General features: G+C 47.7%; 1 protein-coding gene across 1 annotated transcript; it reads right to left on the bottom strand.

The window, feature by feature from the left end:
- Positions 1-19,482: 19,482 nt before the first annotated feature.
- On the bottom strand, positions 19,483-108,701 carry EI24 (EI24 autophagy associated transmembrane protein). The gene is made up of 11 exons (XM_075909260.2): positions 108,553-108,701; positions 96,893-97,038; positions 93,544-93,689; positions 67,367-67,427; positions 64,111-64,177; positions 48,181-48,305; positions 47,241-47,360; positions 45,824-45,935; positions 26,381-26,492; positions 25,055-25,129; positions 19,483-24,111 (listed from the first exon to the last, which is right to left on the bottom strand). Exons 2-11 carry the CDS (start codon positions 96,932-96,934, stop codon positions 23,949-23,951), a joined length of 1,023 nt encoding a protein of 340 aa, XP_075765375.1. The 5' UTR covers positions 96,935-97,038; positions 108,553-108,701; the 3' UTR covers positions 19,483-23,948.
- Positions 108,702-125,285: the final 16,584 nt, after the last annotated feature.

The following is a 125,285-nucleotide window of genomic DNA, read 5'->3' as shown; positions in this document are numbered from 1 at the left end:
ACCAGCAGCGTCTGTGGGCATGTGCCGGACCCCCACTGGGAAACGTACTGAAAGGGACTCCTGGACGGCCGTTTCCCTGTGGCTGCATGCTCACGCACCCTTTTGAGGGAGTGAAAGCCACAACAGCACCTGTCACCTCTGTTCCTGGCAAGTGCCCCGGGCACCCTTGCTGCCACCGTCACAGCCATGGAGCCGGAGGAGGACCCCAGTCAGCAACATCTGCTACTCAGGGCCATTATAGAGGCTGTGAAGCTCCTCCACTAGGGAGCCACATTGCTCCAGCAGGAGCTGGAGACTGGGCAGCAGGTGCAGGACCTCACCACGGCTGCAGCTGGGCTTGGGCACCTGCACCCCACCACTGACAGGTGCCTCTGGAGCTACGACACCAGTGAGGACTGGTGGGAGTGCCTGGAGCTGGGACAATGGGGCGACCAGCAATGGGTGCAGAACTTCTGGATGTGCAGGACGACATTCCATGAGCTCTGCACCTGGCTCACCCCTGCGCTCCGGAAGCAGGACGCCCGCCTGCACCCCACCATCCCCGTGGAGAAGAGGGTTGCGACTGCCCTCTGGAAACTGGCCACCCTGGACAGCTATCGCTCCATGGCGAACCAGTTTGGGGTGGGCAGGTCCACCGTCAGTGCGGTTGTCCAGCAGGTAAGGCCCTCCGTGGACCACAGGCTCATCCTGGGGGAGAGAAGGGCCCAGACAGGGCGGGGGGAGGCTGTAGGGGCAGGGGGAAGCCCAACACCCAAGGGGTCATGCTGTCCCTCCTGCACACAGCCCTGCTGGGTGGGGGGGGGGGGAATCCTGGGGGGCAGAGGGCCCTGGCCTGCGTGGGGGGAGGGGCCATCAAAGGGAGTGTGAGCACACCCTAGGGGCCCATGTACGCACTGTCTCTCATTCCATGCATCTTCTGTGCTTCCATGTGCCCCTCTGCAGGTCGTCAATGCCATCAATGATGTGCTGCTCCAGAGAGTGATCCGCCCCCATGACATGGACACCGCCATTGCTGGCTTCGCCAGCCTCGGGTTCCCGAACTGTGGGGGAGCCATAGACGGGACCCACATCCCCATCCGGGCGCCAGAGCACCAAGCGGCCCAGTTCATAAACCAGAAGGGCTACTGCTCAGTGGTGTTCCAGGCGCTCGTGGACCCCCAGGGCCGGTTCCAGGACATTTATGTGGGGTGGTCCAGCTGGGCCCACGATGCTCGCATCTTCAGGCACTCAGGCCTGTGCCACAGGCTGGAGGTGGGCACCTACGTCCCCCAGCGGGAATTCACCATTAGGGTCTGCATCTTGGGGGATGCGGCCTACCCCCTGATGGCCTGGCTGATGTGGCCATACACCGGCCACCTGGACCACAGCCAGGCCACCTTCAACAGCCACCTGCACCAGGCCCGCAATCCCGTCGAGTGCGTCTTTGGCCATCTGAATGCACGGTTTAGGTGCCTCCTGACTCACCTGGACCTCCCCTGATGCAGCACATCCCGGAGGTCATCTTGGCATGTTGTGTGCTCCATAATATTATTGAGGGGAGTGGGGAGGCCTTCCTCCCGGCGTAGATGGCAGGTGAGGGCCAGGCCTACCAGCAGCCCCAAATGGCCACCACCCGGCAGACCAACCGCCATGGGGTTCGGGTCCGGGAAGCCCTCCCGGTGATGCTGGACCAAGCCCCACAATAGGATGCTGTGACGGCGCGTTGGGGGTCCCCCGTCTCCTGCACCCCGAAATGGCACAAACAGACTGCACCAGCCGGTGGAATAGAGGAAGTTTATTGCCTCTCCAGGATACAGTACAGCACAGATGTAATCTGGTCACAGAGCTGGGCTAGGATGCCTCAGGCCCCCTTGAGATGGGGGAGACTGGGCCCCTAAACTCCAGCCCCTTGCCCTAGGCTGTCTCCTCCATGCTCCCAGACAGCAACTAACTAACTCCCTTCCAGCCCTGCCCCCCAGCCAGGGCAGCATTCCACCTTCCTTTGTTCCTCTCCATGGGGGGTGTCTGGCCATACTGGTTTGCATAGTGACTCATCCTGTTTTGCTGGGTCGTGGTACCCATGGCAGCCACTGGGGGTTACCCCAGAGCCAGCAGCATAGAAACCAGCCAGGTACCGCCACTATGTCAAAGTTCTCCCCCCTCCGAGAGCGAACTGAGCAGGATCACTCCGCTCGTGACCTAGGGAAGTTCGAGTCCTCTGCGTGGGAACCCGCCCTGGGGACATGGGTGCTCCCCTTGACTCGGGCCGGCCATGGCGAGGCCCCACATGAGCTGGCTTCCCTCTGTCCACTCACCGCCCCGCTCCAGGGCGACTGGCACAGGCCTGTCCTCGGGGGTCACACCCACCCTTCCGCTGGCCTTGATCTCTGGCCAGGGTCTCTCGGGCCGGGGCCATGAGCCCAGCGAGCCTTCTCTGGACAGCCAGGGCGGCTCCCACACCCGACGCTCCATCCAGGGAGGCCTTCCCCTCCCATAACTCTCTCAGCAAGCCCAGAGGGTCCTCTATCTGGGGTAGAGACCCCCAAGCCGCTTTCCTACTGTCTTGGGCCTGCCCGCCCCTCTGGCAGGAGTCACAGGACCGGCAGTACCGCTGCACGGCTGTAAAGATTCCTGGCCAATAGAAGTGCTGGAGCAGCCTCAGCCGGGTGCTCCGGATCCGCCGGTGGCCCCCAACGGGGATGTCGTGGGCCAAATACAGCAGCTTGAGGCGATACTTTCGGGGGACGACCAGCTGCCGCTGGACCCCCCATGCCCTCACCTTCCTGGGGGGAATCCATTCCCGGAACAGGAGTCCATGCTCCCGCAGGAATCTCTCCTGGCCACCTCTCCCCCGGGGCTGAGCTGCACGAAGGCCAGCCTGGTCCCTCAGCCTCTGCAAGGAGGGGTCTGCCTGCACCTCAGCCTGGAATTCAGCTGCTGAGGCAGGGATCAGGACCTGTTCCCCACCTTTACCTAGGTCCGGAGTCCCAGCCTGGCTGGACCCCGTGTCCACTGGGATGGGACCCTGAGGACGCTGCCGGGAGTCCTTCCCTGGACCCACGTTGTCAGCCCCCCCGCTGGCTCTGGCTCCGGGTAGTGACTAGAGCCCGCTGGGATTCATGGGGCCACTCCTCTAGGTCATTCCCCATCAGCACCTCGGTGGGCAAGTGCGGGTGCACCCCCACTTCCTTGAGGCCTTCCTTCTCCCCCCATTTCAGATGCACCCGGGCTACAGGCACCTTAAACGGGGACCCATCTATGCCCTTCAGGGTCAGCTGCGTGTGGGGTAATATCCGGTCTGGGGCCACTATATCGGATCGGGCCAGAGTCACCTCCGCCCCCGTGTCCCAGAAGCCCGTCACCTTCCTACCATCCACCTCCAGGGGTATGAGGCACTCGCTCTGCAGGGGCCGTCCTGCCCCCACATGGTAGACAGAGAAATCCGCCTCCTGAGAATCAGACCTCCCAGGGGAGGTGCACTGAGCATCCTTCCCCTCTCTGAGCTGAGGTTTGCCTGCCAGCCCCTGCCTCTGGGGCAGCCTGCCCTTCCTCCCGCCCCAGCCAGTTAACCCTGGAAAGTCCCCGGTCCTGGGACCTGGTGCACTGAGCCCTCTTGTGGCCTTTTTGCCCACAGCGATGGCAAGTTAGGCTTTGGGCTGTCTCTGTCCAGGCCCTGGCTGGTTCTCTGGGGCACAGACGACCTGTTCCTTGGTCTCGCCCCGTAGCTGACTCCCTCCGTTGCTCAGCCGAGATCCGGTCTCTGCACGGTTCCCTTTCTCTCCGGGACTCCCGTTCACACCCGGACCGGCTCTCCGTGAACTCATCCGCCAGCCTCCCGGCCTCCTGGGGGTTCTCTGGTCTCCGGTCCTTGAGCCACAGCCTCAGTTTGGGTGGGCACGCTTCATAGAACTGCTCCATCAGGACCAGCTTGAGCAGCTCCTCTGCGGTCTGGGCTCCGACTCCAGACACCTACTTGCGGCCGTATTGCGACAGGCGGGAGGCCAGATCCACATAGGTCTCCCGTGGCCCTTTCTGTACCCCCCGGAGCTTCTTCCTGTACATCTCGGGGGTCAGCCCGAACTTGTGCAGCAGGGCCTCCTTGACTCGGTTGTAATCCCCTGGCTGTAGGTCCTCCAGCTGACTGAGCACTCCGGCCGCCTCCTGGCTCAGTGCGGGGATGAGCTCCTGCAGCCAGTCAGCTGGGGGGACCTGTTGCAGTCCACAGGCCCTCTCAAAGGCACTGAGGAACCCGTCTATGTCGCCCACATCCTTCAATTGGGCCACCACGAGCCTCTCCAAGCGTCTGGCAGTCCTGGGACCCTGGGGCCCATCCGCACTTGGCGCAGCTGGTGCCAGGCTGTGCCATGTGCCGCTACCTCTCCCCCCCCCATGACCCTCCCCCCCCACCTTCTCCAGCACACTTGCAAATGGTAGCCACTGCACTCACCAGACAATCCCTCACCAGCTTCTGAGGATGCCCGGGACACATCCTGAGTGGTGCTGAGCCGGGATGGTGAGGTCTGGCTGCTGTCCTCTGCCACTTCCTCCTCCTCCTTGTCCGAGGACCGGTTTCCCTCCTCCTCCTCCAGTGGCCTGGGTCAGACCACTGGGGTGGCCACTGCCGGGTCCACCTGGGCCAGCAGGGGACTGGCCCCTTTGTCCCCCAAGATCTGGTGCAGGCAGTGATACTGGGGACAGGCAGTGGCTCTGCTGCCCCCATGCTCGCTGGCCCGCACGTAGGTGAGGCGCAGGTCCTTCACCTTGGCCCGGACCTGTTCCAGGGTCCGGGCCAGGTGTCCCTGTGCGGCCAGCACCTGGGCCATCTAGGCGAAGATGTGCACATTCCTCCTCCGGGACTTGGGGTCCCGGAGGGCCTCCTCCTTTCCCCAGAGGTCCAGGAGGGCAATCACCTCAGCGATGCTCCAGCTTGGTGCCCCTTCAGTCCTGCTGGGTGCTCTGGGGTGACTCCTCTAGAATTGGCCTCTAGTTTTTTCCGGCTTGGGCATAAGCCGGAGAAAAGCACCAGTCTAGACGTGATTCTCCGGAAAATAAGCCCTTTTCCGGAGGATTTCTTATTCCTACTTTCAAGTAGGAATAAGAAATCCTCCGGAAAAGGGCTTATTTTCCGGAGAATCACGTCTAGATTAGCGCTTTTCTCCGGCTTATCCCCAAGCCGGAAAAAAGCGGCAGCCATGTAAATGCAAATTCCGAAGTCTACATTAGCATCCCTTTTCCGGAAAGGGGTGCCAATGTAGAGACAGCCTTCCAGTTTTGAGGGATTTGTTCTGCTTTTGGGCTGCATGTTGCTTTGACCTGAATGAAGTTAGCTGGGACAATGCATTTCTGAGTTATTCTGACAAAGTGAAACCTGTGCTGAAGATCCCACATTAAGGGAAAGAAAGCGCTGCTCTCAGAAGAAGTAAATTCAAAGTCTCTCCAGTTTTCTTCAAAGATTGCCTCTAACAGACAGATTATTGGGCCCTTATCTGTTTGACTAAGTGTTATGTCAATCTTTTTGGGTAATAACAACAGATTGCTTTGGGCTCAATCCTAGCTTAAAATTTAAATTAGATCAGGCCCTTTGTAAGCAGGTTGGGAAGTGGTCTCATTTGGCAATTATTATTTGGTATTATTTACATAATATAGACATTGCCATCATGGTATTGACATACATTTCTCAGTAGCTTTACATTTCAAACAGCCCAACCCCATTGACCTTCATGGGCAATATACCTTGCGAGCAATAATGGGGAGGTTTAATGACATGATCTTCTCCACTCTGAAGTTGTCATGGTTAGTTCAGTATTGTCATTCTGGTTTGTGGAAATGGAGGACACTTGATAATTTTGCAGTAACTTAAAAAAATGCAGTTGCAGTCCATCTTCTTAGGGATGTAAATTCCCATTCATCAGTTAACCAGTTAATGTTAGGTGATACTGGGGCTGCCTCCGGCTCCCAGCCTCCTCTGGACCAGCCCCTGTCTACAGCAAGCTGGACTCCCCATGGAGAGAGGCTGCTGTGGACACTGGTGCCAGCTGGGACCCCAGGTTCCCCACAGACAGGGGCTGCAGCAGGCCCTCTGTGGGGGTGGAGTAGCTCCCTGCCCACAGCAGCTGGGAAGCTGTTCCAGCCCCTCTGATTACCTGTTAATTGGAACTGGTAAGCATCATCCATTAAGAGGACATTGAAAGTTGTCCCATGAAGTTGTGGGATAGTTCTGGATGACTCCCAGGCCCTGAGTCAAATGGGGCTGCATCTACATTACAAAGTAATAGGTCTCGGAGCCTGGATCTCAACTTGAATTGAGATTGGACCCCTAGTGCTGCAATGTCCTGAGACCCTAGGTCTGGGGTCAGGGTTAATGCGATTGCAATATAATTGCATGGGGGGCGGGGCTCATATAGTTCCAAAACCCATCCCTATTGATAGAGGACAGTGGGAAGAGTTTTTAGAGGGGTCATGACACCATTTACTTCTAGTCATGTGTACCTCTTGACCCCGGAAGTATTACCCCAAGGGAGGGACTTCCTATGGGTGGGGCTTAAGGGGCATGGCTAGTCGTGTTAGGAGGCATGGCTAAGGTGTCCCTATTTTTGGTTCAGAAAATATGGTCACCATAGGTATACATTTATTATGGTATCTTTGAAAAATTTCCATGCAGCTTGCAGAAATTTTACTTTTGTCACTGTACCTTTTAATTTCTGTTTAACTTCCTCATGTTTGTGCAGTTCCCCTTTCTGAAATTAAATGCCACAGTGCTGGGCTGCTGAGGTGTTTTTCCCACCACAGGATGTTAAATTTTATTATATTATGGTCACTATTTCCAAGTGGTCCAGTTATATTTACCTCTTGAACCAGACCCTGTGTTCCAATTAGGACTAAATCAAGAATTGCCTCTCCCCTTGTGGGTTCCAGAACCAGCTACCCCAAGAAGCAGTCATTGAAGTATAACTCTGTAAATACCCTGTTGTTAGAGTGATTTTATTAGCATAAAACTACTCAGCAGCAGCTAATCCAATTTAACTAGAGCTTTAACCCTCTTGCCTAGGTTGGCCGAAAGTCAGGTGAGAGGAAAGGCCCAGACTGTATTTACATGAAAACATCTGTTTTGCCTAGGTATACAAGTGATCAACTTTGGCTGTTAGGTTACTGTGATGGATAGGAAGAGTACTGGCCAGCACTCAGTGACTAAAGGGTTAAACTCAGGTAGCTAAGGTTGTTGGCAGGGAGCCAGAAGAACCAATAGGACACAGTGCTAAAATTTAAATTGTAAACACCTGCTACTGTTCCTCAGTGAGTTGTTAGTAGCTGGAGCAAGCAAGATGAAGTAATCAAACAGAATTATCATGCCTACAAGGAATATTGGACATGGGAATGGATGGGGCCTTGAAGTACAGATAGTGAGTAGATAGAGAAAGGTATGTTTAGTCACAATCAGGGTATTTTCTTTGTTTTGTTGTTTGGTTAAACGTCTCTGTATGAAATCCATGTTCCTCCCCCCCCCCCCCCCCCCGCCATTCACTATCCCTAAGCTGTGCCAGAGACACCATTTTTTCTCTGTTTTAAACTGCTCTTCTCTTAGTTCCTCTGTAACATCTAGCAACCAAATATACTTTATCAAGTATCTCTTTTTGGTTTGTTAAATCACCTTTAAGGCAATGATTTAATTCTTGTGTTCTGGAAAGTAACCAGTCTGTGTGTTTGCCTAGGCTGAGAGGTAAGCGAATAGAGATTGCAGTTTGTTTTCTATGGGGGGTTTTCAAGCTCACTTGTGAAAAAAGAGCTTCTGGTACTCCTCTGGGAGAAGTTCAAGTGATTCTTCCTGGGTTTTAAAAGAAGGAGTTAGGCTGCCACCATCAAGTGTCCATCTCCCAAGGGAAGAAACTCTGTAATCTTGAGTTTTTGTAAGCAGAACCTATAGAGGCAAGGCATTTAAAATCTGGTGCGGGCCCCACTTTCTGCACTCAGAGGACCAGAATGGGGAACAGCCTTGACAGTTACAAATCATGTTAGCATTGAATGGGGGGGGGGGGGTGTAATTACTCCTTATTTTATGAGTAAAGGTTAGCAGAACCTTTATTGCCCTTCTGAGTAAAGGGCAGCAGAACTGTATTTAGAGTGTCCTGATTAAGGAAGTCAACTTCAGTGCTTAATTTGTGTCAGGGCTAAGTCCTGGCATATCTAGGCTTGATAGTTCATAGCCCTGGGATCTCTGGGCTTACCACATCAGTTATGAAAGTAAAAACCTGCTTGAGGCCCTGCACTTCGTTCATTACAAATAAAGCACCGATAACGCTCAACTTAACCTTATATGCAGGAGATCCCAGTGAAAGGAGAGAGAGAGAGTCTGGTTTTTTGCTTGGTGGTATGGGCTTTGCCTAAGAGTTACAGGCACTATCTGAACTGCCTATTTAAAGACAGAAGTGATTAGACTCCATGGAGAGCCTTTTGTTTTATTAAGTGATTACTACAGCTGAAATCACTGATAATCAGATCTAAGTGCTTAGACTTACTTCAGGACAGAATTTCTGTGGAAGACACTGCCCAACCTACCATGAACAGTGAGGGTCCCCCACTTAGAGCTGGGTGGAACCTCAAGAGACCCAACTCACATAGGTCACAGTGGGAGGTGGTAGCAGGTGATGGCACAGGGCCATTGGCAAGAAAGCGGTGGAATGAACAGTGGCCAGAGTGAGTGACAAATGGCTTGAGGAACAAGCAAGATGCCTTCCTACCGCAGGACAGGAAGGTAAACTCACATCGAACCACTTCTGAACTCTCGTTCTCACTAACCAAGTAAAATGAATGTATGGGGTGCAGTGGTAGGAGATGGGAGAAACATGTTAAAGGAATATTTGTTGGACTAAGTTTAGTGACTTTGTTCCAGAATGCTAGATTTGTGACTGAGACTTTTATAAATATACTGGCATTATTTGCCAAGGTCACGTCATTACTATCTAAAGAGGCTCTCTCTTGGGGAGTTTCTATACTAAATATATTATAATGAATTTTTACGTAAGAACAGCCTTATTGGAACAGACCAAAGGTCCATCTAGCCAGTATCCTGTCTTCTGATGGTGGCTAATGCAAAATGTTAATTTACAAGGAATTACCAAAACGGTGTTAAGACTGTGTTCCCCACTCTGACCCGTCAAGTACAGAAGGCACAAGAGGCTTTAAAATACTCTGCCATTAAAGGCTGCTGCTTAAAAACTCCCCAAGATTACAAAATGCCTGATGCTGCCTCCAACCAAATGCAAAAAGCCCTCTGAGAACCCAGGAAGATGCACTTAGGAATTTCTTCTTGTGGGGTACCCTCAAAGCTCTTTAATTCTCCCTCTGCAGAGGGCATGAAAACAAATAAATTCCTAATAGCTGACCTTGAAATTTAGGTATGTGCACAAACACGTCAGACCCTGCCCTCCCTCCTTCAGGGGAAGATGGAGAACCCCTGCAGAGACCAATGCAGTCCTGGCCAGAAGAACTGCAGCATCAGCTGCGGGATCTGATCCAGGAAACCCAGGGTTGGGAACAGGGTGCTGAAACGGTGCCAGAGCATGGATGGGACTAGTTGGTTAAGCACCAGTGCCCTCCCATGCAAGGAGAGGCATCGGAGAAGTCCCATCCATCTCCACAACTGCTCAGCCACCCTGGACTCTAAACCTTCCCAGTTCTCTGGCTGAGAGGGATGCATGCCAGAGAGAAAAATGCTGAGATACAGCAGTGGACCCGCGCTCCACCTGATTGCCTGAAGCGCGGGTGGGAGGGAGCTTGCCTGCCACCTGGCTCCTACCACCAGGCCAGAGCTGTTGACCCAGGTGGAGGAGGCTGCCAAGTAGATGGCTTGGCAGGCCTCCACCCACACTAGGTCTCCCAGATCCTGGACCACGAGGAGCACGTCGTTGGCATATGCCGATAAGACCAGCCACATCTCCGGCTCACAGAGCACCAATCCCATCAACCTCTTGCGAAGGAGACGGAAGAAGAGCTCAACGGCCAGAGTATACAGCTGGCCTGACAGCAGGCAGCCTTGATGTACTCCCCGCCCAAAACTGACCGGTGTGGTCAGGGTCCAGTTGAGCTTTACCAAACGCTCTGTGGAAGCGTACAGCACCTGAAGAAACCCCACAAAGTGGGGTCCAAAGCTGAAGGCCCGCAGAGTGCCCAGGAAGTACCCAGGGTCCATCCGGTCCAACGCCTTCTCCTGATCCAAGGACAGGAGGGTGAACGACAGCCCATCCCTACACCCTAGCTCTAGGAGATCCTGGACCAAATAAAGGTTGTCAAAGATGGTAAGGCCCGGGACAGTGTAGTTCTGGTCGGACCATGACCACCAGCACGAACTTGAGTCTCAGGGAGATAGCTTTGGCGATGATTTTATAGTCCATGCTGAGGAGCAACATGAGATGCCAGTTCCTCAGATCACGGAGGTCCCCCTTCTTGGGCAGCAAGTTGAGCAGTGCTCGCCTGCACGATAAAGGGAGGACGCCGCTCTCCAAGGACTAGGCCCACACATTGGCAAGATCCGGGACGAGGACGTTCCAGAACACATGGTAGAACTCCACCGTTAGCCTGTCCATGCCCGGGGATTTATTGGTGAGCATGAGACGGTGGGCTTCCAAGAACTCTGCCAGAGAGAGAGGCATCTCTAGCCAGTCCCGGTCGCCCACGCTGACTGTGGGGAGTTCGTTCCAGAGTACTCTGTGGGCGTCAGTGTTGGTCAGATCCAGCGAGAAAAGGGAGCGGTAGAAGGTACAAGTCTTCTCGCACATCTCCACCGGATCCATGAGGGGGGTGCCATCCTCTGCCAAAAGGCAGACAATGCATCAGGGCGTAGAAGCGGGAGCCATGATCCATCTCCCTGAGGATATGGATGTGAGAACAAACAAAGGCACCCCTGGCCTGAAGTTCATCCCGCTTCTCCCAGTATGTTCCGCAGAGGGGTGGATCTCTGGGGCCAGTGGCCAGCCGCCTCTCTAGCTCTAAACCTCGCATTCCAGGTGCTCTGTTGCTGCATCCCTCCTCTGGCTGGCCTCCTGGGTGTAGTTGTAGCTGAAGAACCGTGTGCACACCTTCCCCGCATCCCACCGTCGCACCAAGGGAAAGGGATACCGCGACCCACGCCAGGCCAGCCAGAACTCCTGGAAGGACGCTACAAAGCCCACATCCTCCAGCAGGCTGTTGAAATGCCAGTAGGCTGGCCCCGGCCCCTCTGAGGAGAGAGAGGCCATCACAGCCACCAAGTGGTGGTCTGAGAATGGGGCCGGCCGAATGCTAGAGGAGTGGGCTCAAAAGAGATGATGACGTGAGAGATAAACGTGGTCCAACCGGGAGTGAAACTCTATTGACCCTCCACGCGGACGAAGGTAAACACTGCATCCTCGCTCGGGTGGCAGTCACGCCAGACATCCACTAGGGAGTGTTGGTCTATTATCTCCCTAAGGACGTCCCCATGTGGTCCCATTCCTCGAGGGTGCAGTTGAAATCCCCACCCAGGACCAAGCACTCATGAGGATCCAAAGAGCTGAGGAAGGCGGATGCCTGCTGGTAAAAGCGAAACCTCTCTAGGCCGGATGTCGGGGCATAGATGTTAATGAGATTTAATGTCAGCCCTTCCATCCGAACCCGGAGGTGCAGCAAGTGGCCCTGCAGAACCTCGGCAGTCCCCAACACCTTGGGCTGCAGGTTCAGGGAGAACAGAATCACCACCCCGGCTTGATTGGCCGACAGGTGGCTGAAGTACATCCTGTCCCCCCACTTCCGCCACCAGCTAGCTTCAGTGGCCGGAGCAGTGTGGGTCTCCTGCAGGAAGATGACAGAGTACCTCCCCTCCCAAAGGAAGAAGAGTACCCAACACTGCGGAGACCCAGCCTGCAGCCCCGGGTGTTTAGTGGCAACAATTAACAGCGGCATCGAGAGGGCTGGGGAAGATCCTCGCTGGCTGGAGTGCTGGCAGTCCCATTGGGCCCCACAGCAAACTGTGACCATTTCGAAATGTAAACAGGGCATCACAGAAGCCATGGGCCCACTGGTAGGCCACAGCCTCCCACTGCCCAGTCTCTTTACCCTCCCCCAAAATGGCCCTTACAGTCTGGAGGGTGAGATGTAAATCCCGGCTAGAGCCATTTTTATCTCCCCTTCAGTGGGTGGGGTGGAACGCCAGGCTTGCTTGTGGCGCCTCCCCATGGCAACCTCCCAGCCCGTGGAGCAGGAGGGCTGAGCCCGAATGGGGGAAGAGCCAGGGGACAAGGGCAGTGGTGGGAAGGCGAGGGAAGACAGGGGCTGAGTAGCTGGGGAAGGGGAAGCCTGCCCCTGAGGCAGGCCCTGTCCAAGTCCTGTTGCCAGCCTCGCCGCCCTCTCCTCCTCAGGCCTGGTCTTGCTGCTTTTGGCGGTGGAAACAGCCCGACAGAAAACACCAGGCCTCCCTCCCCCACGGTGTAATATACCAGATACTGGGCCCCTTGATAGGGCACCAGAAATGACCCTTCTAGGGCTTCTCCACTACACCCTGCCAGCAGTAGTTGGATTTGCACCTGCTGGCAGAAGGAGAGAATGTGGCAGAGGGTAGAGTCCTTGCAGCCCAAAGGGAGGGGACTTAGGAATGACAAAGGCCTCCCCAGGGTGGAGAGGAAAGGCAATAGGGCAGCATTGGGGAAGAAGCGAGGTAAATACCACCCGTATGACCAGGTCCTCCAAAGACTCAAGTGGGACATGGACTCCCCCCCGCACTGCCAAACCCTTCTCCACTGCCTCCTGGGCAGCAGCTTCAGATGCCAGGAAGAAAACTACCTTCCCGAACATCTTGGAGGCTGCCACCATGGCTGCGGGCCCTACTACGCATGCTGACGCCCGCACGTAGGTCTCCACGTGGGGCAAGGCTGGCATCAGGAGGCAATGGACCCTGTGCCTCCTGGTCAGGATGGGGAAGGGGCCGTGGCTGCTGGGGATGGAATTCCGGGAGGCAGCAGGCGGGGGGAGGGGACGGGATGGAGGTGGCGGCTACCTGGGCATACACCCTGGGGGCTGGGACACTGTTGCCCCCAGAGCTGGTAGAAGGAACGGGGACAGGAGAGGGGAACCCGAGGCTGTGGCAGGGGGGTGAGCCTTCGCCACAGGTGGTTTTGCCTTCTGGGAAGGGCTCTTGCCCTTCTTGGGCCCCTGACCCTTCAGGGAGGCTTTCCTGATGGTGACACTGGTGGCAGAAGGAGCCACAGCAGGAACGGTCGGGGTCCCGGAATCCCCATCCATCACCTCTGCTGCATGAGTGGGTGGCCCGGCGGCCTCAGAGGGTTCAGCGTTCATAGAGGCAGTGAGGGGAAGGGGAGGGGGAAAGGGGTGGCAGGAGCATCATATGACTGCCCCGCCATTATGTTCACGGATGAGGGAGGTGGGGGGGGGGGACAGGAATAGACAATTAGGAGAGACCAGTAGTGCCGGGGGAGGAAGAGGAAGGCTCACACCTCCCCCCACTAGGCTGGAAGCGGGGTGGGAGGGCAGCAACACACATAGAGGAAAGGGATAGAGGAGCAAGGTGTACAGTTCCCAGCATAGGATGGTAAGAGCAGCTCCTCCAGCTGCACTGGGAAGGTGGGGGGGGGGGGGGTAAATGATTTGAAAGACATGGAGGAAGTGAAATGGTGCGTGGGGGGAGGGTAACTAAAGAAGAAACGGAGGCTCCGGTGCCAAACAAGATGACCGAGGGGGGCATGGGCACACGGAAGGGGGGAGGGGAATGCAGGCTGTGATAAGGAGCCTCCTCAAGAAAGCAGGGAGGCATCAAGATACTGCTTGGGGGGAAAACTAGTGTGCCCATGGGTGCCTGAGAGGCAGGCCCACAGCACCTGCTGCAGGACCCAGCGGAGTAAAGGAGGGGTGGGAAGGTAAGCAGTTGGGCCAAGAATGGAAATGGCCCCTGTAGCACCTAGGGCTGGGGAGGGAGCAGCAGCAGTGGCAGCAGCAGAGATACACGGGAGCCAGTGGGGGGCAGAGGGAGCCATCCCCAGCTCCCTACAAAAGCTGTACCAACTGCCACCTAGGGACCCAGATGGCAGGAGGGTCCCTTTCAAACACTCCCCCCTGCCACAAACTTGTGGAGGGGAAGGAAGAACCCCAGGAACTACTCTAAAGCAGCCCCCTTACCCTCTCTACTCCAGAGGGTGTAGCAGCCGCAGGAATGGTGAAGTCCAGGCCTGCAGCAGTGAAAAAAGGGGCCAGGCAATTCCCAAAAAGATGGAAAATGGGGGTCCTCCCCCCCCCCCCCCACTCACCACCACACACTCAGCAGCTCCTGCCAGCCAACTGGGGAGAGGGGGAGGAAGCTGCCTGCAAACAGAGTAGGCCTCTTCTCTCTAGAAGAGGGGGACCTGGTCCACAATGCAGCCAGGACCTGCCTGCCACAACCCCAGTAGCCCCCCCCCATTCCCCTTCCAAAAAAGAGGAGGGGTGTGTGTGGGGGTGGAAGCACAAGTCCAGACCAGCAGCCTGCTGTGCTCAGTGGAAGAGCGGTTCCCCTCACCACGTCAAGATCACATGACAGGCAGGTTAGAGGGCTTGATAGAAGGGGAGAGAGGCAGCTCTTGAAAAAGGAACAGCAACTGCCCTGACTAATCAGGGGCAACTGAGACAGGGCTGCTCTAAAGCAATTAAGGGCCAGGTGAGCTGATTCAGGCTGCCACAGGACCTCTTTAAAAATTTTCCGGGGGGCCATGGGGAGAGCGGAGGTGGAAAAGAACAAACAACTGATAAGGAGACTCAGAGGAGCTGAGCAGACCAACACCAGCACTGCTAAAGGCTGCAGGGAGAGGCGAAAGGCTTGGGTAGGGAGTGTTTGGAGTCTCCCTTTCTCCAAGTAGCCAGTGGAGGACTGTTTACTCAGCCCCCACGGGACCCAGCACTCTGTTGTTTTGCCAAGGGACAGAAGGCCAAACGCTGAAACAAGGTGAGTGAGACTTGTACGGTGGCCCCAAAACTGTGGGATAGTGGGCAGAATGGGGGTCTGGGACCCAGGAGTGGGTCTGACTCTGCCACATAAGTTTCTTAGTGAATTAGAACTAGGTATGTGTTTTCTATTCATTTTAATTTAGTAACTTACTTTGATCTGTCTGTTTTCACTTGCAACCACTTATATCCTACTATTTGTACTTAGTAAACAAAAGTATATTTATCAGGCCCAGTGTAAATAATTGTTACCTGGGGTGAGAAACCATTGTACATATCTCTTTCATTGATAAAGGGGGCTTACTTGATGAACTTCACGGTGTAAAATTTTGCACAGAGAAAAATGTGGTGTGTGTGTGTGTGTGTGTGTGTGTGTGTGTGATATTTGGGGGTTGGTTTCCTGAGTGTCATGGCTTAGAACTATATCATCCCAGAGCCGAAGTGGTTTAGTTGTCTGCATTGCTCTGCAAGGGAGGGATGACCCTCCTAACTCTGGACATTGCCTGGGAGAGACTAGAAGATCTGGCCCAGCAGGACAGGGTGGTACAGATCCCCCAGAGAGCAAGAAGGTGGGTGTCAGTGGCATGATCAGCACAGTGGGGGGAACAATCCCAAGGGACTACTGTGACTGCACCCCGTCACAGTGAAGCAAGCAGGGTGATGTGCACAGCTGGTTGCTGTGGATGCTCAGAGGTAAGGCCTTGTTCTAAAGGCCTTGTCTACACTACATATGGTTAAATTTATTAAGGTTGATTTTTAGCACCTGATTTTGTAATGTCAAAGATGCCTGTCCCCACTGTGCACAAGAATTCAACATAATCTGAAGTAGTGCATCCTCAGAGTGGCTACAGTCAACTTTGAGAGCAATGTACTGTGGGTACCTATCCCACAGTTCCTGCCACCCCTTTGCATTCTAGGTTATGTTCTCAGTGCATGCTGGGACCAAAACTGTGCAGTCCTGGGTACATGTCATCATTGTCTCCTCCTTACCACCCCTCACTTGAAAGCAACAGAAAACAGTCCCTTTTCCCCTCTGGTTATCCAGGCATATGCCAATCACAGGGTAAGCATGGAACCCATCATAGAACCTGTTCAGCAGCAAAGTATTATGACAATCATATTAATCATGGTGCATCTTATGCTGAAGTATATTCAGAGCATATCTGGGGCTTGTTGGAACAAAGAAGAATCCTGGGAGGCCATGAACATACTCTTCTGCAACGCACTTAATTGGAGCAACTAGCAAATGCTGCTGGCATTCAGTTCTCTTGACACAGTGGAACATTGGTTCTGTAAGAGAAGCACATACTGGTGGGTCTGCATTGTGATGCAGCTATGGGACAATCAGCAGTGGCTGCAAGACTTTTGCATGTTTAAGGCCACTTCCATGGAAGTTTGCAAATAGCTTTCCCTCTCCATGAAGTGCTTTGACAGTTGAGAAGTGAGTGGCAATAATCCTGTGGAAGCTTGTGATGCCAGACAGCTACTGGTCAGTTGAGAATCATTTCAGAGTAGGGAAATGTACAATGGGCTCTATTGTGATCCAAGTAGCCAAAGCAATCAATAACCTCCTGAAAAGAAGCCTTATGTTATCACTACAGAAATTTCTGCCCCAGTAGCCCTCCAAGTAGGGATGTCCTGGTTGTTCAACCTGACAAGACTTCATGTGTTTGCAGCCTGGCTTTGAATTAGACAGGTTTATAAACCCTGTGTACAAAGTAGCCAGTGTCTGGGAAATATCACTTTCAATTAGGTACTTGCTGCTTGGTTTCCCCCAGCAATGGGCATTTGTTCCTTTAGTTGCCCTTTTCTATATCTTTTCCAACTCCGATATCTTTTTTGAGATGGGACAACCACAACTGGACACAGTATTCAAGATGTGGGCGTACCATGGATTTTACAGTAAAAGTAGAGAAGTTTGGTTTGCCAGAGTGATCAGTAAAGTCAATGCAGACCAACGACATGAAAAGGCCACAAAACATCGAGCCTCAAGATTGCATCAACATAAAGAAAGCCTTATGAGCCATTGTCAAAGCCAATTTCAGAGGTACTAAATGAGGCTGTTGATGCTGGAGACATAAGTTTACATGAACCATCATGGCGGTCACATTATACTTTCTATTTAAACAAGAGATATTAAATGCTCCAAACTAGAAGCCAAAACTAAGTGCATTACCACTTGTTAATCCTGAAGTTAGATACTGGCTCTGACCAATCTTTCTGCCCCAAACCCACCTACCTAGTGAGAAGTCTGTGGTGCAACAGTAAAAAGCAGCTGAAAAAGTTAAGTACACTCTCACCATATTCAGAACATGAGCATAACAGGGCTGATATCTGACACCTATTTTCATCTGTACATTTAAGTCATTGCATATGTTAACTTGATGTCAGTGCTAGGCCATTACATACATTTCTAGATCTTCAGATTAGAGATATCAGCTGTGTCTGTGGCAACCCACATCTTAGAGTTAAATGCTCGTAAATTGAACTCCAAAGAGATGGCTTCATGTGCTTTTGATGGATCTACAAATGTCCCTGAAAGACAGTCATGTACAATCTTTGCTCAGAGAAAAGTGTAACCCTAATATCTGCTATACAGCAGCCATCTATTTCCAATTGCATAGTCTTCAATACATTGAAGTCAAATATGTTGTGTGGTTGTGTTTTTTTTTTTTTTTTTTTTTTTCTTCCAACAAGAGGACTGAATATATTGTGGAGGGGAGAGGGGAGAAGGAGATATCCTGGACCTTAAGTTCACATTAGTTCAACTTAGAACTGGCTTTCTCATCAGCAGTCATAGGCTACTGTCTTAAAATTACAGGAACTATTATTATTATTATTAGCTTTGGGAAGCATCTACTGAGAGGACAGATTTAAGTAGTGAGGCTCAGACTACTTTTGCTACTGCATTCAGAGAAGACTATTGCCATTCTCTGACTCGTAAGTATAATGTTGAAATCACTTGGGTCATCAAACAATGTCATTCATGCATCTGCTACAACAGTTGTAAATCTTTGATCCAAATGCAGCTTGTATTGATCGACAGAGATCCATGGAAAACATACTGGAAGAAGCAAAGACTTCAGAAGATGACTAAAGGCATTTTATATTTAATCCTTACATGAAAAGGACAAGAAGTGTGCATTAAGCCAGGCTTGATTCTTATAATGCTACAACTAAAAATTTTTATTCTTCTCAACCTTTACTTTTACAGATGCCTGGCTTATAAAACACCCATGGTTGAATGAAGTGAGGCACTGCCAGCAATGGGGCTGCTATTGGACCAAGACAGAACAAAGAATTTGAACACAGAATATAATGCTGAACAAATGAATAATTGACTTAAAGGTCTTAATCTTCACTAGTTTGACACTGTAATGAAAGAAGGAATTCATCTCTTCTTACTCCTAGTCACAACAGCTACAGTTGAGTGTTCTTTTCCATCATTGAATATTATTTTGTTTTCTGAAAGTCACTGAGACAGACCTCTCTTCCTCCCCCCATGCTTTATGAAATGGACATGAATATACATAACTCAAGGGTGCTTTGAGCAAATTATTATACACAAGCTATCAATCTTCATGTCATGATCTGCTGGTTCTGTTTATCTTTCTTTGATGTATGTATCATTTTTGTGTGTAAAATTAGACCTATGGAGCGGGGAATATTTTGTGGGTTTTAAATGCATGAATGAGAAGCATCCAGAGTGTTAACATCGATGTCTTGATGAACAAGTGTTAATCTCTTTTTGTCCTTAAATCTCAGCAGTGGTTGGTAGGAAATGGCTTCAATTCTCTAAAAAAGAATAGGAAAGCACAGGCCTGGGTCTTTTGGCTGGGGCTGCACCTGAAGGAAGGACTCAAAGACCCCAGGGCGGGGAGACAACCCTCGTTTGGAGGGGCAGCTGAAAAAGAGGTTTTAGGGTGAGTCTGAAAAGTTTGTACTGAAGCTTAAGAATTAGTTAAGTGGTTTTGTTTCTTTTCATTTGTAACCTACTTTGCTCTGCCTGTTCTCACTTATTACCACTTAAATCCTACTGCCTGTACTTAATAAAATCACTTATTTCTATTAAACCAGTGTAAATTATTGTTAGCTAGAGGGGCAACTACTGTGTACATTCTCCCTTTCATTGCTAAAAGGAGCTTTCCCAAGTAATTCACTGGGGAGTTGATCCTATTTGGCAAGTGGTATCCAAGGAAGCTGGCCCCAAAACTGCACTCTCCTTGGACTTGAAGAGGTCCAGTGCCTGTACTGCTTCTCCGTGGGGCAAGGATCTCAGCTTGAGGTCTTGGCTGGGGGAAACCAGCAAAGTTGGCCCTGCAGGACCAGGAGGTGAGAAGCCCCAGAGAGCAGGAAGGCCATTGGCTGTGTTGGCACACTGGGAAGCACTCCTAAGAGGAAGACCTCATCCCATCAGTCACCTTGTGCCTGACCACAAACTAATAATGAAGGATTGAGATTACCGGATACTTATTTAGCCACCTCTTGGCCACCAAAAATGAACCAATTGCATTCCAGAAGTTCATTAACAGTGTTGTACAAAACCAAGAAAGAATGTAGATGTAGTTCTTTATAAGAGGCTTGAGTAGCCAACTTTAATTTCTCTGGTGATTTTAAAACATGAGTTAAATCTAAAAATGGTTGTGAAGCATTTTTCAGTTTTTATTGTGGTGCCGTACAGCCCATTTTCAACCTTATGTATACTTGACCTGCCTCCCAGTTTCAATTCCTCAGGAAAACACTGCAAAGTAGAGAAGTTTCTACTCCCTTTTTCTAGACAGGCAAAAACTGGCAATCAACAAGGTCACACAGAGGCAGAAGAATCCTACCCACTGTACTGGGTTTGTAGCCTTTTGTACGTAGGTAGGGAGAGGAAGCCTGGTAATGAGCTTGTCTGCTGAGCTCCACTGCATTACTACTGCCTGCCTCTTGTGTGCGCTATAGCATGTGGCTTCCTTAGCTAATCAGCAGACCAGAGCTGAGAGCAGTTAAAGAACCACTGGTCATTTGCTGGTGCATACCTGACTAGGAAACAGCAGACCCCCCTCTGGAACAGAGGTCTTTGTCCAGAAAACAGAAAGTGCTTGCTATTACAGGTAGAGGAAGGGAGCTGGCTAGCACAATTGCAAATAAAGCAGCAATACCTCCTTTCTTTAACTCTTGGAAACCCAGTACTTACAAAACCAAGACGACAATGAGTATATTAGAACATGGAGTTTCCCTCAAATGGCTATCACTTTCATAACTTTCAAATCACTATTGAGCTAATGGTGAACATACTTCTAGCATGAAGTGTTAGATAAACTAGAAAAGATACTAGGTTATATGCCAAGTGTCACTCTTCTTTAGGCTATTTATTTCAGTTAAGGTCACATTAATTTATCAAGTTGGCCTAAAAAAGGAGCTCCTTATAGCCATGTTAATCTATGTATGTATGATCAAACAATAACAGATAGCATACTGGAGAAAGGCAGTTACTCCATTACAGTTAAATATTGAACTAGCTTCCATTCTATTGCTCATATTTAGCCTCAAAATTTTGAATTAGAAAAGCAGTTCGGTCTGAAAATTGCCACATTTACTCAGGCCAGATCCACAGTGGCAGACAAAATCAATGCAAGATACGCAACTGCAGCTATGTGAATTGTGTAACTGAAATTGATGTACCTTGCATTGGTTTTTTTCCTAGGGCAACTCCACAGTGGGAGGTCAGACAGGAGAAACTCTCCCATAGATTTCCCTTAGTCCTTGCGACAGTGTATCAGTGCCAATGAGGGTGTTCTCAGCATTCTATTTAGTAAGTCTTTACTAGACCCGCTAAGTCGACTGCTGGAAGATCTACTGCCACAGCATCCATCTTCCCACAAGTGGGGAGACGGCCTCAGAAAGCAAAAAAAAGTTTTTGAAAGTTTGTCAAAACTTTTTAATTACAGGCCATTAAAGCTATCCTGAACTGAATGTTGAATAGTCTATCATTTGTCTCTCTCCTTTCTGACTTAAAAATTAGCTCATTACCATCCCTTACAACTTTCCAAGGGTTAAATCTCCCTGAAACTCAAGCTCTTGTTAAAGATGTACAGATCTTTGAATTCCTGATAAGATCAATATGATTGCTTATCAAGTGGGCAGCGTCAGGTATACAGTCCTAAACTATTTACTTGCTTTGAAATAACTGGTGTGTTAATAAAGTAATAGATTAATATATTGTCATTTAGTAACTTTAACTTGCTGTTAAACAAAGTTTGTTTTTACTGTAAAATACGATTGTATATAATAGCTTTCATATATGTCAATTTTCAAAATACTCTAATCTGCCCCTTCTCTTTCCTGTAGCTTGCTAGAAGAGAGTACGTAACATCCATAAGTGCCTAAGGTGCTTTGTAGCAAGCCAAGAATTATTTACATTATTTAGAGAAGCTTAAGGGAAGTTCAGATTCTTTCATTTGCCTCCAGGATCAAGTTGTATTGACCTATTTCTCAAATCTTCCCCCTCCCCTTCCCTGAGTTGCAATTTAGACTTTAAGAATAACCCAGCCACCGTAAAATGACATTTTTCTTTTTAACATTAACTTCAGTGTTCAGACAGAACCCAATGCAATTTTTGATTTTTTTCTCATTTTCATTTAATATTTCAGTGTGAAAATATCAGAGAAAAGTTTCTGTAGACCAACCTCACGTCTGAAAAACCAAGCGCTTCTTGAATTTCACAGATTTTTTTTTCTGCCAAACAGAAATTTTACATGCAAGAACAACATTGTGTAGAAGCAGGATTGCTCACCCTACCTTTGTGTATACAGAATACACACACACATTCACATTTCCTGAGCTGACAAAGCAGTTTCACTGCAGCAACAACCAAATAGATGTACTTAGGCCAACACCATTTCACCTAGGCTGGGACAACAATTGCAGTAGAGATAGTGTGCCTTGGTAACAGACTTGGAGCCTTTCATGTTAAATTTTCTCTTCTCTAATACAGGAAGCCCCCAACTTGCGACTGCCCGAGTTCGGCTCCCCACACTTACAACCATTGTTGTAAGTGCAGAAGGGGCCAGAAACCCCTGACTTACGTCCTTGGCCCGCATTTACAATGGTGCACAGCGCCTATCATAAATGAGGGTTTGAGTTATGATGCTCCCGACTTGCGATGCTTCTCACAGAAGTGGTTCCCAACATTTTTTTTTTATACCACGGACCAGCAAACCTATTCACAAACTTTTGGCAGACTGGTAACATTTTATTTACATATTTGCATATTCATTATGCAAATAAAATGTTACTGGTCCGCCAAAAGCCCCAGCCCCCAAAGCCACTGTAAACAGCTAGCTTCAGCAGTTGCCACGTGGCAGGCACCTGCTGCAGCTGAAGCCAGCTGTTCATGGTGGCTCTGGGAGCCAGGACTGGAGTACACCCCAAACCCAGAGCTCCCCAGTGCCAGCCATAAACCCTAGAGCCCCCCCCCACTACGCCCAAGTGCCAGCCACTGACCCAAGTCCCCTGAACCCATCCCCCCATGCCAGCTTCCTGCCCTCAGACCCCTCCACAGTGCCAGCCCCCTTTAGAGCCACACTGCACCCAACCCCCCATAAAGTCTACCCCAGTGCCAGCCCCCAACAATAGCCCCATCCCCAGAGCTCCCCAGCACTAGCCCAGCCCCTGGAGCTCCCCAGTGCCTGCCCTGCCCCGCCCCCTCAACTAGCCCTGCACTGCTTCCCAGCCACCAGCTGAGTGCTGTTCCCCAGGTTGCAGCTGCTCTAAGGCTGCCATGCCAATCTCCGCTGCCATGCAGCGAACCACTTTTCTACATCCAGGAGCAAATCCCCACAGCTGCCTGGCACTGGCTGACAGAGGCAGGGCATGACACGCCTCTCCCAACAGCTGCGGCGGGAGGGGAGGCACTAAGAAGTGTACCCCATGCCCGAGAGCTGCTGCAGCCCAGTAGCCAGCAGTTCATGGATTGGCACGAGGCCGTGGAACAGTGGTGGGGAACTGCTGCTCTAAGACACATGCCCTACTTTAAGTAGGGCAATGGTGCAGTCCAGGTCTGTGTGTTCTCCCATGAGTTCAGCAGAAACTGACTGTTCTCCCTTGTGTTGCTAGATACAATTTGGAACCTTCATAATTTTGATTTTGTTTTTAAATACCATCAATACACATGGTGTCTCCATGGAAAACTGGCAGGCAATTTTCAAAAGCATCTGATTGCTGAGACAAAAAGATACATTAAAAAAAATCTTACAACCCAACTACACAGTTAAAAGGTGTTTCAATAAGTTTCCATTGCAGTTCCTGACCTTGTTTATACAATTTCCCTTTGAAATTTCAGGAGCCTTCACTAGCTCCACACAGGATTTTAAAAAAAAAGTCTGCTGTTTAAGTTAGAATTTGCTTCATGCTGATGAAAGCGGATGCACTCCAATATAAGGTGGCACTTGTACTGACAAACCCAAAGTTTGCCAGTTGACAAAATGAGCTTGACTAAATCTCACTGAATATTGGGCTGGGAGAGTCCCCTCTCTATATAAATTGATCTTGCCCCTAGATCCGCATGATCCAGTTTATCTTCCAATTCTGCTTTTCAGCACAGCAGGAATTACAAAACCCTGACCTGAGATACAATATACAAAAAACTATGATCATAGTTGTGATGCAATCTACTGAAAAGACTCCCAGCAGCTTCACAAAGCTACAACAAAATGTGGATTACAAAACCATTTTTCTTGGGAAATGGAGGGAAATGGCACAGGAAAAGAGAGTATACAAAACAGTACAGGCACAGGTCCATTACACTCTATAAAACAGCACAGAGAACCTGGCTTTTTAAAACTCACAAAGGGATTAAAAATCCAGACTTTTCCGGAGATTTCCATTCATGCTCTCAATGTGACACAAAATTTATGTCCAAGTGGTGCTTAAAAAGGTGATGGGGGGAGGGGGAATGCACAAGCCCCTTGGCAGAATGGGTCCTGCCCTTCCCTAGGTCACAGGGGCACATGTAGCAGCCAAGGATGACACACCCCTTTGGTTGTGGTTCAGTGTCTCAAAGCAGCCTTCTGTTTGGCAGGAGATGGGTAAGGAGAGGGCACTCTATCCACCAAGGAGGAGCTACTCAGGGTGGACTGAAGGTAAACAGTCTTGTGAAAGAGTCTGTTGCTGAGGAAAACCACCAAGGAGAAGAGACGCAGCTGGAAATGGCTGAAACACAGAACAAATGCTGTGAGCTCCCATCCCAGCGTGGGTGCATCTTGCACACAAACATGCTAATTTAATAGTGCAGCTAGAAGCTCCCTTTGTCTGTTTTTATATTTTGCTCAGTATATTCAGATAATGAGCTTATTCACAGCACAAATTAGTAGATACATTCTACAGTAACAAAGAGTAGAGGCCCAATGCAAGCACATTTGTCATACCCCCTGGAAATGTAGAATGCCTCCATTCCAGACCCAATTATTTCAACCTTGGGGTTAAGTCAGTCTTCAAAAGCCCGAAGCTGACAATAAGAGCTGAGTTAATGGCTGTCCAGGAATCCCAAGGTTTTGGCATGCCCCTCCCTCCATTCAGGGAGTGCAACATATTTGCAAAAACAACAAGGAGTCATGTGGCACTTTAAAGACTAAAAGATTTATCCGGTAATAAACTTTCCTGGGTAAAACCCACTTAATCAGATGAACTGGAGTGGAAATTACAGAGGCTAGCACTTGTGTGTCTGTGTATTTTTTTACACACTAATAACAAAAAAGTGAGTTACTTATCAAGCATAGGACCAGTGTTGACAAAGCCAATTCACTCAGGGTGGATGTGGCTCACTCACAGCAGCTGAGGGGGAGGTGTGAACACCAAGAGAATTCACACTTTTCCATCAGCCGCTGTGAGTGAGCCACATCCATCCTGACTGACTGACTGAATTGGCTTTATTAGCATTAGTCCTCCGAATAGTAATGTAACACTCCCATCTTTGCATGTGTGTATATCCCTGCCAAACTGAAGATTCCACTTCATGCATCTGAAGTGTGTTCCAGCCCATTGAAGCTCATGCTCAAATAAATTGGTTAGTCTTTAAGGTGCCACAAGACTCCAGGTTGTTTTTGCTAAAACAGACTGACACTACTGCCCTTCTGAAACTAAGGAAAAGACTTACTATGCTTTCAAAGGTGTCTTTGCTTCATTGGCGCTGATAATAAACAGAGGGAAAAGAATGGAGAACAGGCAGCCACTGCAAAGGAAAAAGCAACACATTGAACAAAAAGTCAATTACTACAGGTATGTGTCCTAATAAAATTACACAGGAAAATGATCTCCCATGTAACCAAATCTAATTTCAGAACATCCCTGTGCAAAGTGAAGACTTTCAAACAAAGGAGAAATCAAACAGCACAAACAAGGGCCATAGTGAATTGGTAATAAATGGAGCAGATGGCATCTGTCACAATATTTAACAGGGAAACACACTGTGCAGAGACTACATTTTGCAGCAGCTCAGCTCAGAGAGAGTATCTTGTGCTGGGACTTGTAGCTTCAATAGGCTGCACCTACAAATAGAGATTGCTGTGGGCTTCATGGGACTAGTCTATTGCAACCATCACCAGTTCACTGCAATCTTAAGTGAGAATCTCAGTCACCTGGACAATGAGTAAAAAGTGTGAAACTGACCATGTAACTAAAGGACAAATAACTACAATAGAAACTGGTTACATTTAATTCTTTTCCTGCTGAGATGCATTGGAATATTCTTTTAAGTGCAAATATTCAGTGAATTTTAGGAAAACGACAGATACAAAGTTTGATACGCACTGGGTTTTACCTCCCAAATATATGCTCAGTGTTAACTTAGGCAAGACCGAAACAATTAGAAATGCAACTCAGAGAAGCGTGTCTGTATTAATAAATCGTGGCCCATGCTAGCACTGCTTACTGCTATGCATTATTAAAAGAGAAATACGCCACTAACATTGGCTCCATCTGTAAGCTTTTTCCAACTGTATGGGAGAAGGTTGCAGCAGAGTCACAGCAGGATGAGAAATCATAAAGCAAATAAAAATGACATCTCAACAGAGAGGGGATTTCTGAGCTTTTCCCAGCCAATGTACCTCCAAATGATCAATACAGTGCGGCAAGAAGTAAGGGAAAGCCTACTATCCAAATATGTCTCATAGGTGTATGGAAATTCTGTGGAAGAACCTGCACTATAGCTCCGATTTTAATGGAAAAAACTTCCTTATTCCTCAATGCAGTTTCCCGGTTTTATTCTCCTCCAACTACTTATTAGCAAGAGCTATTTTCTTATGGTACTGTTGTAGAAGCAGATATACTCCTCTGATTTGAAGAAGTTGGAGACATTCACATTTCTCTGGTGGTGTCTTGGAGAGTGGAAATTTTGGGTGGTGTCTGAGTGACATGTTACCTCTGCATTTATCACCCTCAAAGCACGATCACCCCTGTATTCCCCATTCACACTGAAATTTACCTGATGATGTAAGATGACTGCATTGCAGTAAGAAAAGCCAGAGGTAAACCAAATCCAAAGTAATAGGGCCAGTTCCTCTCAATGTTGGATAACCGTTGATGCATTTCAATTCCTAATAAATATACAAATTAGCATACAGAAAAGCAGGAGAGTTTTGGTACAGAACATGTGTTGTCACTAAATCTCACATTTCTAGAATGCCAAGCATCCTTAATGATCCCAAAGTAATTTACAAATTACAAAAGGGAGCTGTAGTGCCCATTCCATAGTTAAGGTTGCAAATAAGTTTCCATATAAATTAGATTTTGGCTCTACCCTTTAAAATCAACAAACCAAAAGAATATTAGCCTCAAAAGTGGTATGTGAAGTATGAGGTGATAGAATTTTTCTATCACGCGTCAATAAAATCTGACAAGAGATCCCCATAGAATCTGAAGCTTTCTGTAAAATCTGAGAAGGGAACACCACAGAAATAGAGATGTTCTTCTGAGCCTAAAAATCTAAGTTTTGTATTTATCTATAGTAAAACAACGGATTATAAACTGGTTTACTGGACCCACTGAGTTGATAAAGGCAAAAGGCACAAGACAAAAAGCAGTTGCTTAAACTCCAATATTAGATAACATCAAGACTTGTAAGTGTAACCTCAGAAAAGCTGGTGAGCTTAGTTACAATATGGAAGACTATAGAATTTCATAGAACGCTAGAACTGGAAGGGCCCTTGAGAGGTCATCAAGTCCAATCCCCTGCCCTCATGGCAGGACCAAGCAACGTCTAGATCAGGGCTGGCAAAATACAACCTGGAGGCCAGATCCAGCCTCCGGATCACCCTGCTGGAACTGTCAAGCACACAGCTGTGCGGTTTAAAGCGCAGTCCACGCGGCTCTCTGTTCTGCAGGGTGGGGGAAACTTCCTGCAATCTCCCTGACCCCAGCCCAATCCTCAGCTCCTATTGGCTGGAAACTACCAGCCAACAGGAGCTGAACAATTGGTCTGGGGGATGGGAGCAGTGCAAATATCCTTCCCCTCCCAGAGCTGACAGCCAAGTGCAGGGAGTAGCCTGCTCAGGCAGAGCTAAAGCAGGAAGGGAGTCCAGCCTGCCTTGGAGTGCTGGGCTTAGATAAGCGCCTCCCGGCCAGAGTCTGCCTCTGGCACCCCAACTCCCTCCCCCAGGTCACCATCCAAACCCTTTGCACCCTCATGCCCCAGGTCACAACTCCCTCCTGGACTTTGAATCCCCTCCTACAACCCTCCCCCAGCACAGAATCCTCTCCTGCACCCAAACACCCTCCCAGACCCTGCATCTCATTCCCCTGTCCTAAGTCACCACCCTCTGCAGTCTGCACCCCCTTTTCCCAATGTCACAGCTCCCTCCCAGACTTTACACCCTCCTAGTGCCCCTCCTCCAGGCCAGAATCCCCTCTTGCACCCATACCCCCTCCCTGATCTTACACCGCAATCCCGACCCAGGTCACAACCCCATGTTTTGCCCAAAATTCCCCTCAGACCTCACACCATCTCCTGTACCCCAGTCCTTTACTCTGTGCCCAATCTCCATCCTAGACCCCACACCCCTAACACAGAAAAGTGTGGCCCTTAACCACTTTCCAAAATCTTGGAGTGGCCCTCTCCTGACAGAAATTATTGCCCACCCCTTGACTAGATCATCCTGGATAGATGTTTATCCAACCTGCTCTTAAATATCTCCAGTGATGGAGACTCCACAACCTCCCTAGCCAACTTATTCCAGTGTTTAACCACCCTGACAGTTGGGAAGTTTTTCCTAATGTTCAACCTAAACCTCCCTTGCTGCAATTTAAGACCATTGCTTCTGGTCCTATTATCAAAGGCCAAGGAGAACAATTTTTCTCCCTCCTCCTTGTAACACCCTTTTAGATACTTGAAAACTGCTATCACGTCCCTTCTCAGACGTCTCTTTTCTAAACAAGCCCAATTCTTTCAGTCTTCCCTCACAGGTCATGTTTTCTAGACCTTTAATCCTTTGTGTTGCTCTTCTCTGGACCTTCTCCAATTTCTTTCTTGAAATGTGGTGCCCAGAACTGGACACAATACTCCAACTGAGGCCTAGTCAGTTCAGAGTAGAGCGGAAGAATGTCTTCTTGGCTATGTCTACACTGGCGGGTTCTTGCACAAGAACATCTTGTGCAAGAGTTCCTGCGCAAGAACTCTTGCACAAAAACACGTCCACGTGCTTTTGCGCAAGAGCATCCATGGCAGTGTGGACACTCTCTTGTGCAAGAAAGCTCTGATAGCCATTTTAGCCATAGGGCTTTCTTGCGCAAGAAACCCCTGCCATGCGTCCACACTGCCCTCTTGCGCAAGAGAGCGTACACTTGTTAGAAAAAAGCGTAGCTCTTGTGCAAGAAGCTCTCTCTTACCATGCTTTACTGTAAATCTTCTTGCGCAAGAGTGGGCGGGCAGCGTGGACACTCTGCAAAAGAACATCTGTTTTTGCACAAGAACCTGCGCCAGTGTAGACATAGTCTTTGTGTCTTGCTCACGACACTCCTGTTAATGCATCCCCGAATCACGTTTGCCTTTTTTTGCGACAGTGTCACACTGTTGACTCCTGTTTAGCTTGTGGTGCACTATGGCTCCTAGATCCCTTTCTGCAGTACTCCTTCCTAGACAGTCACTTCCCATTCTGTACGTGTGAAACAGATTGTTCCTTCTTAAGTGGAGTACCTTGCATTTGTCCTTATTAAACTTCATCCTATTTACCTTAGACCATTTCTCTAGTTTGTCCAGATCATTTTGAATTATGACCCTATCCTCCAAAGCACTTGCAACCGCTCCCAGCTTGGTTATCATCTGCAAATTTAAAAATCGTACTCTGTATGCCATCATCTAAATCATTGAAGAAGATATTGAACAAAACCGGTCCCAAAACAGATCCCAACGGAACCCCATGTGTTATACCTTTCCAGCATGACGGTGAACTATTAATAACTACTCTCTGAAGGTATGTCTACGCTGCAAAGTTAATTTGAAATAACAGCAGTTATTTTGAATTAACTTCAATAGCGTCTATACATGCAAACCGCTATTTCACATTTAATTTGAAATAGCGGCACCCTTAATTCGAAAACCTCATTCTACGAGTAGTGCCAAATTCGAAATAGCTATTTCAAATTAAGTGCTGTGTAGACTCTAATTTATAAGTAAAAGCTCTCTCTTTCGTTTTTGGGGGGTGGTTTGTAGTTCGCCACGGCTATAAACTGTTATTCTAACTAACTATATACAAGCTGAAGTAAAATAACTGGTTATTTTTAACTACTAACTGTTTAACAAAAGAAAAACAAACAGGAACAGATATGTCTATAATATCTATCTAAATTTCTTCCTTTTTCTTCACAAAAGTGACATGGAAAAGAAAAAAGTTGGAGCTCCATCTGTAGCTGAGGGTGGCAAAGAAGGAATTGAGAGAAGTTGGGCTGAGTGCGCTAACTTCAAAGGTGGGAACACCACACACCTCTCATGCATGCATAGCCCAACTGGATACTGCTGTAAAAGTCACCGATCAGTGGCACCAGGACAATCCCAATGCCAACAGTGGCGTATCCCGGGGACATCATTCAAAAAAGAACACTATGTTCAATTGAAATTTAACTAATAGTTAACTGTAGGTGGCAGAATTAAGTTATTTCAACTGGGATAACTGAACTAACATTCCTCTTGTGAAAAGTAACATGGAATCCAGAGCCATCTACAGAGCAACCGATAGCTGGAAGGCACCTGAGGTATTCCGGGGGCCTGGCACAGGGCAGCAATGCCCTCCTACACTCACCACAGAGGGGGCAGTTTGGCATGGCACAGCAGCCTGCTCCACTCCCCTGTGACAGGTGAAGCAGAGCGCCCAAGCCCCTGGATGCTCTGCTCCCAAGAGGTGGAGGGCAGAAGGCTAGTAGTCAGCAGCAGGGCAGACCCCTGTTGCTGCCGTGTGCCAGGCCCCCTACATTACTCAGGGATGGGGGCACAGGCAGAGCAGATGCGGGGCTTGGGGAAGGGGTGGAACAGAGGCCGGGAAGGGGGGTTGCCCTGGGCTCGATGCCTGCCTGGGGCACTGTGGGGTGTTGCCCCAACCCCCATGGACCCCTAGGGATAACCCTAGTGGGATCTTTTGTCAGGACGAGTTGTCAAAGCATCTTGCTCTAATCTGAAAAAAGATACCAACATTTCTTTCTTCTTCTATTATCTTTGCTGGAAAAGGTTAAACAGGTATGACAATTTTACCATATGTCTGAGAGACATGTAAATGTTTATGTTCTGCATATCTAGATATGTGCAAAACAGGGCAAGAGATAGCCTGGGCTTACCTGACAGTCATCAGGACCTTTCCCAATCCAGAGCTCTAGTATTAGAAATGAAAGTTCGCTTTTCTTCTGGTAGATTTTTTCCCCTCAAACTGAATTTAGAATTCAAATGGTTCCTATAGGGGTAAAACTGCCTCTTTGGATTTAGTTCTTGTATGACTTGTATGTCTACCCTACCACCCTAGTTCAAACTAGGGTGGTAATGTAGGCAACCGGAGTTGCAAATGAAGCCCGGGATTTGAATTTCCCGGGCTTCATTTGCATAAAGCCGGGAGCCGCCATTTCTAAATGTCCGCTAGTGTGGACTCCGTGCCGCGCGCCTACACGCGGCACGGACTAGGTAGTTCGGACTAGGCTTCCTATTCCGAACTACCGTTACTCCTCGTGAATAGGAAGCCTAGTCCGAACTACCTAGTCCGTGCCGCGTGTAGCCGCGCGGCACGGAGTCCGCACTAGCGGACATTTAAAAATGGCGGCACCCAGCTTTATGCAAATGAAGCCCGGGAAATTCATATCCCGGGCTTCATTTGCAACTCCGGTTGCCTACATTACCACCCTAGTTCGAACTAGGGTGGTAGTGTAGACATACCCTTAATTGCATGGAGTGAAAAAGATTTGGAGCTAAAATAATGTTACAGAAGAGAACCTTGTTTTCTCCCTCGAATTGAGAATTCCATGGTATACCTGCAAACCAAGTCAGAAGGATGCTAAATCCAAAGTTTTCAAGTGAGAACCACCAGGAGAATTTCAGACTGCATCTGGCCCTCAAACAAATGTTTATTATTCTACACATCTTCCCTGCCCTGCTTTCTCATCTCTGCTACAGCCTCAATGAATAAGCAAGCAAGAGACTTGACATAGCACAACCAGAGTGCTCAGCCACAGAAAAACAGAGAATAGCAGAAAATCATCCATAGTGGCCCCTTATCAGCCAATGTTAAATGGATTGTGAAATGTATTCAGCCTCCTGTACTGCTCTATGGTTGAACTCATACCTTGATGCCAGAAAGGTGTGGACTCAAGATCCCTATCAGAATTTGGATTCACATTGCAATGGAGCATGGGCCAGTGAAAGATTAGCTGTGATGTCAGAGTTTACCTTTAAGTCCCATCTGCCCATATCTGGTGACTGTGAGATGGGAAGAGGAAGTTACTCCCCTTGTGCAGTAATGATGTTTCTTCGAGGTGTATGTTCCCGTGGATGCTCCACTAGAGGTGTCGGGCTCGTCCCGGCGCCACAAGTCGTAGTTGTCGTCAGCTGTGGTCCAGCCGGACCGCGCATGCTGCTTGTGCTGATTGTTAGCGGGCAAATTAGTCGAAACAATAGTAAAGAATAAAATTGTAAAGCATGTAGAAGAACATAATTTGTTGGACAAAAGTCAACATGGTTTCTGTAAAGGGAAATCATGTCTTACTAATCTATTTGAGTTCTTTGAATGGGGTTAACAAGCATGCAGACAAGGGGGATCCAGTAGATATAGTATACTTGGCTTTTCAGAAAGCCTTTGACAAGGTCCCTCACCAAAGGTTCTTATGTAAATTACATGGCCATGGGATAAGAGGGAAGGTCCTTTTTGGATTGAGAACTGGTTAAAAGACAGGAAACAAAGGGTAGGAATAAATGGTAAATTTTCAGATTGGAGAGGGGTAACTAGTGGTGTACCCCAAGGGTCAGTCCTGGGACGAATCCTTTTCAACTTATTCATAAATGATCTGGAGAAAGGGGTAAGCAGTGAGGTAGTAAAGTTTGCGGATGATACCAAACTGTTTAGGATAGTCAAGACAGAAGCAGACTGTGAGGGACTGCAAGAAGATCTCACCAAACTGAGTGATTGGGCAGCAAAATGGCAAATGAAATTGAATGTGGATAAGTATAAAGTAATGCACATCGGGAAAAATAACCCCAACTATACGTACAGTATGATGGGGGCTAATTTGGCTACGACAAATCAGGAAAGGGATCTTGGAGTTATTGTGGACAGTTCTCTGAAAACTTCCACACAGAGTGCAGTGGCAGTCAAAAAGGCAAATAGGTTGCTAGGAATTATTAGGAAAGGGATAGAAAATAAGACCCAGAATATCTTACTGCCCCTGTATAAAACTATGGTACGCCCACATCTTGAATACTGTGTACAGATGTGGTCTCCTCACCTCAAAAAAGATATTTTGGCCTTGGAAAGGGTTCAGAAAAGGGCAACTAAAATGATTAGGGGTTTGGAGCGGGTCCCATATGAGGAGAGGTTGAAGTGACTGGGATTTTTCAGTTTAGAAAAGAGGAGACTGAGGGGGGATATGATAGAGGTCTATAAAATCATGAGTGGCCTGGAGAGGGCCGATAAAGTTATTTATTAGTTCCCTAAATAGAAGAACTAGAGGACACCAAATGAAATTAATGGGTAGCAGGTTTAAAACGAATAAAAGAAAGTTCTTCTTCACACAGCGTGTAGTCAACCTGTGGAACTCCTTGCCAGAGGAGGCTGTGAAAGCTAGGACTATAATAGTTTAAAGAAAAGCTAGATAATTTCATGGAGGTTAGGTCCATAAAAGGCTATTAGCCAGGGGATAAAATGGTGTCCTTGGCCTCTGTCTGTCAGAGGCTGGAGAGGGATGGCAGGAGACAAATCGCTCGATCATTTTCTTCGGTCCACCCTCTCTGGGGCATCTGGTGCTGGCCACTGTTGGTAGACAGGATACTGGGCTAGAAGGACCTTTGGTCTGACCCAGTACGGCCGTTCTTATGTTCTTATGTTAGCTTGCGCTAAGTCCGGCTTCCCGCCAGTTCTTCTGAACCGGATCACTCCTGAAAAACATAAGGAGAAATTCCAAAGAGGGGAGGAAGGCTGGTCGTGGAGCACCCATGGGGACATACACCTCGAAGAAATGTCGTTACTGCACAAGATGAGTAATTTCCTCTTCTTCTTCGGTGGCGTCCCTGTAGGTGCTCCACTTGAGGTGGAGCAGTAGCCTCATCTGCGGAGGGGGGATCGGAGTTAAGATCTGTCTGCTATGGACAACACCGCAGAGGACTGTGCTGATTCTCGAGCAATTGTGTTGATGGCATAGTGCTTAGCAAAAGTCATGTCCGAAGACCATGTCGCCGTACAGCGAATATCTTGGATTGAGACTCCTTTGAGAAAAGCTAGAGAAGTGGATGTTGCTCTAGTGGAATGAGCCGTAATAGGTGTTGATATGGACTTGTTCCGTAAAGTATAGCAAGCGGTAATACATTTCAAGATTATTTTAGATATCCGCTGCAAAGACAACGGTTGGCCCTTGGATTTTCCGTCAGAGCACAGGAAAAGCCGCTGGGATCATCGAAAAGGGCAAGTCCGATCCAGATAAAAAGTGAGCACCCTCCGGACGTCCAAGATATGTAGATGGGCTTCGTGAGTCATTGCATGTGGTTTGGGGTAAAAAAAAAAAAAAAAAAATCGAGAGTATTATAGGTTCATTGATATGAAATTCCGAATTCACCTTCAGCAGAAATTTTGGGTGCGAGTGTAGTATTATCCTTTGGTTGGTGAACAGGGTGTATGGAGGATCAGCTGAAAGAGCTGCCAACTCTCAACTTGTCTGGCCGACATTATGGCTAGAAGAAATATCACCTTCATGGTGAGAGTCTGAATGTCACATGTGGCTAGAGACTCAAATGGTGGATATGTGAGAGTGTCCAAAACAAACTCAAGATCCCACAGAGTAGGTGGTTTCCTGTGTGGAGGGTGTAAGTTCATTAATCCCTTCAGGAAACGTTTAGTCATCGGATGAGACATAATTGAAAAGCCTTCAATTGATTGTCTGAATGCAGAAGTTGCCGAAAAGTGGACTTTAAATAGATGAAAGACCCCATTTAGAGTAGTGCAGATGGAGAGCATAGTCCAGAATGCAGTGAATTGGAGTGGACATCGCATTGAACCCGTTGGCTACACACCAGGAATGGAACCGATGCCACTTATGAAGGTAAGTATTTCGTGTGGAGCCACGTCTGCTATGAAGTAATATATGTTTCACCTCTTGTGAACAAAGTGGTCCTGTGCTTTGGAACCAGCTAGGAGCCACACCATGAGGTGCATTCAGTCGATCTGCGGTTGTGGCATGAACATCCCTGGCTGCATGAGCAGATCTGGTCATCTGGGTAACGGATATGGTGGTCGGCGAGACATTTGCAGTAGAAGAGGGAGCCACGTCTGTCTGGGCCAGAAGGGGGCTATTAGTATCACTGTGGCCCTGTCGTTGATTATTTTCTCCAGCACTCTTGGGAGAAATGGAATAGGACTCATAGACTTTAAGGTCAGAAGGGTCCATTATGATCATCTAGTCTGACCCCTTGCACAATGCAGGCCACAGAATCTCACCCACTCCCTCCTAGAATAATCTTCTCACCTGTATCTGATATTGAAGCCTTCAGATAGTTTGAAGACCCCAAGATACAGAGAATCCTCCAGCTGTGACCTGTACCCCATGCTACAGAGGACGGCAAAAAAACTTCCAGGGCCTCTGCCAATCTACCCTGGAGGAAAATTCCTTCCCGACCCCAAATATGGTGATTAGCTAAACCCTGAGCATGTGGGCAAGACTCACCAGCCAGACACCCAGAAAGTTCTCTATAGTAACTTCTATCATCCCTCCATTAACCTATTTACCACTGATAATTAATGGTCAATTAGTTACCAAGATCATGTTATCTCATCAAACCATCCCCTTCATAAACCCATCTAGTTTAATCTTGAAGTCTGCTAGATCTTTTGCCCCCACTACTGCCCTTGGAAGGCCGTTCCAGAACCTCACTTCGCTAATGATTAGAAACCTTTGTCTAATCTCAAGTCTAAACTTCCTACTAGCCAGCTTATATCCATTTGTTCTTGTGTCCACATTGGTATTAAGCTTAAATAATTCCTCTCCCTTCCTGGTATTAATTCCTCTAATATATTTAAAGACTGCAATCATGTCCCCCCTCAGCCTTCTTTTGGTTAAGGTAAACAAGCCAAGCTTCTTGAGTCTCCTTTCATAAGACAGGTTTTCCATTCCTCGGATCATCCTAGTGGCCTTTCTTTGTACCTGTTCCAGTTTGAATTCATCCTTCTTAAACATGGGAGACCAGAACTGCACACAGTATTCCAAATGGGGTCTCACCAATGCCTTGTATAATGGCACTAACACCTCCTTATCCCTACTGGAAATACCTCGCCTAATACATCCCAAGATCGTATTAGCCTTTTTCACGGCCATGTCACAATGGCGGCTCATAGTCATCCTATAATCAAGCAGGACTCCGAGGTCCTTCTCCTCCTCCATTACTTCCAACTGATGCGTCCCCAGCTTATAACTAAAATTCTTGTTATTAATCCCTAAATGCATAACCTTACACTTCTCACTATTAAATTTCATCCTTTTGCTATCACTCCAATTTACAAGGTCATCCAGATCTTCCTGTATGATATCCCGATCCTTTTCTGAATTGGCGATACCTCCCAACTTTGTGTCATCCGCAAATTTTATCAGGACACTTCCACTTTTGGTGCCAAGGTCAGCAAAGGAGGGAAAGCACAGAGAAGATGGTGGTGAGTCCAGCTGATCAGGAACACATTCCCCAGAGATTTGGGGCACAGACTTGCTCTGGAACAGTATCTGGGACAAACAAGTCTATACTGGGGTGCCCCCAGCGTTGGAATATGGAAAGGACCACTTCGTGATTGAGTTCTCACGTGATTGAGTTCTCACTCGTGTTGAGGAAACAGGTGTCTGCTCAAGGCATCTGCAATGGAATTGTCTTTGCAAGGTAGGTATGTTGCTATGAGAGTGATCTTGTGATTGATACACCAATTCCATAGCTTTGTGGCTTCTGCATACAGGGACCTTTATTGGGCCCCTCCTTGTCGGTTGATGTAGTACACCATGGTGGTGTTGTCGGAGAAGACCTGAACCATCTGACCACAGATCTTGGGAAGGAATATCTTGTATGCATTGAACACCGCTCTGAGTTCCAGAAGACTGATGTGCTGTAGGGCTTCCTAAGCATTCTATTGGCCTTGAGCTAATTCGCCCTCACAGTGGGCTCCTCATCCTAGGAGAGAGGCGTCCAAAGTAACTTGGACAGTGGGATGTGGACGGTGGAAAGGAACCCCGGAAAGCATGTTGGTCAGAGAATTCCATCACAGGAGGAATTCCTTCCCAAGATCTGTGGTCAGATGTATCACTGTCAAAGGGAATGTTACTAGTCTGTGTATGTTGCAATCGTCCGGACATATATGGGCGGCAGCCAATGCTGCAGACACCTGAGGCATAGTCTGGCATGTTGCACTACATGTGTCGTCACCGCCACGTGTCCCAAGAGTTGGAGAAAAGTAAGTACTGACACTCTTGGGCTGATGGACAGTGTCTGTGTGAGGTATTGAATTTTGTGAAACTTTCTGTAGGAAGATAGGCTTTGGCCCTCATAGAATCTAATCGTGCCCCAATGAACATGAAGGATTTTTGTGGTATGAGCGAAGACTTTGAAACGTTCAATACAAGGCCCACATCTGCGAATAAGTCTTGTGTGACCTGAGTAGCAGACAGTGCATTTTTGAACAAATGAACCTTGATCAGGCAATTGTCCAGATATGGGAAGATCATGATGCCTTGACAACAAAGGTACGCTGCCACCACCACAAGTGTCTTTGAAAACACTCTGGGTGCAGAGGAGAGAGCAAACGGGAGGACTTTGTACTGAAAGTGCTGCGTGCCCACAACAAACCTCAGAAAACGTCTGTGTGCTGGGTGTATCGTCACTTGGAAATACGCATCTTATAGATTGAGGAACGTGAACCAATTGCCATTGCTCAGGGCTGGAAATATAGAAGTTAGAGTCACCATCCTGAATTTCTGCTTCCTGAAGTACCGACTGAGATTGCACAGGTCCAGGATCGGTCTTCATCCTCCCGATTTTTTCTTGGTGAGAAAATAGCGAGAGTAGAATCCCTTGCCCCAAAATTGATTGGGTACTGCCTCCACCGCCCCAATCTCTAGGAGATGGAGAACCTCCTGCATTAGGAGAGTCAAGTGAGAAGGGACAGGATTGGAGGAGTGGTGGGGGGGATGGGAAAGAAAATGGATGGAGTATCCTGATGTTACTATCTCCCGGACCCAACGGTCTGTGGTGATGGTAAACCATCTGTGCTGGTACGGTCTCAGGAATAACTTCTGTGTTTCCGGGTCGTACATTAAAGGAATGGTCCTCAGTCCCTCGATCGTACCATCAAACTTGCTGTCAGATGTTCTGGGAATTTGGGTTTCGTCCAGTTTCCAGTCTTCGCTTTTGTTGACGTGGTCTGGGGCATTGTTGTTGTTGTGGATGGTCTTGTTATCTGAACCTTGGTGCCCCATACAAGAAGGGTCTCTGTCTGAAGTAGGGAGTATATCGTTTGCGACAAGATGGAGGTGTATACATCCCTAAGGTTTTCAGGGTAGTTCTAGAGTCCTTGCCCGAATGCAGAACTTGGTCCGTTTTCTCTGCGAATAGACTCTGCCTGTCAAAAGGCAGGTCTTCTACCTTAGATTGTAAATCTTTAGGTATGGAGGACATTTGTAGCCATGAAGAGTGTCTCATAACCACAGATGTCACCGTGGCCCGTGCCACTGCATCAGCAATATCAAGGGAAATTTGTAAGGCTGTTGTTGAGGCCATATAGCCTTCCTGGATAACTGATTTTAAGAGCTGCCATTTCTCGTCAGGCAAGTTCTTTAAAACTGCTACCATCTTCGAATAATTATCGAAGGTATGGTTAGACAGATGAGCCATATAGCTCACCATTCTCAGAATAAACTTTCCATCCAAAAATATTGAGAAGTTACTCACCTCGTGTAGTAATGAGGGTTCCTCGAGATGGGTCTCCTTGGGTGCTCCACTCATGGTGTCGGGCTCGTCCCGCACCGCAGCTCGAATGCTTTGTATAGCTGTTTCCAGCTGGGTGCGCGTGCGCAGGGTGCAGCTTGCGCCGTTCGCGCTCTTTGATCGTCGCGCGCACCCAGCTTCTCTGTCAGTTCCTCTCACCGTTCCGTATCTGTAAGGGGTACAAAGAACAAGAATACTACTCCGGAACAGGGAGGAATGGTGGGGCGTGGAGCACCAACGGGGACCCATCTCGAGGAACCCTAGTTACGGCACGAGGTGAGTAACTTCTTGTTCCTCTTCGAGTGGTCCCCGTGGGTGCTCCACTCATGGTGACTTCGTAGCAGTGCTCCCAGTGCATTCCCAGAGTTCCGGTTTATCAATGACTGAAAGCACTGCTGAAGACTCAGGTATCCATCTGTGCACTATTGCGTAGTGGTTCATAAAAGTCAGATTGGAAGACCAGGTGGCTGCTCTGCAGATTTCCGGCAGAGAAACTCCTCTGGAAAAAGCAGTGGAAGTTGTCACCACCCTCGTCGAATGTGCTTTAGGTACAGTCTGTAGTGGCTTGTTGCGCATTGTATGGCACATGGTGATACAGGAGACTATGATATTAGAGAGGCATTGGGAGGACAATGCATTGTCCTTGGAATGATCTGCTATAGACACTATTAATCGATCAGTCTTACGCCAGGCCTGTGTTCTGTCTATATAGAACGCCAATGCTCGACGTACATCTAGGGTATGAAGTAAGGAGTCCCGATTTGAAGTATGGGGCTGTAGCCAGACACAAAACCCCATCTTGTTTTTATCAGTAATTGACACGCCTGCACTGTCTCGGGAGAGGAATCTTGCCCATCACATACCAGAGGTGCCCATTGTCTGCATCTTCCCAGGTGTGAATTATGCTTTGCACCCTTCGTGGGAAACTTGGCATTCAAAGCCATTTTTCCTGATTGGCCACTTGAGACCAGGAAGAAGCCCATGTGACCCAAGGGGTATAAAGAGGGTTGAGTTGCCCACCCAATTTGAGCTCCAATCACCTACACCTGCTGGCAGGTATTGATTGTCTCCCGAGGTCCGTGGGACGCCCAACCTCGCCCTACTTCTTCCCGAGGGATTGAGAGAAAGACGCTGGCCACGCCAAGTCTGGAACGCAGGGGTGAGAATTGTACCTGCAATGTATTTTCTTTATGTGTACACTCTAATTGTCTCTCTGTTGTAAGTTAGTTACTTTATTATAGTTTTCTTAAAGTCAAACTGCTTCATTTCTATTGTAAATCACCTTTGGTAAGGTGATTTTGCTATAAACTTTGGGAACAAGTGGGGTGCCCTCATTCACTTATAAAATATATATATCTATATACACTGAACCAAGTTTCTTTATTTCTTTTCTCTTTCTTTCTCCTATAAATAAGCCAGTGCGTGTCAAGCTTCTGACTTGAACCCGTGCTGCTGTACCCGAACCGAACACAAACAAAAGAACTTCAGCCGGTCATAAAGGGACAGATATAGGGAGAGCTTGGGCGTTTGGATTTGTGTCACACCCAGGTGGCAAAATTCAGTTGGGGCGCTTCTCAGTCTCCCCGAGGCTGCCCGCTGCGAAGGAATTATGAAATTCTAGCAGCTAAAATCTGAAGCGTAATAAGCTCTTCCTGTACACACTGGGGCGTCTGTTAGCCTGTTTGGCTACCCTCTGCGACGGGACCTCGGTCCTAGCAGTAAAGTCACGGACGTTAAACTACTTTTCAGGGTGCCCTCCAGCCTCCTAGGCTGCCCACTGCAACGAGACTCTGTGTCTCAGCAGTTGAAGACTTGGGTGTAACACACACGCACACACTGCCCTGACCGTCGGCTGACAGGGGCTTAGGATAAAAAACAGGCAAAACGACTGGTTCGTTAACATGAAATTGTGTAGCGACCTTAGGAATAAAGGCTGGATAAGTACGTAGAGTAACTGAGTCATTGGTAAAAACTGTGTAAGGTGGTGTTGCCATTAACGCTGCCAGTTCTGGGGGAGAGACCGCCACATGTGAAGATGAAGGTGAAAGGCCAGGGGCTGGGTCTTCAGACTGATGATCATCCCGGTCAGACAACTGGCCCTCTTCCAGGTCTGAGTGACGTAATGTTCCCGCTCGACTGCGTGAGGGAGAAGCCAGGTCCCAGTCACAGTGCTGATAGGCTGGAGAGTGCCTCGCTAAAGGTGAACTGTAGCGCAAAGGGCGTTGGAAATCATAGTGACGGGAGTGTGACCGTGGTAAGCACGGAGGAGAGCGATGACATTTGTAATAACACCTTGATGGACGAGATGAGCACCTAGATCATCTATCGCTAGTATGTTGTCTGTCGTGCCCGTTGCGTGGAACGTAATAATAAGAACGGTCACATGACGGAGAATAGGATGGACGTCTATAGCAGCTCCTATAATAGGGGTGGCCATAAGGAGAGTCCCCTCTGTAATAAATATAATGCCCGGGACTGTGACGTCGGTACCCATGATGCCGAGGCGAGCCATGCCCTCCTGGAGGAGAGGGGCCAGGTGAAAATCTTGGGGAAGGAGAAAGATGCATGCTCCATCCCCGAACTGGTACAGGCACCTCTGAATGGGAAAGAGCACGTAAGTCTGGCTGCTGCTCCGATGCCGGTATACTTATCAGCTGCTGCTGGGACGCTGCCTCCCCCAGTGTCGGGGCTGCCTGTAACTGACAAGCTACACGCGGCATCTGCATAATTGGCTGAGGGGATGATGGCACCAGAGGGGTTTTCCCTGATGCAGGAGGCACAGCAGGGGATGTGCTCCTGTCAACAGCTGCCTGCTGTGGGGAGGAGAGCGATGCCGGTGCAATCTGACTATGCGCATAGGTTGTCCACACCACAGCTGACTTTGACGCCAGCAATGTTGCTGGCTGAGATGCTGGTGCCGGTAGAGCTCTTTGAGGCGGCACCGCAGCCCACGGGGCTTTGCTGAGGAGCAGTGTGGTGCCGGCTGCTTCTTAGCAGAGGCTGTGCTTACCGGCACCGAGGCTGCGTCCGATGCTGAATTCGCTCTCTGAGGCGCTGCAGCCTTATTCTCCCTCGACCCTGATCCCGATGAAGAAGATCGTGGGACAGATTCAGAGGGAGCACAATCACCCACCACCAATATATCGGGTGGCAGGGATCTAGCTGGGGAGATCCTTAGCCTTTTCTCCCTCAAGTCCGGGGACGAAATCCATCTCTTAGGGGTTCTGTCCTGCTGTTCAGAGGTTTCTGCCCTGGGGTCCAGTGCCTTATCGAGGAGAAACATCTTGAGACTCATCTCTCTGTCACGCCGAGTACAATGCCCACAGGTATGGGGAGCGTGGCTCTCCCCCAGGCAACGTATACAGAGCGAATGCCCATCTGAGGTAGGCATTGGCTCGCTGCAGAGGCTACATTTCTTAAATCCGGGAGACCCAGGCATGGTGTTTGTCAGCTTCCGAGAGGGCGTTTTTTTTTTTTTCAAACTTATCCCCAGTTAGTAATAGCAGGGAGCCGCTGTAATTAAGAGGCTTGCTTTCTTTCCCTTTTTTTTTTTTTTATAAAGTAGATAAGATCAAACGACAACAAAGAACTCTAACTATATACAATTAACTAACTAACTACAGGTTCCCTGAGGGAAGGAAACTACTGTGAGGAGAGAGATCAGAAGCTCCGTCTGCGTTCAGGGATGGTTAAGAGGAACTGACAGGGAAGCCGGGTGTGCGCGAAGATCAAAGAGTGCGAATGGAGTGAGCTGCACCCTGCGCACGCGCACCCGGCTGGAAACAGCTGTACAAAGCATCCGAGCTGCGGTGCGAGACGAGCCTGACACCATGAGTGGAGCACCCACGGGGACCACTCGAAGAGGAACTAAGCGTTTAGATTCTTTATCAGCCGCAGCATTCCTATGCTGTGGTGTCTTAGATTTTTGCTGGGCTGCGTCCACAACTAACAAGTTCGGTTGTGGATACATGAAGAGAAATTCCATCCCCTTCTGTGGAACGAAATATTTCTTGTCCGCCTTCCTATGAATGGGCTGAGTGGATGCCGGTGCCTGCCATATGTCATCAGCAATTTCTAGGATTGCTTCATCAAAGGGTAATGCTATCTTCCATTTTGGGGATTTTTGAAGATTTTTCAACAGCTTATGTTGTTTCTGTTGGACCTCCGCTACGTGCAAGTCTTGTGATTCTGCCAATCTTTTAAAGAGGTCTTAAAACTAACAAGTGTCATCTACTGGAGAAGAATCACCAGGGAACACCGCATCATCTAGAGAGGAAGAAGCAACAGAATGGTACACTGGGGATTGTTCCTGCTGTTGCTGTTTTGGTGTCACTAGTTGTGCTAGCTCTAAGTGTACTTGAGGGCAAGGCACATTTCCAGCCGGTGTCGAGGATCGAGTGGAGGCAGCTGATGGCGCAGGGACCCTGGAGCTGGTGTAGGAACGATACCAATAGCGTTGTGGAGATCGGGAAGAACGCCCAGAAGAGTACCATCACTCATTAGGATAGTCGCTGTGGTGACGGTAATGGTCACGATGATAATGAGACGATGAATATGCAGGTGAGTATCATCGTCTGTACTTGTGACGATATCGAGGTGAAGATGAGCACATAGGTGACCTAGGTGAACGAGATCTGCGTCTGGTGTACGAAGGTGATCGAGAATGTTTGCAGTAGCGATGTGGCAATGGTGAGTATCGATGATAGTGTCTTCTCGAGATATTGGTAACATGAGAGTCGTGTCTATGTGACTCAGAGAAAGCGGAAGAAGGTAATCTGGGCTGTGAATAAGGAGTTAAGTGTTCAGGGCTTGGTGAAAAGTGAAGCCTTGTGCTGGTTGAATGGTCAGCTCCTGCAAGCAGCAATGATTGATGTGACCTCTGGAGGGAGCCTTGGTGCTGCGGTGCCAGTGAACGAGCTGGGAGCCGGTACGGTGCAGCCCTGGAGGTTGAAACACTAGTGCTTTGGTGCTTGTCAATTGCAGTTGCTGAATCCAGTGCCGGCGAAGAGCCTGCTGATACTGAGCTCGGTGCCGGTGATAGTGCCAGGGAGAAGAGGCATTGAAGATGTACCGAGGAAGCCAGTGCTGCACTAGGTGCCATAGCAGCCGGCACCGAGATGGCTGGTGCCGCAGTCACCGGTGCCGAGATGGCCGGTGCAGAGAGAGACAGAGCCAGCATGGGCTGTATAGGTGCCGCAACAGCCAGCATGGCTCTGATTGGAGCTGACGGTGGCAAGGTCGGTTCCGCTGGTGCTGATCGCGACATCGGAACCGCCTGGACTGAAGCACCCGCAACCGCGGGTATGTGAGGGTGCCAGGGGATCAGTGCCGATTCCGATCTGGGAGGCACCGCCATTGCCCAATTTGCCCCCCTGCTAGAGGTGGGGCTAGGCTCAGAAATACTGTGGCTTTTCCCATGCCGCTCACCCTGCTGCTGTAGCCCGGTCAGTTTGTGACCCTTGCTCTTCAGGGTTTTCACTGCCACCAGGGTACTTTGCTTTGAATGAATATCCTGCGGCTGAAACGCCTTGCTGTAGAGAAGCAGCTTCAGCTGCATCTCGCGGTCCCATCTCGCTTGGGCAGACAATTACTGATAATTGGGGCATTTGTTGGGTACATGCCCATCGCCCAGGCACTTGACACAGAATGAGTGTCCATCAGATGTAGGCATAGCTTCATGGCACTGAGAACACTTTTAGAAGCCGGAGGAAGCCGGCATTACGAACTGAGGATAAAACGTTTTTTTTTTCTTTTTTGAAACAGAGGACTATTAAACAAACACTCTCTAACTAAACTAAATAACTACTAACTACTGGCTGACTACTAACTATTTACAGAAATCTTTCTTAAACAGCTGAAGAGAAGGGAATTGCTCTGCCTGCAACTGTTGAACGGTAAGGAGGAACTGGTGGGAAGCTGGACTCAGCGCAAGCTAACTATCAGCACAAGCAGCACGTGCCCGATGCATGCGCAGTCTGGCTGGACCATGGCTGACGACTCTCCGACTTGCGGCGCCGGGACGAGCCCGACACCTCAAGTAGAGCACCCACGGGGACACCACCGAAGAAGAACGTTCCTATAGCACAGTGGTTGCTATAGCAACCTTTTCAAGCATACAGACCCCTTTCCAATATTAAAATTTCACAGACCCCCCCTAGTGGAGCAGCAGGAAGGGGCGGCCAGCACATCCCTTGGCCTGCGTTGCTTCCTCAGCTCCTGCCCCCTCCAGCTCCTGCCCATCCATGGAGGATATAGTGAGGGGGCTCTCATGGCCAAAGGCAGCTCCTGCTCTGGCACTCCGCCTTGGTCTGGGCACGGAGTACTGAGGGAGGAAAAAAAAGAAAAGAAAAGTAAGGATCCATCCCACTGGAGGACTGAGACAGGGGAGAGGACTAGACCATAAACAGCAGCACAGCTGGCAATGGGAAGACAGATGGTATCAAGATCCCATCCCAAGCATGGGAGGGCGATTGTGAACGGCGAGGCCCAAGCGAGAATCACCTAGTGTAAAGTCCCAGTCCCTCGGTGGACCCGATCTTAACTTTTCCTTCCCTTTCCTAAACTTTACGAGGCCCCCCCTACGCTACTGTGGTATACCACCAGGGGACCGCGGGCCACAGGTTGGGAACCATTGCCAAAGCACCTTCAGAAGAAAGTCAGGGATAGCATCCCAGTGTTGCAGTCAACATTCCTCTCTCTTGATAGAACAGTCTCTTGGACCAGTAGCAGTATGATCCATTGCCTATGCAGACACCATAACACTAGGATCTCACTACCAACTATGAGGTACTGCTCCAGTAAGTAAGCTCATCTGTTTCATTTATCTTATTAATGTATTTCACCCTTTGGCAACACCTCAGCTTCTGCGTACAGACCCATTACTGAGATATTAACTTCCAAAGGTGGATAAACAGCCAACGTCATATATTAGAGTAGTACAAGTTAAAATCATCCCCTAGTTATATCCATCTTACGTAAACTACACAATAAATCTACCAGCCTAACAAGGTTTAATGCCCTGAAAAAACAAATGCAAAAATACAGAACAAATTCATTCTCAAAAGAGAGGAGGATAGAGGGGATAGATCATTTGGCAACATTCAAAATTATTTGCTGGGACAGAGAGTTTTTGAAACCAATCGTCATCCTACTAGGGATCTTATGCATTTAAATATTCCCAGCAGTGCAGAATGTCACCAGATACATGCTGTTAGCGCTGGAAATAAAGGTAGCACTCACCTTTATTAAACCAGCGATACTCAAAGCAATACAGGGAGTACAGCAGCGACATGTGCAGGAGGCTAACCAACTGGCCAATGATATCAATTGGGAAGAGGCTCACAATCATCCCCTGCAGAGGAAGAGAATAAATTGAGTTTGCATTCTACAGTAGGGGATTCATCTTCACCCTAGCAAATGATATGAGAGCATGTGACAGGGTGTACCAACCCTGCACTGGTAGTGAAGGAGTTAACCAGGCTTGCCAGGCTGAGAAGGCCCCTCCCCCCGCAGCCCTGCTGGGCATGCTCTAGCTGCAGGGTCAGTATAAAGAGCAGCTCAGTTGGGGCTGACCATGGAAGGGGAAGGAGCTCCTGCCAGAGCTGAGGAGCAACCACCTCTGCAGAATCAGCTGGAACCACAGCTGGCGCCAGAGACCCCGCGCCAGCCGGAGCCCCACCTGCCACCAGAGCCCCCGTGCCACCTGGAGCCCCAGCTGCTGCAGCCTCCCCCGCGGCCACCGCACCTGCCATGAGCTACCACCACAGTTGCGACACCGATTGTTACGGCGCCAGCCACAGCCGTCCCGGTCACTGATGCCGTGCCAAGTGCAGCCACTGGCGCATTCGCTGGGCCAGGTGGGGACGGGGTCAGGCAGCAGGCGGGGGTAGGAAGCAGCCCAGGGCAAGTGGCAGGAGATAATCTGGAGAGCTTGGCATGCTTTCCTGCCAAGCCAGTGGTGGAAGCCACCCACCACTCATAGGGCCCTGGGTGGGGGCCTGGTGGAGGAGGGCCCGGGCCCCCCTACCCTGACACCCCAGAGAGGGGAGCCCTTTTGGAAGCAAGAGAGACTTGGCCGCTAGGCCACCTTAACCCCCAACAAGGGGGCAGTATAGACTAGGCTGCTGGGCCATACTGACCCTCAGACAGGGTGCAGTACAGATTCAGCCGCTAGGCCACATTTATCCCCCCGGCCAGGGGGCAGTAGAGACTCAGCTGCTAGGCCACATTTACCGCCCCCAGCCAGGGGGCAGTACAGACTCGGCTGCTAGGCCCATTTACCCCCCAGCTAGGGGGCAGTACAGACTTGGCTGCTGGGCCATATTTCCCCCTCCTAAAGGGGGCGGGGCGTGCAACCCCGTGTCACAGCACAACTAGAGATTCCCTTGATTTCTTGTACTTTTAATTTTATTCTCCCACCCTCCAAACCCGACCTCCCTTCTAGCACAGCTCATCCTGTCACTGTGGGAATATCAATCAATTTGGTCACAATTTTCTTCATGTAACACCTCCAGCCAAGAGGCTCTCTCTCTTTCAAGGCTGTCGCTAATGCCAACAGCTGCATTTGAACAGCAGAATGGTTTGGCATCTCCCTTAAAGCATTTCACAACTAGTAAACACTTTTTTCTCTACTGACTCAAGAAAGGTCTAATCTCACCTGGATGAGAAATAGTGCTTGCAGTAAGAGGTTAAATAACATGTCAGCAATGATTTTACTGACACTGGAAAAGGGCTGGGGCTTTCTTCCGGAAACTTCAAATGCCAAATCTGCAATGTCCTGAAATAGAGAAAGCTATTTCAGGAAAAATAATTTACAAAGACAATTAACACAAGTGTGTGCACTACTGATCTATAGTTATCATGCAGATTCTACTGAGTACACTTTCAGTATGCAGTAATAGCTTTAGCTAGAAGGGTTTGCACTTTTCATTCAAGGGGTCAGAGAATTTTGGAAACCTATGTATTGTTAATCCCATTGCCACAAATGGAGAAACTGAGGCACAGAATCCAAAGTCATGCAGTAAGACACTGGCAGAACAGAGAAGAACTCAGGTCTCCCAACTCTCAGTCCTTTTCTGTAATCACAACCCCATGCAGTTTTGATCTCCCTGAAAACTATGTCCCAATCAACATGAAACACAATGCATACATTCCATAGTGGACCTGCCATCATAAGCAACTATCACAATGCCAAGTCAATCACCACATCTAGAACAATAACCTCTGTGTAATAAAGTTCCTTTCTTGGAATTATTCATATTAGAGCATATGGCTGTCAAAACTCTGTCCAAATAAGGGCCACACTAGCAGCTTGTTTGAGCCAGAAGGCTTTCTCAAATAGACATGAAAGAAAGCAGGTTATGGCTCATTTATAACAGAGGTACCAGTCTGTGGAGACTACATGTTCCAGCATGCAATGTCTCATCTCAGTCTGACTGGTCACCCTTCATACTAAAAAATAAAGTAGGCAATGTGGTGTACTCTTGCATTATGGTCTTAAGTAAGCCACCCGTAACACAGCATATACTATGTCACTGGTTTAATGTGAACTTCTGCTCCCATAGTAATGAGGGTTGTTTCTCATCATCCTCACCTACCTGAAACCAGATGGCATTGACAACTTTACTGAGCACAAACAGAGGAAGGACCCAAAGGGCACTGAAAATAGAGGTGAGGATAAATTCCAGCCAAGACCAGACATCACCATGTAGTGAGGGATCACCTTTAAAATAAGAATAAAGTTTCCCATCAGCAACATGCACATAAGATTCTCTGCATTTCAGACCGCACTATCCATAGTTTTAATGGAAAAATAGCAAACAGCAGTCTCCTTAGTACAGATGTGATTGATATTCTGGTCTTACTAAAAAGGGAGTCAGGCCTTGTCTACTCAACAAGATAAGGTTGAATTTATTAAGGTCAATTTCTTACCACCTTATTTTGTCAACTTGAAGGTCCATGTTCCTGCTGTGTACAAGAATTCAACGTATTTGAAATAGCGCATCCCCTGTAGAGAGAATGCCATCAACTTTGAAAGCGTTTCACTGTAGGTAGCTATCCCAGTGCCTGTGCCATTTTGCATTCTGGATTATGCTCCCAGTGCACACTGGGACCAAAACCGTGTAGCGGATGGTTCTGGGTTCATGTCTTCAGCATCCCATAATGCACTCATCTATTCCCCCTTGCTTGAGATCAATGGGAAACAATGTTTTTGCACCCTTTTAGGCCTCGATTACCCACATAGATGCCATAGCAGCACGAGCTTCCCCTTCTTCCTCCCTCTCCCCGCAAATCCTGATTAAGGATGTTAAGGACTAGTTGACTAGTCGAGTAGTCGATTCCCCCCTCCCCTTGCTACCAAACAGAGGCAGCAAAGGAGGGGGGGGAAGAAGGGGTACTTCAAAGTGGCAGTGCCTCGCAACTGAGCCGAGGATCAGCTGTGCAGCGCTGCCACTTTGAAACTCCAAGGTGGCGTTTCAAAGGGGCAGCCACCGCACGGTTGCTCCGTGGCTCAGTTGTGCGGCGCTACCTCTTTAAAATGCTGAAGCACCGCGGAGCATGGGGTCAGCTGGGGACTCCCCAGCTAACCCCATGTTCTGGGGAAATATCACGTAGAACCCGAGGTCAGCTGGGAACTCCCCAGCTGATCCCAGATTCTAGGAAAATGCTGTGTGGAACCCAGGATCAAATGTGGAGTCCCCAGTCCTCAACGAAGGAATGCAGAAGTGCCTATTGACTAGTCAAGTAGCTGATGGAAATTCCATCAACTACTCGACTAGTCAATTAACCGCAATTTAACATCCTTAATCCAGATGTGCATCAAAGCATTGTGATGTTAATGTCTACCTTGGCGTACCTAATGGTGGAGTATGTCAAGAGTGTATGCCCAGCACTCCAGAAAGAGGATAAGGACAAATCTCTGGATGCCATGGCCATGTTGTTCAGACAAATTTAGAAAATTGGAAACGTCGGCAGCATTCAATTCTCTGGAAGCAGTGGAATGCGAATTCTGGTGCTGCCAGACAAGCACAGACTGATGGGACCACATAGTGCTGCCGATATGTGATGATCAGCAGTGTCTGCAAAACTTCTGAAAGTACAAGACCTCTTTCATGGAAATCTGCAAATGGCCTTCCCTGGCTCTGAAGCACAAGGACACCCAAATGAGACCCACTCTGACAGTGGAGAGGCATGTGACAATTGCCCCATGGAAACTTGTGACCCCAGACTGCTACCAGCAGTTGGGAATCAATTCGGAGTGAGGAAATCTACAGTAGAGGCTACTGTTACACAATTAGCCAAAGTAATCAGAGAGCAGTGTCCGAGACAGAACATCAGAAATGGCTGCCCGTCGCAGGGAGCCATAGCCTGTAATACCTCTAAGGCTGGTATAGGGGGCTCTGTCTGTGAGGTGGAGTGTTTTCCATATAAGGGCATGTAAATTAATAATCTTCCCCTGCTCACTCCACCCATTGCAGTGAAAGATCAGCCAATGGTCTGACTTCTGCTCAGGCCTGCTACTCCACCCACTGCAGCAAAAACCAACCTATGGGGTGATAAGTTCACAGGCAATAAAACAGGCAGGCAGCCCCTCTCTCACTGGGGATTCGCATCGAGTGAACACCTGGACTGATCACCCAGACACCTTGAACCCCCCGCTCTCGAGTCTTACTGAGCGTACTCTGAGTTGGTCGACCCGAGTGGAGACAGTTTATGAGCGTGTGACCGGTACTTGTGTTCCTGCTGTCTCCAGAACTGGTATAACCCCCCCCCCCCCCCGCCCCGCCATCATCCCTATCCTGATTGATTTTTTAGTTGTCCTTATTGCTTGTCAAGTGACAGTGGCTAAAAAGTTACTAAGTTAGTTTATAAATAGTTGTGGTTTAGGTTTTTTACTGCTTCCTTGTATAAAGTTGTGTAAATAATCAGCCCTATGGACAATACCAGTGTTAATTCAACTGTTCCTAACTCCTGGGCAGTTATTGGGAATTATTGTGATTTAGAAAAGCCTCAGGGAATTGTTTTGTGTTGTCTGGCAATCTGTTTAATTTTTGTTCTGATGATTGTCTGGCGTCATCAAAATAAAATCAGTTTGTGCTTTTTGAAACCCCCAGTTGTGGTCTCATCCTTTCCGGCATCCCTTCGAACCTCGTGTATTACGGGGACTGACAAGCAGCAGAATGGGAAACGTAGATGCCACAGTGGAAGGCTTTGCCACGATGGGGTTACCTAACTACAGTGGGGCAACAGACAGAATGCACATCCCCAGCTTGGCACCTTGCCAAGGAGTACATAATCTGCAAGGGATACTTCTTGATGGTGCTGCATGTGCTGGTGGATCACAAGGGCCATTTCACTGACATCAAGGTAAGATAGGAAAGTTGCATTACACACACATCTTTAGGAACTCCTGTCTCTTCAGAAAGATGCAAGCTGGAACTTTTTTCCCCAGACCGGAAGATTAAAACTGGAGTGGTGGAAATGCCAACAATGATCCTTGGTGACCCAGCCTGCCCCTTGCTCCCATGGCTCATGAAGCCATACATGGGCAGCCTGGACCACAGTAAGGAGCAATTCAACTACAGGCTGAGCAAGTGCAGAATGGTGATTGAATGTGCTTTTTGGCATATAAAGGGAAAGTTTAGGAATCTGCTGATGAGGTCACAGCAGAGAGCACAGCACAGGGCAATACATATCAGGGAGACTTTGAAAAAAGTTTTATGAATGGACAATTTTGAGAGTCATGCACCTTGCTCTCAATGAGGTGCCCCTGCATTCAGTGCGTTTGCCTGAAATCCCCCACTCCTCCCCTGCAATACAAACAATAAAGAAATTGTTGTTCAGAATTCATGCATTTTTATTTAGGGAAGATATCAGACACACAAAAGGGGACCTCAAGTCAGGTGATAAGAAATGCAAGGACAACCTTTTGCTTCAATGCCCCAGAGGTTGAATGTGAGAAGCCGTCTTTGAGTCCCCTTCCCCCATGTCGTACAGCTCCTGGGGATGGAAGCTATGGAACTGGGTGAGAAGGGAAATTGTTCTACAAGGGGAGGGATGCTCTCCAGACATACTGCTATGTGCCCCATCATAGCCATCAGGGACAGAAAGACATTCTCCTGGTGCTTTCATTGCAGTTCCCTGCATACTCTCTTCTCCTGGTGCTCCACTGTACTCTATTCCAGCAGTGTATTCCTATACTCCATTTGCTCTTTAAACATGTCCATTTTTGCCTGTAGATTTGTGCAAGCCAGATAGCTGATGGACCTGAAGGAGTATGCCGTGAGCTCCCTGCTATTCCCGCTGCAATGAAAAGTAAAGGCCATACATTACAGGAGATATATTGTGGAGCCTAAAACCTAATCTGTTAACATTCAGCAAAGGTCTCTCTAAAGAAAATGGCGATGTGTTCTGTGCAAGGCCAAAGTTATGCTTTAGAGCAGCGACTGTATAGCAGGACACAGCAGAGTTCTCAAAGGAACATCTGGACTCTCATAGTTTGAAGGCAGGCATGGTAAGGGGCCTGCCAGCCCACAGTCCTGCAGCTGGGAGGGAGGGAATGGGGTCTAGTTGTGCTGGTGCGGGGGCAGGAGGGCAGCTCACATAGTTTCCCCGCTCTGTGTCCATCATACCCCGCTTCCTGGGAGAGTGCTACTTTCCCATATCGCAGGAGGGGGGACAGAGTCAATTCATGTAAGCAGGGCAGGGTGGTGGGTCACATGGCTTCCCTCCTGTGTCCACTACACCCCACTTCTCAGGAGAGTGCTACTTTCCCATCCCACAGGAGCCTGTGGGGTGGAGAGCAGAAGGGAAAGAAGGAGTGCCAGGGGCTGAAGCCATGCTAGCAGCAAAGGCAGCAGTTAATAGCTTCCCCTCCTCCTTCATCCAGGTTGCCATGTGAGACATCAGTATTCTCTAAATCACACAAAGTGATTGCAAGCAGATACTGAATGAATGTGGCCAGAAACATGGACCTTATGCTACAATGCTTTGTGCTGCAATGACACCAGACCACTCACTGGTGGCTTGGTGTGGGAAGGACAAAATAAGGTAGGCCTCCCCAGAAACCCTGTGACAGGATCAAAGAATTCCAATATGAGAGCTTTATGGAGATATGCAGGGAGGATTCCCGCTCCATCTCCTGACACGTTAAACTGTTCTGAGCCTCCCGCACTCTGTACACACAGAGTGTGCAACACATCACACTCAATTGCCTTAACCCTCTTGTACCAAAAAAAAAAAAGTGAACTCACCAGAAGTGCCCTTCATGGGATCAGTACCCAATTGTGAGAGGAGGGGACTGACACCAAGGTTATAAAAAGTTCTTGACTCTTGCTGCTCACTGGCTGGCCATTCTCATCATCGTCCTCCTCCTCCACCCCTTATGTTGTCCTCTATGCTGCTGCCCTGAGTGTCTTGGGAGGATTCCATGGTCTGACTTAGGAAGCTCGTTGGGTCACCCACAGGATAGCATGCTGCTCGTCGTAGAAGCAGCATGCTGGCAGCGATGCACCAGAACGTCTGTTTGTCTCCTTTGTCTTGTGATAGGACTGCCTCAGCTCCTTTATTTTAACATGGCACTGCTGGATGTCCCTGGCATATCCTCTCTACACCATGGTTTTTGCCATCTTTCCATAAATATCAGTGTTTCTTTTGCTGGTTCGGAGCTCCGAGAGAATCGATTCCTCTCCCCATGCCTTGATGAGGTCCAAGGTTTCCTTCATACTCTATGATGGTGCTCTTCTGCACCCTTGGGAACTGAAGATCATGGAACTTGAACTCATGGCTATGTGTGCTGCTCAGGTGTGCTCACAACGCTGGCCACAGGAAATGAAATTCAAACTTTCCTGGAGCTTTTCCTGTTCACCTGGAGAGCAGCAGTCACTAGTTCTGTCCAGAGTGATCACAGTGTCCCAGAGGTCAAGAACACTGACTTTCTCAATGCTGGATCAACACTACTGTAAATTCAGCCATGCATGGTTGAATTTTGCATTACTCCTTATGGAAAGCTCCTGCTTTTCAAAATCAACTTCAGCAGCTCTTAAAGTCAACGGAATGGGCTTAGTAGTGTGGACTCATTGTTTAGAAAATTGACCTTATGTGGCTAAATTCGACCTAAACTAGTGTAGACCAGGGCACATATAAAACCAGGAAGGGCCATTTCCTCCTAACCTTCTTTACAGACCCCTTTTCAAATAATACCCTAGCAGCAGTACTTCCATAAGAAATCAGTGGTTAATCCTAAGGGAACATATGCTTTGAGGCTGCTAGTTCAAAAGCAACGGCTTTCAATTTCTTGTGTTATAAGCAAGAATATAGTTGCTTCTTCCAACATTAGGGATAAGGTTTCTGGATTTGTCATTTATTTGTGGAAAACGTAAGTGGATGGGAAGAGAAAGCATTTCATAATTAAAAAGTTGTGCAATAGACACATGGGAAGATCTTGCCTATTCCTCAGTACTATTTTGAACGGATATTATCAAAGCTGTGTGGCTTGGCTTTGAAGAGATGAAAGTCCCAGAAAAAAAGATGGGGTTCTCTTTCATTTTGATGGCTAACTCTCTGGGTTTCTGATACTTATAGTGAGATTCCTTGACTTATCTGCTCCTCGAGTGCTCATTCTAATCAGCATTCTATTCCTTGCTCTGACTGAACTTTAAGAAATAACAGTTACAGCATATATATCATGAGAGATCAGACACCTGAACAGTGGATAAGAGTGCACCCAGTAGCAGGTAGAGAAGGACAGACATAAGAGTATAATGACAGAATGGAGTAAGGCAAGAGACAGTGACAGCAAAAGGGAAAGGAGATGAACAAAGATGTGTGGGGGGGGGGGAGAGAAAGCAAGAAAAAAAGAAGGTAGGATAGTATTAAACAGAAGAGAACTAGTGGATGGGAAAGACAGGTCAGAAGACATAGGGTAAAGGTAAAAGATTTGCCTGGGTAAGTACTGTAGCAGGACATCTCTTTTCTCACACCAGCCTTAGCGCTTTCCCCTCAGGCAATGGCAGACCTGAAGTAATCGGCCCTACTCAAGCAGAGTTTGCTTTCCTCCTCCTGTGTTCTCTTGGTTGTATTTTCAGGGTAGGCCTGGGGGTCAGCCTAAGGGGTGATCCTCCACCAAACAAAAAAAGGAAAGAACCTCAAACAACAACCCAGCTGGGTACAAAGGAGTGTGTGTGTCCCCATGGGTGCTCCACTGTAGGTGACAGGTCACCTGGAGTTGCAGATCGGAGCCTTGTACAGCAGTTTCCCCCACTGAGCCACACATGCACAGGAGGCATCTCCCATCGCTCCCACCCAAGTGTGTTGCTCGCTCTCAGTTCTTTGTCTATGCCTGAGTAAATAAGACTCCGAGCGGAGGGGAGGAAGGGAGGGCTGTGGAGCACCCACATCTTGAGGAACAGTTGTTACTGCACAAAGTGAGTAACTTCCTTTTCTTCTTTGAGTGATGTCCCTACAGATGCTCCACTGTAGGTGACTATAGATCAATATTCAATCTGGATGAAGGGAGTTGGAGTCTCAGTCTGGCAGTGGTGGATAAAACTGTGGTAGCTACCGCTGAATCAGAAGCGAGTTGAAGTAATATGGCATAATGTTTAGCAAAAGTGTGGTCTGATGACCGTGTCACAGCTCGATAAATGTCTATTAGCGTAACGTTGTCCAAGAAAGCCATGGAAGCAGCTGTAGCCCAAGTAGAATGTGCTCATGGTAGATGTTGTAATGGCCAACAGGGTATGACACTTAACTATGCATGTCGATATCTACTTTGAGATATGCTAGGATGAAATGGGTGTCCATTTTGAGCATTCCACGATGGATATAAAAAGTCTTTGAGATTTACGAAATGCTCATGTTCTTTCCAGAAAGAAGGCCAATGCTCGTCGGATATTAAGAGTCTGTAGGGTAGCATCTTGCGGTGAGGCATGGGGCTTTGAGAAAAAGGTAGGTAACACAATGGGTTCATTCACATGGAATGGTGTACAGACTTTTGGTAAAAATGCTGGATGAGGTCTCAGTGTGACACTGTCTTTTGTAAAAACTGAGTATGGGGGTTCCGCCATAAGGGCCCCAAGTTTTCCTACTCTCCTTACTGAAGTGACAGCTAGTAAAAAGCAGACTTTCATAAAGAGGAAGGGTAGTACAACAGTGGCCAACTGTTCAAAAGGGGGCCTGGTCAAATAATCCAGAACAAGATTCAAGTCCCATAAGGGAGGTGGGGTCCTATCGGGTGGGAATATGTTGTGGAGGCTCTTAAGGAACCTTTTGGTGATAGGATATGCAGATATGGAGAAACCATCAAATGGGGTGTAGGATTTAGGATGTAGTCTAGGATGGTGTTCAGTGGGGACATCCATGGTTCTCTCTCAGTCCTCTGACACCACTGAGAAAAGCAGACTTACATTTTTGCATGTAAGTCTTTCGTGTAGATGGTCTCCTGCTATGAAGGAGAATGTCTTTCACCGTCTGAGAACACTGGTCTTCTAATTCTGTGAACCATAGAGTAGCCACACCTGGAGATGAAGAGTACTGAGTTGTGGATGCAACATCTTCCCATGGTTCTGGGAGAGAAGGTTGCATCAGCGTGGCAGTCAGTAAGGAGGTTGAACCGCTAGCTTGTGGAGGTATGGAGACCAGGTCTAGCACGACTACGATGGGGCTATGAGGATGACACACATGCAGTCTGTGCAGAGCTTGTGTAGGACTCTGGGAATAAGCGGTATGGAGGGAAAAACATAATGCAGAGGAGCTGTTCATTTGATCAGAAATGCATCACCTAGGGACTGTTTGCCAAGTCCCACTCAGGAACAGAATTGGGGGCATTTTGTATTTTGGGAAGAAGCGAAGAGGTCTATTGATGGCCTCCCTCATTTGTAGAATAGTGAGTTGGTGACCTCTAGATGTAGTTCCCATTCGTGGTCCACGGAGAAGTTGCGGCTCAAGGAGTCCATTGTGACACTGCTGGCCCCAGGTAGGTAAGATGCTGTGAGTGAAACCTGGTTATGGATGCACCAATTCCATAGGCCAATGGCCTCTGCACATAGGGAACAGGAGCAGGCACCGCCTTGCCTGTTTATATAAACTATAGTGCAGATGTTGTCTGTAAGGATTCAAACTCTACGGTTGACAATTTTGGGCACAAAATGTGCACATGCATTTCTTACTGCCCTCACCTCCAGTAGGTTGATGTGCAATGATATCTTGTGAGGAGACCATTTGCCTTGGACCAATTGGTCGTTCATGTGGGCTCTACAGCCCAGGAGAGATGCATCTGTGGTAATTTGTAGCATGGGCCTGGCTTGATGGAATAGGACCCCTGCCAGGAGACTGTCCGCTAATGTCCACCATCTTAGAGATGTGAGAATGTCTGGAGGTACGATAACTCTCATTTCTAGAGTGTCGAGATGGAATGTACACGGTTGCTATCCATAGTTGAAAGCAATGGAAGTGAAGACTTATAAGACAGACCATGTAAGTCGTTGCGGCCATATGCCCCATCAGTCGGAGACACATGAGTATCGTGGTAGAAAGGGTCATGGATATTGTGTTTATGAGGTCTTGTATAGCTATGAAGCGTTGTTGAGGTAAGTATGCACAGGCCAAGATCGAGTCTAGGCGGGCACCTATAACTTCTATGCCTTGGACTGTGCGCAGTGTTGATTTCTGTTCATTGATTAGTAGGCCTAGACGAGTAAGGAGAGCTCTTGTTATATTTATCATGGAGGTGGTTTCATCGCATGAAACCCCTTTTATCAGGCAGTTGTCGAGGTATGAGCGTGACCCTGTTGGTGATGCATGTCGTGAGGAATATGTGGTCATCTGGTTATCATCAGGTAAAGGACCATGGTGAGACTGTTCTGGAGATTTTAGTATTTGAGGAGAGCCACGAGCTGAGGACATTGCAGGTGATAGAAGGGGGGCACGTGTGCTGGAGCCAGCTTAGATTATCAGCCACTGATTGTGGTGTGTCTGCTGCTTCCTGCCTCAGTTATGGGTACACCATCAGCATGGGTGTGGCGAAACATGGCACTGTTGGAGCTGGTGCTGCTTTAACTGAGCAAGCCGACTTTCCTTGTGGCACCACGACTTTTTGTGAAATGAGGAGTAACGGTAGCTCGAACTAGGAAGCCTAGTTCGAACTACCTAGTTCGTGCCCCGTGTAGGCGCACTGCAAGGGGTTCGAACCAGCGGGGTTTTAAAAATGGCGGCTCCCCGCTTATGTAAATGAAGCCCGGGAAATTCAAATCCCGGGCTTCATTTGCAAGTGCGGTATGCCTACATTACCCTCCTAGTTCGAACTAGGAGGGTAGTGTAGACATACTCATAGTGAATGCTAGTGGGAAGGGGGTAGGTTTAGAAGATAAATAAAAAAAGAACAAGTTAAAAATCACCGAGAAAAGTTAGATGCCTGCAAGTCACCAGGGCCTGATGAAATGCATCCTAGAATACTCAAGGAGCTGATAGAGGAGGTATCTGAGCCTCTAGCTATCATCTTTGGAAAATCATGGGAGACAGGAGAGATTCCAGAAGACTAGAAAAGGGCAAATATAGTGCCCATTTATAAAAAGGGAAATAAGAACAACCCAGGAAACTACAGACCAGTTAGTTTAACTTCTGTGCCAGGGAAGATAATGGAGCAAGTAATTAAGGAAATAATCTGTAAACACTTGGAAGGTGGCAAGGTGATAGGGAACAGCCAGCATGGATTTGTAAAGAACAAATCATGTCAAACCAATCTGATAGCTTTCTTTAAGCTATCAGGGAAGAGGGATAGCTTGGTGGTTTGAGCATTGGCCTGCTAAATCCAGCGTTGTGAGTTCAATCCTTCCAGAGGCCATTTAGGGATTTGGTGCAAAAATTCATCAGGTATGGTACTTGGTCCTGCTGTGAAAGTAGGGGACTGGTGACCTTTCAAGGTTCCTTCCAGTTCTGGGAGAGAAGCAATCTCCATTAATTTATTTAATAGGATATTATTTATTTATTAATTTATTTAATAGGATAACGAGTCTTGTGGATAAGGGAGAAGCAGTGGATGTGGTATACCTAGACTTCAGTAAAGCGTTTGATACAGTCTCGCATGATATTCTTATCAATAAACTAGGCAAATACAACTTAGATGGGGCTACTATATGGTGGGTGCATAACTGGCTGGATAACCGTACTCAGAGAGTAGTTATTAATGGTTCACAATACTGCTGGAAAGGTATAACAAGTGGGGTTCCGCAGGGATCTGTTTTGGGACTGGCTCTGTTCAATATCTTCATCAACGATATAGATAATGGCATAGAAAGTATGCTTATTAAGTTTGCAGATGATACCAAGCTGGGAGGGGTTGAGACTAATCTGGAGGATAGGGTCACAATTCAAAATGATCTGGACAAATTGGAGGAATGGTCTGAGGTAAACAGGATGAAGTTTAATAAAGACAAATGCAAAGTGCTCCACTTAGGAAGGAACAATCAGTTTCACAGATACAAAATGGGAAGCGACTGTCTAGAAAGGAGTATGGCAGAAAAGGATCTAAGGGTTATAGTGGACCACAAGCTGAATAGGAGTCAGCAGTGTGATGCTGTTGCAAAAAAAGCAAACATGATTCTGGGATGCATTACAAGGTGTGTTGTGAACAAGACACGAGAAGTCATTCTTCCACTCTACTCTGCACTAGTTAGGCCTCAGTTGGAGTATTGTGTCCAGTTCTGGGCACCGCATTTCAAGAAAGATATGGAGAAATTGGAGAGGGTCCAGAGAAGAGCAACAAGAATGATTAAAGGTCTAGAGAACATGACCTATGAAGGAAAGCTGAAAAAATTGGGTTTCTTTAGTTTAGAAAAGAGAAGATTGAGGGAGGACATGATAGCAGTTTTCAAGTATCTAAAAGGGTGTCATAAGGAGGAGGGAGAAAACTTGTTCATCTTGGCCTCTGGGGATAGAACAAGAAGCAATGGGCTTAAACTGCAGCAAGGGAGGTTTAGGTTGGACATTAGGAAAAAGTTCCTCTCAGGGTAGTCAAACACTGGAATAAATTGCCCAGGGAGGTTGTGGAATCTCCGTCTGTGGAGATATTTAAGAGTAGGTTAGCTAAATGCCTATCAGGGATGGTCTAGACAGCATTTGGTCCTGCCATGAGGGCAGGGGACTGGACTTGATGACCTCAAGGTCCCTTCCAGTCCTAGTATTCTATGATTTCTGTGGTACATGGGTTTCCCCCAAGCACCATATGCATAGTGAGTGGCTATCGGATACTGGCATAGGCTTTACACTCCTTGTATTTTTTGAAGCTCGAGGAGCCCCACACATTAAATTATCTGTGATACTTATTTATTTCCTTTCGTTTTAGTTTGTTTTCCTTCTTTCTTTCGAGAACAGGGAAGAGCCGGTAGAAATCCGAAACGTGCTGCCCCTGAGCAGCAAAGCCGCATTCAGATCCCCGGAAGGAAGAAACTCTTCTCTCCCTCTTTTTTTTTTTTTCCTTTTTGGTAAATTAAATGAGAGAAACTCTTAATGAACTATTGAGCTAACTATTATAAAAGTAATAAAGATAACTGTCTAAGTGTAATGTAGTGTGAAGCACTACATGAGGTAATAGGCTGAGAGGGAGATGTTGAAGCTCCGTCCGCTGACGAGGGTGGTTAAAGAGGAACTGAAATGGAGGGGTTGAGCCCTGCAAGTTACACACTCGGGTGGGAGAGACACAAGGAGCCTCCTGCGCATACTCAGCTCAATGGGAGAAACTGTTTTGCAAGGCTCCGATCTGCGACTCCGGGAGACCCGCACCTACAGTGGAGCACCTTCGGGACATCACTCAAAGAAGAACTTTCACTTCGCCCCATTGCTGGGGCAAGGTATCGTCCTCTTGGCTGCCATGGGGTATCAGTCGTTCCCTTAGCAGGCACTCTAGTGTAGTTGTCTCCCCTACAACCTCTCACCCTGGAGCAACTTATTTCCCTGCTTCCACGAGCCTGTTAGCAGCTTGTCTTTTTATCTCTCCACCTTGAGAGGAGTGGTTTTTGAAGGCCACAAGCAGCCCTTAATTGAATTCAGGTATTGACCTGAGGTAACCCCTTCTCAGCTGATATGAAAAAGGGCCTTTAACATTCTAGGGCTAATATAGTCATCTTCCAGGACCTTCCTGCAGCCGTATGGCCTGTCACAATACAGCCACTCCCCGAGTTACGACCACCTCCACTTACGACCAAAGCGGTCGTAAATGTGGATCCGAGTTATGAACGGCGATCCGCGCTTACAAACAGCGCGGTCGCCATGTAACTCTATGGGATCCAAGTTACGAACATTTCAAGTTACGGACCAAGTGTTGGTCCATAACTTGTTCGTAACTCGGGGAGCAGCTGTACTTTTATGGCAACCATCACTGTAACATTAGAAGATCTCCCAAAAATTAAACACAGTCAATATCATGCACTATATCTCTCTTTCTTCCCCGAAAGGTAGAAGTACATTATTTGATCAGACAGTCGGAGAGTTTGTGTGTCTGTATTACTGGAGAACTCACTCAGTTTTTCCTGAATTTTCAGTGTTCTCTGAAACCAAAAACACTTGGAAGTATTGCTTCTAGCTTGCCACAAGTCAGCAATTATTGGACATTTCTGTGACTGTTCTGGACCTATGCTGAAGCTCCTCCTCATATGACAGAAAACTAGAAGCAATGTGACTGTGTCAAACTGCTAACAAACAGCACAGTTAGAAGCAGATCCCTGCTCCTGTTGGCATTCACCCCCAAGGTTCAATACATATTACTATTCCCATGCACTGAGTTTTAACATGTTGGATTCTACATTTGTTTTCAGTATTAAGACTTAATTTCTATGGGTTTAAGAAGAATCTGAGGACTATGAAAATGAGTAGAGACTGTTCCTGTTAATGTAAATAGTAACACTTAGCATTTCCAGTCCAGGCCTCTTAACATAGAAGCACTGTGCATTTAAATAAGGTCTCTTCCAAAATATAAAATGAACTGTCTGAGGTAAGAAGTGTCAACAACTTTAGACTTCACTGTCTGGGTAAGAGAACACGCCAATTAAACAACGCATCCCATATCTAATGATAACTTTCTATGTTACATACTGCAAATGCTATGAAGCTAGATCCCTAATAAAGAGAAAGGTGTACAGTTTCTGATGAGCTTCACTGTGAAGAGTATTTAAATGAAGAGTAATTACAAACAGAAGCAAGATTTCTATATGGATAAAAAATAACTGGGAAGTTGGAAATGGATCACTTGATTAACCGTTCTGTTCATTCCTTCTGAGGCACCCGGCACTGGCCACTGTCAGAAGACAGGATACTGAGAGCTAGATGAACCTTTGGTCTGACCCAATATGGATGTTCTTATGTAACTAGTATCAGAGGGGTAGCCGTGTTAGTCTGAATCTGCAAGAACAAAGAGAAGTCCTGTGGCTCCTTGGGGCACGATTTAAATAATCGCCGTGTCATTTAAATTAAAATGGCTGCCGCGTTGTGCTGACCAGCTGTTTGGCGGCACAGCACTGTAGTCTGAACGCTCTGCGGTCAGCATCAAAGGCATTTGTCGACCTCCCCGTTATGCCTCGTGGGATGAGGTTTACTGGGGAGGTCGACAAATGCCTTTGATGCCGACCGCAGAGCATCCAGACTACAGTGCTGTGCTGCCAAACAGCTGGTCAGCACAACGCGGCAGCCATTTTAATTTAAATGACACGGCGATTATTTAAATCACCGTTTCATTTCCCTTTGCCGAGTAAACAAATCTACATGGCTCCGTTGACGGAGCCATGTAGTCTAGACGTGCCCTTAAAGACTAACGGATTTATTGGAGCATAAGCTTATTGGAGCAGATGCATCTGACGAAGTGGGTCTTTGCCCACGAAAGCTTATGCTCCAATAAATCTGTTAGTCTATAAGGTGCCACAGGACTTCTCGTTGTTCTTATGTACCTAGTTTCTAAAACATAGGGTTAAAAAATGTCTTCTCCACTTCTCCATGTGCTAGCTAAACTGTCGATCAATCTTTCTGATACACAGTTGTGCTAAGGAAGTCATTGGAACATTGTTTAAACTTTGTCCAGGTGTGCTTTTATAGGCTGATGTATCAGTTTTCATAATAGAAAAAAAAGAAAGAAAATCTGGCTGAGATTTTCAAAGCATCTTAAGTAATATGGATGCTAAGTAATATGGATGTCCAATTCCCATTAATTTGATGGGGACATGAGCATCCAAATCCCTTTCAATTCAACTCAGATTTCGGTCTGTACTGAGCTCTCACATCCCTCACTCAATTCAATGGGACCTGCACATGCTCAGTATCTTCAGGCATTTAATTGAGGGCAAAAACTCAAGGATGGAGAGGCGGGATGTGGGAGCAGTCTCCTTAGTCTGCTACAAAGATGCTGATACATGTCACAGACTGTGAAATCAGCCCTCATCCATGAAATCTGTTCTCCCCTACTGCTGGGAGTGGGGCTCCTAGCTGTTAGTCCAGCTGTGCAGTTGTTCCTCCCTTGCATGACCATGACTGGAGGGAAAAAAAAAAAATCAGACCCACCTCATGAGGTAGCACAGAAATTAGGATGGCACACCCTTCTGGGAGTCAGGCTCCAGGCTGCCATTCCTTCCTTTTTCCCCACAGCAACTCCTGCTGCAGCTCCGGGCACTGAGCTTGTGGATTCTTCCCACAGCGGATTCCAGCTGCTGCAGCAGCAGGGGCAGCCTGGAATCTGGGCTTCAGCCCTCTGCAGTACTAGTTGAACTTGGGGCAGCCTAGGCTTGGGGCTTCTCCACCACTGCCACTTACAGCCAGGACTCAGCAGCCCAGACTCTGGGTTTTTGCCCCTTCTTGCTCCAGCTGGGACTCGAGGCAGCCCAGGCTCAGGGCTTCTGCTCCTTTCCACTTAAGCATGGGCTCAGGGCTTCTACCTCCCCCCTCACCTGCTGTTCCAGCCAAAGTTTGGGGCAGCCCAGGCTCAGGGTTTCCATCTCCCACTCTTCTCCAGCCAGGGCTTGGGGCTTCCACTCTCCTTCCCGCTACTCTAGCTGGAGTTCAGGGCAGTCCCTACACCTACCTCCACCTCCAGAAACCAACTAACTACAGGAAGCTGTGAGGGGGGCCATATTGTGATTCGCTGAGAACCGCGGTTCCCAATCTTTCCCATATGGGGACCCATTTTGACAATTCAGGAAGACTTGGTGACCAAGGGCAATTCAAAAAATGTATGAATGGCTCCTTAAGAGCCACCTGGGGAGACACCTGGCAACTCTTTGAAATGTAATGGCGACCCACAGGTTGGGAAACCCTGCCTTAGAACAATTGTGCAATCCCCTAACAACCGCATTTTGGGTCGGGACTCCCATGATCACACAAAACCATGAAATTTCAGGTGTTTATATCTGAAATTATGAAATTGACCAATTTCAAAACTCTCAGGCCAGACTGACCAGAATGAACCATGGATTTAGTAGGGCCCTGCAGATAATTATTGGCTGAAGAGATCTGATGTCCTAGCACTCAAGAGAAACAAATTATGTACTTACCAATTATCTGTGCTGTGACTGACTGAAGTACAGGCATAAATACTCGGTAAAACAAGAGGAGACTTAGCTAAAGGAAAAGGAAAAAGTCAATAAGGATACCATAAAAGGGTTTTAGTTAATGACATTTACATGTTCATTTCTATTCCTCTTATCCCTATCTATCAGCTCAATATTCAGGCACTTTACAGAGATTAAATATGAGACAATCAATTGCCTCAATACATACACCTACTGCAAGACTCCTACTAAAAGGATAATTTTGTCTGACTGCCCTGCCATTGTTACGCTGAATGGCTTTGGCAAACGGAGAGGCTGTTGCATATGTGTCACCTAAACACCTCAACTTCAGATAGGACTCATCAACAGCAACAAAGATCCATAAAAAGGTGACTTAAAGGTGTATTTCATGCAGGCATTGTACATTCTCTATTTAATAGCAAAATGCTTGCTAGCCATATGTTAAACATTAAACAACATGATCCATCAATGCAGAGCACTGAAAAATAGCTTCTCTACTTAAATACAGCCAGATTATATAACTGAACTGCTTCCTTTCAACATTTCCATGTTGATTTGTCACCCACCATGACAAAGTCTAATGGACAATGAAGAGAAACAAGTGATTATTAGACTTCAAAGCACTCATTACAATCATGAATAAACCCTACTAAACATATTAACAACTACAGTATTAGGAAAGGTGACATGAATTGTAGTGCTCATCTTTAAAAAAGGGAAGAAGGAGAATCCAGGGAACTACAGATCAGTCAGCCTTGTCTTAGTCCCCAGAAAAATCATGGAAGAGATCTTCAAGGAATCCATTTTGAATCACTTGAAGGATAGGAAAGTGATGAGGAATAGTCAACATGAATTCACCAAGGGCAAATCATTACTGACCAACCGACTGCCTTTTATGACGAGGTAAGTGGTTTTGGGGATATGGGGAAGGCAGTGAACGTAATATACCTTGACTTTAGCAAAGCTTTTGATACCGTCTCCCACAGTATACTTGCCAAAGAGTTAAAGATGCATGGTTTGGATGAATGGACTATACGATAGATAGAAAACAAGCTAGATCAAGGCTTCTCAACTTTGGAAGCCCTGGGGGCCACAATGATACTCACAGCACATGCCAAGGGCCACAACTTAAGTGTGGTTGCATATACAAATATATGCAAATAGCTTCTTTCACACTGATGGAAATGAATACAAAGACAAGACTACACAACGCATGCCCCGTTTAAGTAAGTTCTGCTGATATTAATAAAATGCAATATTTACCTGATTTCCACCCATAATGACAGCACTTTTAATGAGCAATGACAGTCTAGGGATTTAACTTCTAAAACACTTATCAATAGAAGACTACTGAATATTGACTACTTTTTTGTTTTGGCGCCGCATAAACCCAAACCGCACTATGGGCCACAAACAAACAGGCCACGGTCCACATGTTAAGTAGCCTTGGGCTAGATGGTCAGGTTTAATGGGTATTGATCAATGGCTTGATGTCTGGTTGGCGATCGGTATCAAGCACAGTATCCCAAGAATCAGTTCTAGGGCAAGATTTGTTCAACATCTTTATTAATGACCTGAAGGAGGGGATAGATTGCATCCTCATCAAGTTCACAGATGATACTAAGCTATGGAGAGAGGTAGATATGCTGGAGGGTAGGGATAGGATCTAGACTGACCTAAACAAATTGGAGGATTGGGCCAAAAGAAATCTGATGAAGTTAAACAAGGTCAAGCGCAGAGTCCTGCAGTAAGGACAGATGATTCCCAAGCACTGCTACAGGCTAGGAAACAACCAGCAAAGCAGTAGATAGTAAAAAATAGACCTGGGGATTAAAGTGGATGAGAAGTTGGATATGAGTCAACAGTATGCCCTTGTAACCAAGAAGGCTAATGGCATATTGGGATGCATTAGTAGGAGCACTGCCAGCAGATCAAGGGAAATGATTATTCCCCAGTATTCAGCTCTGGTGAGGCCACATCTGGAGTAAAGTATCCAATTCTGCCCCCCATTACAGAAAGGATGTGGATGCACTGTAGAAAGTCCAGCAGAGGGCAACAAAAATGATTAGGGGGCTGGAGCGCACGATTTATGAAAAGAGGCTGAGGGATTTGGGCTTATTGGGTACGTCTAAACTACATGCCTCTGTCAGCAGAGGCATATAGATTTGTTTGTTCAGCAAAGGCAAATGAAGCTGCGATTTAAATGATCGCGGCTTCATTTACATTTACATGGCTGCCGCGCTGAGCCGACAAACAGCTGATCAGCTGTTTGTCGGCTCGCGCGCTAGTCTGGATGTTCCCCCTGTCGACATCAAAGCCCTTTGTCGGCAGCCTCGGTAAACCTCATTCACGAGGAATAACGGGGCTGCCGACAAAGGGCTTTGATGTCGACAGGGGGAACGTCCAGACTAGCACGCGAGCCGACAAACAGCTGATCAGCTGTTTGTCGGCTCAGCGCGGCAGCCATGTAAATGTAAATGAAGCCGCGATCATTTAAATCGCAGCTTCATTTGCCTTTGCTGATCTGTCTAATCTACATGCCTCTGCCGACAGAGGCATGTAGTCTAGACACAGCCATTTAGTCTACAGAAGAGTGAGGAGAATTTTATAGCACCTTTCAACTATCTTAAGGGAAGGGTTCCAAAGAGGATAGAGGGAGGCTGTTCTCAGAATGAGGAGCAATGGTCTCATGTTGTAGTGGGAGAGGTTCAGGATGGATATTAGAAAAAACTTTCATTAAGAGGATGGTGGAGCACTAGAATGAGTTACCAAGGGAAAAGGTGGAATCTCCATCCCTAGAGGTTTTTAAATTCCATCTTGACAAAGCCCTGGCTGGTATGATTAAGTTGAGATTGGTCCTGCTTTTAGCAGGGGCTTGGACTCAATGACCTCTTGAGGTCTCTTCCAACCCTTTGATTCTATAAATGTAATATTTGATTCAGTGGAGCAGCACTGCAGACGTCATCTAATCAGCAAACAAGCAGATTAGGAACTTGAGAAACAGATTCCAGATTAATATAGTGATTTGCTCAGGCAATGCAATAGTTCTATTATCTATTTTAAGGTGGGTCCCCGTAACATAAAATTGCAAAACTTAGGAAACCTTCTGGTTTCTCTCAATTCATAGTGACTTCCAACTTAGAAGGACAAGCAATCTGACACAGCATCTATGAAATCATAAAAGCATTGAAGCAGTGGCATGGTTTAATTTTTAAGTTAGGGAAAATAAACCACTTACCCAGAATACGCCTCCATTCCATGCACAACATTGAAAAATCCGGCTTACTATCCGAGGTTCACTGGAGAGTGATAAACACACATACACACACGTGAGATTATATCACTGTAGCTACTTCTCTTCCAAGCAAATTACCCCCAGCATCCTAGGTCCCTGAGAACCATTTTTATACAGTATCTTAAATAAGAATCTACTAGAGACCTCCAAAAAACCAGTATAACACCAACCTATTTCTAATATTTATGACTAGAGGATTAACCTAGTGCTGCTCAGGTCCTTCTGGGGGCTCAGGAATCACGATAGGGTGTTGGGAGGCATGGGGGAAGAAGGGAACTCAGAGCAAGGCATGGTAGGTGCAGAAGTCACTGTCGGGTATGGGGGAAGCAGGATTCAGGGCAGAGGGTTAAGGAGGATACAGACTGATCGTCAAAGGGTCAGGGCAGAGGGTCAGCTGATCGTCGGCACAGCGCGGTGGCCATTTTTATTTTAATGGCGCTGGGATTATTTAAATTACAGCTTCTTTGACTATGCCGAGTAAACTACTTTATATGGTTCCGTCGACAGAGCCATGTAATCTAGACGTACCCACACACGCAAACACACACAAACCCTCTTAAATATATAGCAAAAGTCGGGAGCACTGTACTTCAACAATTCACCACATAAATTCATGACATATACTCTCTGCAACACATGTTAATTAACTCTGATAGAAAACTAATCATGTCCATTAGAAAGTCCATTTCAACTTAATGTTAATTCCTAGAAGAAATTATATTAAAATTAAGATTATATAGTAGTAAATTAGAGTAAAAGACTTTACAAAGATGCTGTAATTATTCATAAAACAAGCATTAGAAATCTAGGAAATTCAAAGTTAAAGGTTCACTCTAAATATCTGAACCTGGAAAGGCACAGAAATACACAGTTAAGATATCCATAGAGTTATACAATTACTGCATAACTTATCTGCAGTCCCAGGTTACATTTAACTATTTTTAAAGATACATTCTATATTTAAAACTTTAACTAAATGACGCTTGTGGTCTGTGACATTCAATTTTCAATATGAACATGCACCCAATGTGGTGTTTGCTCCAAATTTTGTATAAAGTGTGTTAAGTGACATGTCTATTAAAAGGTTATGCTTTCCTGATTTTTTATACTACTCATGTACTTGTATGATTTTTGTATTTACATTTATGAGTATAGGCTGAGCTATTATCTGAGGTTTGTAACCTATCCTTTAAATCGGCTTCTGTACCTAATGACTGGAAGGTAGCCAACATGACGGCAATATTTAAAAAGGGCTCTAGAGGCAATCCTGGCAATTACAGACCGGTAAGTCTAACTTCAGTACCGGGCTAATTAGTCAAAACAATAGTGAAGAATAAAATTGTGAAACATGTAGAAGAACATAATTTGTTGGACAAAAGTCAACATGTTTTCTGTCAAGGGAAATCATGTCTTATTAATCTATTAGAGTTCTTTGAATGGGGTTAACAAACATGCAGACAAGGGGGATCCAGTAGATATAGTATACTTGGATTTTCAGAAAGCCTTTGACAAGGTCCCTCACCAAAGGCTCTTATGTAAATTACATGGCCATGGGATAAGAGGGAAGGTCCTTTCTTGGATTGCGAACTGGTTAAAAGACAGGAAACAAAGGGTAGGAATAAATGGTAAATTTTCAGATTGGAGAGGGGTAACTAGTGGTGTACCCCAAGGGTCAGTCCTGGGACCAATCCTTTTCAACTTATTCATAAATAATCTGGAGGAAGGGGTAAGCAGTGAGGTAGTAAACTTTGCGGATGATACAAAACTGTTTAGGATAGTCAAGACAGAAGCAAACTGTGAGAGACTCCAAGAAGATCTCACCAAACTGAGTGATTGGGCAACAAAATGGCAAATGAAATTTAATGTGCATAAGTGTAAAGTAATGCACATCGGGAAAAATAACCCCAACTATACGTACAGTATGATGGGGGCTAATTTGGCTACGACAAATCAGGAAAGAGATCTTGGAGTTATCGTGGACAGTTCTCTGAAAACTTCCACGCAGAGTGCAGCGGTGGTCAAAAAGGCAAATAGGATGCTAGGAATTATTAGGAAAGGGATAGAAAATAAGACCCAGAATATCTTACTGCTCCTGTATAAAACTATGGTACTCCCACATCTTGAATACTGTGTATAGACGTGGTCTCCTCACCTCAAAAAAGATATTTTGGCCTTGGAAAGGGTTCAGAAAAGGGCAACTAATATGATTAGGGGTTTGGAACGGGTCCCATATGAGGAGAGGTTAAAGCGACTTGGACGTTTCAGTTTAGAAAAGGGGAGGCTGAGGGGGGATATGATAGAGGTATATAAAATCATGAGTGGTGTGGAAAGGGCCGATAAAGAAAAGTTATTTATTAGTTCCCTAAGTAGAAGAACTAGAGTACACCAAATGAAATTAATGGGTAGCAGGTTTAAAACTAATAAAAGAAAGTTCTTCACACAGCGTGTAGTTAACCTGTGGAACTCCTTGCCAGGAGGCGGCTGTAAAGGCTAGGACTATAATTGAGTTTAAAGAGAAGCTAGATAATTTCATGGAGGTTAGGTCCATAAAAGGCTATTAGCCAGGGGATAAAATGGTGTCCTTGGCCTCTGTTTGTCAGAGGCTGGAGAGGGATAGCAGGAGACATATCGCTTGATCATTGTCTTAGGTCCACCCTCTCTGGGGCACCTGGTGCTGGCCACTGTCGGCAGACAGGATACTGGGCTAGATGGACCTTTTGTCTGACCCAGTATGGCTGTTCTTATGTTAGGCTATGTACTTGTATTTCAAATGTTTGCTTCTGGAAGATCAATAGGCCTCACCCACCTATTTGTGGGAGGGTAGATAGTCAGGTGAATAGCAGTACAATCTGCATCAGAGGAATTTTCTGTGAACATTTAGACTGGGAGGTAATGGCAGCTTGCCTAAAAAGGACATGGACAGGTGACTTGCCCATATGACAAACTCCATCTTTAGAAAGCACTTTCACACAAGGGGAACAATGGAATTCCATCCACATGGGCAAGATTATAAAGAGGGCCCTCCGGGTTCCTCCTCTTTGTCTTTATTCCACATAATTTCAAAAACACCTTTACTATTAATTGGGCCCAAAAGGACTGATGACCCATTCTAGCAAACGATGTATTCCAGATACTTTTAAAATAGCAGTTTATTTCAACTCTGCTATGAGCCTGCATCAGGATCTTGGTCACTGGTGTATGTGATTTGTTCCCTTTAACAATTTTACTCTCAACTTTATTTACTGATAAAAACTTCAAATTTTAGATTATCAACAATTGGCACAGTGTGCTCTTTTGGATAAGTTGACCTAGGAACAAGGATGGTCCTCTGGGATTGGAAGAACCGGTTCAGATTTGGTGAGACTGATTTTCATAACCTGTCATCCAAGGTACTGGTATGGTACTGGTTTTGGCATAGGAAAAACTGGATTGTCTGAGGGGATTGCTTGTGTGACTTCTAACTGGACAGTGTGGCAAACAGAAGCGCTCTTTGTAACTGGTTTGGTGTGCCTTATAGTGGACGGACCCCCAGTTTTGGGCTATAAGTAGCCCTTTTTCTAAGCAATTTACTCTTAACTCATCATATTACATGGTCTCATTTAACATAAGAATGGCCATACTAGATCAGACCAAAGGTGCATCTAGCCCCATCTTCCAATAGTGGCCAATGACAGGTGCCCCAGAGGGAATGAACAGAACAGGTAGTTATCAAGTGAGCCATTCTCTGAAGAAAAAAAAACCAGGAAGCTGGGAGCACCTGGCATTGGCCATTGTCAGAAGACAGAATATTGGGGTAGAAAGACCTTTGGGCTAACCCAGTATGGACATTCTTACAATATAAAAACACTGTATTAAAAAAAAAAAAGTCCTCCCTGCTTCCCAATCTGCTAGCAGAACTGCCCATCAATTTTTCTATCTGATGCACAGTCATACTAATCACGTCATTGGAACTTTTAAAAACTTTATCCAGATGTGCTTTTTAAGGACCATTCCTAGCTTCTAGAAACAAAGGTCAACCCTGCCCATCCTCGCTCACAGCCACTGATGAACGTATCTTCCACGAATTTACCTTGTTATTTGAACCCTGTTATAGTGGTAACACCCTTTTTCAAAGAGTTTCACTGGTTGACGAATATGCTGTATGAAGAAATATGTTTGTTTCAAACCTGCTGCCTACTAATGTAATTTGGTGACCCCTAGTTCTTATGTGAGGAGAAGTAAATTGCACATCCATATCTACTTTCTCTAAGTGTCATGATTTTATAGACCTCAGTCATATCTCCCCTAGACCATGTCTACACTTACTGGAGAATCAATGCTACAGAGGTCAATCTTTCAGCGTTTGACTTAGTAGGTCTAATAAGGACCCGTGAAATCAAATACTGAGGGTGCCCCCATCAACTCTGGTACATCTCACATTTGCGAGGAGTAAGGGAAGTCAACAGGAGAGTTTTTTTCAGTCAACCTCCCGCTGTGAGGACACTTGAGAAATTTGGTTTAAGATACATCTTCTCCAGCTATGTTAAAAACAGGTAGGCCTGTGGCACTTTAGAGACTAAACAAAATATATAGAATCATGAGCTTTCATGGGCAAAACCAATTTCATCAGATGAATATATTTATCTGTATTTTATGTAGCTAGAGTTGTGTATCTTAAGCCAACCTTCTCTTTTACTGAAGATATGGCTTTAGTTGTCTCCTTACCAAGCTGAAAAGACCCAGTCTTATTAATCTCTCCTCATAAGGAAGCCATTCCATACCGCGAAGGGCATAGCATATCCCTTTTCTACCAGGCCAAGAACCCAACGATCCGAGGTAATTTTGGACCAGGCCAGGAGGAAATGGGAGAGCCGGGACTCAAACGGTGGGTTTATAATGGAGGCTGGGACGCAGTCCTCGAGCATGTTTTCAAAATAACACCTTTTAGTTGTTGGTTAGAGGGCTTGGTGGGCCCTCCTTCTGGGTCCGACCTAGACCTCCTATGCCTATTTCTGTTGGAGTTGCCATTGAAGATGCTCCCCCTCCTCCTACCTTGGTCTGGTCTAAAGGGTTGTTGGAAGGGTCTCTGGGCCGTCCTAGGGGGCACAGGCCTACATTGGGGGCCGGGGTATGAATCCCTAGAGATTTAAGAGTGGCCCTAGAATCTTTTAAGGTGTGCAGCCATGAATTGGTTTGCTCCAAAAATAGTCCTGGTCCTCAAAAGGTAGGTCCTGCAGGGTGGTCTGGACTTTGGATGGTATCCCTGATACCTGCAGCCAAGCACTGCACCTCATGACCACCCACGTGGTCACTGTCCAGGCAGCTGAATTGGCAGCATCCTGTGCGGTCTGGAGTGCTGTGCGGAATACCACTCTACTCTCTTCCAGCAAGGCCCCAAATTCTTGCCTCTCCTCCTAAGGAAGGCAGTCCCTGAACTTGACCATTGCTGATAGCGTGTTATACGTGTATCTGCTTAGCATAACCTGCTGGTTCGCGATGTGGAGTTGGAGCCCTCCTGCTGTTCTGGCTTTCTTGCCCAGTAGGTCTAACTTTTTCGGTTCCTTGCTCTTTAGCGTGGGACCTGGGGGGCCTTGTCTCTCCTTTTGGCCAGCTGTCTGGATCACAAGTGAACCTGGTGTTGGATGGGAATAGAGATGTTCATGATTTAACTGCGGGAAGAATTATCGCCTCTCCACCCCTTTTTGGGTGGGAGGGATTGAGGCTGGGGTGTGCCACAGTCTCTTAGCTAACTTGGACACCATCTTATTCAGTGGCAGTGTCACCTTGGCTAGAGTGTCCGCTGTAAGAATGTCTACCATGGGGTCCAGGTCCTCAGTCACCTCCTCCGCCTGCCCCCCTAGGTTAGTTGCCATCCAGTGGAGTAGGTCTTGATGCGCCCTGGCATCCATGGCTGGCATCGCAGGGGCTGGGTCGACTAGTGCTTTGTCTAGTGACAATGATGACTCCCCCCACTTGAGGGAGAAAGACCTGTTGTTGCTTGGTGGTTACCGGCAGGAGGACTTGTGGAGCCCCTTGCTGGTATTGCACCAACCTGGCCACCTCTGTGCAGATCAAATGATCTGCTTCAGATTCTGGTGGTTTGGTTAGACAAAGCACCCCTGGGCTGTGTTGGGACCAAAACGTGTCCTAATTGTTGTGGCCCCTGGGCCTTGTGGTATGCCCAGGGTGTCCAGAAAGGCCACTATTGGTTAGGTTGCCATTGTGGCAGCAGGACTGAAGGGAAGTTGGGCTGTGATACCTGGTATGATGATCAAGACCGGTGTCAGGATCTTGACCTGTAGGATGAGCACCCTGAACATGCTGATTCAGCCTCCAACTCAGAAGAGTAGTCTGAAGCCGATCAGGGTAGTGCCATAGATGGTACCAGGAAGCAACGGGATAACATGCCTTGTCATTGAAGCTGGCTTGCCCCATGTGTCGGCACTGGACCTAGACCTGGTGGTGCCGGTGGTGACATCGGTGTTGGTTGCATTAGTGGCACCGCAGAATAAGGCACTCCCATAGTGATCAGTGCCAGGACAAGCAGAGTCGCCATCAGTAATGCCAGGGTCAGTAATGTTCCTGTTGCCAGCAGGATTGGTGCCAGTTGGACCTGAGGTACCGTGTACGCAGGTGGTACTGATGCAAATGGTACCGATGAGAGAAGTGGTACCGCAAGTGATATCAAGGTTGGTGCTGGTACTAGTGTCGGCACCATTGTCAATATCCGTGTTGGAGCCAGTGCCAATACCGGTGCTGTCATCAAAGACAGTGTCGGTGCCAGTGCTAGTATCAGCGCCACGGACCGATGCAGCACCATGGTGGGAAGTGGGACCAGACCCAAGCTTGGTACGGACGCCGCACCCAGGGCTGGCTTTGGTTGTCCTGATGGTGCACTTGACTCTGGTGCTGGAAGTGGGGGATGGTGACCTTCACCCATGATCAATTCGGGCCCCTGGGTCACAGCAAGCTCCATCAGCTTCTGGGCCACGTCGAAAGCCTCTGGCATCAACGGTTGATGGAGCTCCTCAATTTCCAGCTCAGACACTGGATCCTCCATATGCTTCGTGCTCAACCAGTGTCAACGCAGCTCAGGAGCATCATGGTGAGGGCCCTCGGCCAGGTGACCATCCTTATGGCGCACCTTCGGGTCGCATCTTGCTGGAGACCTTTCCCTATGCTTCTTCCTTGAGTGTACCGGTGATTGAGATCAGTGCCTCGATGATGAAGGCCTCGCTGGTGCCAGTTGTCTCAGTGCCACCAATGGTTCTTTAACAGACGCCGGTGCACTATGGATGCTCGGCGCCACATCCGGTACTGATGGTTGGAGAGCTGACTCCATTAAGAGGAGCTTCATTCTGAGCTTGAAGCTCCTACATATCTGGCATCTGTCCGTGTGGTGACCCTCTCCCAAGCACTTCAGACAGGTGTCATGTGAGTCACCACAGGGCATTGGCTTCATGCACTTCAAATAAGGTTTGAAGCTGTGCGGCCCCAGCATTACCTCCCCCGTAGGGGAGAAAAGAGAAAAGAAGAGGGAATCCCCACTGAGAGAAACACTAAACTAATCACAACGAACTTTTTACAAGTACTAAACTAAGAGTTATGCAAACACTAGGGTAGAACAAATAGAGAAGTGCTCCAGCTACCGTCACGTGCAGCAAGAAGGAACTGAGAGGGTGGACGGCCAACGGGGTATATGTGCACCGGTATACTGGCGCCATACCAGGGGGCTCCCTTGTTGGCCCAATCGGTACTGCTAAGGGAAAAAAGCTCCAGAAATCTATGCATGCAGCGTGCATGCACATCTAACTGGAATGGACATGAGCAAGTACTCGAAGAAGCAGGGCTTTGGAGCGGAGCCCGGAGCTGGAGCGTGGAGCAGTGGAGCTGCAGGTTTTTGCCTGGAGCTGAAGCAGAGCCGGAGCACAGAAAATCTTGACTGCTCCATTGCTCCAGGTTTTTTTTTCCCCCCATTTTCAATCCAAAATGAAAGATATTTTAGCAAGAAAGTCCTAACGGTGCAAAAAACTTTCAGATTGTATAACAATTGATATTAACATTTACTTTACCACTTTACGTAATATGTCACAGTTATTCTCAATTCAGCCGAAATCAAGATTTAATGTACAGATACAAAATTACAAATTTTTTTTGAGATATGTTTTATTAAAGAATCTGATAATTATCAGACATCCGGCAACACTGCAGACTGCTCCCACCCTTGTGCCAAGGTTAGGCGACGCGAGTACGTACTTGCATAAATTAGTCAGATAGTTAGATTAGTATGTGTTTATTTTCAACCTTGTAACGTGTAGCCTCGTTACTTCCCAACAATTAATGTTGTAGAACAGTGATCGCACTTACTAACGCTACGGCACATACCAAATTTCATTGCTATATCTATATGAAAGCGTTTTTGAGATATTCATTAAAAACTTGGAAAATATTTCAAATATGAGGCAAAACAGAAAGCTGACGCGGCTAAATGACATTCATCTGGCTCTCTGAAAACTCCTGGAGAAAATTTTTTTTGTGGAGCTTCATCAGAAAAGAAACCCAAAATTGAGCAAGCAAAACTTGACACATATTTGAAGTCCTCAAAGGTTACAGTCTCCATGGATGCCTATACTTTCCGTGAAGGGCTGATGGAAATGGTTTGCTTGAGTTCAACACCGCTCACTACCTTCAGGGTAAGGAGCAAAGGATTCCAAAAAATTGCAGGTGAAAGGGGTTGGCAGCTTGACGTTTCGACAGGGCACGATGCAGTTCATCATTTAATTATCAGCACAGCTGAGTCTGGTCACGAAGAGCTCATGAAAGCTTTGGAGCAAAAACTGTGCAACCTGAAAATGGATGTGGCAACCTGTGGAAACAGAAATTTTCTTGCAATCAATGCTCAGTACTACAAAGAAGGAAAAGATAAAGCTGTGGTAAAAACCTTGGACATAATCGACACTAACATGCGTCACAATTTTTCCTACGTGAAAAGTCAAGTAAAAGCTATTTTAAAAAAATTTGGGATCAGTTGAAATGCAAGTGCTGAGCATCTGCGTTGACAATGCAGCAAACATGACGTGTGCCGTCAAAAATTTCAGCGAGGACAATGAAACTATTTCTACCTCTGAGAACAGGGATGTGGACAGAACTGAAACTATTTTGCCTGATGAAGGAACTAAAGGAATGGATGAAATCAAACTCAACATGGATGCTGCTGCACAATGGGTTAATGACCCTAGCCTCATACTTCCAGCATGGCTTCATGAGGACGACTCAAAAGTCCAACTGATGAGGTGTGGTATTCACACTCTTCAGTTGGGAATCTGGGATGGACTGAACAAAAAACATGTAAAGAAATTTCTGGCAAAAATTTGACAAGTCACTATCAAACTATGAACCCCAAGTATTCGAAGTGTTCTGCTTGATCTACATGGGGTAACTCAATCATTGGATACTGTGACTCACAACATCTACAATGATTGATCGGCTCCTCGTTTTTCAATCTTACTGTGAACAAGTGGCTGCTGCTGGAACAAGAGAACATAAGTTAACAAAAGCTGAATGGGACGAAATGAAGAACCTGCGAGACCTCTTGGCAAAGCCAAACCAAACAACTGTGAATCTTCAAGCTGTTGATGTAACCCTGGGAGTTTTAATGAAGGAATGGTGAAAACTGTCAAAATTCTTGCAAGAAAATGGTGGACAAATTGCAGAAGGAATTCTATCCCCCATGCAGAAACGCGAAGAGTAGCTTTTTGACAATATTCATGTCCTTGCTGGAGTTTATGTTGACCCACAGTATTGGATTCTTCTTACCGCAAAGGAAATACCAAAGGCAAAGGAAGGGCTCCTTGATATTGCTCGATGACTCAAAAAACAATCTAGTTCAGGACTAGATTTAGATCCCAAGAAGGCGATGGGGTCCTGCGAAGGGGACAGAGGTTGTGGAGGCCTTTGAGGAATCTCTTCGTGATTGGGTGGGCAAACACAAATGATCCGTCGATGTGCTCATGGAACACTATGATCACTGCTAAGTGCACTCTGATGGACGAATTGGACAGGCCATCATTCTTGAGATAGTATAGGTAGTCTGGAGAGGAGTCACATGAGGATCGACCTGTGTCCGTTGGCACCAGGATGTGAACTGTTTCCATTTGTGCAGGTAAATCTTTCTAGTGGATGGCCTCCTGCTTTGGAGAAGGACGGTTCTCACTTGTTCTGAACAGTGGAATTCAGCGTGGGGTTGAGGTGAAGTAGTTTGCCTCTGTTTTGAGAAAGAAGGTCACGTCGATATGGTAGCGGGAGAGATGGCTCGACTGACGTGCTGAAGCTATGGGAATCAAATCTGTCTGGACCATGATGAAGCTATTAAGATGACTTAAGCCGAGTCCAACTGAATTTTCTGCAGGATCCTGGGGATCAACGGGACGGGGGGAAATGCACAATGTAGAGGTTTGTTCCAGATGATTAGGAATGTATTGCCCAGGGATCCTCCTTTGCCCAGTCCTACCTGAAAGCAAAACCGGAGATATTTGGAATTGTCCATGGTTGAGAAAAGATCTATTATTGGGTAGCCCCACCTGTGGAAGATGGATTCCGTAACCATTGGATGCAGCTCCCAGTCGTGGTCTGTGGAAAAACTGTGACTCAAAGTATCCGCCATTACGTTGTTGACTCCTGGTAGGTATGATGCTTTGAGGATAACCCCATGCTGGATGCACCAGTTCCAGAGGCAGATAGCCTCCACACAAAGGGATCGCGAACGAGCACCACCCTACCTGTTTATGTAGAAGTGTTTCCCAATTTTATTTGCCTATGGAACTCTTTTAAACTTGAAAGAATTTCGAGGAATCCCATATACAGTGGTGCACCAGCTGAGTAGCTAGGGGAATTTTTTTTTTTTTTTTGTGCTTGACACAAAAGGAGGCCTGGGGGCCAAAATGCAGTCACACACGTCCCAAGTGGGCTTCCAGATCAAAGCGCTACAACACCTCAGGAAGACAGCTGCTTGAGCACCACTGCCCTAATAACAGTCTGGTATATGGAGCTGAAAAAGTCGACCATGAATAAGTAAGGATAATAATGCCAGGAAGGAGGGTAGAGGAGAGGACTTGAGGGTGACGCTTACCTGGCTTGGCACCCTGCTGCAGCAGGGAAAGCCTCCAGGTAGCACACACTTGTTCCTGGAGGGGTGGGAGAAAAGGAGGGAGAGGAAGCTCAGTCCCCCTACCCCCCATGCAGCAGGGATCCCAGAGCAGCTGCATCGCCAGGTCAGGCTTCCCGCTGGCAGGGCATGGGGGGAGGGAGGGGTGTAGAAACCCCGACCTTCCCCACCAGACCAAACTCTGCCTCTTCCCCAGGAAGCTGGGGAGGGGCGTGAGGGAGAGAGCACAGCAGCACATGTGGGGGCAGCAGAGCCCAAGCGCAGCCTGGGTGGGAGGGAGCAGAACCTGAGCGCACCCTGGGTGGAGGGGCAGCACAGCCCGAGCGCACCTCAGGTGGAGGCCAGCAAGCCCGAGCGTGCCCTCGGGGATGGGGGGGCAGCAGAGCCCGAGTGCGCCCCGGGCGGGGGCGAGGAGAGGGGAGAAACAGAGCCCAAGCAGAGTTCCGAGCAGGCAGCAGTTTAAAAATGCTGAGATCCGGGAGCAGCTACTCGGCGCCTCGGACCCAGTCACCCCTTCCCCTCCCAGCAGCAGCGGCCACTGTAAAAGCTGCCACCAGCACACATGGAGGAGGAGGAGGAGGAGCAGGCTGTGCGGCACTGGAGGCCCTGTGGGACAGGGGCAGTCCTGCAGGGTGGGGAAGGGGCCATGTCGTGTGCGGGGGTGGGGCAGCCAAAACCGCGCGCTCCCAGAAACCCGCCCCCGCCAGCAAAGCACCAATGGGGGCTGCCTACGAGCTCTGCAGGGGGTGGGGGAATAGAATTTTTTCACGGAACCCTGAGTTCCACTTTGTGGTACCCCGGGGTTCTGCGGAGCACCATTTGGAAAATACTGATGTAGAACATGGTAGTTGTATTGTCCGTTAGGACATGAACAATGCAGTTGGTAATGGAGGGAGTGAAGTGTCTGCATGCATTCCTGACCACTCAGAGCTTGAGAAGGTTGATGTGCAACAGAGCCTCATGAGGTAACCACCTTCCCTGCACTATGTGGTGGTGCATGTGTGCACCCCATCCTATTAACTTGGCATCCACGGTGATCTGTACCAATGGCTCGGATTGAAGGAAGGGAAACCCAGCAAGGAGGTTGTGATGGGAAGTCCACCATTTGAGAGTCTAGTACATGTACCAGGATGATGATTCACTTCCCGAAAGTATGCTGAGATCGTTTGTAGACCAAAGTTAGCCAGTGCTGCATAGCACGGAAATGGAGATGTGCATATTGGACAACATATGTAGTAGCTGCCATATGGCCCAACAACCAGAGGCAGGTATGGACGGTAGATGACAGGTTCATGGACAGGGTAGTCACCAAGTCCCGAAGTGCACTGAATCATTGGTTTGGTAGGTAGGCCTGGGCTGATATAGAATTGAGGCGAGCCCAGATGAATTTGATGTCTTGAATAGGACTGAGAGTCAACTTCTGTTCATTTATAATGAGTCCAAGATAATCGAATAGATGTCTAGTCTTGGAGACCATCTTGGACATCTCTGTCCGTGATCAGCCTTTGATTAGGCAATCGTCGAGGTATGGGAAGATGATGACCCCCTGTTGTTGAAGATAAACTGCCACTACTGTGAGTACCGTAGAGAAGACGCCGGGAGGAGGTGGGGGGAAGAAGAGGCGAGGAAAGGCCGAAGGGGAGAAGCGTGTACTAAAAACGATCATTCCCCCAACGTGAAACAGAGGTAATGTCTGTGGGAAGGATGTATTGTGACATGAAAGTATGCAAACTTGTAGGTCAAGGGCTGCAAACCAGTGCTAGAATTATTGAAGCCAGTGTGACCATTTTGAAGCGCTGTTTGTGCAGGAACTTCTTTAGCTTGCGAAGATCCAAAATTGGCTTCCAACCTCCCCCAGCCCCCCCAATACGCTTTTCGGTAAGGAAGTAGGTTGAATAGAACCCTCTTCCCCATAGAGGTTGGGTACCCTCTCTATTGCCCTATTTGGAAGGGGTGATCGATGTCTTGCCCGAGAAGGATCTCGTGAGAGGGGGTTCCTGAAGAGGGACGGGGAAGGAAGAAGCGATGTGAAGGGTATAGAGCAGGGATGGGCAATAATTTTTGGTGGGGGGCCACTCCAAGATTTTGATAAGTGGTGAAGGGCTGCACTTCTCTGTGGAGGGGGGTGCAGGGTCTAGGATGGAGGTTGGGTGCAGAAGGGCGCACAGGGTAAGGGACTGGGGTGCAGGAGACAGCATGAGGTCTCAGAGTGTTTGGGTGGAGAAGGGGGTTGTGACCTGGGTCAGAGGATTTGGGTGTAGGTTCAGGGAAGGGGTATGGGTGCAGGAATGGATTCTGGCCTGAGGGAGGAGTGTTGGAGGGGGTACAGGATCTGGGAGGGAATTGTCACCTGGGGCAGGGGGTACAGAGGGTTTGGATGGTGTTCTGGGGGAGGAGGGTGCAGGAGGGATTGGGGTGCCAGAGGCAAGCGCTGGCTGGGAGAAGTTTACCTAATTGTCTCCTGGCCGAAAGACCCATCCTGCTTGAAAATACAGACTGCTCCGTCCATGAGGCTCCCAACTCCGGCTGCCCCAGTCTCTCAGGCCAATCTCTCAGCTCTGATTGGCTTGCTGTTTCCAGCCAATAAGAGCTGAGAGATTGACTGAGGTCAGTTCTTATTGGCTGGTTGTTTCTGGCCAATAGGAGCTAAGGATTGGGCTAGAGACGAGGAGATGGCATGAAGCCTCCCCCCTCCCTGCAGAGCAGAGAAACGTAGGGTCTGTATTAAACGTGGCAGCTACGTGTGCCTGAGGGTCCCGGCAGGGTGGTCCATGGGCTGGATCCTGTGGGTTGGCCGGCTGGATCCAGCCCCTGAGCCGAATTCAGCCCCCGGGCCGAATTTTGCCCAGCCCTGGTATACAGTATTCCACACTGATGATTTTGAGTACCCATCAGTCTGATGTTATCGAGTCCCAATGATGGAAAAAGGGACATAATCTGTGGGCAAACTGGTGTTTCTGGCTTGTTGTCACTGGATGGTTGGGGAGGTCGGCAGACCCTCAACCAAGTTTTCAAATTTGCTATTTGTCAGTCTAGGAGCCGGAGGAGCGTGCTTGAGGTGGACACTTCCTCTGAAGCCGCTGCCTGGATTGATTATACTCATAGGCTACGTCTACACTGGCCCCTTTTCCGAGAGAGGCATGTTAATTTCACAGGTCGTAATAGGGAAATCCGCGGGGGATTTCAATATCCCCCGTGGCATTTAAATAAAAATGTCCGCCACTTTTTCAAAGTAGAAATAAGAGATCCTCCGGAAAAGGGCTTTTTTCCGGAGGATCGGGGCCAGTGTAGACGCTCTTTTCCGGCTTTTCTAAAAGCCGGAAAAAAGTGGCGGACATTTTTATTTAAATGCCACGGGGGATATTGAAATCCCCCGCGGATTTCCCTATTACGACCTGTGAAATTAACATGCCCCTTTCGGAAAAGGGGCCAGTGTAGACGTAGCCTATGAGTATAATCAATTCAGGCAGCAGCTTCAGAGGAAGTGTCCGCCTCAAGCACGCTCCTCCGGCTCCTAGACTGACAAATAGCAAATTTGAAAACTTGGTTGAGGGTCTGCCGACCTCCCCAACCATCCAGTGACAACAAGCCAGAAACACCTACTTTGAAGTAGGAATAAGAGATCCTCCGGAAAAGGGCTTTTTTCCGGAGGATCAGGGCCAGTGTAGACGCTCTTTTCCGGCTTTTCTAAAAGCTGGAAAAAAGCGGCGGACATTTTTATTTAAATGCCGCGGGGGATATTTAAATCCCTCACGGATTTCCCTATTACGACCTGTGAAATTAACATGCCCCTTTCGGAAAAGGGGCCAGTGTAGACGAGTCCATATAGTCTTTGCTGGGGACGGTTGTAATAGTGGTTCTTATTCCTGTTAAAAGGAATGTCTCTCTTTCTCCGGTATGATGATGTGTACACGCCAAGGGTGCAGAGCACGGTACAAGTCTTTACTGTTGTGAAGGATCTCATCTGTGTTAGCCACAAACAGCTTTTGTTTGTTGAAAGGGAGATCCTCTACTTTAGTCTGTAGATCTCTGGGCACCCTTGCTGCATGTAACCAGCAGGCTCTCATCACCACAGCTGTGGCAGTTGCTCTAGACGCTGTATCAGCAACATCTATGGCTGCTAGTAAAGTAGTACGGGTGATGGTGTGTCCCTCGTGAATGACTGCCCTGAGAATGGGCCTCTTGGAGTTGGGTAGATGTTCCATGAATTCAGACAGCTTGGAGTAATTATTGAAATCATGATTAGTCAACAGCACAGAGTAGTTTGCTATTCTAAGCTGCAAAGTGGCTGAGGAACAGGTATTCCTACCACAGAGGTCTAGTTTCTTGTACTCCTCCTCACTGCTTGAAGATTTGAGCTGGGGAGCTTTAGAGTGTTGATTTGCTGCATCTACCACCAATGAGTTTGGCTAGGGATGGGAAAAGAGAAAGTCTAGGTCTTTGGGATGGACAAAGTACTTACTCTTCGTTTTTTTGCAGCTTGGATGCACAGAGGCGGGTATCCACCAAATAGATACTTCCATTATTGCCTCATCAATAGGTAATGCAATCTTTCCTTGAGAGGACGGGTGAATGTCCTTTAAGAGACGATGCTGCTTCTCATAGACTCATAGACCTTAAGGTCAGAAGGGACCATTATGATCATCTAGTCTGACCCCCTGCACAACGCAGGCCACAGAATCTGATCCATCCACTCCTGGAAGAATCCTCTCATCTATAACTCAGATATTGAAGCCTTCAAATAGTTTAAAGACCCTAAGATGCAGAGAATCCTCCAGCTGTGATCTGTGCCCCATGCTACAGAGGAAGGCGAAAAACCTCCAGGGTCTCTGCCAATCTACCCTGAAGGAAAATTCCTTCCTGACCCCAAATATGGTGATCAGCTAAACTCTGAGCATGTGGGCAAGACTCACCAGCCAGACACCCAGGAAAAGTTGTCTATAGTAACTCCTATCATCCCTCCATTGGTCTATTTACCACTGATAATGAAAGGTCAATTAGTTACTAAGATCATGTTATCTCATCAAACCATCCCCTTCATAATCTTATCTGGCTAAGTCTTGAAGCCAGATAGGACTTCTGCACCCACTATTTCCCTTGGAAGGCTGTTCCAGAACTTCACTCCTCTAATTTCAAATTTAAACTTTCTACTAGTCATCTTATATCCATTCATTCTTGTATCCACACTGGTATTAAGCTTAAATAATTCCTCTTCCTCCCTGGTATTTATCCCTCTAATATATTTAAAGAGAGCAATCATGTCTCCCCTCAGCCTTCTTTTGGTTAAGAGTCTCCTTTCATAAGACAGGGTTTTCCATTCCTCGGATCATCCTAGTGGCCCTTCTTTGTACCTGTTCCAGTTTGAATTCATCCTTCTTAAACATGGGAGACAAGAACTGCACACAGTATTCCAAATGAGGTCTCACCAATGCCTTGTATAACGGCACTAACACCTCCTTATCCTTCCTGGAAATATCTCGCCTAATGCATCCCAAGACCATATTAGCCTTTTTCACAGCCATGTCACAATGGCGGCTCATAGTCATCCTATAATCAACCAGGACTCCGAGGACCTTCTCCTCCTCCGTTACTTCCAACTGATGTGTCCCCAGCTTATAACTAAAATTCTTGTTATTAATCCCTAAATGCATAACTTTACACTTCTCATTATTAAATTTCATCCTATTGCTATCACTCCAATTTACAAGGTCATCCAGATCTTCCTGTATGATATCCCAATCCTTTTCTGAATTGGCAATACCTCCCAACTTTGTGTCAACCGCAAATTTTATGAGGACACTCCCACTTTTGGTGCCAATGTCAGTAATAAAAAGATTAAATAAAATTGGCCCCAAAACTGATCCCTGAGGAACTCCGCTAGTAACCTTCCTCCAACCTGACAGTTCACCTTTCCGTATGACCCGCTGTAGTCTCCCCTTTAACCAGTTGCTTATCTCCCTCTCAATTTTCATATTGATCCCCATCTTTTCTAATTCAACCAATAATTCCCCATGTGGTACTGTATCAAATGCCTTACTCAAATCGAGGTAGATTAGATCCACGGCATTTCCTTTATCTAAAAAATCTGTTACTTTCTCAAAAAAGGAGACCAGGTTGGTTTGGCACAATCTACCTTTTATAAAACCATGTTGTAATTTGTCCTAATTTCAATTAACCTCAATATCCCTAACTACTTTCTCCTTCAAAAATTTTTCCAAGATCTTGCATACTACAGATGTCAAACTAACAGGCCTATAGTTACCCGGATCGCTTTTTTCCCCTAATGGACTTGCAATTTCACGTGTCAGTTCCTTTAATATTCTTGGATGAGGATTATCTGGGTCCCCCGATTTACTCCCATTAAGCTGTTCAAGTTTGACTTTTACCTTGGATATGGTAATATCTACCTCCATATCCTTATTCTCATTTGTTATGTTACCTTTCTCCCTAAGCTCTTCATTAGCCTCATTAAAGACTGATGCAAAGTATTTGTTTAGATATTGGGCCATGCCTAGATTATCCTTAACCTCTACTCCATCCTCAGTAATTAGCGGTCCCACTTCTTTTTTTGTTTTTTTTCCCATTTATATGGCTATAAAACCTTTTACTATTGGTTTTAATTCCCTTTGCAAGGTCCAAATCTACATGACTTTTAGCCTCTCACTTTGTCCCTACATGCTCTAACCTCAATAAGGTAGCTTTCTTTGCTGGTCCCTCCCATCTTCCACTCCTTACATGCTTTCTGCTTTTTCTTAATCACCTCTCTGAGATGCTTGCTCATCCAGCTTGGTCTAAAATACCTGCCTTTAAATAGTTTCCCCTTTTTTGGGATACAGGCTTCTGATAGCTTCTGCAACTTTAACTTAAAATAATCCCAGGCCTCCTCTGCTTTTAGATCAATAAATTCTTTAGTCCAATCAACTTCCCTAACTAATTTCCTTAATTTATTAAAGTTAGCCCTTTTGAAATTAAAAACCCTAGTCTCAGATTTATTTTTGTTTATTCTTCCATTTAATTTGAACTGAATTAGCTCATGATCACTCGAGCCAAGGTTGTCCCCTACAGCCATTTCATTTATGAGGTCCTCACTACTCACCAAAACCAAATCTAAAATGGCATTCCCCCTTGTTGGTTCAGCAACTACTTGATGAAGGAATTCATCGGCTATCAAATCTGAGTTCTATTATTATTACTAGCACTTGTTCTCCAATTGATAGCTGGAAAGTTGAAGTCTCCCATGATTACAGAGTTTCCATGAGTATTTATTTCATTAAGAATAGTGATAGAAATGTAGCCGTGTTAGTCTGGTGTATCTGAAACAAAATACAGGACTATGTAGCACTTTAAAGACTAACAAGATGGTTTATTAGATGAGCTTTCGTGGGCCAGACCCACTTCCTCAGATCAAATAGTGGAAGAAAATAGTCACAACCATATATACCAAAGGATACAATTAAAAAAATGAACACATATGAAAAGGACAACTATTTTGATTTGATTTGATTTGTCCTTTTCATATGTGTTCATTTTTTTAATTGTATCCTTTGGTATATATGGTTGTGACTATTTTCTTCCACTATTTGATCTGAGGAAGTGGGTCTGGCCCACGAAAGCTCATCATCTAATAAACCATCTTGTTAGTCTTTAAAGTGCTACATAGTCCTGTACTTCATTAAAAACATTAAAGAGGTCTCTATCCATATCCAAATTAGATCCTGGTGGTCTATAACACACCCCAAACACTATCCCGGAGGAACTGATAGTTTTCTTCCGCAATATGATTTTTGCCCAGAAAGACTCTATCTTCTCCATACCATCACTTATTATTTCTTTACAATCTACCTCATCTTTGATATACAATGCGACTCCACCACCTTTACCCTTATTTCTGTCTTTCCTAAATAGCACATACCCTTCAATACCTGTACTCCAGTCATCCCTAGTATTCCACCATGTTTCTATTATTCCTATAATATCTGGTTTCACTTCCTGGACCAATAGCTCTAGTTACTCCATTTTGTTACCTAGGCTCCTCGCATTGGTGTACAAACATCTTAATTTTTGCTGTTTGGCCTCACTCACATTCTTTACCCAATTTGGCATAGATGTTGTACCTCCAATATGACCTATTAGACTAGTATCTACGCTACCCTTCTTCATGTCCATTCTCCTACCCCCAGCTATATCTTTTCTGACTTCTTTTTCCTCCCTCTCAATGCTAAAATCCGGCGTAGAGATTACCTGGACATCTCCCAACCATCTCCCCCAAATTTCTAGTTTAAAGCTCTCTTAATCAGTTGAGCCAGCCTCCATCCTAGAAGTCTATTTCCCTCCCTACTTAGGTGAAGTCCATCCCGAGAGAACAGTTCTCTGTCCATAAATGCCTCCCAGTGACCATACATCCCAAAGCCCTCCTTATAGCACCACTGCCTGAGCCATCTACTGTGCATCATAATCCTGTCACATCTTAGTTGCCCTTCTTTAGTGGGATTCCGCCTGTTCCTAGAGATCACCTGAGCTTCGATTTCCTTAAGCTTCTTCCCCAGCCTGGCATAGTCTCCCTTGATTCGTTCCAGCAAGAATCTAGCCATATCATTTGTTCTTACATGAAGGATGATCAATGGATTCTTTCCTGCTCCCTTTAGGATCCACTTCTCTTTTACCTCCTAGAGCTGAACCTCTTGGCTGGTGACTACTCTTTTAAAAAGCTCTTGGAACTGTTTCAAGTCGTCTGTAGAATGTGTGACTTCTGGTATTACAGCCTCATCGAGACATGGAGATGGATTATCCTCAAAGGCCTGTTGGGCTTGTGTGATGCTATTTCTCAGCAGGAATTTGGCCCTTTTCCGCCTCTTCTGATTCTGCTGAAGTCAGCAGGGTTTGGGGTGGAGAGGCTGCTGGAAGCTTCCTCGGTGATGCAGATGTACTCATGGAGCGGTGTCTCTTGGGTTCCCAGTAGTCCTACACTGCCCCCCAGGGAGGGTAATATCTAGAGGGGGATATTGCCAGTCCAGGTACCACTGTGAATAGTGAAGTCTTTCATGATAATGTTGAAGTTGACAAGATGTAGCTGGGGAGGAATGCTGCCAAGAAAAAACATTCCTCTGCTCATATTCAGTAACTACAGCGCTTTCATGTGTCAACGGAGGTCTAGTGCAGTGTGAAGATAGGCATGGGGAACAAGCTGACAGAGGGGGACCCTCGAATGAGAGGAGGGGAGAGTTTGGCTGAATGCTATAGGTTTCAGCTACTATTGTGCAATTGGCTTCTGTTTGCACTAAGTAATTAGCCTGCTGCGCCTGTGCTGCAGCCTCCGGTGGGAGGGACCTCCTTGTAGGTGTCAGCTTGGCAGGAGGTGGTCCTGAGGACTTGCAGGGTAGTTTGGCAGGAGGTTCTGTGCTCATTCCCGGCACCAGGTGAATAAACGCGGCAGCTGCGTGTGCCTGAGGGTTCAGGCAGGGTGGTCCACAGGCTGGATCCTGTGGCTTGGTGGGCTTGGGTTGCGGTGGTGCCATGGTTTGTCAGCATGGTCTCTCTGGTGCCACTGATGAATGTGCCAACCCTGAGACAGTGCAGGGTGTGGCTGTGGCGGTGCCTGATAAAGGTCTCGTCGCCAGCTTAGCTGATGTACTCAGCACATCCCCGGTATCCAATCTGGGGGACGGCTTTACAGGTAGTCATCTCGCCAGAGAGACTTTTGCCCTACAGAGTTTATGGAGCAAGGCAGACACGGATCTGTGTTTCACGTCTCACTGAGTTTAAAGTGAGTTGGGGCTCTTCGGAAGGCCACAGAGCCCTTTCAAATATTATCATACGGAGCCACAGTTCTCGGTCACATGCCTCCCCCAACCATCTTAATCAAGAATTGTGCCTATCCAAAACTAGCATGGGATTACATTGGAGACATTTTCATTTTTCAAAGACATTACATGAGAGCCAGGCATGGTAGAGTATTGATGAAGCTCAGGCTGTCTTCTTTCTTCTTCTTCTTCTTTTTTTTTCTTTAAATGGGGAAGCAAAGGGAGAGAACAAATGAAGTGGAGCATGAGGGAAATCAGAGCTGCTGCCGCTGAAGCGGTCCGTTAGGACCGGACCAGGGAAAAACATTTTTTTAAAGAAATAAAGTTGTAACAAGGAATCAATTAACAATGATGAAACAGTAACAAAAAAACAAGCATAGTAACAAGAACTGTGTGAAGGGAACAAGCCCCTGGGGCAAGAGAGATAGGAGCTCCGTCCGCAACTGAGGGCTGTTAGAGAGGAACTGGAAGAGGGAGGGGGAGAAGAGGACAGCTGAGCACGCGAAGCACCAAACAGTCAATGGGGCAAAGCACCTCCTCCGCGTGTGCAGCCCAACAATCATCTGCTAGGAAAAAGCTCTGAACTGCGAGTCCAGGAATCACTCGTCACCAACAGTGGAGCACTCACGGGGACATCAACCGAAGAAGAATCAGGAGGCCCTTCATGCATTACACAACAGAGATTAAAAGCTGCATTGACTAGTGATGACGCCACCTACTCAGCTGCAGTGTCTCCAACTGTCTCTAGGGTCTGTAAATATTCTCGTCTCAGGGTAACACCGATTCCATAAGCAACCCTGGTTACAGAGTAGTATGGCCCAATGTGCGGCAGCTGCTCCTTTAAAACACCGCCTCTGGCGTTTCAAAGGGGCAGCGCCATGGTGCCTGGGGTCAGCTGCGGACTGCCCAGCTGATCCCAGGCTCCCATGGCATTTCCCCGGAACCGGGGATCAGCTGGAGAGACTACCCGCTAGCCCCAGGCTGTACGCGGAGTTCCACATTCCTCCTTTGAAATATACAAGAGCCCCAGTAGAGGCTCTTGTACATTTCAAAGGAGGAATGCGGAAGTGCCTATCGACTAGTCAATTAACCACATTTTAACAACCCTAGTCTCAACCCCATGTGCTTCATTGCAGGGTATGCACACCCAGTCACACCAGCAGAATGGTTTAGTGCATGCAATATAGAAAGCAGGGGCACACCTTACATCCAGGGAGTGTAATTCCGTATCTCTGTCCTGGCATGGGGTTTAGGGAAGAAGACAGGGAGAAAAAGATCCTGATTGACGTGAAAAGGCAACACCATCTTGGGCATAAAGAATGGATGGGGGCACAACTGCATCTAATCCTTATAGAAAACAGTATAAGGTAAGGCTTGGAGGTAAGGGCTTGCACCCTGGTAGAAGCAATACCTACCAGGAAGGCCACTTTATAAGAGGCTGACTATTCAGCAGGTAGCTAGGGTCCCAATAGGGGGCCATGACTCAAGAGAGCATCAAATTCAAGTTCATTGATTATAATGGCTGCTTAACCTGAGGGCAAAGCCAATCCAAACCCTTAAGGTGACAACCCACCACCAGATCCCTGAAGAGGAAACTTCACTCCTGAACTGCGTAGAAAACTGAGATAGCTGCCAGATATATTTTAATAGATGAGACAGACAGATCTTAGCGAAGGAGGTAGTCCAGAAGCAAGGGAAACATGGCCTGCTGGGAAAGAGTACCTTATCAAGGCACCACAAAGAGAACCTCTTCCATTTGGCAAGGTAAGTAGAGGGTTTGCGGCTGCTTATTAAAACTTCTCTGACCGAGTCTGAGTCTTGGAGTTCAAGGTGGCTTGGAGTTCAGGTTCACGTGGCACAGCTGATTGAACTCCTGCGTCCACTCTGTCCTGTCGAATTTTGAGGAGAACCCTAGGTATTAACAGCACTGGTGGGGAGATGTAGATACTTTCCACCTGTCATGGATGAAGCAGTATCTGATAGGGACTGTTGACCTGAAAGGAGCAGAACCACAGGAACTTTCTGTTTAGGCAGGTCACAAACAGGTCCACATGGGGATGACCCCACCCTTGGAAACTGGAGAGGCACATCTGCCCTAAAGAACCAAATCGAGGAATTGAAAGGGCCAGCTGAGGTGATCCAGGACCACTCGTGGGATTTGGAAGGGCCAGTTGAGGTGAGCTGCAAGGTTGTTTTACATGCCCAGAAGGTACAAGGTTTGCATGTGATCATCGTGAGAAATGCAAAGATCCCAGAGGGAGATGGTCTCCAGGCACAGGTGAGAGGAACAAGCACCACCCTGTCAATTGATATAAAACATCAATGTGTTCTTGTCGCTCATCACAATGACATACTTGCCCTGTAGGTGAGGCAGATACACCTGGCAAGTAAGCAGGACTCTCCTGTGTTCCTGGAAATTGATATGCAACATCATTTCCATGCAAGACCATAGTCTTTGTTTGCAAATCGTTTAGGTGTGCCCCCATGTCTAAGCATCCATCACCAGGGTGACCTCTCTCTGGGCCTGCAAACAGGACCCCAGCACACACTATCTAGGGCTGCATCCACCAGACAAAGGATGGCAGCATTGCCAGCAGCATGGTAACCAAGTGGTCAAGACCATCTCTGGAGTTGAGAAGGGCCCCAATGAACTCGATTCTTTGCATAAGAATGAGCGTGGCACAATGAGGAGCAGGCCCAGATGGGACGACATAGCCTTGACCAGTTCCATATACTCAAGCACCTGATGCAGTGACCAGCCCTTGATCAGCCAGTTGTCCAGGTACAGGAAGACCTGCACCCAGTTCCTGTGCAGGAACATGGCCACCACAGCCATGCACTTTGCAAAAACCCTAGGCACCATGGCCAGGCCAAAAGGGCAGCACTGAACTGGTAACGATGGTCTGTACCATAAAACAGAGGAAATGGCGGTGGAGATATGGAAATGTGCATTCTTGATATCGAGGGCAGTGTACCAATCCCCTGGATCCAGTGAGGAAATGAGTGAGGCCAGGGATACAAGGCGAAACTTGAGCTTTCGTATGAACACATTCAGGTTTCTGAAATCCAGTATGGGGCACAGACCCCTTTTGACCTTTGAGATAAGGAAGTGCCAGTAGTAAAATCCTTTGCCCCTGAATTCCTGCTGGACCTCCTCTATCATCATCCTGCGTGAGAAGTGACGTCACCTGCAGGATAAGGAGTTGCTTGTAAGAAGGGTCTCTGAAGAGGGACAGGTAAGGGGGCAGGAGGAGGAGAGGATACAGAATTGGACAGAATATTCCACTCCCACTGTGCTCAGAACCTAGCAGTCTGACGTCATCTGGGCCCAGGCTCAGCAAAAGTGGGATAGATGATTCTCAAAAGGAGCAGACAGATGCCCTCAGATGCACCCTCAAAAATTAGTCTTGGGCCCCAATGGTTGCTTGGAGATAGAGACCAGTGTCAAGACAAACGGGTGCGGACACTCACAGCAGTGGGCTTCTCACAGTGCCAAAGATGACACCGGTGCTGGGGCAAGCTGTGGAGCCATAGTCTGTGTCTAAGGCAGAGCCACTGGTGCCTGACAGGGCCCATGCATTGACGCTAATGGTACCATGAATGCAGATGTAGACCGGTGCCACTGAGGGAAGGTGCTGCGCCTCAAATGTTACTGTCACCACCAATGAGGTCCCGTGCAGCCCCAAACATGTCCAGCATGGAGTCCTCCTCCACTACCACTCACACCGGGGAATCCTCCAATACCAGGCTCAATGGACCAGCCTGTGGGGCCAGAGTCAACAGTGTTAGGAAAGAAGTATTCTGCCCTGGTAGGCTGGGCGCAGTACAGGCTGATTCCAGAGCCTTACTAGATCTTCTGGAGGGCAAACAGCCTCATCCGTTGTCCTCTTCTTGCATGGTACTAGGGAATGGGACTGGTTCAGAGAGGACAACCCCATTTTTAGTGCCGGGAAACCGTGCCAATTCTGCTCTTCAAGGCATGGCACCAATGAGGCTGGCGCAATGCGCACTATGGCACTGGAGTTGCTGGCTGAGGTCTAAGTGCCAACTCCACAAGGATCACTATAAGCCGCTGGTCCCTCTCCATTTTGGTTTGCAGCTTAAGTATAGTGTGTCTGCAGGGGATTTATCAGACAGGTGACCCTCTCCAAGACACTTCAAAAGGAGGTGGAGAGAAGATCTCCTCTGGGCATATGCTTGCCACACTTTGCACATTGTTTGAAACCCTTGGGCCACTGCATGCCCCAGGAGCATGAACAATAGGAGAGGGAAATACACACATCCCAAGCTAACTACTTTAAGTAAATTGAACAAACTAATCTAGAAACAACAAAACCAACACAAGTATGCTATGCTAGAGACTGACTATTTGTGAAGCAAGAAATCAGAAGCTGCAACGACTGTCATTTGCAGAAAAAAGGAACTGAAGTGGGAGTTGGGTTGGCAAAGGTATGCATACAACATTGCAAGGCATCACCACAGGGGACACCAAAACCGACCCAAAGGGTCCCACTAGGGAAAAGTCTTGACAATTGGACACACCATATATGCATATTGGAATATGCATGAGCAATCACTTGAAGAACCCTTTTATTTTCAATCCTGTCATTAACCATGTACATTTTTTTGAATCCTGCTATGCTCTTGGCCTCAGTGACATCTTGATGATATCTTGTGGAAGTGACTGCCACTGGTGTCTTGTTTACAGAGTGTATTTCCTTTAACACATTTTGCATTTGTTACCTGTCTGTTTCAATGAAAATTGGCTCATAAATCCAATTTTAATCACAAAGTATTTCAGAGAAATTCTTACTACATTGTCTTTCAGTTAGTAAGTCCCTGCTATTAAGGAGTGTATTTTCAGCTCAATATATGGAGCGGCAGGTATGAAAATTTGCATATGTGCAGAGGGAAATAGCAGTGTAAATGTCAAATACCCATTCTCCTCAAATTCCCTCCTACCTGGATTACTCTGAAATATCACACATACAGACAAATCTTGCAGACTGGTCCTAATTCAGTGTGATTTTCAATTTTTCCAATCATTTAGGACCTCCATGGTCATATTCAGAACCATTCTGCTTATAAATGATTTTTTTTTGTCTCCTAGCCTGATGGTGGACTGAGAGGGCACAAGCAAATTTGCTAGTATTTAACACTTAAGCTCCTTTCCTCACTTCTCTAGTTTCCGCTCCTCACTCTGAGCTCTCCGTTGGGCAAGCACACTGCTTGCTCTCCTTCTTCTCTGTTCTTCCCTTTTCTGTTGGATTCTGGCATCCAGCTTGGAGATTGTGCATATCCCCCAAATGGAGTCCTTAATTCCCTGCAGGCACAAGAAAACAGCACATCTGAACTCAACATACTTTCAGCAAAGTAAATGTTAAAAGTGATATAGTTAGTTAAAAAATTATCTTCATAAAATTACCCACATTATCTAACCCCCTACATGACAGAAACTGAAGGAATTTTACAAATCATTTCATTATGATAATTGATTCAGTTTACTTTTGTGCATGCCAGTTAGCTTGAACCAAAAAAAATTGCTTGGACAGTTTCACTTTCTGGTGCATGCACTGGCCTAATTTTCTGTCTTTCAGCTATAATCTCATATCTTCCCCTGGAGAATTATAAAGATTTTCCTTTACAGAGGTCTATAAAATCATGACTGGTGTGGAAAAAGTGAATAAGGAAAAGTTATTTACTTATTCCCACAATATAAGAACTAGGGGTCACCAATTGAAATCAATAGACAGCAGGTTTAAAACAAACAAAAGGAAGTTTTACTTCACTAGGTGCAGTCACTAGGTGGGACTCCTTGCCAGAGGATGCAGTGAAGGATAGGACTTTAACAGGATTCAAAAAAGAGCTAGATAAATTCATGGTGGTTAAGTCCATCAATGGCTATTAGACAGGATGGGTAGGAATGGTGTCCTTAGCCTCTGTTTCTCTGGAGGTGGGTGACAAGGAAGGGATCACGTGAGGATTATCTGTTGTGTTTCCTCCCTCTGGGGCATCTGGCATTGGCCACTGTTGGCAAACAGAATACTGGGCTGGATGGACTGTTGGTCTGACCCAGTCTGGCCATTTTATGTTCTGATGTTCCTTGCATTTTGAGCCAACATTTCCATTAATGTTAGCCTTTCAAAAAAATAGTAAACAAGGCCTACATTTTGGGCATACAGGCAGTCCCCGAGTTACGCGGATCCGACTTATGTCGGATCCGCAGTTACGAACGGGGCCCTCCCTCTCCCTGGTCTCCAGCAGACCAGGGAGAGGAAGCAAAGCGGCGGAACACGCGGGCAGCGGAAAGCCCAGATGCGTCTGGGCTGTCCGCTGCCCGCGTGTTCCGCCGCTTTGCTCCCCGTCCCCCTGGTCTGCAGACCAGGGGGACGGGGAGCAAAGCAGAGCAAAGCCGCGGAGCCTGGGGTTCTTAAGTTGAATCTGTATGTAAGTCAGAACTGGCGTCCAGATTCAGCTGCTGTTGAAACTGATCAGTTTCAGCAGCGGCTGAATCTGGACGCCAGTTCTGACTTACATACAGATTCAACTTAAGAACAAACCTACAGTCCCTATCTTGTACGTAACCCGGGGACTGCCTGTACTAAATTTGGGCAGTGGTTTCCCGTTCAATGAAAATCTCATTGTCTAGGTGGGTTTGAGGGGCTGATATATAAAAACTGAAGACTATAACGTCACAGATGTGCATGGTATTTTAAAAGACAAGGTCCCAGCCCCAAGGAGTTTATAGTCTAGTGTAGACAGATGTAGTGAAAATAGCATGTCTAGCGTAGTGAAAATAGCATGTCACAGTAGCAGGATAATAAAACAAGGAAGTGGGAGACTCCTGGGACTGCAATTATTTTTATGTAATCTTGACCATGCTTGAAAGTGGCAACAGAGAGAACCTGTGGCAAGATCAATGGTGGAAGTAGACACACATTCATGAGTTTCTTAGGTGGAATTCAAAGGGGGATAGCAAGGCTGCTAGGAGTAGCAAAGAAGTGAGAGGTTGACCACTGTTTTCCTCCGCTCCCATTATTCCCTCAGACTGGAATTTGGATGAAAGCCAGCAATGGTCATCAGTCAGGAGGGGAAGCCAACAGTGCTTGTAGCCAAGGTTCAGTTCAATTACAGCAGGGGCCCAATGACTTTAGTCAGAACCATTTTAGGCATTTGTAGAAGTGACATTATAATGTAATCTGTTTTTTTAAAGGTATAATTTCTTATTGACTTCCTATTACCTATAGCCTCTCAAAGCCAGAGAATCATTTATTTCTTTGTCTATTTTCTCCAATTAGGCAAAAAGTGCTTTTTTTCCCCTGTCAATTTGTGTATGAAGGTAGAATTAACCTAGCTGGGTTTCTTTACTGCTTTGTTTGTAACACAAGCTGACAAACACAAAACAGTGTTTCAAGGCTCTCCTGAGAACTGGTTCATTTTATTTGTAATTTCTCTCCAAGTGGGAGCAATTATTAGTACAATTTATGATGTATCTTTATACAAAGTTATCTATTCTCTTGTTAGCTTTTTTAATCCATGAAGGGAAAAAAATATAAGGCTAATAATAGTTACACACAGATTTAGGATATGTAAGGCATTTCTGTTTGAACACAAATCAAAATTTGTTATTTACATTTACCTCATCATGTCCTATAGTTACAAGACCAAGGCAATTTGCTCTTCCTGGTTACAAAAAAAAAATCAGCTCCACATTGCTTAAACTCAAAACTAGTGTTAAATCCACAGAGAGCTCCAGAAAAGCACTTGAGAAATTTCAACCTTTTTTTAAAACTGGGTGGGGAAAGTATCATTCATTTAATCCAGTGGGAGTCAGCCTTTCACCTGTGGGCCATCTTTTGCAACACCATCTAAATTGACCATGAACAAATGTCATTTGTACCTGAAAGGTGGCAAGTGTCCTTTGAGAAATAAGCTGGTAAGCTCAGTCAAGCCTTCCCATCACAAAAAATACATAACTGGCCCCTTTCTTGTCAGTTTGAGTGGCAAAGTTCAATTAAGATTATGGCTCAATACTGCAGGGCATTCTGCAGCACACACAGCTATTTGGGGGTTCACTGCAAGCTCAACATTTGCCCAGATCATGCTCAGCAAGGAGAGTCTGTAGTGGTATCATGTTGAACAAAAGTAGCTCCCTCTTATTTCCATGCACACACAAATCCAAAAGAATGCTGAGTGACCAAAAATGGAAATGTTACTGGGTAAAACTGGATAGAGATTAGAATCCTGGTACTTGTGTATGATCTGAACCACTATACTGCTCCATATTTAAAAAAAGAAAAAGGTAACCAGGGTATGAAATCTGAGATTACTCATGGGGGAGGGGGAATATTTTTAATCCACCATTGGCTAGATGAAAGAAAAGGCATCCAAGCAGTAAGGAACAAGATACAATCAAGAAATATACTGATTCGTCTAAGTCAATTTTGCCTATAAATTATGACACCTATGTAAGGAAATTAAAGTTCCTTAAGAGATTCTGGAATCAAGACAAACTGAGAGACTTACCCTGATAAGATCATGAAAGAAAGTTTTCACGCTGTCTGCCATCTCTATGCCAGCATCACCTGATTCCAAAACTATCAACTACAGGGAGAAGGAAAGAGAAGAGTCCAAACCTCTGTCATTGTGTAGATATGGGAATCTTAAGGAGCCTGTGGCAAAGAGAAAAGGAAACATTACCATGGTAGACAAACAAAGAATTCCTCATTTACACACTTCTTTTTGTAATAAAACTGTAAGTTCACCAGCATCTCAGCCATTTAAACAGAAGGCAGATTTCTCCAGGCTATGAGAGTCATTTAACACTTTTTACTACTTACCACTTACTACTAATTTGCAGCATTTCTGAAGAAAAGGCATGACAATTGGAAAACACATCAATAACTTTTCCCCTATCCCTCTCCCTCTCAAAATAAAATAGATGGACACAGGGCCTCTAATGATTTGAAAATTGTAAAAAGCAGACTTTTGCACTAATGAAATAAAGTTTAACAAAACTCCCAGATTTTACTGTTGCAATCCATATAAAGGAATGTCTGCCATCTCTACGCCAACATCACTTGATTCCAAAACTATCAATTACAAGAAGGAAAGAGAAAAGCCCAAACTTCTGTCATTGCACAGATGTGGGAATCTGAGGGAGCCTGTACTCTAGATAGCTGCATTTTGTACTATCTCCTTTACAACATAAGTCACCATGAGCACATTACCCTAATGTTCTCTATGCAATAGAGCCCATAAAACAGTCAATTTAAGATATCTATCCTGATAATACCAAAGCTCTCCATGGGACTGGCCTCTAACTACACAACAGATTATTTCTTAAAAGCTGTGGTTAGGGATGCAGATTTGCTACAGATGCAGAAAATGTCACAGATACCAAGGGAAGGCTCTAGTTGAGTTACCCAACAACCTGGTGGCTATGTTTTTTGGAAAGCTAGCCCACCCTGTACTAATCCCAAGATGCAGTTCTTAAATCCTGTGGGGCTGGACCCAGCTCCCTCCTCCAGGCATTGCAATCTGGCACACAGGCTTGCAGCACCCTTTTGTAATGGCAGAGGGGCAAGGCCAATATGGTCATAATGCCACTCACTAAAATTTAGCCTGCTGTCCCTCCATCATGAAACAGAGGCAGAGGGGCTAACAGAATTGCCAGGCTCCAGTGCCGGGAAGAGCAGGGGTGGCTCCACACTCCCGGAAGTGTCGAGGCTTTGGGCAGAAGGGGAGGGACTGGGGTTAGCATCCTCCAACCCCCAGCTCTTCAGCGCTGCTACTGCACTCCAGTTAACAGCAGTAGCTGGGAGCCGTAGGCCTTTTTACGTCGTTGGGCCCCAGAGCAGTTGACCTCCTCCCACCCCCCCAAAAAAATTTGCCAAGCCAAATCTGACCGGAGATATAAGACGACATGCCATGTTTGGAGCTAGCTAAACTCAGCCCCATGAAACACCAAAGCCATTGCTATCCATGCCCAGGGTGACCATAAGGTAGGCTCACTATCAAGCCACAGGCCCAGCCCTCTGGGACAGGAGCCACCATGGAGGAAGAGGCCCTACAACAACAGCCTCCATTCCTCACCAGGATGGGATTAGAGGTGTGATGCCAGAGTGCTTGGCAGCAGCAGTGAAGAACACTGCTAGCCTATCACCTTAATGAGATATATTTCAGTTTCCTTTATACAGCAGACTTCCGATAATCCGGCACCTTTGAGACCCAGGGGGTGCCAGATTATCAGGAGGTACTCCGGCAGGGGGGCTGTGACGGATCTGGGGGGGGGGGGGGGGGCGCAGTGTCAGCGGGGAACGGTGCGGCGTGGGGCAAACCCTCCACCATTTTGCAGGGAGGCAGGGGAAGTCGCCAGAGACAGGCCAAGCTGGGGCTGCAAGCGGCAGCGGCAACTTAGGGAAGCAGCAGGTCAGAGCAGCTGGGGTGCTGCCGGGTTGGTCCCGCAGTACCGCCTCTCACCTCAGCGGCGCTGCGGGACCAACCCGGCAGCACCCCAAGTCCACCGCTGCTGAAACTGACGAGCGGCGGACTTGGGGAAGCAGCGGGCAGAGCAGCTTGGGTGCTGCCCAGTTGGTCCCGCAACGCCACCCCTCACCCCCCTGCTTGGCGCCCAGCAGCACTCCAGCTGCTCTGCTCCGCAGCTTCCCCAAATCTGCCACTCATCAGTTTCAGCAACAGCAGCAGACTTGAGGAAGCGGCGCGGAGCAGAGCAGCTGGGGTGCTGCTGGGGGCCGAGCAGGGAGGTGAGGGAGGTGCTGTGGGACCAACCTGGCAGCACCCCAGCTGCTCTGCTCCGCGCTGCTTCCCCAGGTCCCCCGCTGGTCAGTTTCAGCAGCGGACTTGGGGAAGCAGCTCGGAACAGCTCCAATTGTCCGGCTGGCCGGAGCACTTCCGGGTTCCAGTTGGTGCCAGACTATCAGGAATGCCGGACCACTGGATGCCGGACAATTGGAGTTTTACTGTACTGCTTTAAAAAATATCGCAAAAACTGTGATGTATTAAATTGACTAGGACTGCTCCATGATTTTCAATAAAAAGAGACTTGATAAATCTGCAGTCCCAGATTATAGTCCACCTGAAGAACAAAACTGTTGACCAACAGAAAAAATGTGAATGAGAAGACAAATCTTTCACAAGAGAAGATCCTTGACTTTGAAACCACTCCCACAAGACAGAAGAATGACGAAGGGCCTACATTCATAACTCCTAGATTTCCTATATGTCTCTCCAAAGTGACAAAAAGGAAAGTTATATGAAGGTTAATGAACTCCTAAACAAGAAACTATATGTGAAAAGTATTTAGGCAGCGATGAACAGTGACCCTGGTGATGTATTTGACAAGCAGAGTTCAGATTAGAATTGTGACTTGTTTTGCAAACATAAGCTTCTCCTTGCTCCATGGCTAAGGACCCTTTACACAGAAAGAACTAGTGTAGTCTATGTCAAATAAATCAATACTACAGGAGGTGAAGTGCAGGGTAATGAAGACACACAAAGGCTATGTCTACACTACAAGGTTTTTGCGCAAAAACCTGCGGAGCATCCACACCTCAAATTAGCTCTTGCACAATTAAACGGGCAGTTAAACAGCAGAACAGAGGGCTTTTGCCAGTGTAGGTAAATCTCCGTTTCTGAGGCATAACTGCTTTTAGCGCTACAGCTATTGCGCAAGAAGGCAAGTGTGGATGCTCCAGAGGGATTTCTTGTGCAAGAAACCCCTATGGGAAAACACACAGGTGCTCTGATGACCATTCTGTGAATGGCCATCAGAGCTTTTTTGCACAAGAGCGTCCATGCAGTATGGATGCTCTCTTGCGCAAAAGCACAAAGCTTTTGCGATGCGCTTTGAGGTGTGGATGTGTTATTGCACAAGAAGTTCCTGTGCAAAAACTCTTGCGCAAAAGGCTTCTTGCACAAGAAGCCTGTAGTTTAAATGTAGCCAACGTGACTTAGGGTGGTGTACACTGATGTAGCTACACCAGAACAAAACCCACCACAGGTGTGCATCACCAATGTAAAGAAAAACTTGTACCAGTAAGATTTCTCCTGGATTTGAATATTCTTTAGTATATTAGTTACTAATATTATTTAGTAACTTCATAACACAAAGTGTCACCACATAATAGTCTGTACTGTTATATTTTAGGTGAAATGTGCTGTGAATTTATTTTTTGCTTACTTTAAAAGAAGCAAAACTCATTGATTTTGTAGACTAAGAGAACTGGCATGGTTCTGTGGTATTTTGACCAAAAAATGAGTGTAACTTCCTAGTTAAAGAGTTTGTAGGTGCTAGCAGTGGTTCATGCGCCATACTGTCTTCATCTGTTTCTCCAGAATTTAAGCTCAAATTATTTTCTAGGCTTTCTGGATAGGAACAAAATCCTTTAAATATGTGACCTGCAGTGAGTCTAAAATAAAAGATGTGAAATCTAATAGTAAGTTAAATGTCAACATAGTTAACTATTTAACTGCTGAACATGTTCTCTAAATATTCAAATATTCTGAATCTGTGGATAAATCTGAGTACTACAATTATTCTTCAAAAATGTGGAGACAGACTGTAAAATTTTTAGGACAGCTGTGTTTTACAGAGAACACTATCGGCAACTAGACAACAATTTCTCAATGTAATCCAGCATGAGGCTTTTTTTAAACAACCCATAAAATCATCCAAAAAAAAAAAAGTGAAAAAATAGATGGCACTGTCACAGCCAAAGATCTCAACGTTAGGCTTAAAAGAAATGTTGAACACATGCTGAGTATCCTGAAGCCTAACTCTGTAGCCTCGAACAAAATGCAGGGAAATAACTGTTATTGTTGATGCTGAAAATTTGGAAGGAACTGAGTGAGACAGAGCTTAATTACAAGTGATAAAAAAAACGAATGGGACAAGCACTATCTCCAGCTCATTTTAAGAACATAAGAAGGGCCATAGTAGGTCAGACCAAAGGGCCATCTAACCCAATATCCCATCTTCCCAACAGGGGCCAATACCAGATGTCCCAGAGGGAGGGAACAGAACAGGTTATCAACATGTGATCCCTTTCCTGTCATCCATTTCCAGCCTCTGACAAACAGAAGGTAGGGACACCATTCCTACCCATCCTGGCTAACAGCCATTGATGGATCTATCCTCCATGAATTTTTTGAACCCTGTTAAAATCCTTCACAACATCCTCTGGAAAGGAGTGCCACACGTTCCTTGTGCTCCGTGTGAAGAAAAACTTCCTTTTGTTTGCTTTAAAATTTTCTTGCAAACATTTTCAATAGGCATGTTAAATATTGGTTAATTAAATAGTCAATTAACCTCATGAATTATTGGACTATTCTATAGTCCCCGGGGGTGGGGCCAGCAGCCAGTATGCGCCAGCCCCACTGCCAAGGAGCCCCCTGCCACTCTGCACTGCTGCCTCTGTATCAGAGGCAGCTGCGTGGGATGCCAATCAGGAGCTGGTCCATGAGGGAAGCCAATTTAAAAACCAGCTCCCCTCACAGCCTGGCAGTTAACCTGTGCTGCTGCTTCTGATACAAAGACAGCAGTGCAGGGTGGCAGCAGCCCATCCAGCATGAGGGTCTGAGCTCCCAGACCCAGCACGAGCCAGAACTGAACCAGGCTCCCTGCTCACCTAGCTCCTAATACACTTTAAATGCAGAGCTACAGCATAGGTAGGTCCCGGATCCGGCGCAAGCTGAGATTGAGCCAGGCTGCTGGCCAGACTGCTAAAAAATGTACTGGCGGGAGTAGGGAAAGAATGCGTCTAGTCTATAGCATTAACCATAAGCAAAAATTTATTGGTTGATCTACTACACTGTTACATCCCTAATTCTCAATACTCAGTATCAGGGTAAAACCTTAACTGCTAAAGAAGGGAAGTTGGCTATGACATAGGCATCCAGGAATCATCTCTCCATAATGCCAACTAGAATAGAATTCAAAGCTAAGGATGAACCATTCAAGAAATATAGGTTTGCCGATGATGTTTTAAAGAAAGTTACACCAGAGAATTGGTAGAAGTCACTTAAGCACTTGGATTCAGAGACTGTTGAAATGATCATTTCAATTTTAACAGCAGTAGAGTCTTCTGCCCATGCAGAAAGAATATTTTCTTCCTCTGGAATAATTCATTCCCAAGTGAGAAATCGTTTGGGACCTGAAAAAGCAAGCCTCATGAATAGGAGCTGCAAGGGAGAGTTTGACTTACCTGGAGAGCAAAGAAAGGGTTAAGCTAACTGAGGCTCTGCACCTGAGGGAGGGGGCTTTGAGCATTCAGCCAATGAAATGCAGAAAAGGAATATCAAATGAGAGAAGGGTTTTTCTTCCTTTGTTGTGAGTCAGAGCAGTTTTTCCCCAGGTATGGAGCAGGGGAGATGGACTCTCCCAGGAACAGACTCCTTACATTCATTAATACGTGTAAGTAAGAAAAAGTTTAGATAGTCCATCTGATTTTATTGTTTTCTTTGTTTGGGGGTTTGGAAATCATGTCTGAGCTGGTTAATTGTTTTTCTAACGATTACAGCCCAGGGAGAATCCTTGAGTCTATTTCAATTCATGGTTTTTAACACCTAGTCATCTACTATGCTTGAAACAGTGGTTTTGTTTTAATAATAATAGTGTTTTCTTTTTGTTTTGGTTAACCGGTATTGGTTGATTTTTGTGTCTCTAAACCTACATGCCTAAGGCTATGTCTACACTACAGAGGTTTATTTTGGAAAAACGGACGTTTTTCTGAAAAAACTTCACTTACATTCACACTGCAATCGCGTTCTTTCGAAAAAAATCAGGTTTTTCTGACGTTGGCAAACCTCTTTCTACAAGGAAGCCTTTTTCCGAAAGAGCTCTTTCGGAAAAAGGCATGTGTGAATGGGGAAGAGGGAGTTCTTTTGAAAGAAGAGGAAAGAGTAAAAAGCACAGGTGCCCTAGTGGCCATTCTGTCCATAGTAATCACAGCTTAAATGCGAGATAGCGTTCACACTGAATGGATGCTGTAGAAGCTGTAGAAACCATTTTCATATTTAGCTAGAAGCCATCTTGTTTATCAGAAACCATTTCAGCTTTTCTCTCAAGCACGTAGACCAGAGTGAACTTTCTGTCACCCCGTGAGAAGAGGCCTACAGGATGGGCTATTGGTATGTGTTAATTGGGCTGGTTGGGACAGGAGATGTACTCCCTCGTACCTGTCCGCCATCTTGTTGATAAGGCTTTGTTTTTCCAAATTTAATTGAGGATTTCTGTAATTGGATGCCCTGACGTCAGACTGTTTGGCTAAGGGTATAAAGATACTAGGATTGATTGTATTAGCAGCCTTACTGGGCCCGGCTCTGCTGTGACCACGTTTGGCTCATGCTGTGCTTTATTAATTAAGGCAGTTTGCTAGCTGCCTAAACACAGAGGAGCGTGTTTTTGCTTCGACAATGCTATCTTTCGAAAAAACAGATTGCTTTTCGATGAACTTTGAATGTGGACGCTTTCCTTCGGAAGAAGTTTTTTCAGAAGATCTCTTCCGGAAAAGCTTCTTCCGAAAGAAGCCTGCAGTCCGGGAGAAGCAGAGCCCCATTGTTCTGTGCAGATTATCTCTGTGTTCCCAATTCCAAGCATAACAGAGGTTGGGGCAGAGGAGAGAACTTTGGCTCAGGGAAGGGATTCCATGTGGTTTCTTCCTTGGAAAGGGTTTATTTTATATTTTTAGAGATACTTGGTGGAGGCAGCGATCAATTTTTTTTTTCCATCTCAGGGAAACTGAGACTGGACAAGTTTGTCTCTGGGATACAGATACAGGTTCTTATAGAATTTATACTACTCAAAGTGTCATGTTGGGAAATTGAGCCATGACAGCAAGAAAACTTGTTTTTCTTTTCCAGATTATGAACAAACGGGAAAATGAAGATGAAGATGACTGAGTTAGCTGCAGAAGTCAATATTTTAAGTTTTTTGTGATGACCTGACAGTTGATTTAATTTTTGTTTTTTTAAAAATTATTTCATTTAACTATTTTAGTTAAAAACAATTTTAACAAAAACAAACCTGATTTTAAAAAATGTGAATATTTAACTAAATTCAAAAATTCATATGCTTGTTTTGTTAAAAGAGTATATGTTTACTGTTGAAGAAAAAATTCAGAATACATAACATTGTTTTAATTAACTAAAACAATTTAAATGGGTCTCTGGTGATGTTCTCCTAATACAGCATAGCAAGAAAATCCTCCAAATATTAATGATTAATCTCTTGAATTGAAGATAATTAGCCTCCCAATGACTTCATAAATATCTGCTTCAATTACCTTTGGTAAATGAAATAACCAATCATTCATTTTCTGATATAGCTATAAAACTACTCTGAAAAGTTTTCAAAATAAATCACTGTAATAGTATGTACCTTCTAAAAATAAAACCTACATCTATCTCTGAGTTGTCAAGAATATATATTAAAGTTATAATAACCAACAACAATGCACTTTTGTGTAGATAACCGCAATTAAATCGAGTCTTGACTAGTGATTTAATCATGATTTACACCATGATTTAAATCAAATCCACCCTGCAACTGATGGAAGAATGCTTCCATGGACCTAGCTCCCATTGTTCGGGAAGTGGCATTCCCACAGTAATGGAAAAAGCTCCTTCCATTTGCGCACTCTGTATCTACACTATAGAGTGTAGATACCCTTAGAGGTACTCCAGAGAAGTCTGGGGGGGGTACATCAACACAACTGAAACGTGGAGAAAACTGAATTTTTGTTTTAAGTTTAACTGTTTAAGTTAACTGTTTAATTTTTGTTTTGTTTTAAGTTTTACAGCGCTTTATTATTTTTGTACTTTTTACACCCAAAAATGTCATTGCCTGCCAAGCTACAATTAAGTTGTTTAAACAAATGTGTTGCAATGGTAGAAAAAAATTGTGTATCTGAACACTGTAGGTACTGGGGGTACAGTCGACCTCCGACTTATACCCGCCTGACCTGCAACCCCCCGCATTTACGGCCGCCCTGCTCTGGGAGCTGCAGGGCCGCCTACTGCCCAGCAGTCCTCGACCGGCTCAGGGTGTCGTTCGCACCACGGGGCCGCCTACCACCCAGCACAGCCCCCAGTCGGCTCTGGGCACTGTTTACGCTGCGCAGCGGAGCCACCTACCGCCCAGCACAGCTCCTGGCTGGCTCTGGGTGCCATTCACTCCGCTGGCTCAAGGAAAAGCCACATAGAGGAAAAGCACACAAAAGACCAGATTTCATGGTCCGTGATGCATTCTGCATGGCTGTGAATTTGACCAGGCTCTAGCTATATTGTTGTAATGGTCTCTAAGGTGTCATCAATGACACACATTTATTGTTACAAGTCAATGTGAGCTTTTTGGCAAGTAAGCCAATAGACAACAGAAGCCCCTCGAGTGGGATGGGCCAAAGGACAGTATCATCCCAGTTAAGAATTCCAGGAATAAAGTTTTAAAAAATTTAAGTGTGAAAAATCCTGGACTGAATAAATTTCCAGGAATAAAAGGGACGACAGCTATCTAGAAAGAACAGTAGGGCAGGACTGGGCACCTAGGGCAGGGAGCAAAGCAGATTGTAGTACTGGAGCAGTGGAACCGGGGAGGATCAGGAAGGGGGAGCAAAGCTCGGTGTCTGGGGCTGGAAGAAGGGCACTAAGGGCAAAGAGCAGAATCGGTGCCTGGACATGTCAGGGCAGAGTGGGGGACAGAGCATGGTGCCTGGAGAAGAGAGCAACGTACCCAGGGCAGAGCAGGGGTGCAGGGACAGGAGCAGAGCACAGTGCCTGGGGCAGACTGTGGCGACCGGGACAGAGAATGGGGTACCTAGGGCAAAAAAAGGGGCTAACAAGGGGCAAGGAGCAGAACCAGTGCCCAGAGGTTGTCTATCATAGGAAGTGGAAGGGCAGAGCACAGTACCGGGGCAAGGAATGAGATACCCATGGTAAAATAGGGGGCAGGCAGGGAGCAGAGCTCATGCCCAGGGATGTCTTGATTAGGGCACCCTGAGCAGAGAATGAGTGACAGAATGTGGTGCCTGGGGCAGGGAGAGGGGTACTCCTGGGGTTTTCTGGGATACAGCAACTGGGGCAGGGAGCAGAGCATGGTGCCCAGGACAACGGATCGGTTACCCAGGGCAAAGTAGGGGACGAGACAGGGTGCAAGAAGAAGAACAGGTGCCCGGGCGTGACTTGGATAGGGCAGAAGGGGCACCTGGGAACAGGAGCACAGCGCAGTGTTTCTGGGATAGGGCAGGGCAAGACAGGAGAGCACAGTGCAGTGCCTAGGGTGTGTCTGGGATGAGGCAGGACGACAGGAAAGCACAGCGCAGTTACTGGGGTGTGTCTGGGATGGGGCAGGAGGACAAGGAACAGAGCACAGTGCCCGGGGTGTTCCTGGGATGTAGCAGGAGACCACGGGAGAAGAGTGCAGTACATGGGGAGGGGGCAGGGGAGCAGAGTATGGTGTCTGGTGTGTGTGGGAGGAGGCAGGAGGACAGAAACGCAGAGCTTACCGTGAGTCTTGGATGGAGCAGGAGAACATGGGAACAAAGTGCAATACCCGGGGTATGTCGGGGAGGGGGCAGGAGGACCGGGGAGCAGAGCACAGTGCCTGGGGTGCCTGGGAGGGGGCGGGGAAGCAGAGCGCAGTGCCTGAGAGAATCATAGAATCATAGAATAATAGGACTGGAAGGGACCTCGAGAGGTCATCGAGTCCAGCCCCCCGCCCTCAAGGCAGGACCAAGCTCCGTCTACACCATCCCTGACAGATGTCTATCTAACCTGTTCTTAAATATCTCCAGAGAGGGAGATTCCACCACCTCCCTTGGCAATTTATTCCAATATTTGACCACCCTGACAGTTAGGAATTTTTTCCTAATGTCCAATCTAAACCTCCCCTGCTGCACTTTAAGCCCATTACTCCTTGTCCTGTCCTCAGTAACCAAGAGGAACAAATTTTCGCCTTCCTCCTTGTGACACCCTTTTAGATATTTGAAAACCGCTATCATGTCCCCCCTTAATCTTCTTTTTTCCAAACTAAACAAGCCCAGTTCATGAAGCCATGCCCGGCGCGGGGGGCGGGGCGGGGGAGGGGGAAGCAGAGCGCGGCATCTGGGAGGGTTTGGGGGAGCAGAGCGCGGTGCCCGGGGGAGTCGGGGAGAGGCGGGGGGGGGGGGCCGAGCGCGGTGCCCGAGGGTGTCGGGGGGGGGGGAGAGGCGGGGGGGGGGGGGGCCGAGCGCGGTGCCCGAGGGTGACGGAGAGAGGCAGGGGGGCCGAGTGCAGTGCGCGAGATAGGAGCGCGGGGGGGGGGGGCGGAAGGAGCGGAGGGGGGCCGAGCGCGGTGCCCGGGGGTGTCGGGGAGGCGTTCCTGGGGCGGGGGGCTATGGGGCAGAGCGCGGGAGGGGTAGGAGCGGGGGGGGGCAGAGCGCGGGGGGGGCGGAAGGAGCGGGGGGGGGGGGCAGAGCGCGGCCGGGGGGTAGGAGCGGGGGGGGGGGCAGAGCGCGGCCGGGGGGTAGGAGCGGGGGGGAGCAGAGCGCGGCCGGGGGGTAGGAGCGGGGGGGGGCAGAGCGCGGGGGGGGGGTAGGAGCGGGGGGGGGCAGAGCGCGGGGGGGGGGTAGGAGCGGGGGGGGGGCAGAGCGGCGGGGGGGGCGGGGGGGAGCAGGGGGGGGGGGGGTAGAGCGGGGCGGGGCCGGGGGGGGGGTAGGAGCGGGGGGGGGGAGCAGGGGGGGGGCGCGGGGGGGGGCGGGGGGGGGGTAGGAGCGGGGCGGGCACAGCGCGGCCGGGGGGTAGGAGCGGGGGGGGGGCGGGGGCGGGGGGGGGAGGAGAGGGCGGGGCGCGGGGGGGGGGGGTAGGAGCGGGGCGGGCACAGCGCGGCCGGGGGGTAGGAGCGGGGGGGAGCAGGAGCGGGGCGGGCCGGCGGGGGGGGGTAGGAGCGGGGGGGGGGCAGAGCGCGGCCGGGGGGTAGGAGCGGGGCGGGCACAGCGGGGGGGGGGAGGAGCGGGGGGGGCCGGCGGGGGGGGGGGGTAGGAGCGGGGGGGGGCAGAGCGCGGGGGGGGGAAGGAGCGGGGGGGGGGCAGAGCGCGGCCGGGGGGTAGGAGCGGGGGGGGAGCAGAGCGCGGCCGGGGGGTAGGAGCGGGGGGGCGGGCACAGCGCGGCCGGGGGGTAGGAGCGGGGCTCACCGGCGGTTCCACGGCTGCGGCGACGGGCCAGGCCCCAGGCCACTCTGAGGCCGAACTCCCGCCTCCTCACGCCTACCGCGCCGGCCGGCCCAGACACACTGCGCATGCGCCCACAACCGCTTCAGGCGGGCAGTGCTTCTGGTGGCCGCCAGGGGAGCCCGCTGGGTGGCAGCGTCCTGAGATCGAGCATGCGCACACCGTTCTCAGCGGGGCTGCAGTGCATGCGGCTGCCGCAGAGGGAGCCCGCAGCCTTCAACTCCCCCAGCGGAGGCAAACCCGAAGCTCCCCACTTGGGAGGCTGGAGCTGTGGCTGGGAGCACCCGCCTATTGCAAGGTTCCAGGGCCACCCTTCTGCAGCCTAGTGCTGGGGCTGCCCAGGGTGCAGTGCACACAACAGCTGAGAGCTAACGGAGTTTAGGGAAGGAGTTCTCCAGGTAGAGCAGAAGCAGATACAGGAGTCTTGAGAGAAGTGGGTGTTGTGCTTGGGGCTTTCTTGCTGTGTGCTGAGCTTGTGTTTGTGAGTGAGGCTTGGTGTGTGTTCTTTTTTGTTTTATTGATTTATTTTCCCTTGTGTTTGAGAGTGAGGCTTTCCCCCCCCCCCACTTCCTCTTTGCCCTCCCTCTCCCCTTGATGGAGTTTGTGCTGTGATTGGTAGGGGCTATGATTGGCAGGTGGAAACTGCTGGCTTCTAATTAAAGTTTGAATTCTAGGGGGAGGGGCTTTCAGGCACTCCAGGGCTTTATAAGGCAGTGAGCAAGAGACCAAGGAGCATGTAAACAGGTGAGTGCTAACAGGGAGTTGGGAAAGGCATGAGATTCTCTTGCCTTTCTTTTTAAATCCCTTCTCCAGGACAGCAGCGATGGATGGTGATGGGTCTGCTGTTGTTACCTGCACAGCATGTGCCATGTTTGTCTTCTTCCTGGAAGAAAGAACAGATTTCATCTGCACGAAGTGCAAGATGGTCAACATTTTGGAAGAAAAAGTTAGAGGACTGGAGGCCCAAGTGTCGACCCTACGCTTGATCAGAGAGAATGAAGACTTCCTCGATAGAAGGCAGCGTTTAATCCTTCAAGCATGGAAGGCAGAGGAACCAGCGAGGGCAGTACGTGACCAAGACGAGAACTGGCAGCATGTAACTTCTAGAAGGGGAAAAAGGCCAGCACGGGAATCCCCCGATGCTATAGAGGTAAGTAATCGCTTTCAAGCTCTCTCCACAGGCTCTGCAGAGGTAAATTCTTTGGAAGGGACCTCACAAGGAAGAAACCAGAAGCGAACACCATCTACTGTAAGGCATGGGATACATAGCTCTAGGGATGGGGGTTCCACGGCCACCATCTCCAAAAGAAGAAGACGGGTGGTGGTGGTAGGGGACTCCCTCCTAAGACGGACTGAACCATCCCTCTGCCATCCGGACCTGGAATCTCGAGAGGTGTGCTGCTTACCGGGAGCTCGCATTCAGGATGTGACTGAGAGGCTTACCAAGCTGATCAAACCTTCGGATCGCTACCCCTTCCTGCTTCTCCACGTAGGAACTAATGATACGGCCGTGGTTGTGCAGGTGGTGTCGCAAACAGGGCTTTGGTTTCTTCAACCATGGGACTCTGTTCCGGGCACAAGTATTGTTAGGAAGAGATGGAATCCACCTAATGAAGAGAGGAAGGAGCATATTCACGGGAAGGCTTGCAAACCTAGTGAGGAGGGCTTTAAACTAGGTTCGTCGGGGGACGGTGACCAAAACCCTGAGGGGAGAGGGAAACTCAGATACCGGGAAGAAATGCAGAGAGGAAGGAGCAAGAAAGGAGGACCCCTGTCTCAAATGGAGAAGATCGGGCGATCAACTGGTTACCTGAGGTGTTTGTACACTAATGCGAGAAGCCTGGGCAACAAACAGGAAGAACTGGAGGCCATGGCCCAGTCCAAGAAATATGACTTAATTGGGATAACAGAGACTTGGTGGGATGACTCGCATGACTGTAGCGCTGTCATAGAAGGGTATAGACTGTTCAGGAAGAACAGGCAGGGGAGAAAAGGAGGAGGAGTTGTGCCATATATAAGAGAGCACTACGACTGCTCTGAACTCCAGTATAAAGAGGGAGAAAAACATGTTGAGAGTCTATGGGTTAAGATTAAAGGAGCAAACAACAGCAGTGATGTTGTGGTTGGTGTCTACTACAGGCCACTGAATCAGGTGGATGAGGTAGATGAGGTTTTCTTTGGACACCTGAGCGAAGTTGCCAGATCGCAGGTCCTGGTTCTCGTTGGGGACTTTAATCACCCTGACATCTGTTGGGGAAACCAATACGGCAGTACACAGGCAATCCAGGAAGTTTTTGGAGAATGTTGGGGATAACTTCTTGACACAAGTGCTGAAGGATCCGACTAGGGGCTGTGCGCAGCTTGACCTTCTGCTCACAAACAGGGAGGAACTAATAGGGGAAGTAGAGGTGGGTGACAACCTGGGAATCAGTGATCATGAGATGGTAGATTTCAGGATCCTGACCAAAGGAAGAAAAGAGAGTAGTAAAATACACACCTTGGACTTCAGTAAAGCAGATTTTGACTCCCTCAGAGATCTGATGGGCAGAATCCCCTGGGATCCTAACATGAAGGGGAAAGGAGTCCAGGACAGCTGGCAGTATTTTAAAGAAGCCTTATTGAAGGCACAGAAAGAAACCATCCTGACGCGTAGCAAGAGAGGCAAACATGGTAGGAGACCGGATGGCTTACAGGGGAAATCCTTGGTGAATTTAAGCACAAAAAGGAATCTTACAAAAAGAAGAAACTTGGACTAAAAACCAGGGAGGAGTTTAAATGTACAGCTCGAGAATGCCAGGGGGTTATCTGGAAGGCGAAAGCACAAATGGAATTGCGACTGGCTAAGGATGTAAAGGATAACAAAGGTTTCTACAGGCATATTAACAAGAAGAAGGTGATCAGAGAGGCTGTGCAGCCCCTAATAGATGAAGGAGGTAACCTAGTGACAGATGATTTAGGGAAAGCTGAAGTACTCAATGCGTTCTTTGCCTCTATATTCACGGACAAGGTGGGCTCCCGGACTAATGTGCTAAGTGATGCAAGGTGGGATGAAGATGGACAGCCCGTGGCGGGTAAAGAACAAGTTAGGAACTACTTAGACAAGCTAAATGTACACAAATCCATGGGTCTGGACTTAATGCATCCGAGGGTACTGAGGGAGTTGGCAACTGTCATTGAGGAGCCTTTGGCCATTATCTTTGAAAAGTCGTGGAGATCGGGAGAAATCCCGGATGATTGGAAAAAGGCAAATGTAGTGCCCATCTTCAAAAAAGGGAAGAAGGACGATCCAGGGAACTATAGTCTTACCTCGGTTCCTGGAAAAATCATGGAAGGGATCTTTAAGGACTACATTGAGACACTTGGATGAGAGGAAAGTGATTAGGAATAGTCAGCATGGATTCACAAAGGGCAAGTCGTGCCTGACCAATCTGATTAGCTTCTATGATGCGATAACTGGCTCGGTGGACATGGGGAAAGTCAGTGGATGTTGCATATCTTGACTTTAGCAAGGCTTTTGATATGGTCTCCCACAATATTCTTGCCAGCAAGTTAAGGGATTGTGGATTGGATAGATGGATGGTAAGATGGATAGAAAGATGGCTAGAGGCCTAGCACAGCGGGTAGTGATCAACGGCTCGATGTCAGGATGGCGGTCGGTTTCTAGCGGAGTGCCCCAAGGTTCGGTTCTAGGACCGGTTTTGTTCAATATCTTTATCAATGACCTGGATGAGGGGATGGATTGCACCCTCAGCAAGTTTGCAGATGACACTAAGCTAGGGGGAGAGGTAGATATTCTGGACCCTCTCTCTGCCCTCCAGTGTGACTTAGACAAATTGGAGGATTGGGCCACAAGAAATCTGATGAGGATCAACCAGGACAAGTGTAGAGTCCTGCACTTGGGACGGAAGAATCCCAAGCATAGTTACAAGCTGGAGACCAACCAGCTAAGTAGTAGTTCCCCAGAAAAGGACCTGGGGGTTACAGTGGATGAGAAGCTGGATATGTGTCAACAGTGTGCCCTTGCAGCCAAGAAGTCTGTCATATTAGGTTGCATTAAGAGGAGCATTGCCAGCAGATCCAGAGATGTCATTATTCCCCTTTATTCGGCACTTGTGAGGCCACATCTGGAGTATTGTGTCCAGTTCTGGGCTCCCCACTACAAAAAGGATGTGGACGTATTGGAGAGGGTCCAGTGGAGGGCAACCAAAATGATTAGGGGGCTGGAGCATATGACCTACGAGGAGAGGCTGAGGGAGTTGGGTCTGTTTAGTCTGGAGAAGTGAAGAGTGAAGGGGGATATGATAGCAGCCTTCAATTTCTTGAAGGGAGGTTCCAAAGAGGACGGAGAGAGGCTGTTCTCAGTAGTGACAGATGGCAGAACAAGGAGCAATGGTCTCCAGTTGTGGTGGGAGAGGTCCAGGTTGGATATTAGGAAAAACTATTTCACTAGGAGAGTAGTGAAGCACTGGAATGGGTTACCTAGGGAAGTAGTGGAGTCTCTATCCCTAGAGGTGTTTAAGTCCCGGCTTGACAAAGCCCTGGCCGGGTTGATTTAGTTGGGATTGGTCCTGCCTAGAGCAGGGGGCTGGACTTGATGACCTTCTGATGTCTCTTCCAGTTCTATGATTCTATAATAAGGGGATGGTTTGATGAGATAACATGATCTTGTTAACTACTTGACCATTCATTATCAGTGGGAAATAGATCAATGGAGGGATGATAGGAGTTGTTCTAGAGAACTTTCTGGGTGTCTGGCTGGTAAGTCTTGCCCATATGCTCAGGGTTTAGCTGATCACCATATTTGGGGTCGGGAAGGAATTTTCATCCAGGGTAGACTGGCAGAGACCCTGGAGGTTTTTCGCCTTCCTCTGTAGCATGGGGCACAGATCACAGCTGGCGGATTCTCTGCATCTTGGGGCCTTCAAAGTATTTGAAGGCTTTAATATCTGAGACATAGGTGAGAGGATTATTCTAAGAGGGGTGGGTGAGATTCTGTGGCCTGCACTGTACAGGGGGGTCAGACTAGATGATCATAATGGTCCCTTCTGACCTTAAAGTCTGAATCAACTTGTCTTGGTGCCCTGCATGCCACACTCCCTCCAGAGCCCTGCACTCATCATAGTTCAAGGTCAGAACACCTGAGTTCTATTTCACCCACTCTTCTGACTCACCATCACCTCACGCATCACTAGGCTTGTTTTCCTTCTCTGTCTCATAGGCTACATCTACTACATGCCTCTGACAACAGAGGCATGTAGTTTAGGCTACCAGGCATAGGAAAATGAAGCGGCGACTTAAATAATCGCCGCTTCATTTAAATTTATATGGCTGCTGCGCTAAGCCGATCAGCTGTTTGTCGGCTCAGCGTGGTAGTCTGGACGCGCGGGTGTTGACATCAAAGGCATTTGTCGACCACCCAGGTAAACCTCATCCCAAGAGGCATATCTGGGTGGTCGACAAATGCCTTTGATGTCGACACCCGTGCATCCAAACTACCGCGCTGAGCCGACAAACAGCTGATTAGCTGTTTGTCGGCTCAGCCCGGCAGCCATGTAAATTTAAATGAAGTGGCGATTATTTAAATCGCCGCTTCATTTTCCTATGCCTGGTAGCCTAATCTACATGCCTCTGTCGACAGAGGCATGTAGTCTAGACGTACCCATAGATTATCTTTTTTTTATACTGCTCTTCCTCAGATTCATAATTGTAGTCATATTTGTGGATATGGGCCCAGTTTCTTGCTCTAGTTTTGCACCAGATAACTTTGCTGCTTTTGAATTATGATGGTACAACTCACAGGAGAACCAGGCGTAGGATTTTTAGATTTTAGGGACTCTTCTGATCCTGCCTCTATTTCCCACCTGAAGATGTGAAACCCACTGTGACATCAGAACCCCAGCATCTCATGGTGGTGATACAGAGAGGATTATGCTTATGTCTTCACTGCAAAAAAAATAGGTGTGTTTTTACATTAAGATAGCAATTGCAATATATAATCCTAGTGGAGAGAAGACACAGGTAGTTTTTACCTGGATGTAGCTATCTGGAGTCAACCATCTAATCCCAAACTGATGTTTACTTTGGTTACATTGATGAGGTAAAGATACAAGACAGGGAAGAAAAATTCAATACATGACAGGAGTAGATCTGTCTGTAATTTGAATAGTCAACTGTTTCCCACAGAGTGGCAGTGCATCTCTCTGAGTGACAATGACACATGTGCTTCTGGTCATATGGGCAGAGACATCCTCTGTACCTCAAAACTACTGTCTCCTATGATGACTTTGGAGCAGATAAGCCAATTTGTATGAATGTCAGCAGTTCTACATACAATGCTTTCTCCTTCCAGCTATTAATGCACCATAATTTTAATTGGCGTAGAGAGGGATGTGACAGCTTTATGAAGAATTTTACATTATAAAGGGATGTACAGGGGGCAAATGAGCATCTTTCAGTGCAACAGATGATTTTTCCTCTTAACTGAATAATGTGTGCGCCCTGGTTAATAAACATCTCAAGTTATCAATCCAGGATGTAGTTATTACCTTGTTAACAATAGGTATCCCGCAATTATCTAATTATAACTACAAGCCAATGCTCTGGACTAGTCAGAACATTCTAAAGTCAATAAGCATGGAGTAACTATGTAAGAGTGTAACGCTGAAAGGCGAAGCCGAAACTGGGACTTATGAAGCTTAGTCCATGAACTTCTACCGCAGGAACTAAAACCCATCTGATTATTAACTAAGGCTATAGAGCAGACTCATTATCTCTGTAAGCGGTCTAAGCGCCACTAGACGGGACAGTAGGTATGTAGGTGACAAGAGGACATCACCCAACACATCCCTTTCTCCTACTTCAGAGTTTAGAATGGCAACTAGTTTTAAAAAATCTGATACTTAGCAGCACAATTACAGTGATCCACCTGTATCTCTATAGTGCCATAGTATTAATGCTTCCTGCATAAACAAATGAGGGATTTCCATTGCTGTAGTTTAGATACCGCTCCATATATAGGTTATCAACTCAGCCAAGTCTACAAAAGTATTAGGTTGTCCTAACCCAGTGGTCTCCAACCTTTTTACACCCAAGATCACTTTTTAAGTCTCCGAACAAGTGAAGATCTACCGTCCCGCCCCTTCCTTGAAGCCCCGCCCTCTCTATTCTCCTCTTGTCCATCACTTGCTGTCTCCAGCCCTTACTTACACACTCTGATAAACAGTTTATTTTTAAATTATGCGACGTACAAAAATTAAAATCATGTGTTTATAGTTATGAAATAAATGATCTGGTTTTTATTCATGCTATTTAAATCTAAAATGAAGCATTTATAATTATACATTTTGTGGGGACAGAGTTCTGCGGCGGGGGGCAGAGAACAGGGTTCTGCAGCAGGGGACAGGGTGCCAGTGGGGACAGGAATGGGGACAGAGTTCTGTAGCTGGGAACAGGGGAGTGGGAACAGAATTCTGTGGCTGTAGACAGGGGAGTGGGGAACAGAATTCTATGGCTAGGGACAGGGGAGTGAGGATGGAGTTCTGTGGCTAGGGATGGGAGTGGGGACAGAGTTTGGGGACTGGAGACGGGAATGGGGATAGTGTTCTGTGGCTGGGGTCAGGGGAGCGGGGACAGAGTTCTGTGGCTGGGGTCAGGGGAGCGGGGACAGAGTTCTGTGGCTGGGGACAGGGGAGCGGGGACAGAGTTCTGTGGCTGGGGACAGGGGAGCGGGGACAGAGTTCTGTGGCTGGGGTCAGGGGAGCGGGGACAGAGTTCTGTGGCTGGGGACGGGAGTGGGGACAGAGTTCTGTGGCTGGGGTCAGGGGAGTGGGGACAGAATTCTGTAGCTGGGGAGTGGGGTGCCAGTGGAGGCAGAGTCTCCCCTGTATCTACCTCCTCCCAGGATTTCCCCCCCTCCGAGGGAAACTAGCACGTGCCTGTCCCGGGGCCAACCACCCCGCGGTGCAGGGAAGCCCTGCACACGCACGCCTGCCCTGGGGCCAACCCCCTGGCGCAGGAAAACTCCATGCACGCCTGCCCCAGGGCTGACTCACCCCTCCTGTGCAGTGCAGGGAGCTGATGCTCCCTCCCGCAGTACACCCGGCAGAGCAGTTAGTGCTACTTCCGGAATCGCCGGAAGTGGCGCTAAGCTGCGGGAATTCTGTCCATCCCCAGGAAGCCTACACTACCTCCATTTTCACTTGAGATAGGTAGTGGTGCTTCTCCTGGGTGGGAGGGAAATGGGGGCAGGGCGGACAGGACGCCTCGCGATCGACTGGTTGAGGCCTCGCGATCGACCAGTCAATTGCGATCGACCTGTTGGTGACCACGGTCCTAACCAGTGTTCCCGCTAAGATTTTCCATTCTTGAGTGGGTTGAATTTTCTTTTGGGTGGGTTGAAATTTCCTATGTGCAATATCAATATTGAGGTAGTGTGAGGATGTTGCATGGGGAGCACGGGGCCCAAACAGCCGTTTGCACCGCTTGCTCCCCTGCGGTGGCCCGGCTGAGCGGCGCAGAAGTCAGCCGAGCACCATGGTGGGAGGCAACAGCGCTGCCCAGAGGGAACAGTCAGCATTTCAGCGTTACAGAGTCACAGACATTGGGCTACTATATATACAATGTATACTACTTTTCTCCTTGAGGAATAAGGCTAATTTCAAAATAGTTATTTCGAAATAGTGGTAATGTGAATACTCCAGTGCTACTATTTCAAAATAACTACTCCCCAGAGTAATTGAAACTAGCACAGTTTAATTAAAAAAAATTAATTGAGTTTAATTGCAGTTAATCACGTGCACTGTCCCTTTGAAACTCCGCAGCATTTAAAATGTACAGCCCTGCAGTAGCCCGGGATCAGCTGGAGTCCTCAGCTGACCCCTAACTCAGTGCAGCTGCCCCTTTGAAACACCACCCTAGGGGCAGCACTGAAGGAGCCTGGGATCAGCTGGAGTCCCCCGCTGATCCCGGGCTCTGCTCCCGCTGCCCCTTTGAAACGCAGCGGCAGCATTTCAAAGGGTTACTGCTGCACGGACCCTGGGACCAGCTGAAGTCCCTGATTGACTCCAGCTCCATGCAGTGCTGGAGGGGCAGTGGCAGTGCTGTGGAAGCCTGGGATCAGCTCGTGTCCCCAGCTGATCCTGGGTTTCACATTAGTCTGCGCCTTTGAAACACCATGGTGGTGTTTCAAAGGGGCAGCACCATAGGAGCCTGGGGTCAACTGGAGTCCCCAGCTGATCCCGGGCTGTGTTGCGCTGCCCCTTTGAAACACCAGGATGGCACTTCAAAGGGCACAGCACCACACAGCTGCCCCCAGGTGCTGCACCCTTTGAAACGCACCAGCGGCATTTCAAAGGGGCAGCACTGCCCGGAGCCCAGGGTTAGCTGGGGACTCCAGCTGATCCCAGCTTCCTACTGCGCTGCCCCTTTGAAACGCCCTGGCGGCATTTCAAAGGGGCAGCACTGCGGAAATGCCTGCGATTAACATGTCAAAAAATTAATGTGTTAATTGTGCTCTGCATTAATCACAGGCATTAACATGTGTTGACAGCCCTAATTGAAACTAATTACTCCCAAGTGCTTTTTGGGGTTCTACATCAAGGGAGTGGCCTCACTGTAGTGAGGAGAAGCTATTTCGATTTTGTTATTTTGGGAGTTATTACATCAAGTTTCATTATTTCAAAATAGGTTCCTAGTGTAGACATGCCCTGTGTGAGCACTGTATTTCAGAATAAAAGTCACTTTATTCCAAAATAATTATTGCACTCACAAAGCATACTAATAATTCCAGAATAAAATGACTTTTATTCTGGAATAACATGTCAACAAGTGGAACTATTCTGCAATAGCTGCTGAAGAATAATTTACTCCATAATACCTAGTCTGGTCAATTTCTTTTATAAACAAGCCCTTAGTGGTGTTTTTTCTGGCAATATTTGCTCCATTATCTGATTGTTTTTTACAGATACTGTATGGAAGACAATTTTCAGGACCATGCTTTTCTTTTTGTTAACGTTGGTATCACATTTCCTTTTTCTAATCTTCCAGGAGTTCTCCAATCAATGTTAAAATTTTAGATCCATTTTAGCTAGTTCCTTTTTCATCATAGATGAATGTTAACATTGATATAGTCACAATAGAAAAGAAATGTTAACCCATATTGTAAATGTCTATACTGCCACATTTTTCAAAACTGCACTTTTGTTTGTTTGTGAATATCTATTCAAACTTTGAAATATATTTATTTCAATCTTGTTAAATTTCTGTGCAAGTTCTTGTTTCACAAATATTCCTAATTTATTTACAACAAATTTTAGGCACATATGAAAAGTCTAATGGGAAAAAAACAGTGAGTGTTAATGTGAGAATATACTTTAGCAGCCTGATTCTAATAGTTATGATCAGTGCTTTTTTTGTGATGGCGTACCATTACTTTTTTTGGAAACACTCTCCGCTTTCCATCTGCACAGTCCCCAGCTGACCTTGGGAGCACTCGCAGAGCGCTGGACAAAAAGTCGCTCGGGACATGTGGTAATTAAAGGGGCCATGACCACATTTTGGCCCTGGGGATTTTTTTTTGTTGTTGTTGTTCAACAATTTTTTTGGTCGACATCTGATAACCCTAGTACTGGCACTTTCTTTCTTTTTTTTTTTTTAAACAAAAAAAGCACTCGTTATGATAATTCAGTGAGATAAGTCAAATTCTAAATTTCAGTATTCACTGAAAACTACCTAGCACAACTGGAATTTTGAGTAGTGGAGACATGGCAGCAGAGGGGAAAAGGGAGCGGTTTATAACTTGGGTGCCACAGTGGCACACATCTGAACAAGCACACAACTTCAATATTGGTGCACAAGACAAAACTCATTTCACTCATGGATGAGAACTCTTAGAGGGAACACCACCAAAGACAAAAGATAAAATCAGGCAGTAGAATGAACCTCACAATAATTGGTGAGATCCTGTGCCTGTCAAATGAAGGTAATGAAATAAATGGGAGGGAAGGGAGTAAATAAAGCAGGACAGTTTCAAATTGACATCACTGTAAATTCAAAATAAATGAAATTGGAGTTTGATAGAGTGGGGCTGAAGCCTGAATTATGCACTATAAGGAGCTCTCAAAATTCTTTCATGGCTTTCAGTGAAAAATCCCAGCTTCCATGCAAATAGACAAATTTGCAGCCACTCTGTCGGAAGTTTTTCAGTCCTGTTCCAAGACTTAGAAAGTTATCACTAAAGCAAGTTCAGTAAGGCTTTTCTTTGTTAACTAGCCAATTAGCCTGTCGTAAGACTGGATTTTCAGGTCTCTCCTCCACATCAGTCTTCTCTCCTGAGCCTCCGGTCTCTCACTCCATCTGTCTGTCTGTCTGTCTCTCTCTCTCCTCCTCCTATTGCCTCAGTTCTCCTCCACCTTCTGCCTCCCTCTCTATCTCTTTCTTTCTCTTCTTCCCCTCCTACCTCTCACTCTCCCTTTGTCTTTTCCTCCTCCTCCTCCTGCCTCTCACTCTCTCTCCGCTCCGTCTCTCTCTCTTTCTCTTCTCTCCCTCCTGCCTCTCAATCTCTCTCCACTCTCCTCTGTCAGGGATGCATGCACCCGGATGAGTCCGGCTCCCCGCTGGCCGATTCCCTCTCCCCGCCAGCCAGTTCCTCCTCCTGATTTCCCACAGCCAGCCTCGCTGCCCCTGACTCCCACCCTCCCAACCAGCTTTGCTTCCCGCCAGCCAGCTGGGCGGCCTCTGACCCCCGCCCCTGACCAGCTTTGCTTCCCGCCGGCCGCCTCTCCCCCATTCACCCCTGGCTAGCTACACTGCCTCTGACACCCCCCCCCCCCGCAGCTCTGCTTCCCACCCTCATCTCCCTTCCCCTCCTCCCAGCTCCTCTCCCGGCCGGTTCCTTCCCCCCTCCGGCCCCCGATCAAGGGTGTCCGTTTTTTTTAACCCTACCCTAGTGACATACACGGCCAGGGGGTGGGGCCGTGTACGTCACCGCTCCTTCCATTTCCCCTCCTGCCGTGGCGCTCAGCTGAGTTCTGCACCGCTCAGCTGGGCCGCCGCGGGGAAGCAAGCGGTGCAAGCGGCTGTTTGGGCCCCGCACTCTCCATGCAGCACGGAGGCAACAGCGCCCCCCAGAGGTGACTCGTAACTCTACAGCGTTACAGAGTCTCAGACATTGGGCTACTATATATAAGATGCTACTTATGTAACTCTTTCTCCTCCCCTTCCTCCCAGCCATTTCTCAATTAGTGATCAGGTTGTTAGTGTGGGTCACAAGTGTCTCGGGAACATAGACAAATGGATCCCTCCCTTCCTCTCAGGGAGCCCTCACCAAGGGATGCCACCGCTGCCCTGCTACTGTGCCCACCAAGGGGCTCCCAGGTCTTTGATCCAGCCCCCTCTGCACAGTGAGCTCAGGTGAATGGCGACCAGGGCTGGCCGGAAAGACAAGCCTGGCACTTCTGCAAGCCCTGCTAGGGACCAGGCACAGGCCTTACCACAAGGTACTCGCAGGCAGGCCAGCAGGGCCCAATTCAAACAATTTCAAGGGGGCTCCGCAGCAATTTTGGTTGAGGGGGAAAAAAAAAAGCATACAAAATTTCAATGGGGGGGGGGCCCCAGGAATATTTTTGATTGAGAAAAACAAAAGAAAACACGGCACATAAAAAATCCCCCACCAACATACACACCCTCCTGCGGCGCAGGAAAACACTGTGCTACATTCACAGCTCCTGCGGCACAGGCAGCCGACATACTCCTACTCCAGGGCCGACGCCCCCTCCCACTGCACGCCTAGCAGGGGCGGCAGATTTGTATAGTTTTTGGTGGTGCCCCATTAGCCACACCTCCTGACCCACATTAACCATGCCCCGACCCCCATTAGCCACACTCTCTAACCCCCATCAACCAGGCCTCTGGAGGTAACATGCTTGGGGCAAGATGGGCACATGACCAGAAGTAAAAGGTGTCATGTCACCCCTCTCAAAGGACTTTTCCCACCATCCTCCTACCAACAGGGATTAGTTTGGCCCACACCAAACCTGCCTCATTCAACTATCCTGCAATTGCATTAACCCAATGTGTGTGACATTAATTCGGGGGCAGAGAGGCTGGGGGAAGTGTTCCCTCTAAGGCTATGTCTACACTCGCAGCTTCTTGTGCAAGAACCCACAGAGCAGCCACACTGTCCACCTGCTCTTGCGCAAGGAAATTTACATTATGGCGTAGTAAGAGAGGGTGTCTTGCGCAAGAGCTACGCTCTTTTCTAACAGGTGTAAGCTCTCTTGCGCAAGAGGGTAGTGTGGATGTTCGGCAGGGATTTCTTGCACAAGAAACTCCTATGGCTAAAATGGCCATCGGGGCTTTCTTGCGCAAGAGAGCGTCCACACTGCCATGCATGCTCTTGCACAAAAACACAGCTCGCACATGGCAGTGTAGACATGTTCTTGCAAAAGACTTCTTGCACAAGAACCCTTGCGAAAGATGTTCTTGCGCAAGAAGCTGCCAGTGTAGACATAGCCTAAGAGTTTCCTCCCATGAACAGAATGGATTTTGTATTGTGCACCTGTACGGAGTTGTTTGGATGTACCACTGTGGCACTCAAGTTATTAATAAATATTTTATAAACCTTTACCTTTTCTCTCTGCTGCCATGTCTCCTCCCCTTGCTCCATCAGCTCCCCTGGTGCCTGCTGCCCCCCAACTCCTCATCCTCCTCTGCTGTCCTTCCTCCTGCCCTTCTCACTGCCCTCAGCCCTCCTGCGACCTGCCCCCCTCCATCAGCCCTTCTCTCCCCCTGTACCCACTCCTCCAGTAGCCCCACTCTGATCATGTGAGCTACCCCTCTGTGACGTAGTGGGGGTACCTGGCTGGTTTCTATGCACTCCCTTCCTCATGTAAATAAAACTGCCTTATCGACAAGTGTATTTTATTTATTGGGAGGTGAGGGAAGGGTGGCAGGAACGGGTGGTGATGGGAGCGGGAAGTGGGGGAGCGGGAGCATCACTGTGGGCAGAGGTGTAGGAGCAGCTGTGACGTAGTGGGGGTACCTGGCTGGTTTCTATGCTGCTGGCTCTGGGGTAACCCCCACTGGCTGTCGTGGGTACCACGACCCAGCAAAACAGGATGAGTCACTATGCAAACCAGTGGCCAGACACCCCCCATGGAGAGGAACAAAGGAAGGTGGAATGCTGCCCTGGCTGGGGGGCAGGGCTGGAAGAGGGTTAGTTAGTTGCTGTCTGGGGGCATGGAGGAGACAGCCTAGGGAAAGGGGCTGGAGTTTAGGGGCCCAGTCTCCCCCATCTCAAGGGGGCCTGAGGCATCCTAGCCCAGCTCTGTGACCAGATTACATCTGTGCTGTGCTGTATCCTGGAGAGGCAATAAACTTCCTCTATTCCACCGGCTGGTGCAGTCTGTTTGTGCCATTTCGGGGTGCAGGAGATGGGGGACCCCCAACGTGCCATCACACCCTCCTCATCCCCTTTTCTAACACCTCTCTCTACACACCTGTCCTGTTTCTCTCCTCCAGTGCTGGTCCCTCCCCTGCAGGTGTCTGCCCTTCTGCTTCACCCCCAGAATCCCCTGGCACCTGCACCTTCCCTTAGCCCTGCATCCTCCTGGTGTCCCCCCTTCCCTTACTGCTCCTGCCCCCTTTGCCCTCCTTTTCTCTGATGCCCACCCCCTCACCACTCTCTGACCCCGTGTGACAGACCGGGCCGTGTCCAGGCACAGCTGAGGGCGTCCGCTCAGGGCGAATTGCTCAACTTTGGGGTTCCTTACAGCCCCCAGACTCCAAACAGGCCACAAACCAGTCCCACAGAGAGCTTCAGCAGCCTGCCTGGAGCCTCACGAGCAAACCCCTCCGACACTCCAGCAATATCCATGCCCCAGGTGGCCCCGGGCCTATACACAGGTGGGGGGCCTTAGCACCCAATCCCACCTACCCCGAACAAGTTATGTCTGGTTCCAAGAAACCAGCCACAGATCCCTGGTCAATTTACCCTCTGGACCTTACCCACAAATCACGCTGAGCCAATCCTTTAGCATCTAACATCTAAAGGTTTATTACCACAGGAAAGAAAAGCATGAGAGTAAGGTTGCTAAAGAATCATACATTACATGCATCAAATCTCCCAGTCCTCGATGCAGGCTCTAGCAGAGATGTTACAGCTGCTGGTTTAAAAGTTCTTGTTGCACATCCTAGAATCAGGATGGGTTCACAGGTCTTTCCAGCTCTTTGATCCCTGCACTGCTGCCTCTTGGATGAAGTACTGAGCTGAGAACAAAGATAGAGACCACCACATGGCCTATTTATCCCTCCTTCCTGGTCTCTTCTTGGCTACAGCAGGTCACCTGGTCCACGGCTTATTCCTGTGTCCCCTGCTGGTAGCTTTTAGGTACGAGTTACCACTCATTCTTTAGGTGTGTCCTTGGCCCATTGAGTGCCATTGTCCCACAAGGCCTCGCTGATTAGCATGTCTATAGGCCAGGCTCTGCCCACTGCTCAATTACATGCAAATATTCAGTATCTACACAGAATCCTAACTACACACACAGACATTATACAATCATATGACTAGTGTACATAGGATCAGCAGACAGTAAGCTCCTATTCAATACCTCACATGGCCCCCTTCTATACCATTTTTGGGGCCAACACCCCCACCTATGGGTGCATCAGTGATCTGGCTGCTCCCCTCAAGATCCAGTAACGTGACATCCCGTTCCCCTCCTGTCCCTCCTGTGCCCACACACGACTTGCTCCATCCCCTCCTTTCTCATGCCTACCTCTTCTTTCAAATCTTCTCCTAGCACTTCCCCCTCAGCCCTCTAGCCCCCAATTCCCTTCCCCTCTCCTCTGCTCTCCTCTCCCAGCATCACCCTGTCCCCCCTCCACTGACACCTCCCCTCCTGCCCTTTTCCTCATTGTCTGCACTTGGCCCCCTGGCATTTGTCTCTCCTTCACGCTGTCCCTTGGTGCCTTCCCCTTTCTTCCCCCTCCCGGTCCGCACAAGCCCTTTCCTCTCCCACCCTTTTTTCCCCTCCACACAAGCCCCTTCCTCTTCCACCTCTGTCCCCTAGTTTTCCCCTCCCCCACCTTCTGCTTTCCACTTTGCGGGGCCGGAGTCTGCACTCAGACTCTGAACCCGGAGCTAAGCCGATCAGCATAACGCGGCGCCGAGCAGTTTTAAAGTCCCAGGCTGTGACGTCACGTCACACCTGGGTGTCTACCCACTCACTTGGGAACACTGCACATGGCGGCGGCAGCAGCCGGCAGCGCGCACCAGCGAGGAGGAGCCGCACTCAAAGCTGCGCACGGCAGGGACGGGATGGGGCTGAGGGGGACGCTCTGGGGACGGGGTGGGAGGATGTGCGGGGGGGGGGGTAGGTGGGGTCCGGGGACCGCTCCAGGCAGGGCCAGAGGAAAGACCCAGCTCCAAATATTGCTGGGCCTCCCCCCGGAGCATGGGCACCACGAACCCATATAACTTACTGCACATGGCGCCCGGCACACTTCCAGGTTCAGGGCACGGGGCCCCTTTAGGTGCGGGGCCCGATTCAGGAGAATGGGATGAATCGGCCTAAGGCAGGTCCTGCTGACCAGGGTCTGTCCAGGTGCATACGAGCCCCCATCAAGGCTTGGCTCCTCTGGACCCAGCCATCCCCACCGCTCACCTGAGCAGCATACAGTGCTAACAGCAACTCCCC

The sequence above is a fragment of the Pelodiscus sinensis genome, chromosome 25 (assembly GCF_052426305.1).
Source record: "Pelodiscus sinensis isolate ZL-2025 chromosome 25, ASM5242630v1, whole genome shotgun sequence".
NCBI lineage: Eukaryota > Metazoa > Chordata > Testudines > Trionychidae > Pelodiscus > Pelodiscus sinensis.
This window is presented reverse-complemented; position numbering and strand designations above follow the sequence as displayed.

Excerpts from the sequence above, each read along its gene's own strand:
- EI24 (XM_075909260.2), bottom strand. The coding sequence starts at position 96,934 with ATGGCAGACAGCGTGAAAACTTTCTTTCATGATCTTATCAGG. Across the intron at positions 93,690-96,892 it reads TCTTTCATGATCTTATCAGG|GGAATTAAGGACTCCATTTG; the intron begins GTAAGTCTCTCA and ends TTGTGCCTGCAG. Across the intron at positions 24,112-25,054 it reads AAGACACCTTTGAAAGCATA|CCATTTCCAGCTGCGTCTCT; the intron begins GTAAGTCTTTTC and ends TCTGTGTTTCAG.